General features: G+C 45.5%; 1 protein-coding gene and 1 long non-coding RNA gene across 9 annotated transcripts; one reads left to right on the top strand and one right to left on the bottom strand.

Moving 5' to 3' along the window:
• The first annotated feature begins 27,332 nt into the window (after nt 1–27,332).
• On the top strand, nt 27,333–123,099 carry LRRC3B (leucine rich repeat containing 3B). Of its 7 annotated transcripts, XM_024986318.2 has the most exons (3): nt 27,333–27,895; nt 89,962–90,095; nt 121,834–123,099. In XM_024986318.2, exon 3 carries the CDS (start codon nt 121,996–121,998, stop codon nt 122,773–122,775), a length of 780 nt encoding a protein of 259 aa, XP_024842086.1. In that variant the 5' UTR covers nt 27,333–27,895; nt 89,962–90,095; nt 121,834–121,995; the 3' UTR covers nt 122,776–123,099.
• On the bottom strand, nt 90,292–100,234 carry LOC132344073 (uncharacterized). Of its 2 annotated transcripts, none has more exons than XR_009493179.1 (3): nt 99,386–100,234; nt 96,342–96,523; nt 90,292–93,093 (listed from the first exon to the last, which is right to left on the bottom strand). It is a non-coding gene; the product is annotated as an uncharacterized lncRNA (long non-coding RNA). The 2 variants fall into 2 exon arrangements; XR_009493180.1 differs by lacking the exon at nt 90,292–93,093 and having other exon boundaries at nt 93,304–96,523; nt 99,386–99,569; nt 99,662–100,223.
• Nucleotides 123,100–141,957: the final 18,858 nt, after the last annotated feature.

Here is a 141,957-nt window from a genome sequence, read left to right as displayed (position 1 = left end):
GACAATACAGCGCAAACTTCTGTAAATCATTTCCTGCATGTGGCAAATTCAAGTTATTCTTTTTTGGAACTTCCTGGAATTTTTTTCTGAATGTTTTTGATGTGTGCTTGGTTGAATCCACGGATACAGAACTGGTGGATTTGAAGGGATGACTGTACTCTGCATGGGCGGTATCTTGGGCACCGCAGATACAACAGGCAACTGGATGGGGGGAGCTTGTGCCTGGACGGCATAGACGGTGATGGATCCGTGGACAGGTTAGCCAAGGTGACATTCGAGATTGTGGTTAGGGTGGTGTCTTTTGAATAGGTTTGTTGGGAAGAGTTTCTCTGAAAAAGAGTCATTGTGTTGAGTCTTTTTTATATATAATTTTATGTATGTCTTTATTGATTGGCATTCGGTTGTGCTGGGTTTTCCTTACTGTGTGGGCTTTTCTCTAGGTGCAGCGAGCTGGGGCTACTCTTTGCTGCCATGTGCGGGCTTCTCAGTGCGCTGGCTTCTCTTGTGTGGAGCACATGCTCGAGGCACTCAGACTTCAGAAGTTGGGGCTCCCAGGCCCTAGGGCACAGGCTCAGGAGTTGTGGCGCACGGGCTTCGTTGCCCCTCGGCATGTGGGACCTTCCTGAATCAGGAATCGAACTTGTGTCTACTGAACCGACAGGTGGATTCTTTACCACTGAGCTATCTAGGAAGCGCTGTGTTGAGTTTTGAATGATGAGGAGGTAACCATACAAAGAAAGAGGGAAGAACTTCGTTTGGCCAGAAGAAAAGCAAAGATAAAGCACAGAGGAAGTGACAACCTTCTCCTGTTCCAGGGACACGGTCATAGGGCCAGGACGGGAGGTGTGGTAAGGCAGGTGTGTTACAGTGAAGGCAAGATGGAGGGAAGTTGTGCAGGCCAGAGAAAAGGGTTTATTATAAGAGCAACGAGGGAGTCGATAGCACGATTTCTACTTTGACCAACACAGAAAAGCATGTGAGCTGGGCGCTAAGGGCAAAAGCAGAAGCAGGAAGGGTTCACAGGAAGCCTTTGCAGTGTTCCATGGGAGTGATGTGTCCTGGGCTGGATGGTGTACGTGGAGACAAATGAATGGATATGAACTTTCTTTTAAAGTAGAATGGATAGGACTCTAGACTGCTCACCCCTCACCAACCCATCAGTAACTCAGGTCTTACCCAACTCCTCACCCACCTACACATGTTTCACTGCAACAGACAGAGCTCTCTTCCTCCAGCCACATCCAACCCCCACATGGCTCTAAAATAGACCTTATTCATCATTACTGCCTCTCAAGGCATCTCCCATTCTTCAGGGGCCAGTCAAATCTGATCTTCTCTCCAAAGACCTCCCAAATCCTCTGTTAGAATTTTCCTTTTTAAATACTCCCTTTGCACTTTATTCATAGCCATCCTGACAATCACTTTAAAGTGGAGGTACTAATATGACATTTTGTTAGCCTTGGAGGTACTACTCAGGTTTCACTGAGATTTCCCTTGATACCGCTTTGGGTGCCGTCGGCCGTCAAAGAGTGTTACGTTGCATTGAATTAAAGTGAATGACATCAAGAGTCCAAGTGCAGTGTTTCAGGGTGGGGAAACTCCCTAGCAATGCCGGTGTCCCGATGAGGGCCATGATGATGATGATGATGATGCTACTGACAACTGTAATGATGACCTTGATCAGGACAACCATGCTCTGAGCACCTGCAATATGGACACTTTGCAAGGTGGACACTTGGCAAAGCACTTTAGACATTTCCTTCTCATCACAATCCTATGACACAAGATGTATTCTCATTCTCATTTTCTAGATGAGGAAGCTGAGGGCTAGACAGTTTAGGTAAATTACCCAAGTTCATACGCCTTCAATCTCAGAAATCCCTGCTCTAGGAAGATTGCTGTGACACAGAAGGTGAATTGTAGGGAGATGGGAACCGAGGCAGGAAAACCAGGTGGGAGACTCTAGTGAGAGTCCTGGCAAGAGGTGGTGGGCGTGCACGTGAGCTGTTCCCACAGTGAAGAGAGGGTGACTCCGAGGCCCAGTGCTGATGATTAATTCCATACAGCATGTGAGAGAGGAGTGGAGATCCTCTCAAGGCTTCTGTTGAGGCAGTTGAGTAGCTGTTGGTGGCAACAACAGACTCTATGGAGAAAGCAAGACTTTGCAAAGAAAAATAGTTGGACATTCTCTGGTGTGATGTGTTGACACTGTGACATCTGTGAGGCGTCAGTTCTGCTCTGACAGTTATTTTGAAACTTGAGTTGTTTCCAGTGCTATCAATACATTAAGAAACAGTTTGAGCATAGCAGGAATTTTGTGTCTGTGCACGTGTGATTTCATCCACAAGAAGTGTTAGGTGAATGCTGAAAACGGCGCCTGGCTGGACCAAGCCGTGCAGGAGTATCAGAACTCTCTTTCTCTCTCTCACACATGCGCACACACACGCTTCACACACGTAACAGCCGCCTCAGGTCACACGTGTTACGAGCCACCCCCATCACATCTAGTGCTGCACATTTCTTTCTTCTTTTTTTTCTGTTAAGCCTTTGACTATATGGAGGCTACTCTCCAACACTTTGAATTTTCACCAATGCAGTGATAATTATTATTAATAATCATACAATTTGGTGTAACTGCAAGTTCAGAAGTATTTCCCAAGTTATCAGTGACAAAATGATCTGATATTCATTAAAATTTCACTAGTAAATGTATTTGTTGGTTTTTAAATCTTTTGAAAATGGGTATATATGAAATTAATTAATTAATTAGAATATAATTAAATACAATAAACTCATTCAGGACATGATTTTATCCAACCATATTATACAGTAAAGTGTTTGATATAAATAGAAGAAAGTACCAGGACTAATGTTTTGTATCTACAATTTGTACCTAGTTAACTGGAAATTGCAACATAATACTGTTTCATGCCCTATTAATGCAATAAATATCTGACTGTGATAGAGTCAGTTTCTCTGAATGTTTACAGGAAAATTATATCCAGCAAGTCTATCGTTTATGTATGGGTGAAACCATGATGAGCGATAATGTTTTGCATGCTATGTTGGTCGCTCAGTCGTGCCCGACTCTTTACGACCCCATGGACGGTAGCCCCCAGGCTCCTCTGTCCGTGGGATTCTCCAGGCAGGATACTGGAGTGGGCAGCCATTCCCTTCTCCGGGGTTTGTGTTCTACACCTTTCTGAATGACCTCACAGAAACCCTCTTTCTACCACTTTACAATAACTCACAAAATATTATGATTCCAAAGCACATTTCTACAGGCAAACTTCAGGTTTTGTTCAAGGTAAAGTGCTATATTTATTGTAGTATTGTGAACTTCTTAACCTTTTAGAATGTGTAAATCACTTCCCCGGTGGCTCAGTGGTAAAGAATCTGCCTGCCAACACAACATGTGAGACATGGGTTTGATCCCTGGCTTGGGAAGATCCTCTGGAGAAGGAAATGGCACCCCACTCTAGTATTCTTGCCTGGGAAATCCCGTGGACAGAGGAGCCTGGTGGGCTATAGTCCATGGTCACAAAGAGATGCAACTGAGCGACTGAGCATGCATAAACTCTTAATTCAAGGAAGAATTGTGCCCTGAGGACTGGACTTTACAGGCAGGCCAACAAAAGGCTGTCAACTACTTGTGGCTGTTTCTCTTGGAGTATTTCTCTTCCCAAGCCACCAACTGTCTTTTCAGAAACTGACCTGACTCTCCTACTTTCCAATACCATAGACTACTTCAGTGAAAGTTCCAGCCCCATCATTTTCTGCTATTTGGGGGAAATTAGTTAACCACTCGCTGCTTCCGAATTGTCATCTATACATTGAGGATAGATGGTCAATAATCTGTATAAAGTTCTTAGAACAGTGTCTGCTGCATGTTTTAAGTGTTCAGAAACTGTTATTTTAAATGCCTATTTAACTTTCCAACATACTTTCCCCAGAGAATATTTAGTAAAAGCTGAAAGGGGAGAAGTAAGAGTGACATCTTTTCCAATTAGAAGCAACTAGTTTTTTTTCTATCTTTCTTAGATCTTTGAAGTTAAATTGTGCCTCCCGTCCTAATTGGCATTAAATGGCCCTTCAATCATTCCTTTACCCATAAGAATGCTTTCGGAAATACTTTAAAGAAAGACGAGAGTGGTGACCCATATGGATGGACGTGCCAGGTCAAGCCGCAGAGTTAGCCACTGGTCCTACCAGGACTCCAAAGCCCATCTGGGTTTCTTCAACCTTACTGACGGTTCTCATCCAGGAGCAATTTTGCCGTCTAGGTGACATTTGGCCACGTAAGGGGATGGTGGTGGGGCAGGGATGCCACTAACCTCTAGTAGGCAGAGGGAAGGGATGCTGGGAAACATCCTACAATGCCAAGAACATTATCTGTCCCTCCAGTTATCCGTCCTCCAGTTTTCCATCCCAAATGTAAATGGGGCTAAGGTTGAGAACCCTGGGCAAGATCGTGTTGCTTCAGAGATACTTTCATTTTGTTTAAAGAAAATAAGTGAAAAGAACATACATGCATGTGATGAGACAGACTCGGACCTGGGACCCTCTGCTTCAGTGCTAGTACCCTGGACAAACATCTCCTGGAGCAACAAAGTATTGATGCAAAGAAACTAGAAGGGATTAAAAATAACAGCATGCACGTGCAGCTGGGCTGAATTATGGACAAGAAGATACAAAAAGACTGAAGACCCAAATGCTGCTTGTCTAGAGCCGGGAGCAAAAGAAGGGGATGGGAGGCAAAAGTAGGATACTATCCATGTCCCCTGCACTCAACACCACCAAAGGGGTGAGCAGACCACCGAAGCCACCACTCCAGCCCAACCCCTGGACATACCCTTACCCTCCTGCCATGTGAGGAACCAGCTCCCCGCCTCAGGGGAGCAAGCAAGGAAACCTGTTCCTTGTTCTCAATCCTATGTGTGTAGCAGGGGCCCCAATAAAGCTTTGCCTGAATTTCTTGTCTGGCCTCTGATCAATTTCTAGTGATCGGGCAAGGCCAAGGGCCCTTGTTGGTAGCAATAATATTTCTAAAGAACTTGCTGAAATGGTTTCAATTGATTATTATTCAAAGCTGCTGATGAAATGGGACTCTTTTAAAAAAATCTTTAAGTTAGATGATTTAACATCTATTTTTATAACCTCTTCCACTGCTGTCTGAGACTTGTTAATATGGCTTTTCTGGAAGATGCGTGGAGCATTTCAAGGAGAGAAGGAGATGTTATTCAACATTGCAAATACCATGTGGACATTGCCCTACATCAGCAGAATACCCTGAGAAGAAACTCAAGGGACCTGGCATGATTCTTAGGGCACTGTGAATAATGCTGTGGCCAGCAGGGATGCTTAGAGGAAGGGCTCTGGGGAATTCTTTTAAAAGCTCTGATTCATGTCCCTCTGGGACTCAGGCAGACAAGAAGCAAATGCTGCTGGTGCCTCATCCTAGTCCCCTCACAGGACAGAACATCCAGCTTCTGTGATCAGTGACTACTGGGGTCACGGCTGACCCCATGGAGGTCATGTTCCATCCTGCTGAGCAGAGGCCCAAGACAGACTGTTTACCAACCAGGGTCCTTGGTCTTCCCCAATGACTAGAAACTGATCAGAGGCAAGGCAAGAAATGCAGACAAGGCTTTGCTGGGGTCTCTGCTGCAGCAGGAGAAAGGAGAACAAGTAACAGGGGCCCCTGCTCACTCCCTGAGAGGGAAGGTTTGGGAGGGTTCCTGTATGAGGCGTGGATAAGGGTGGGTGAGGGGTGGCTTAGGTGCCTGCCCACCCCTTTGATGTTATTGAGTACAGGGGGCGTGCCCAGTACTGTGCCTTCGCTCCTGGCTCTTCACAACTGACAGTTGTGGTTTTGTCTTTTGTATCTTATTTTTCATAATCTGGCCCAACTGCAGCACGCTGGCAGTTACTTTTAGTCCCTTAGGATTTCTTAGTATTTTGTTGCTGGAGGCGATGTCTGTCCAGTTGCAGGCTCTGCACCAACGGGTCACGGGTCCCAGGTCCCAGCCTGGCTCCGACTGACAGAGGGATGAGAGGATGGCACCCTTGCCTAAAGGAACACCACCCAGGGTACTCCAGAGATCTTCCCCTGAGATCTGCTGGAGGCCGGACTCCAGCTCCGATTCCTGCCCCGTCTCCTGAGAGCAGCCCCCAATACACCACGTTCCTAAAAGGACCCGCTGGGGCTCTGGGTCAATAGTACCTGGCCCCAAAACACGTGGGGTCAGCAAATCCAAGGGATGAGGGGTGCGCCAGGGCGTCCTTCTTCGCAATACACTCGCCTCCCTCCCTGAGGCTCCTCGGCCCTGGCCGGTAGTAGATGTGGAGGCCAGAAGTAGATGCGGGGGCCAGAAGTAGATGCGGGGCCGGAAGCAGGTGTGGGGGCCGGAAACTGGTGTAGGCAGCCATCTGTAGCTCAGGCAGGTGCGGCGGGAGAAGATGCCAGGCTCTACCTGGGCAAAGCCCTGTTGGAAGGCTGTCTCTCCAAGCTCTAACTTTTCCCTGAGAGAGCCGTTTGTCTCTTTGGCCTGAAACTAGGCCCAAGGCAATCGGAGCTTTGCCAGACACCCAGGTCCTATACAAGTTAATGGGGAGGAATTTTTCTTACTTTTCCTATTCAGTTTATTCATTTAGGATTATCCACACAAAATAGTCCATGAGACTGCATCCCTTAACAATACTAGTAGTCATATCTTACGTGAATAGATCTAACTGAATGTTACTCTTTTCTTCCATGATTTCTGAAGTTCTAGAGAAATAGGCTAGAGAAATTGAGAAACAGCTTTGACCTATTTATACTACTCTGTTCACAAAGACAGGTTATCGTCACCATACACAGCCATCAGGTCCAAAGGAAGTTTATGCTTTTTTTCCTCTTTATCCTTACCAACATCCTCTGGATCATTGAAAAAGTAAAATAGTTCCAGAAAAACATCTATTTCTGCTTTATTGACTATGCCAAAGCCTTTGACTGTGTGGATCACAATAAACTGTGGAAAATTCTGTAAGAGATGGGAATACCAGACCACCTGACCTGCCTCTTGAGAAACCTGTATGCAGATCAGGAAGCAACAGTTAGAACTGGACATGGAACAACAGACTGGTTCCAAATAGGAAAAGGAGTACATCAAGGCTGTATATTGTCACCCTGCTTATTTAACTTATATATAGAGTACATCATGAGAAACGCTGGGCTGGAAGAAGCACAAGCTGGAATCAAGACTGCTGGGAGAAATATCAATAACCTCAAATATGGAGATGACACCACCCTTACGGCAGAAAGTGAAGAAGAACTAAAGAGCCTCTTGATGAAAGTGAAAGAGGAGACTGAAAAAGTTGGCCTAAAGCTCAACATTCAGAAAACGAAGATCATGGCATCTGGTCCCATCACTTCATGGGAAATAAATGGGGAAACAGTGGAAACAGTGTCAGACTTTATTTTTTTGGGTTCCAAAATCACTGCAGATGGTGATTGCAGCCACAAAATTAAAAGACACTTACTCCTTGGCAGGAAAGTTATGACCAACCTAAATAGCATATTGAAAAGCAGAGACATTACTTTGTCAATAAAGATCCATCTAGTCAAGGCTATGGTTTTTCCAGTAGTCATGTATGGATGTGAGAGTTGGTCTGTTAAGAAAGCTGAGTGCCGAAGAATTGATGCTTTTGAACTGTGGTGTTGGAGAAGACTCTTGAGAGTCCCATGGACTGCAAGAGCATCCAACCAGTCCATCCTAAAAGAAGTCAGTCCTGGGTGTTCATTGGAAGGACTGATGTTGAAGCTGAAACTCCAATACTTTGGCCACCTGATGTGAAGAGCTGACTCATTGGAAAAGACCCTGATGCTGGAAAAGATTGAGGACAGGAGAAGGGGATGACAGAGGATGAGATTGTTGGATGGTGTCACGGACTCAATGGACATGAGTTTGGGTAAGCTCTGGGAGTTGGTGATGGACAAGGAGGCCTGGCGTGCTGCAGTTCATGGGGTTGCAAAAAGTTGGACACAACTGAGTGACTGGACTGAACTGATCCTTACCATACTCACATTTCTGGATGGATTTTTTTCTAAGTAAACACATGCCACACATGTATTTATCTATTTCTCACCAGTCAGTGGGCCAGGCACTGTTCTATGTACTGAAGATACAGAGATGAGTAAAACAGACAAAACCCTGCCCTCTTGGAGCCCAGTTTCTAGTGGGGAGACAGGAGCCACAGTGCACTGATAAATATATATTTTACTATGGTATAGATGTCGATAAAGGAAAAGGAGAAACATTTAGCAAAATAGCGTCTCACCTGAACAAAGGGGATGCTAATTTAGATAAGACTGTGACACTGTTTCTCATCAGACAACAAATTAGCTGAAACCTGGATGAAGTGAGAGAGGGAGGCTATGGGTTTTGGGGGAAGAGCCTTGAGGCCAGGAATGACTGGTGCCAAACCCTTGAGATGCCAATAAGATTGGCAGGTCTAAGGAGGATCAGTGGTGCTGACTGCAGCACAGACAGCCGGATGGAGAATGGGGTTGACAGGGAGGCCGCTGTGTTTTACCAGGGATGATAAAGAGTACGAGCAAGTCAGTTCTTTTTAAAACTTATTTCTGTTTTATTATTTTTATTGAAGTATAGTTGATTTACAATGTTGTCTTATTACTGTTGCACTGCAAAGTGATTCAGTTATACATACACATATATTCTTTTTTATATTCTTTTCCATTATAGTTTATCATAGGATATTGCACACAGTTCTCCATGTGGACCTTGTTTATCCATCCTATATCCATCCTTTATCTAACATCTGCTGACCCCAACCTCCCACTCCAATCAATTCTTCATAATCCCTTCTAGTAGAGAACATTTGGCTTCCTCTGTTCCCCTTACTAAAGGCTAGCAGTGCCTCACTTGTCATGACTATCAAAAACATGCCCACTCATTTCCAAAGGCACACTGGGATGTGGGATTAGCCCCAGTGGAGACTCAGCTTTCCAGCAAGGAAGTGACATGATCAGTTTCACACAATTAAGGTCACTGTGCATAGGACAGAGATTGAACTCCTGGAGAGTTGAAGAAGAGAAAACTTTGGGAGGTTATTGCAATGGTCCAGGTGGAAGACAGTGATGGCCAGGCTAGGAGGCGTCAGTGGAGCTGGTGAGAAGCAGCCTGTTTGGTAGCAGAAGGGGCAAGTGGAGCTAGGAGGATATGCTGATGTTGGGAGTGAAATGAGGGAGAGAGAAATGCCACGGAAAGCATCAGGGTGGGCTGTTGCTGTGACCATTCTTGTTTTGCTCATCATGTTAAAATTAATGCAGATGGCTATTTTATCCTCTTCTGAATGCTGTATGTGTGTGTCTGCAAGACTTTACACTTGAATGTCACTTCTATCCCTGGGTTCCTAACCTCAACCATACCAGGTTGGAGAGCTGTTCTGTGAACTGTAGGATGTTTGACAACATTCCCGGCCTTTACACACTAAATGCAAGAAGGCAGTATTGTGCATGGAGTACCTTCCTCCTAGCTTGACAACCAAAAATGTCTTCAGACACTGTGGAATTTTTCTTAGCAAAACGGCCACCAGTAGAGCATCACTGCTCTAAGCAAGAATCTCACTGAGGCTGTGACCTGGTTCTGCCTCTAATGGGGTGACTTTGGGCAAGTCACCCAACCTCTTAGGGCTCTGTGTGTTCATCATAAGTGTGAGTTAGATGCTAGCCCAGGTTGGAAACCATATACTTTGGTAAACCAACTCTGTCTTTCTGAAAAATTAACTTCCACTGAATTTCAGATGCACAGTGTCTCAAAAATATCTTAGTAAAAACATAACAGGTTTTCTTCTGGGAGTGAACAAAATGCCCCCACCAATTATAGCACTGATTTTCTCAATGTAGGCCAATATTTGAGCAGGCAAAATTTGCTAATAGACATTCCCAGCTTCTGAAAAATCATCTGCAATTTCCTTGTTTTGCAAAGGACAATTGAGGACTTGTAACCTCAGCTGTCCATATGTGGTTTCTTGTGATTCTTACTGGGTAATTTGGTCCAATGAAGTTTAGCTTTCAGCTGACAATATTGAATTATGGCAGGTGCTGTTGGGGGTTCTTTTGTTACATCACATCTATTTTTTTGCCCAATTAGAGCTCTAGGTAATAATTGTATATTTTCCCTTATCCACCCTGAAATTTGTGGCTGAGAGGTGTTCATCATCAAAAGGATGGTACTCTTTTGAGTAAATTGAGACTGAGATGGGCTTGTGTCTCCCTCTAAGCAGTAAGGAGTTGGAACCACAGACTGGATCTCTTCCTCCAAGGTCTGGGCCTTGCTCAGCACGGCCTGCTGAGCTCTGCTCTTTTGCCAAATGTTGAGGAAGCAGGTCAGCACACAGATTCACCGTGGGTTCTGAAGGTGTATTTGCAAAACTGTGGCTCCAACAGGAAGTCAAATCACATTATTATATATTTGTGTATGTGTTGTAAGATGGCTGAAGGCTAGTCTCGTGTGTGTGTTTGTGTGTGTGTGTGTGTGTGTGTTTGTGTGTGTGTATTCTCTATTTGGATGACCTATATGCAGGGTTTCTACTTTATGAAATCTATGGATGCTTTTTATTAAATGAAAAAGAGAAATCAATTTTCTATATTTAATCCCTGCATTTGAGCTTCTCCCAGCTTGGCCACTGCCAGAAACTTTTAAGGAAAGCAGCGTCAGCTGAATGTGTCTGCCCTTTTTGGCTTTTCCTGAATTCTAGATGGCCAGGGATTTCCTTCCTGGCTGTAGTCGGTGGTCAAGGCTTGATGCTAAATGGTGGATTGATTTTTGGCATTGATTACTTTTAATTAAGCAGCATATGTACAGAGTGGTCCCAAGAGGACTGAATCTGGTGACTTTGATGGGGGTAACCTTGAGATGACTTTCATTATTCCAACAACTAAGCTCTTCAGAGATGGCAGTGATGTGGTCCAACATGGTGAAGACCCAATATTATTTGAGCATCTGGAACCCTGAAGAGCTCTATCAATCAGAGTTCTACCTGGAAAAGTGGTCACATAAGAAAACAGAATACATTATAGCCCAAGGCAGCTCATCAGCATACCTGAGAAGCCACTAGGTCTGCTTGTTGGAAGTTCTAAAATTTTTGTTGGCTAGAGGAATTGCAAAGCAATGATTACTTCCTTTATTCTTTCATTCAGCAAACACTTGAACATTCAGGGAGCTTAATACTAGGCAAAGACAAAGGTCAGTAGGACACAGGGCCTTCTGTTAAGGAGTTTGTGAAGTTGTATGGATCAGACTGTCATGGATAGTTCTAAATGGATGACATACACGTGACAAAATAAAATGCACCCTGTGACAGTGGGAGAGCACATATGTAGAATAACAGAAAAAAAGTGCAATTGATTATGATTATGAAAGCTGTATTTAGTGTCTTAATTTAGATTCTTCAACCACGAGTAACAGAACACAGTTTGCAATTAAGAATGACTTATACTGGTGCTGGTCATCTTGTTAAGATGCAGATTCTGATTCAGCATTTCTGGGGTATTGCCCAAGATTCTGCTGTTTTAACACATTCTGGATTTTGTTGATATGGTTGGTCCACTTGCCACCCTTTGAGCTGAAAGAACTTTCAAAACAAGAGTTTCTATTATCTCATATAACAAAAGTTTAAAGGTAGTTAGGTGATGATAGGGCTGATTTAAAAGCTCAAACAACATCAGGATGGACCCAGGTGCTTTTCAACCTGTTCTCAGCCTTCTGGCTTTGTCCTCAGGCTTCTCCCTCAAGGTCTCAAAATGGCTGCTGGGATTCCAGGCATCACACACAGGCATGAAAAAGGGCATGAGAAGTAGAAGATAAATTTATTCCTCTTTTTATTCTTTTCATACAAAGAAAGGCTTTTACTAAAACAATTCTTGGCAACAAGCATCCACTTAGTTTCCATTGACTGAAATAATGTCTGATGTCATCCTTCACTGCAAAGCCTTCTGGGAAAGCAAGTATTCAGCCTCTGCAGTGAGATATAGGCTCTGTTAGAAGAATGGTGGGAAGGAGAATGATCATTTTGTTGGACAGCCAACCACATTAGTCAGAGGGGTTAGAGTTCTTTTGGCTAAGGAAGTCTTGCAGGGCTAGGAACACCCTGCTGAGTTGGCGCAGGGCAGGGAAATTGTTAAGTGTCACTTAGATGATGCCAGAGCCATCTTCCTCTCTAGGTGCACACCTCACTACCTTCCATTGTCTGGACTCAGAGCCCAAACGTTTCTCACCTAGAGGATTTAATAGGGTCTTAAATGATCTCACCACCCCATCCCTCCATTTACACCTCTCATCTGCTCTGCATAGAGAGTCAGAGACTTCTAGCATGCAAATGTGACTGTGATATACCTTGTTCAAAAAATTGTAAAGGTTCCTCATATCATTCATGATAGATATTAATATTAAAATGTTAACTCCATAGTATCGTACAGTCTTCAAATCTCATTATAATTTCCTCTCTACCACTTATCCTGTCTCCCCTCCCAACACTCCCCATTAAAAATCCATGTCTTCAGGGAGTTCCCTGGTGTCCTAATGGTTAGGATTCTGGGCTTTTACTGCCATGGCTCAGGCTCAATCTCTGGTCAGGGAACTGAGATCCCAGGGGACAGAGATCCCACAAGGCTGTACAGGGTGGCCAAAAAAAAAAAAAAAAGTCAACACCTTTGATGTTACAGAGAATACTAATTTTGCTAGAACCAACTCTGGGTATAAAATCATCTACTTAAGAATTTCTTTCAATATCTCTGCAGATCATGAAGAGTGATTACTGGGATTCCTCTGATTTGGAACATCGGCATTTTTCTGATCTACTTTGTATGCTAGATGCCTAATTATCAAGGTCATCTTCAAATATGCCAGGAGGCTTTAAGGTCAGGACTCCAGGGCCTTTTCAGTTCCTGAAGGAGTTGAAGTCATTTGGAGTGCATGGAGTATGCAAGTGTGCTCAGGTGTGCCTTTGGACTGTAGCCCTCCAGGCTCCTTTGACCATGGGATTCTCCAGGCAAGAATACTGGAGTGGGTTGCCATTTCCTCCTCCAAGGAGGATCTTTCTGACTCAGGGATGGAACCCACATCTCCTGCATTGCAGGCAGATTCTTTACCTGCTGAGCCATCCTAAAAGTCTTGGAGCCAACGTTCTTACTTCTTTAACACTCCCCTTAATATGGTCTCCATTTCATGAGTAAGTGCTGCCTAAGACTGGAGGACTTTCCCACTTACTGACTTCTCACTAGGCATGTTTTTTCATTATTGATGTCTCTGCCCATCCTCTGATCACTCTTTTATTCCATCAGGTGTGGGTCATAGACTGCTTCCTCCCCATCCTGTCCCTCAGTGTCCTCCCCACTGCACCAAACCCAGCACGGAGCTGGTCATGTCTTAGGTGCCTAGCAAACACCCTTTCCATTTTCTTTTTCTTTTTTTCCCAAGCTCAAAATTTAATTTAAAAACATACAATGGGAGTTTCTCTGTTTTCCTCTACATGTACATTTTACTGAATTTTGTGTGTGTGTGTTTGTGATTTCATACTGTTAAAATAAAAAACAAATACACACCATGGTCATACTTTATCAACAATGAAATAATGTACTTACTAGACAGAACAAGGGAGATCAGTCCTGAGTGTTCATTGGAAGGACTGATGTTGAATCTGAAACTCCAATATTTTGGCCACCTGATACAAAGAGCTGACTCATTTGAAAAGATCCTGATGCTGGGAAAGATTGAAGGTGGGAGGAGAAGGGGACTACAGAGGATGAGATGGTTGGATGGCATCACCAACACAATGGACATGAGTTTGGGTAAACTCTGGGAGTTGGTGATAGACCGGGAGGCCTGGCGTGCTGTAGTCCATGGGGTTGCAAAGAGTCAGACATGACTGAGGGACTGAACTGAACTGACTGAACTGAGACAGAACAAAGTTTACATAAAGAAAATAATACTGTAATTCAAGTCATAAAACTTTTGTTTAGTAAGCTAATTTCCTAATAAAAGAAGCAGAGAGCTTTTATTTACCTTTTTACTAATTCCTGCCTTGTTTGCATGGACACCTCTTATCTGTTTGATGCTAGGGACTTAAACATCTGACACATGGCTCCAGCCTTGAGATGATCACGTGTGTGCTCTCCATGACCATGCTAGTTTGTTGATCACCACCTTGAAAGAGTTTCCATGGAGCACTGACAATGGGGGAGCCAAAATAACCCTTAGGTCTTCCTGTGAGTTAGGAAAGACAATTTGGGGAGGGTGTTGGTGACAGAAACCTACAAGCAAGGAGACCCTGGCTACAGAGATGGAGATGCCCGGCAGGACCTCACTGAGGGCCACCAGTGGGTAAGGAATTTGACGGAACCCTGAGCAGCTAAGCATGACCGAACCAGAAGAAGGGGGTGTGGCAGAGGGCGAGACTAATGACACAGGCAGGAGAAATGATAATGAACTTGGAGGCTGTACAGGGAAGTCAAGATTTTTAATCCTGAACCACTGAAGAATTCTGAGCACGTATGTCTCACATTTGCAGGTTCTAGGGTCATTTCCAGCTGCTGTGCTGAGAAGAGAGGAATTAGAGAGTGAGCCTTTCAACAGAAGTCCAGGGTTCAGGTGAGAAATGACCGTGTTCCGAAATCAAGCCAGCAGTGGAGGGGGCCTGTTAGTGTGGTGGGGACTGTTAAGAGAGCCACAGGGAGGTACACTTGGTTCAATCAGGTGATTCACATGCAAGAGAAGAATATGCCTTTCAGGTTCTTTCATTTTGAAAAGATCTCCCTCGCTGGAATCGCTGCCCGGCTTCTCGTGTACAAAGGTGTGTGCCAGGCATACCCCGCAGCCCACAGCTTAACTCAGGCTTGATTGCTGGTCAAACTCCCTAGCAAATGCTTCTCCACGTTTGACTCTGAAGGAATTGAATACCATCGCTCACAGAAGCAGAACACTGGCCACGTGTGAATATTGCACTCTTCCTCCTGGGTACGATCTCTATTTTTATTGAACAACTGTCAGTAGACCATGCAGCATTGCCAACAACACGCTGAAAATAGAATGAAGGCAATTACCTCAGCAAAGATTAACGCAGAAAGTAAAATTGCACTTATGTAACGCTCATCTTCCAGGCACGGAGACCAGCCCGCCTCTGGTTTCTCCGTCTGTCTCCGCATGGGCATCGTAGTCCAACGGCACCACCCCGGACCACACCGGAAGAAACAACTGTCTCCGCCCTTCCCTCTTCCTGTGTTCGCTGAGCCTTTTCTCAGAGCGGCCCGCGGAACACGGTGGTGCTCTCGGGGATGGTCCCCTCAAGACGCCGCCAGCAGATGAGAGAGAATATTAGCCAAGAAGGCAATGGCACCCCACTCCAGTACTCTTGCCTGGAAAATCCCATGGATGGAGGAGCCTGGTAGGCTGCAGTCCATGGGGTCGCTAAGAGGCAGACACGACTGAGTGACTTCACTTTCAGCTTCTAACACCATTTCCGCACTCTTCTGCTGCTTGGCAATTACTCGTCAGTGAACTTCAGGAAAATACTTGTGTTTTGGAGAATGTCAGGTCTGAGAGGAACTTTGCGGATGACTTAAGCCAATCCTCTCAAGGTACAGAGGAAAACACTGAAGCCTGGGGGATTAAATGACTTGACTGTGACTTCCTTTGTGGCTTAAATTTAGAGAGGCCTGAAACCCGAGCTGCACTCCAACAAGGGCATTTCCCCTATGCCCTTGGCTTCTTGCAAAGAAACAGGGATGGTAGGAAAAGCCTCCTTGTCAAATCCCCAACACCCCCCAGTGGGTGGAGGAGACTGGAATACAAAAGAAGAAAATCAACCCCATAATTAGATACAGCACTGACTCCAGACCAACTAGCGGAAATATTGTGTTGGCTTCCATAAAAGCTACAGAAGGAAGAAAACAAAGCCTGCATCAGCAACTTGAGACCCAAGTGTAGGTCTGACAGAATACCATTTTCATAAAAGCCAAATATGACAAAAATAGCTTTTATGGGATGCAAGAGAAACAAGAACAACTAATTCCTAAGGATGGCTACTTGGGTATCAATTGTCAATGTCACCCTGCTTTTCCCCCCGAATCTCTGGCATTGCAAACTGAGCTGGCTCATTGCATCTATTGAACTGCAGTCATATTATAAAAATATTAACCTTGACTTCCCTGGTGGTCCAGCAGCTAAGACTCTGCGCTCTCAATGCAGGGGGCCTGGGTGTGATCTTGGGTTAGGGAACTAGATCTCACACGCTGCAACTAAAAATCCTACGCGCTGCAACTCAGACCTGGCACAGACAAATAAATAAATAAAATACTAAAGAAATATTAACCTCACAGTTGGAACTCTGACCACATCTTGTCAGGCCAACTCTTATATCAGAAAATTAGCAAGCGGACATGGAGGATAATGGAAATCTTGGGAAGAGATGGGGTACCTGAGACACAATGGTGATTCTGTCCTATGCACCCAGGTCTCTATTTAATTTTGCTCAGAGAGAGGCTGTTTGCAAATACATTGATGTCATATACTCTATCTCAATTAACTCCTACAGCCACCTGATGAGATGACCATTAGAATAGTGTTGCTTCTTATAAGTAGAAAAGGCTTCCCTTGTGGCTCAGCTGGTAAAGAGTCCGCCTGCAATGAGGGAGACCTGTGTTCAGTCTCTGGGTTGGGCAAGTCCCCTGGAGAAGGGAAAGGCTACCCACTCCAGTATTCTGGCCGTGGATTGGGTGGTCCAGAATTCCATGGACTGGGTAGTCCACGGGGTCACAAAGAGTTGGACACGAGTGAGCGACTTTCACTTCACTTAACTTCATAAGCAGAAAAACTGAGTCCGAAGGGTTTTGAACCTTCTCAGGTTTGCACCTTCTCAAGTTCGTGTGTATGCATGCTCAGTTGCTCAGTTGTGTCCAACTCTCTGTGGCCTGATGGGCTGTTGCCTGCCAGGCTCCTCTGTTCATGGGATTCTCTAGTTATGAATACTGGAATGGGTTGCCATTTCCTCCTCCACGGGATCTTCCCAATCCAGGGATCAAACCCACGTCTCCTGTGTCCCCTGTGTTGGCATGCAAATTTTTTACCACTGAGCCAACTGGGAAGCCCTCTTCTCAAATTTAGACCCACTTAAAAATTATTTTGCAATAGTTTCACCTTTATACAAGAGTTGCCAGTTTAGTACAGAGTATTCTCATAGACCTTTTACCAGCTTCCCCTAATTTTAGCATTTAGCATCACCAGGTAGTCCTAACTTTGACAGGTTTCTTGAGATGTGATTCATATACCATATAATTCACCTCTTTAAAGTGTACTTTCAATGGCATATTAGCACATATGGGCAACCAGGGCATCCCTGGTGGCTCAGACAGTAAAGAATCCACCTGCAATGCAGGAGACCTGGGTTCGATCACTGGGTTGGGAAGATCCCCTGAAGGAGGGCATGGCAACCCACTCCAGTATTCTTGCATGGAGAATCCCCATGGACAGAGGACACTAGTGGGCTATATAGTCCATGGGGTCACAAAGAGTAGGACGTGACTGAGCGACTAAGCACAGCATGAACATGTTCAACCAACACTCTAGTTAACTAGGACATTTTCAGGACCTCAAATAGAAACCTCATACTCTTTACCCATCACTTTCTCTTCCCTCCTCCATCCTAAAGAATCTGCCTGCAATTCAGGAGACCTGGGTTCAATCCCTGGGTTGGGAAGATCCCCTAGAGAAAGGAAAAGCTGCCCACTCCAGTATTCTGGCCTAGAGAATGCCATGGACCGTATAGTCCGTGGGGTCACAAAGAGTTGGACACAACTGAACGGCTTTCACTTTTCTCCATCCTAACCTTCACCTGACCTGCCTCTTGCGAAATTTGTATGCAGGTCAGGAAGCAACAGTTAGAACTGGACATAGAACAACAGACTGGTTCCATATAGGAAAAGGAGTACATCAAGGCTGTATATTGTCACCCTGCTTATTTAACTTATATGCAGAGTACATCATGAGAAACACTGGGCTGGAAAAAGCACAAGCTGGAATCAAGATTGCCGGCAGAAATATCAATAACCTCAGATATGCAGATGACACCACCCTTATGGCAGAAAGTGAAGAGGAACTAAAAAGCCTCTTGATGAAAGTGAAAGAGGAGAGTGAAAAAGTTGGCTTAAAGCTCAACATTCAGAAAACGAAGATCATGGCATCTGGTCCCATCACTTCATGGCAAATAGATGGGGGAACAGTGGAAACAGTGTCAGACTTTATTTTTTTGGGTTCCAAAATCACTGCAGATGGTGATTGCAGCCATGAAATTAAAAGACACTTACTCTTTGGAAGGAAAGTTATGACCAACCTAGATAGCATATTGAAAAGCAAAGACATTACTTTGCCAACAAAGGTCCGTCTAGTCAAGGCTATGGTTTTTCCAGTGGTCATGTATGGATGTGAGAGTTGGGACTGTGAAGAAAGCTGAGCGCGGAAGAATTGATGCTTTTGAACTGTGGTGTTGGAGAAGACTCTTGAGAGTCCCTTGGACTGCAAGCAGATCCAACCAGTCCATTCTGAAGGAGATCAGCCCTGGGATTTCTTTGGAAGGAATGATGCTAAAGCTGAAACTCCAGTACTTTGGCCATGTCATGTGAAGAGTTGACTCATTGGAAAAGACTCTGATGGCTGGGAGGGATTGGGGGCAGGAGGAAGAGGGGATGACAGAGGATGAGATGGCTGGATGGCATCACTGACTCAATGGACGTGAGTTTGAGTGAACTCCGGGAGTTGGTGATGGACAGAGAGGCCTGGCATGCTGCGATTCATGGGGTCACAAAGAGTCAGACACTACTGAGCGACTGAACTGTTCAGTTCTGTTCAGTTCACTTCAGTCGCTCAGTCGTGTCCGACTCTTTGTGACCCCATGAATCGCAGCACTCCAGGCCTCCCTGTCCATCACCATCTTCTAGAGTTCACTCAGACTCACATCCATCGAGCCAGTGATGTCATCCAGCCATCTCATCCTCTATTGTCCCCTCTTCCTCCTGCCCCCAATCCCTCCCAGCATCAGAGTCTTTTCCAATGAGTCAACTCTTTGCATGACATGGCCAAAGTACTGGAGTTTCAGCTTTAGCATCATTCCTTCCAAAGAACACCCAGGACTGATCTCCTTCAGAATGGACTGGTTGGATCTGCTTGCAGTCCAAGGGACTCTCAAGAGTCTTCTCCAACACCACAGTCCTAACCTTAAGAAACCACTAATCTATTTTATGTCTCCATAGCTCTCCTGGACATTGCATATGAATGTGATCATATAATATGCCTATCTTCTGCGACTGGATCCTTTCACTTACCATACGTTTTTCAAGGTCCATGCATGTTGTAGCATGTACCACTGCTTCATCTCTTTTAATGGCCAAACAATATTTCATTGCATGGATACAATATATTTGCTATATTTTTCACTTGATGTATATTTGGGTTGCTTCCACCTTTTGGCTTTTATGAATCATGTGGCCCTATTCTAGACAGAATCTAAATGTCCACTATGTTGCTAGCAAAGCTGATTGGAGCACGTGATTTTAGATCCGTAAGGACCTAGAGGGTATCCTCATACACCACTCTTGAATTAAACTGATTTATCCATCCAGTTGTTAGTTAAAGACCTTCCCTTGGGGGCAAGACCTCACACATGGCAGGAGGCAGGATAAATATGCATGGCCTGTGGACTTGCCGTCACCAAAAGAGGGGCGGTAAAGGGTAGTGCCCAGTTTCTCCTTTAAATTCATCAGTCAGGTAATCTGACCCTCTCCTTTAGGGACTTATTGTCCCAGAAGCAGTCTTGACATAGAGATGAGAGTTCAGTTTCTCTGGAAAGTTTTATTAGAGGTCTGGGAAAGTGAAACAAAGAAGCCAGTAAAAGCTTCCCTTTTGAGTGAGTTAGTGTTGTCGGTAATTGGGGCACAGTGATGCTGAGGGCCTCCGGGAGACAGTGTGGAACATGCCTTAGCGTCATATCAGCAGAGGAGTCATGTAGACTTTCTACCCATCACCCGGCATGAGTCACTGGGGGAGGGGCAGTTGGTCCCCAGCGCTCCCAGGCTGCTCCCCATGGACCAGGCACGGAGTAGCAGGTGCTTGCAGTTGGGAGATGTGGGGTTGAGGATGCGGATGCCACCGGAAGGTGGTGGAGGGCCAGCAGTGACCAGGGACTGAGAATCTTCTGACAGCCCCTCATGGAAAAGCAGGGGGAGGAGGAGGGCTTCCGTCCCGATGATGATATTTCCATGGAGATGCTGATTAATGCCTATGGGAGGCAGGATCGCAGACCTGCATTAACAGGTCTGTAGAATGAGGACTCATTCTGTGCTCACTACCCCCTTGATAATTAGGGCTGAAGTCATATATGAAGCAATACTTCAATCCAATATTCCTACCCTCTTTCAGTCTACTGCAGATGTTTCTGCCTATAGATAAATAGGTTGGTACATGATTGTGGGATGGTAAAGACAGCATACATTTCAGAGACTGATGCTCCTGGGTTCAGATCTTGACCCCAACACATATCATCTGTGTGTAAACTGAGGGAACAATTTAATCTCTGAGCAGGAAAGAAGTTGTGAAGTTGCCCCCCACCCCCATGCCAAAGCCGGGTAACAAATTACATCAGACATCTGATGATACTTAGCCCCATGGCTGGTTTATAAAGTAAGTTCAATACATGGTCATTTTTCTTATTTCTTCCTGGGAGCCAGGAAGAAATACAACAAAGAAATACATTGTCACTCAACAAATATTTATTAAACCCCTACGTATGTGCAGAATTCTATTTTCATCACTGCAGAAAATGGCAAAGAATCCAAACCTCTGCCCTCATGAAGCCACCATTCTAATAAATCACAGACATTCGGATCCCGTTTCTACATGTCAGGTCCTCTCTTTATTGCCTACAAAAATAGGGTTCAATTTACGTTACTCACTGGGCTTTTAACTTCTCACAACAGAAGCTTCATATCAAAGTATCCCCAACTGTTCTCTCTCCAACTTTAATCAAGTGTATTTTGGGAAGCATTTCTCAGATCTCTCTTTGATGCTGCATTGGTTGGAATCCTTTTTGGTCCCAAGTGACAGAAACCAAATTTGAGCTCGTTGAAGCCAAGAGGCACATTTACTGAAGAGAGGATGAACAAAAAGCTGTGGCTGGACCTCCAAACTGCTGGAACCAGGAACTCAATTGCTCTTCCTCTCAAATCTGTCCCTGGGGGGCAGCTTTATGTCGCGTGGAAGTGTGGCTTTCTCCACGTGGCAGACAGCATTCCCGCCCGTGGCTTCTATGATTCACTAACCCTCTCCTAGCAATTTTCCTGTCCAACATTCTGATAATTCCAGCTTGGAACAGGGGTTCCCTCCTGGGTCATTGAGCTTTGAAGTCACATGACATTTCCTATGGTAATTGCATGGCTGGGGGACTACAAGGGCATATCACTCACACGTGGAATCTCATTGTAAAGTGTGATACAAATGAACTGATTTACAAAACAGAAACAGATTTACAGATGTTGAAACGTATGGTTACCTAAGGGAAAAGGGGAAAGATGGGGGCGGGAGGGATAAATCAGGAGCTTGGGATAATCAAACACACACTACTATACATAAGACACTGAATGTATAAACAGTAAGGGCCTACTGTATAGCACAGTGAACTCTGCCCAACCTTCTGGGATAATACAGATATGAGAAAAGAATCTGAAGAATAGATACATGTATAACTGAATCACTTCCTTGCACACCTATACCCAACACTAGTTGGGTTTGTTGTAGTTGATCATAAACCACTAATTGTAGTTGATTGTAAATCAGCTACACTCCAAGACAACTTTTTTAAAAAGAGGGCACTCCTAGAACTCCATAGGTGCCCACACTACCTGTCAAGACATAGAATCCCCAGAAGGCTGGTTCTCACATCACAGTCACCTTCCTGGCAGGAAGTATGTATAAACAGCAACTCTGAAAGCTGGAGAAATGAACAAACAACAGAGCTAGAAGAAGCCACAACTTATTCAGTCCACACAAGATGTCCATCAATAGAAGTGAACCAACAATGCATTACCACCTGTACATTTATCTAGTATGTTCAAAACAAACACATTAAAAAGGGATTACTCACTATTTATGTGTCAGGGAAGTAGTAATAATGTCTTTATTGCACATATTCGTGTTCTTGAGTGCTTCCAAAGTGTTGTGGAACTTGAAAGCATTTTCCGGTTTCAGAGAATTAATTAGCTCCCCTGTGGAGCAACTCGTGAACAGTACTGCCACGCTGGAGATAGACTGATTGAGTCAGAAAGGGGAGCGATACTGGATTATTCATCTTTGCAATAAGTGTGCATCAAGCATCCACCCCATGTGTGGCTCTGGGCTGAGGGCTGTGAGCACATAAATGGATTGAAATAAAGTCCTTGCTCTCAAGGAGCTTGCAGCCCAGTTGGTGGGTGGGGCGAGTTGGGGGAGGGTAGTGAACTTGTCAACAGCTGGCTCTAATCAAAACAAACGGCCCAGGTAAGAAGGATAAACATTGAGACGCTGGAGGAGGCTATGAAATAGTGTGTAAGATAGGGCTGGGAAGAAAGTTAAAGCACAGAGGCTGATGAAAACCGTGATTAGGAATTTGGTCTTTTACTAAATGGAGCCATTATTAATGATTATGTATATATACTTACATATATATTTGTTGTTTTTCAGTCACCGAGTCATGTCTGACTCTTTGCAACCCCATGGACTGCAGCACGCCAGGCTTCCCTATCCTTCACTATCTCCCAGAGTTTGCTCAAACTCATGTCCATTGAGTTGATGATGCCATCCAAGCATCTCATCCTCTGTCATCCCCTTCTCCTCCTGCCTTCAATCTTTCCCAGCATCAGGGTCTTTTCCAGTGAGTCAGCTCTTTGCATCAGGTGGCCAAATTATCGGAGCTTTAGCTACAGTCTCATCCTTCCAATAAAAAGTCAGGATTGATTTCCTTTAGGATTGACTGGTTTGATCTCCTTGCTGTCTAAGCGACTCTCAAGAGAGTTTGTGTGTGTGTATATTTAATTACTTTGAATTCATTTAAATGGATAATCTTAAAATTATTGTTGTTTTTTTGGTGCTAAACAATAAACTCATTTTTCCCACCCATCAACCCCTTCCTTTGGCAACTACCAATCTCTTCTTTGTATCCATGAGTCTTGTTTGGTTTGGTGGATTCCACAAACATTGAGCTCATACAGTGTTTGTCTTTCTCTGACTTATTTCACTTAGCATAATACTCTCAAGATACTCCATGTGGTCACAAGTGGCAGGATTTTTCTTTTTCATGGCTGAGTACCATTCCATTACATGTATATACTCTACATTTACTTTATCCTTCTATCTGTTGATAAACACAGGTCGTTTCCTTATCTTGGCTACTGCAAATAATGTTGCAATGAACATGGGGGTATAAATATCTTTGCAAGACAATGACTTTTGTTTCCTTCAAATAAACACCCAGAAGTGGGACTTCTGGGCATATGGGAGTTCTCTTTTGAATTTTTTTGAGGAACCTCCATTCTGTTTTCCATAGTGGCTGCACCACTTTACATTCCTAGCTAGTTCTCCAATTCTTAATGAAAAATCTCCATACATGGAAGGAAAATCGATCCACCTGCCTAAATTATTCAAATGATTATCTTTTTAAATAGTTTGCCTGGTGAGTTTCAGATCAAAATGTATACTATTGTGTGAAGACTGGATTGTTTGTAGAATGGGCAATACTTAGTTTAGATTTTCCACATTCACAGAAGATCTGATTTCTGTTGACGTTCCTTTTTTTGTGAATCAGATTGCCATGAAATGAGGAAATCTGTGAGAAGCTGTGGAGAGAGACACATGGAGGGGTGAATGCGGAAGGACAGTGAGGACCCCACCCTCAGCTCCTGGTGACCCCTGAGAGCCTGTAGCCCGCCAGGCAGCGGGGTAAGCCATCTGGGAGGCAGAGAAGGTGTCCCTGAGTTCACACAGCACAGGCCAGAGCTCAGCCTTCCTCCCTGAGCCTCGTCCAGATTTCAGATTCAGCACAAGGAAGGATTGTTATTTTAAGCCAAGAAGTTCTAGGGTGGTTTGTTATCAAGAGCAGTTAACCGGCACACCTTCCACAAAGAATTCATGACAGTAACACCTTTTCGCCTTGATCCCATTCATTCCTTAGACGCCAGAGTTTTTGACACCCCAACTCTTCAGATTTCAGAAATTCAACTCAAGGGCTCAGAGAAATGCATTTCTCTTTCTGGTGAGAGTTTCAAAGGGAGACAATTCAAAGACTTTCCTTTACATGCAAAATTACTGGAATATATTCCTTTTAAAACAATTGACCCCTATTTTTTAAAAAAAGTTGCACTAAGGACACCAGTAAGTATTGTTGGCCTTTACATTTCTGTAACATTTGTAGTATGCTCAGACAAGTTTTACAAAAGCTTCACCTCCAACCACAGGGACTACCGCTGTACACGTGAAGGTCACAGACACTCATGGCCCTTCACTGCCGGGCTTTGTTTCCTAATTCACTAATCAAAAGTTACAAATATAACTTCTCTCTCCTCTTCTTTTATTTATGTGTTGGCTCTTAAGACAAGGCGGGAACAGCAACCAGTCAGCTCTTCATATTAAGCAGCATATTTTGCTGAGCTGGACTTGACTCCTGGTTGCTACAAAACAAATCCAAGTTTATATGGAAGGTGACAAACTCCATGCCCTGTCATTCATCCTTTTTATAGCCTGGGTGACACCAAGAGTCAGCAAGTCTTGTTGATTATGTGAATCGACTAGAGCACAAAGCGTCCTAGTCTAGAGATTTCCTGTGTCAATACTTAGAAATTGTTTGCTTTAATTAAGAGAAAACTAATTCCGCTGCTTTTGGTTACTACATAAATGTTTAAAAAGAAACCCATAATCCCAGTATTAAGAGGGATAAACAATGCTTATCGCTTCAGCTGCATATTTATTGTCTAGAGTGCATATTACTCTACACAGGAGTCTAAATGCATATATATGCAACAAAACATGTATTCAACTCATCTTTAACAGTTAATAATGGCCAAAAGGAAAACATATTGAGATTTTACTATGCCTTAGGCATTGCACTGTTTTTCATAAATACTATTTAATTTAAAGCACAAAAACACTACGAGGTAAATAACAATCCGATCATACAACCAAGGTGTTAGAGAGGAACAGCACAGCTGGCAAGTAAAAATGTCTGACTCCAAACCGATATCTGTCCGTTTCAGATTTTAATTTTCACTATTTTTTCATCTTCTGCATCTGATTTTTTCAACTAAAATTGTATTATAACCATCATTCCCGACCATATTCACCTATCCACTTATAACAACAGTTCAATGTCTGACTAATATTGAAATAGTTATTCAAACTATTTCACCATTTCTTTCTTGTGAGATATGAGTTTGGTTTTGATATTCTACTAGTAAAAGCAACACAGCAATAAACATCCTGGTAGATAAATCTTGTCGTACATCCTCAATTATTTACTGAGGATGAATTTCTAGAAATAGAGTCATGAGGACAATGACATGCGAATACTTTATGTTTTCAGTAGTAATGCCAAATTTCTCTTCAGAAAAAAACTATACCAAATTACATACCTGCCATCCATATTTACCTGTGACTTTATCTAAAAGACAAAACAAAATAAATAAAACTTCAAACTACAACCTTTCCAATCACATCTTAGAAAATATTTTAGGAGTCATTTTATTTTTTTCCCCTCAATTTCCTACACATTTATGGACCCTTTTCATAGTGCAGCCCTGATCTGGGGTATCTGTCCTATAGTTGATAGAAAGTGAGGGCAGAAAATAAAGGATTATTTAATATATCCCTAAGCCACAGAGCACAAACTCTCTCGGCGATGAAATACTGCTCAGTTTGAAGATGCATCCAGAATAAGAGAGCCACACTGGAAATGAGGAAATCTTGGCAGGCTTCCAACAGACTTGACACGGGTCATGAAATGATAAAAAATTGTCTGGTCCTTCTCACCTGGAATGGGTTTGCTCTAGGTGTTAGCGCTGGGAATGTACCTCTCACCCTATGCAGCTGTGCAACAGCTTGGTTTTCTTTGCCTTTGGAAATTCTGCAGACAGAGGTGGGGTGATCAGTGAGAGAAGATTATTTAGAAACAAGACTGAAGTACACAGTTGTACATTTCTAGCTCAGACAGGTGTGAGTTTAACTGTCTGTGTCTTCTGTCTCATCCAAACTCTTACAGATTTGATCACTGAGTCCTTGTGATTCTACAGACACTGAGATTTAGCTGCTTGAAGGAGAAATCGACCTTCCACTGGTTAAGCTTTCCTTGAGAACCCTACCGGTTAGATACAACACATTGCTGGATGTTGCAGTGGAGAAAGAAAAATTAACAATACTCACAGGTGAATGAAGCCATAGAAATCTATAAACAAATCTATAAATATGCAGATCCTGCAAGTGAGTGGCAAATGCAACGGTGACAGCAAAGAGAAGGGAAGATTAATTCTGCCTGGGGTGAGAGTGAGGATAGGCTATAAAAGAAGGTGCTGTCTGTAGACCCTGGGGAGGCCAGGTCCTCTGGCCCAATTTTTTATTTTTTCCTTTTGGTATAGACCTGATAAATAATTCACATCATGAAACAATACCGTTATGAAAATCAGTACGTAATTCGCTTTCATCTTACACACACTTTCTTAAGGGACTTACAGACTCCATTTCGGCTGCACATACATGCACAGTCCTCCCCGGGAGAGGAAGGAAAAATTAATTTTCTAACACCTTCTGCTTTGGGAAACTGATTGGAATGGCTGGGGGGAAGGGCTCTGAGCCCAAAACTTTGGGCTTCCGGAACTGCAGGGGGCCTTTCCAGGGTCTTATCTTGGAGTCTTGAGTTGGGGGCGGGGTGGTATCCACTTAATCACCCTCCGGCAAAATAGCCGAGCGCGATACTCTGCACCAGTGGACCATCATCTGTCGAAAGGATTTCAAGCATCCTCCTTTCTTCCCATTTAGAGGTTTATCCACCCATATCCCCACGTTGTGTTGCTCCGGCCAGCTAAATTCGGTTCTGATCTCGAGAGTTAGAAAAAACAGAGGAGAAAGGATTGGGCCGTAGCAAGCTGAGAGTGGAGCTATGCCAGGAGGTGTGAGAGAGGGGGGCGAGGGCGGCGCGCCGAGCGAGCGCTTGCGCCCCAGCTCCGCGGCTCCTGCGGCGATCGCTCAGCCCCCGCCCCCTCGCTCCCTCGCGGACCCCCGCCCGGGAGGCGGGAGGGCAGCGCCCGCGCCGCCGAGGCTGGGCTCGGGCTGTCGCGCTCGTCCCCTGCTGCTCTTGCCGTCCCCAGCCGCCGCCTCCTCCTCCTACTCCCTCCTCCCCGGCCCGGCTTTGGAGGCGATTCCCCTCTAGCGACCGAGCCGATCGCTTCTGGGCGGGCGGCGCTTTGTCTGCTCCCTCCAGCGAGGCTCCGGGCCCGGCGCCGGGTCTGCAGCGACCGCCGCTGCAGCCGGAGCCCGGCGGCGCCTTCTCGCGCCCCCGGGGGCCGCGCCCTCTCCCCGCCGAGGCGCCGGGGGACGGCGGCCCAGCCACTCACCGCCCGCGTCCCGCGCACCAACGCCGCCGCCGCCGCCGCCGCCGCGGGAGAACCGGCCCAGCCGGCCGGCCAGGTTCGAGGCAGGCAGCCCGGCGGGCAGTCGGGCGGGGACGGCGGCTGCTGCGGGTCTGGCAGCGCGCACGCCGCCCCGCAGACGCACCCAACGCCTCCGTGCGCTGAGAGGATGGAGCAGCCGCCCCGGCCGCGGACTGGCGCAAGGTAAGGTGCAGCCGCCTGTTGCTTTTCGCCCAGCGCCGCGTTGGCCCCTCTGCCCGGGTACCTAGGCCGTCCCTCCCCGGAACCCGTAGAGAAGAACCATCATCACCCCATTTCTGAGCCGTGTCCAACCCCCAGGCTCCCTGGCGCAGATCCTTGGAGAGACCCCCTTCCTGGCGAGTGGCGGGAGAGGTGGGGGCGGGGGCTGTCGACCCTCTTTGCTCGCGTGCCGCTGGCTGCAGTGCCACAGTCTGCAAACTTTTGTGCCCCCTCGCTGCGCGGCGCTCAGCCAGTGCGTGCAAGTTGCACATCTAGTTCTCGCTTGCGCCCTTCCCCCCATCCCCCCCCCCCGCCCCCCTCCCCGCCTCGCAGGAGGCATCTGTCTATTTCTCTGTGTGTTCTTGCCAGTTGACTTTTCGCTCCCTGCAGAGGGGCGAGGGTCTGGGACCCAGCGGTGCTCATCCTGCCTGTAGGGGTTGAGTAGGAGCCAAGAGGGTGAATAGAACTGGTGGGACGTGGCGGGGAGGCTGCCCCCTCCCCTCGCCCCGGGGCTCCGTCCGGCGCGGCGGGAGTCGGTCGGTTCTCCCGTGTGCCACCCCCAACTCGGTCATGAAACCCTCGGAGTGGTTTGCGGCTGTGCGCCGTGGGAAGGCAAGTGCAGATCCGGGTGGGTGAAGTAAGTGGTTTGGGGGGGCAAAGGTGGCCGGCGGGGTGTTGTGGGGGGCGGTGGGAGGAAGCTGAAGGTGGAGACGGATCGGGTTGAGGGGAGACCCAAAAGCTCCGCTCAAGTGGGCGAGGGGCCGGCTCCCCAGCCGTCTTCTGGGAATCTGAGTGTGGAGGGCACCGACTGGGTGTGTAAATACGGCTGGGGGAGGGGGCGGGTACCCGGGGAAGCGCCGGGGGGCCAACCCCAGCCGCCGAATGCTGGGCCCGGGGTGGGGGGCGTGGGAAGGCCGGCTTCTGGATGCCTGGACTGGGGCGATCTCCGTCTCCGGGTGGAACAGACCGTGTCCGTTGGCGTCTTGGGCGGTGACTGAGTGGTCGGGGGACGCTTTCCCAGCTCCAGGAGGACCCCGCGTCCCCTCTTCCCCAGCACCCGCGGCTGCACCTTTCCCCTTCCGCAGCCTGGCGGGCCGGCCCACGCCCACCCTCCAGCCCGGCGCCCGGGAGTTCGGGGTGTTTCCGCAGCCGCGGGGTGGGAAGGGGATTCCGGGACTCAGGGGGGAGGCTTGTGTGCTGCTTGGGGAGTGTCCCCGGAGCCTGGGCTTGGAGACCCGGATCCCAGGCTGTGGGAGGACGGCGCAGGGGCCGCAGCTGCAGCGCCAGCCCCCTCCCCCGCCTCCCGCACCACCCCCCTGGGCGGAGCGAGCGACCCGGGGAGCCCCGAGCCCCCCGGGCGGCTCCGGAGCGCTGCTCCCGGAGGGGATGCGGCGAAAGGCGGGGCGCGGGGCGAGGGGGTGCGGGCCTCAGGGGAGGGGAGGCCTGGCTCCCAGACCCGGGGCCCCGGGCAGAGGGAACTCGGTCCACCTCTCTGCCCCCAGGTAGACCCTCTGGGCTGTTTCAGACGTCTTGGCAGATGCGGGAAGGAGAGCCCCTCTCCTCCTTGGCACCCCAGCAGTCTGGTGGGGAAGGCCATTGGGAGGGGGGTCCCTAGAGTGCTGTGAAGAAGAAAGGGGAGCCCCCCTCACCCCGCGGCCCCGCGGAGGCCGGCGGGGAACTCGCTAGGCTGTCAAAGGCCTGGCAGCTCCTGGTTTAACCCTTCCTCTCTGAGGAGTGCACGCCCCTCTCAAAGTGGCGCCTTTGGCTGAGACTCCGGTCCGGGTCGCTTCCTCCCGGCTGCAGAGAAGAGGGGTTTGAACGTTGCCTGGATCTAGAGCGCCTGAAACCCTCGGGTCGTCCCTGCGCAGCTCTCCACGTGCAGGCTCGGAGGGGGACCCCTGTCTCGTCCCTGCGGTTCCCCTGCAGACATCTCTGGATCCGAGCTGGGAGAAAGCAGAGCTCCGCGCAGACCCCTCTTTTGGGCCCCAGGCTTTGCAGACCCTTCTGGAAGAGACATCGACTGGCCCGGACTCAGGGAGGAGTCCTGAGTTGGGTCATTCCCCTCCATCCAGATTCCCCTGCGGCCGCGCGCTCCCTGCCTCCCGAAGGCAAGCTCCAGAGCCCCAGGCAGCTGTCGTGGGGCGGCGAGGGGGTGCCCTGGGACGAGGCTGGGGTGCAGCTTCTGAGCGCCAAGGCCACACCCCACAGTCCCGCTTTGGTCTCTTCAGAATTCCCCGGCTCTCCAGGTAGGATCCTAGAATTAAGTCCCTCGCTCAAGCTCACCATTGAGCTTTTGACTCCCAGGGCCTGCTTCTCTCTGGATGCTTATGGCCTGGTTTGGGTTCTGCTCACTTGCTTTGCTTGTAGAAAGAGACTGAACGTGTCCTTGGGCAACTCTTTTGAAATGGTTCCTTTGGTTGCTGTGGGTCTTGTGGCGGGCAGGCTTTTTCTAGGTGCAGGAGAGTGGGGCTACCCTCCCTAGGTGCCGGGTCGGTGGAGCCCTCAGACTTCAGTAGTTGCGGCGCCGGGCGCAGTTGTTCCCTGGCGTGTGGAATCCTCCCGGACCAGGGAGAGGACCTGTGTCCCCCATGTTGGCAGCCAGATTCTCAACCCCTGGACCGCCAGGAAAGTCCCCTTGGCAACTGCTGACGGAGGACTTAAAATTCGCACCAAGGTGCTTATGCAGGTTGCTGGGGAGTTCTTCTGAGGGGCCAGGTAGCAGGGACGGTGGTTCACACTGGCCTTTACCCTGTGCCAGGCTCTGATGGTTTCCTGGGCACAACCCTGCTCACAACCCTGCAGGAGAGTTATTTTGAAAACTAAGTGGTGGAGAAAGTAATCGGTTTGCTCTTTGTCACCCAGCCAGTAAGTGGCCGGCGGGTTAGTCTTGGGTGGAGGACAGTTGGTGTGTCCCTGCTTTGAACCCCACTTGCCCCCAAAGACCCTTTGGCCACAGGACGTGGGTGAGGCCCTAGTTTTCTACTGCAACCCAGGGCTGTGTTGGCAGCTCCATGCTGGCCTGTGAGGCTCCTGGGGCTGTGACACTGATTGGTCCCTTGGGGCTCACCTCGGCAGGGTGGGATCCTGGCACTGGAAGCAGATTTAGGGAATTGGCCACCGGCACTGGACTTCTTTTCTGATTCTTTTGGAGAGTGTGCGTGGTAAGTCGCTCAGTCGTGTCTGCCTCTTCGCGACCCCATGGACTGTAGCCCACCCGGCTCCTCTGCCCATGGCATTCTCCAGGCAGGAATACTGGAGTGGGTGGCCATGCCCTCCTCCATGGATCTTCCAGACCCAGGGATCGAACCCATGTCTCTTATGTCTCCTGCATGGACAGGCAGGTTCTTTACCACTAGCGCCACCTGGGAAGCCCCTTTGTAAAAGTGAGGAGATATGGGAGCGGGGATATGAGTGTGAGCAGGGTCTGCTCTAGAGACAGAAATTGTAGGCACTGGATTCTGCAAGAGTCTATTTCTCATGACTGAATCAGAATATCAGAGCGAGGGCCTTCTCAGATCTGTCCCTCCCAGCCCAGAGGTGGAAGGATATTCCCTGATGAAGGTCATTTTTGTGTGTTTCTAGCACTGCTAGTACTAGAACCACTGTCTTCTGACCCTTGGTTGAAATAGCCCATGTTGATGCACGCATGCATTGGGTTCACTGCGGTTGTTTCTCAGCATCTTAAAATTAATCTGTGAAAAATTGATTAGGGAAAAACTTTATTAAAAAAGTAGAGCTCTTTGCTAATTTGGCATAAATGCCTCCATCTGCACAACCAGAAAAAAGCTGCTATTGTAGAGTGGTTAAACCACCACAAACGTATGTCTTTTGCCAAAAATTGCAGTAGACCGTTTATAAGTCTTCTGGTAAAAGACTAACTATGCAGCCTTTTCAATAATTCTAAAGAAAATTAAAGGCATTCTCAGCCATTTTAGCCAGGTCCTTCTGTCCAATGGAGTGGATCTGTCTTCCCCCACCCGCAGATATTCGTGAAAATAAGAGAAAATGTCGGACTTCAGAGGGAAAGATCCTTTTGCATTCTATGATGCGGTTTGGTATTATTTCTCCCGGATTTCTGATCATTGGTTTCTGATTTCTGATCCTAAACTTTAGGCTGCTGTCAACTTGAGGCAAAAACCACATCTTTCTGGCGGACATACTTGGGTCTCAGAAATAGACATACTTGGGGCTCAGAAAAGGGAAATTATTCTTTGCCACGTCTCACTCACTGAGCCCCTTTAACAAAGGGGACTTTCTCTAGCAGTTTGGGCATTCCTTATGCCCCTCAGTGTTCTTGTAGGACAGAATTCTGATTCCTAAGAACATCCCCTGTCTTCTCCCCTGCAGCTACAGTATCAAGATGCTCTTCCCCTGGAGCTGAATCAACAAAAAGTAAACAGAGAGGAAATTGGGAAAGCCTGTTTCTCAGACTCACACTGAGGCGGGGGAGGTAAGAGTTGCAGGCAGATGGTGGAGATTTGGTGCCTTTTATGTCCCCTAGAACAAGCTTTTCACCCCTGTTGCTGTGACAAGCCAGGATGGAGGCCCTTAGGCAGCAAGGACACCCACGTGGGGATGAGGCAGGGGTGGGGGAGGTGGAAAGAGGCTTGGGTGACAGAGGGCTTTGGTGGGCCCTGCCCGATGCTGTCCTTCCTGCCTCCCCTTCTGCCCACCTCCTCAGTCTGCCCTTACGGCAGGGCTGACTGATCTGAATCCCAGAGTCCGTGGTTATCTCAAGGGAAGCATTCACTTTCTAGAAAGTTCATTAGAAACGCATATTGTTTTTACTATAAGGAGGGAAAAGTGTGTCCTGATGCCCCAGTCCGCAGGGAGTGCCCTGAACCTCAAGTCATCCCAGAAGGGTGATCTTCTGAGGGAGGGGCCGCTGCTTTAGCTGGATTCCCGCAGCGTTGGAGCAGTGGCATTGAAATCAGGCGCGACAGCCTCCCAGAGAAGGGGTCTCTCTCAGGAACCACAGGAGGAAGACACCGCTCGCCCCTGGGCGGACATCCTGGTTTCCAGTTCCTAGCTTTTCAGGCGTGCCAGGGGAGTTCCTTGTCTCCTTGTCCCTCGTATGTGGTCCGTATCCCCTCTGCTGACTCACACACTCACTGCCCGAGGCCCACACAGCGCTTCTACGGGGACAATTCATTGGGGGTATATTTATCTTAAACCATATAAACACAAGTTTGTTGACAGAATAACTATTATTATTGAGCAACATGCTCTGGGAAGAGGTTATGAAACACATGAAACTTTTTTATTTGGAACACAATGAATAATATTGTTATACAATACATAGTAAGAATTAAAATTCTCAGTTTTGGTGAGATAGTTAAAAATAAGAGAACCAAGAACCACAGCATCTGAATTTGACCTGTTTTTATTAACAAGAGAATCCAAATAATAAGGATCTGTGGAATTTGAAGGTGATGACAGGGGGAAAATAAGGAAAAGAAAATATAGCCAAGTAGAACCTGAGAAGCTATTTCTTCATTGGCTTTATTTTAAATAAAAATATAATATCTTAATCTAGATTTAAATAATCCACAGGATTTATCTTCAGATTGTAGCTATGACGAGCTTTATTCCACAAGTGGTTGGGAACCATAATGACAGCTCTTAGATCTGACATACTGGTATATACCCATCTGTGCTTTGTAAAAACTTGGTGAATTAATGCATCACAGCATGACATATGAAATGGCCATTTGAGGTAAGAATGAAGTCTGCAACCTTCTCCAGACCTGACAAGTTTGGACCATATTTTCCCAAAGTGAGTAAGTTAAGGGTACGGACTGTATAATATTTAAAAAATTTTTTTAAATATGAATTAAGTATTGAAAAGGGCTTTCCAGGTGTTGCCAGTGGTAAAGAACCCACCTGCCAATGCAGGAGACTTAAGAGATGCAGGTTTGATCCCTGGGTTGGGAAGATCCCCTGGAGGAGGGCATGGCAACCCACTCAGTATTCTTGCTTGGAGACTCCCATGGACAGAAGAGCCTGGTGGGCTACAGTCCATAGGGTTGCACAGAGTTGGACATGACTGAAGTGACTTAGCATGCATGCATGCATGTACAGAAAAAGAACCACTCTGATAAAGACTTTTTTCTTTTGGAGGATAAATTAACAGCTGTTATAAAATTTATGGTTTCAATTTCTCCTAAACTCTCTGAGCTGCTTTTTATGTTAATACTTGTCCAGGGACAGGTTTTGAAAAAAGGATTTGAGACAGTGTTTGAAAAAGGATTTGTGCCTTTTAGTAGAAGTAAAATGGAGACAAATATAAAAAATAAAAATATATAATATTGTGAGTCACTCTTAAGCATGGAGTGACAAAATTTAGATTGATTCCTTCTTTCTTTCTTTTTTCCTGCCTTCTTTCCCTCTTCTTCTTTTCTTTAGATCATTGATAGACTTTTCAGTCTGCATATAAGTCAGTCCCTTGCTGGGGGAGATGGCTGTTTCAGGACACAAATTTCCCCTAGTGGGAGGAGGGAGAAGGCACAGGGCCCTTGTATATTTGTCCAGAGCTAAAGCACAAAGATCTTAAGTCACACTGACTTCTCGAGTCTGCCCTCCGTCCTGATCGAGAAAAGCAGTGCTTGTATAGGCCTGCATACAGAGGGCTCACCCGGGTAGCAGTGACTAAGCAGGATCCTTTCTGTGGCTACACTGGGAATTTATGCTCTGAGAGGAATCCCGGTCCCAGCTTGCTGACCTTCCCTAGACATCTGGTCATGAGGGATTATCAAGCAGGAATGCTTGCCATCCTTTCTACAGAGTACATTTAAGCTTGGATTGTCAGAGTAATAGCATCTCCTGCCGTGGACTGTTTCGGAGTCATTTATTTGGGTGGGCAGTCTGTTTTTTAGTTGCTTCTCAAAAGCACTTCCTATCAACAGAATGAATACCCCGCCCCAGTGAAAGATAGTATGAGACCCTTGGTGCACAAAGCACCTGCTACAAAACTTCTGGAAAAGGGAAGGCTGAGAGCCCGCCGGGTCAGGAGGCCCAGGAGACAGGTCCGGGAGAAGCAGTGGAGGTGGGGGTAGGGGAAAACGGGGGTGGGGGGGCAAGCGTCAGCGGAAATGGGCCACCCAAAGGAAGAGGGCCCAGCGATCAGCAGCGGAAGATGAACAGATACTTGGTTTAAGCCAAACCCAACAGATAAAGAAAGGCATAAAAATAAGAGGAGATGAAGAAAGCTGATGGGAATGCTCAAGGCCTGCAGGGGAGGTGTGCGAGCTGTCGGGTGCACCTGTGTAATTCCTCAAGGTCTGGATCAACTCAGTGGCAGGCTGAGACCTCACCTAGAGGGCAGGATTTCTTTCCCACGTCCTCTGTCCTTGGCGAAGGTGGCTTCTGCAACACCAGGCCAAAGCCTCTTAATCTTATCTATGCCATGGTGCCCTTTGGCGGTCTGACAAGTTTAGGGACCCTGGAACGATGCGTTTCAATGTACACATTGCAATGCGTAAGATTATAACACAAATCTTATTGAGGCCATTTTACATTCTACATAAACCACTGTGACCTACGAGCGTCAGTGTAACAAGATCGGACATAGACCGATAATTGGGTGAGCGTGATGCAGCCTTGGGTAACTGCAGGCCTGAACCACGATAGGAAAACATCCCATTTGTATGTTTGGGTGACAGCGTCGCTGGTACCCGTACTCCGTCTAAAGTTTGTGGCCTGCATTTATAATAGAATGAAATGCTATGTTGTAGCTTGTTGTTGGGAAGCACATTCATGACTGTTGTCATATTCAAGTTCATGGATTCTTGGAATTCTGTTGATAGACGCCTTGGAGAGGTCTGTGGCTAGAGTGACCACAGATGATCAGGTACTTTCAAGAATGAAAGGGAGCCTAGTTGTTGCTGTACAAAGTGGGTGTGAATTGGGATGGGCCTGGGCAAATGGTAACGGAAGGTCCCTCCTCTGCTATCCACCACTTCCCTGGTGGCTCAGATGGTAAAGCGTCTACCTGCAATGTGGGGAACCCGGGTTTGATCCCTGGGTCAGGAAGATCCCCTGGAGAAGGAAATGGCAACCTACTCCAGTATTCTTGCCTGGAAAATCACATGGACAGAGGAGCCTGGTGGGCTACAGTCCGTGGGGTCACGAAGAGTTGGACACGACTGAGCGGCTTCACTTTCTTTTCTTTCTTTCAGCTGCCATCACCTCCCCGAGGTCTCTCTCCCCAGATCAGTTTTCCCTTCTCTGGCCCAAGGGATTGTCATTATCTGCCCTATTCCCAGGGGTCATGGTGGTGGCTACTGATGGGCTTTGGGAAGTGGAGAACAACTCTAGCTGAAAGAAGCCATGAGGCAGGCCGCAGCCAGGCTGGAGGAAGCCTTTGTAAGGACTGGACAATGGGCTTCCTTGGAATAGCTGCAGCCTCTGGGTCCTGGCTGGGTGAACGCTGGCCTGCATTTCAGTTCCCGATTGCTGCCTTGGCCAGATGTCCTGAAGCCTTGGCCAATTTCACCTGAAGCGAGGCTGAATTATTAGACTACGGTGCAATTCAGCAGAAGGTTTCACCTTCTCCAACAATCTTTTTTTTTTTTTTTTCCCAAAGCAGAGCTGGCACAATGGCTTTGCAAGGTTCACTTCCTGTCCCTGCCCATCCTACTTACCAGGAAATGGCCTCAGTGCAGGCAGGTGGAGGGAGGCCCCGTGGGAAGAGCCCAGGACCTGGAGAGTCCTTAGACTGGATCATAAGACCTCGAGTGAGGGAGGTGGACCGAGGTCACAGCGTGTTCCCTGAGCAGATGGCTCGGGTTGTCCTGTGCTGGGGGAAGTGGCAGCAGGTCCCTGCTTCTGGAGATTGCCTTGTGTCTGTCTGTTCCAGCTGGTGAAGTGGAACCAGCTAGGTAGAAAAAAAAAGACTCTTCTAAGAAAGCCTTTGACTCTGTAGGGGGTACGCAGCATCTCAGAAACATCGTCTTTATGTGCACGTAGAGTATTCGACCGGGAGCCAGGCAGCTTGGTTCTAGGTCCAGCTCTGGACCTTACCAGCTCGGGGTCTTTGGGCTGGCTAAGACAATTGCCTTCTGCTCTCCTTCCTTGGTGAGAGGGTGTTTGGAAGCCAGCTGGTTTCTAAAGCCCCTTCCAGCACTGTGGTCTGCAGGGGCATTGTTTCGTTTATACTCTCCAGACCAGGCTCCCTCTGTAAGATGGTTCAGGCTCACTGCTTTGCGCTGCCTTCCTTAGATAGCACAGATTCAGCAGTGACAGCTGGAGACTCCCCACCACCCCGAGGGGCTGCGACTTGAGTGAGGGGATGGAGGAGAGGAAGCCGGCAGGCACAGGGATGGAGTCGGGAAGGAGCGGGATGGTTGATAGCTTTCCTAGCAAGAGTCATCGCTCAGGAGAGACAGAGGAGGAGCTCCTGAAGTGTGGACGGTGTGCTCATCTGCGTCTGACCCTCCATAACGGTGGAGTCATGTCCCTCCCCGCTGAAAACGATTCAGGCGCTCCTGGTTGCCTCTAGAAGAAGTGGGTCCTTATGATGCTTTAGTGGGTCCTTCCTCACCTGCCTGTGTCTTCAGCGGGCATTTTCCACTTCTGCACCCTGAGGCATTCAAGCTGGTGTGCTCGTACTATTTAGTACTAGCTAGTAAGTGTGTTAGGCTTCACACCTCTTCTCTCAAGCTCTGCACTGGGTGGGCTCATACGGCAGCTTGCCGTCAGCTGTGGTCAGCCGTCTACACCCCAGAAACTGACTGACGTTCTGAAGCAGGGCAGTCTGCCCAGAGAGTCTACTGTTAAAAATGACGCTCACACCACAGCCCCTGCCCCCACCCGAAGACTGCAGTTCCTGCCACGAAAACGCCTCCATCTGCTCTTACCAACTCCTGACAGCTCATCTGTCTTTCCTTCTCTCTTGCTTTCCCTTCTTCTTTCCCTCCCTTCCTCCTGCCTAAGGGTCCATTCAATCCACCTTCTCATCCAGACGTCGCCAGACTCCATTCTCTTGCCTCTTCTGCCACTTAGCGGTTGGGTCAGAGAATCTGGGAGGCTCTCCTAACTTTTAACACACCTCAGTTTTCTCTATATCAAATGGGTATAACTGGTTGTCGTGGGGCTAAAGTGAGTTAGTATGTATAAGGCACTTTGAATAGTCTGATGCATGGTAAGTCTTCCATTTTAGTATTGATCACCACATTGGGGATTGCTTACTCTGTACCCAGAACTGAATAGTGCATGTATGGTCCAGTAAAAAAGCACAAGAAAATGTCGAAGAGACTTAAACAAAGCCTGATTAGCTCTCCCAGGCATATCAGAATGGACTTTACGGAGCCAGGGGCATTTGCAGCGAATCCAAAAAAGACATGATAAAAGCCCGTGTAACTGGCAAGACAGCTGGTGGCCTCTCAGGAGAAGGAGGGTCCCATGACCAGAGGCGCAGAAGAGAAGAGCAGCACAGTGTGTGAGGCTTTGTGCGGCTGAGCGTGAGCCAGTGGGAGGAGTGGGGCTTTGGTCACACCTGGCTTATGGGCGGAGTGCCCCGCGGCCTCCTCTTAGCCCTGCCGTCCTCCTGCCCGCAGCAGCACAGGTCTAAGCTTTGGATTTCCCCCCAAAAGTCAGACATCTGGATTCACATGCAAAAGCTCCTGATGTTTAATGGTAGAACTAATTCAATTTAAAAAAATAAGCAAAATAAACAAAGCAAAGCATATCCAGAGGCTGTATCCAATCTCCTGTAAGAGACGGGGATCCCCAATCTGTGTCCCCATAAGGTTGCAGTCGAACACGGGACCCCATTTTGAATGTGGTTCTGACCGTCGCATCCCTGGTGGCTCAGCTGGTAAAGACTCTGCCATCAGTGCAGCTGGTAAAGTCTCTGCCATCAGTGCAGCTGGTAAAGACTCTGCCATCAGCGCAGGAGACCTAGGTGCAATTTCTGGGTCAGGAAGATCCCCTGGAAAGGGAATGGCAATTCACTCCAGTATTCATGCCTGGAAAGTTCCACGACAGAGGAGTCTGGGGGGCTCTAGTCCATGGGGTTGCAAGGAGTCCGACACGACTGAGGGGCTAACACTGACAGTCGCTATGAGGCCACAGGTGAGAGACCCTCAAGGTCTTGGAGCTCTGGTTTTCTGCCACGTGGCTCTGCTGTTTCTTGTCCTACCGGCCTTGGGGTGAGGAACCTTTTGGACTACGGAGATAAAAGCCCTTGCAAAGTGCCAGACATGGGTTAGAATTGGGCCTGGGGCCCTGTGTGCTGTGGGCAGAGCCCCGCCTTCAGTGCCCCCCAAGCCTGATCCCATCTCATTCATCCAGAGCTTCCTGGGTATCCTCACCTGCCTTTTTAATTTTAACGATCGATGGGGGAAGAGAAATGGAGGGGTGTTTTTTCTCCTTCATTCTGTTAAAAACTTCGCAAGGAGCTTGACATGCCATTTGGAAAGGCTGGATGTCACAGATCCAGCTGAGAGCTATTCATTGCTTCTGCTTGGATTCAGGATTGTGGGGAAGAGGGGGCACGCAGCCTCCACGCCGTGTGTGGTGCCTCTTCCTTCGAGGTGCAGTCAGCCCTGTGAGGTGTTAGTTGGGGTCATGTCAGGATCTGCACTTCCATTTGTGCAGTTTCCTCTCTTTGGAGTCCTTTCCATTCCAGGTTGGCTTTGACCACGCAGGCTTTTACAGAAATGATCATACCTTAAGAGGAGAGTAGAATTATTTCTAGCTGAGGGAGCTTGGTGGATGCTGGCTTCTGTACAGTAGAGGGGTGGACAGGCCCCCAGCCTACCTCATCAGGCCTGGTGAAAAGCATTCTGTCACTTCAGCTTTGTGAAAACTGGCTTTCCTGGTGGTCCCAGATGGTAAAGGGTCTGCCTGCAATGCAGAAGCCCCAGGTTCTATCCCTGGGTCAGGAAGATCGCCTGGAGGAGGGCACAGCAGCCCACTCCAGTATTCTTGCCTGGAGAATTCCATGGACAGAGGAACCTGGTGGGCTACACTCCATGGAGTCACAAAGAGTCAGATATGACTGAGCAACTAACACTTTCTTTTCAGGCTGATTACAATGCCTTGAATCCTGTTGTTACTCTGATTTTGTGTTATCTATATTCATTTCGTGGCATTTCCTAATTGAACTTGATCAGGAGACACTTCAGAGTTACAGGCGGGCCTTGAAGTCGGGACAGCTGTCTCTGAAAATTGCATCAGAGCTAGATTCTGGCCCCACTGCAGAACACTGCCACCTCCGCTCCAGGATCTGACCTGAGCCTTGGTTTGCCTCAGTCTCCTCCAAGCGCTGAGCCACCTGGGCCCTCAGGACTGAGGTGTCTGATGTTACTGTGGCCCCCGCCCCCTATCGGTGCTTCTTCCTCACCAACCTCTGCAGGAGCCAAACTGCAGAGAAGCCAAGGGCTTACTCTTCTGAGGTGGATACGAAACACTTGCATGTGTGCGTGCATGCTAAGTTGCTTCAGTGTGTCTGACTCTTTGTGACCCCATGGACTGCAACCTGCCAGGCTCCTCTGTCCATGGGATTTTCCAGGTAGGAATATTGGAGTGGGTTGCCATTTCTTCCTCCAGGGGATCTTCCCCACCCAGGGGTTGAACCCGCATCTCTTACATCTCCTGCGTTGGCAAGCAGGTTCTTTACCACTAGCGCCACCTGGGAAGCCCTATGAAACACTTCAGTTCAGTTCAGTCGCTTAGTCGTGTCCGACCCCATGAATCGCAGCACACCAGGCCTCCCTGTCCATCACCAACTCCCGGAGTTCACTCAGACTCACGTCCATCGAGTCGGTGATGCCATCCAGCCATCTCATCCTCTGTTGTCCCCTTCTCCACCCGCCCCCAATCCCTCCCAGCATCAGAGTCTTTTCCAACGAGTCAACTCTTTGCATGAGGTGGCCAAAGTACTGGAGTTTCAGCTTTAGCATCATTCCTTCCAAAGAAATCCCAGGGCTGATCTCCTTCAGAATGGACTGGTTGGATCTCCTTGCAGTCCAAGGGACTCTCAAGAGTCTTCTCCAACACCACAGTTCAAAAGCATCAATTCTTCAGTGCTCAGCCTTATTCACAGTCCAACTCCCACATCCATACATGACCACAGGAAAAACCATAGCCTTGACTAGACGGACCTGTGTTGGCAATGAAACACTTAGGTCTATAGAAATTAACATTATGGGTCAAATAGCATATTTACTGTGAAGGAGGTGTTGGAGCCGCAACCTCTAATGTGATGTTGTTTGGAGATGGGACCTCTGGGCAGTGATTAGGGTTGCAAGAGGTCAGGATGATGGGGCCAGACAGTGAGAGTTCCCTTCCTCTCTTTCCACGGACATACACCCAGGAAGGGCCACGCGAGCATACAGGAAGAACAGGGTCTTCTGTGACCCAAGGAGAGGGCCCTCACCAGACACTGCCCATGCTGGCACCTGATCTTGGACTTCCAGTCGCTAAAACTGAGAGAAACAAAATTCCCGTTGCACCTAGTCTATGGTATTCTGTTATGGCAGCCTGAGATGACTAATACAGGAGGTTGCTATAGATTAGCCTGGTACCTAGCCACCTTGTGAAACATCTCTGGGAAAAGATGTGCCTTTTTTATGGCATGATATCTCATGCTCACTGCCAGCTTGGCACTTAGTAGGCACTCAGTAACTTCTTGTCAAATGAAAGAATGAATGAACACTAATGAACGGAGTGGGAAACGTTCAGTTGATAAACGAACATTTGGAAAACAGTTCATTTGAGTGTTGGAAATTTCCTGCAGTCGTGGTTTTGGAGATGAAGGAAAAATAATTCTTGTAGAGAAGAAGCTGTGAGTAGTCTGAGTTTTTCCTCGTTCACCCCACATAAGGTCTCCTGGACCGATTCTCCATAAGAAAATGCTGAGTTAAGCTGCTGACCTAGAGTACATCATGAGAAACGCTGGACTGGAAGAAACACAAGCTGGAATCAAGATTGCTGGGAGAAATATCACTAACCTCAGATATGCAGATGACACCACCCTTATGGCAGAAAGTGAAGAGGAACTCAAAAGCCTCTTGATGAAAGTGAAAGTAGAGAGTGAAAAAGTTGGCTCAACATTCAGAAAATGAAGATCATGGCATCTGGTCCCACCACTTCATGGGAAATAGATGGGGAAACAGTGTCAGACTTTATTTTTCTGGGCTCCAAACTCACTACAGATGGTGACTGCAGCCATGAAATTAAAAGACGCTTACTCCTTGGAAGGAAAGTTATAACCAACCTAGATAGCATATTCAAAAGCTGAGACATTACTTTGCCAACAAAGGTTCGTCTAGTCAAGGCTATGGTTTTTCCTGTGGTCATGTATGGATGTGAGAGTTGGACTGTGAAGAAGGCTGAGCGCTGAAGAATTGATGCTTTTGAACTGTGGTGTTGGAGAAGACTCTTGAGAGTCCCTTGGGCTGCAAGGAGATCCAACCAGTCCATTCTGAAGGAGATCAGCCCTGGGATTTCTTTGGAAGGAATGATGCTGAAGCTGAAACTCCAGCTGAAGCTGAAACTCCAGTACTTTGGCCACCTCACTCGAAGAGTTGACTCGTTGGAAAAGACTCTGATGCTGGGAGGGACTGGGGGCAGGAGGAGAAGGGGACGACAGAGGATGAGATGGCTGGATGGCATCACTGACTCGATGGACGTGAGTCTGAGTGAACTCTGGGAGTTGGTGATGGACAGGGAGGCCTGGCGTGCTGCAATTCATGGGGTACGAAGAGTCGGACACGACTGAGCGACTGATCTGATCTGATCTGATCTGAAGCTGCTGACCTACCAACACATTATTACCTTTAGTTTAGTCAAGTAACAAAGAAAAATCATTTCTTTATAAGAGAATCTTAGGACCTCAAAATTGGAAAGGACTTCCAAGGTCCTTTTTTACTTTAAATGCCCAGTGGGCAGGTTGTCATAGAAGGATGTGATTTTTTTCTGAGAACACGGTGGCTCTTGGGGTCTTTCTTGTTCCTCCGAGAGATTCCCTCAGACGCTAGGAGGACTTTGCTCCACGGCTTTTGCCATTTGAGCATGGAGATGCTATTTCCTCAAGATGCTCTTCATCTTTATTCATATCTGGGTGCAGATGAGTTCACGATGTGTGGGTGTGGGATTTGAAGAGTCTGACGTGCTTAGGTAACAGTTGGCGTGTCATTGTGTAATGAAGAGTATGTATTGACAATGTTAAATTGTGGGCTGAATCTTGTTTTTGGTGCTTAAAAAAAAAATGAAGAATAAAATTTCTAAAAGCAACAATGTTGTTTTTAAGCCAGGGGTGTTTCTGAATGTTGGGACAACAGCGCTGAGAAATGTGGGCTTCCAGCAGGCATCACTTTCTTCTGCCCAGCCCGGTTTTACTGTGGAAGCCTCACTCCAGTTTCTTTTTAATTGGAAGGTGCTGTACTGCTTCTAAATATACATTCATGTTGTACTCAACCCATGAAGGGAAGTAGCTTCAGAAATAACAGGTAAAATTTTAATGTGCTTTTCATATTGAGGGTGGAAGAGCCAGCTGGTTTCTAAGAACAATTAATGGCGTTTTACTGAATTACTAGGAGGTTACTGTTTGCTCCACAGGCTCCAAAATCTCTCAGTCATCGTCAGCTTCCAGGGCTTTCTCAGGTGAAGCTGTGCACCATGGCTTCTGTAAACAGCCACGTGCCTTTCTCTACCTTTGCTGTGTGCTGGCAAGAATAGAGACTGAAACACAGAGAGACTTTCTGCTACTCAATTGTGGGCTGAGAAGGCAGTGTGAGGGTGATCCTGATGGGCGCTGGGTAACCCTGTGGATTCTACCAGATGCAGGTGCCCTGAGTTAAAAACACGTGGGTATTTGGAGTCCTGTACGGCTTGGGTGAATTCTGGGAGATGGTGATGGACAGGGAGGCCTGGCGTGCTGCGATTCATGGGGTCGCAAAGAGTCGGACACGACTGAGAGACTGAACTGAACTGAAGGCTTGGGTAAGGGGGTTTTAACTTTTTTTCCTGCTATGTATTCTTTTGGCAGTCTAGTGAAATCTATGTACACTTACTATTTTTTTTTTACATTTTATTTTGTTTAAATAAAATTTAAAATATTAATGTTAAAATTAATACTTTTATTTGTTTAAATAAAATACAAAAAAAGTCAAAACATAAAAGGTATGTAGAATTACTAAGAACAAAAAAAATACAGAAACACACTGATTTTCACAGAACTTACAACCTTATGCATGGTGCCCAATCTGTCACCGTATTTTAAAAATGACTTTAAATAACACACTTTAGTTAGCTTAACCATCAGATGTGTTTGAATGTGCCTGGTAAAGACTTGTAGCTGACTCACCCATCATATTTCAAAAAACAATGCTAACTTACAAAGAGTTACAAATTCTCATTTTTGCAAAACTCTAACAAATAATTTAAATAGCTGATTTCTTCCCATGTGTCCATGAAGGACAAGCAAGTGTAGACAGGTAAGACCATAAAGCATGTTCCGTGTCTGGATCGCCAGGTGGAGAAAGCACCTCATCCCAATGACCAGATTAGAGATTGACCAGGAGTTGCCTCTGTGTTATGAGGTGCTGCTGTGCATGTGTGCGTGCTGAGTTGCTTCAGTCGTGTCCGACTCTTTGTAGCCCTGTGGAGTGTTGCCTGCTAGGCTCCTCTGTCCATGGCATTCTCCAGGCGAGAAAACTGGAATGTGTCTGGGGATTGGGGGCCCGGGGCGGTCCAGGAGGCGGGTGATGCATGGCCTGGCCCAGCAAAAAACAAAAAAAAAAACTGGAATGTGTCATCATGCTCTTCTCCAGGGGATCTTTCCGACCCAGGGATCTAACCCGCATCTCGTAAGTCTCCTGCACTGGCAGGAGGGTTCTTTACCACTAGCGCCACCCGGGAAGCCCATGAGGTGCTATAGTCAGGAAGAATTAACTACCATAAAGTTATGACGTGCATAAATCATATTTCAGGATTTCTGAAATAATTGTGTTGTTATGAGAAAGAAAAAAGCTGTGATTTTTATTGCTGATATCATAGGTCCTGATAATAGTAATATAGTTTGTTGCTTGCCTTGAAATTTGAAGTGAGGTGATGTGAAAGTCACTCAGTCGTGTCCGACTTTTTATGACCCATGGACTGTACACTCTATGGAATTCTCCAGGCCAGAATACTGGAGTGGGTAGCTGTTCCCTTCTCCAGGGGATCTTCCCAACCTAGGGATCGAACCCAGGTCTCCCACACTGCAGGCAGATTCTTTACCAGGTGAGCTATTAGGGAAGCCCTGAGATTTGAAGGACATGCTAAATTTCAGCTGCTAATCAGTGGAGGAAAAAAAAAATCAGAAAAGACCTTCCACCATTGTGGATCCCTTTTATTCTAGCCACGGCTGTAATGTTGAGGAGTGGTGGATGGACCCTGAGTGAGAACCCTCTGCTCAAGGTGTGAGTAAGCACCTGGTAACAAACAAAGCAGTTTTCGGGGGGATGAGACCTGTTAGAAGGAATTTTTAAAAGAATGTCATTTTCTGTTGGTAGTTTATTTAGCAAACACGCCAGGATTTAACCTAAGGAGCGGTTGGTTTTGTACCTGGCCCCTTTGGAGAGAGACGCCATTGATTTTATTTAAAATACTGTTGGGTCTTCTTTGACAGCTAGCAGTATAATATTTGGAAAATTCTTATCAATGCTAGTTCTTGAACTATTTGGGCTGGTTTGAAATAAGCCAAAGTCGCTTGAAAGGAATGCTGCTGGAGGCAGAGGGTGCTCGCGGTGTGTGGACTCCAGACTGGGGGTTGAAAATCCCAAGGCTTCTTTTCAGAAGGGACTTGTCAGCTACCCTGGAGGCTGCTCCGTCATGGGTGGAGGTGGGGTAGAGGCGAGATCCAGAAAAGACTGAGTTTCCAAAATGGTAGCATCTTTGGATTCAGTCTGTGGTCCTCTGGAATGACAACTTTATACACGCATTTCTGTCTATAGAGTAACGTTCCAAGATGGTTTAAAAATATTCAGTGACAACATTCGGGGTCAAGGTTTACATAATCTTGACTGCACTGAACTGTCCAATATGAACATAATGCTAGCTACTTACTTAATTTCAGCTTCCCAGTAGCTACACTCCACATCTAAAAAGAAAACGGTGAAATTAATTGTAATAACTTATTTTACTTAAACCCAATATCTCCAAAATTATCATTTAAACATAAAACCAAATTAAAACGTATTAAATATTTTTCACACCGAGTGTTTGAAATTTCATGTGTATTTTATACCCCGCAGCCCATTGCATTTTGGACACTGAATTTTCATCAGACTTATTTGACCTACATTTACATTTCATAAAATGTACTGTTGAAAATCGGATTTGCGTATCCAAGTTGTTTCAAATATACCTAAACATCTTCCAATAACTGAATGAGTGTTAGTTTTTGCATTTTGAATAAATCACAATTAAAATTCAGCCTTCGGCTTCTTGGTCTTGCCATTTTGAGCGCTGGAAGCTGGTTACCATATTAAATGGTGCAGGTCCAGATTATACGGAGCGCCGTTGGAGAGGGGTCCCTAGACACAGAGCCCACAGGGAAAACTCGGTGGGAAAATTACAGAGAGAGCTTTGTCCTTCCGATTCTTTGTTCTTTCTGTGAATCCGTTCTATTTGTCTTTTTCTTAATCCAGTATTTTTCCAAAAGCTCATGATCGTTTTTCTAGGACCTCTCTTGTAACCAAAAGAGACTACTGGTCACCTACATCTGGGGACAACCCGCACCTGTACCCTCGGCTTCCTAGGAGGAATGTTCGGGGTGGGGCAGGTGCCAGGAAGCTCACACCTCTGCCTCAGGGTCTCAAGACTGAGAGTCTAGTTCCTGACTCTCCACCCCGATGCCTATGTCTGTCAAGGTACCTCTGATTCTGATTCTGAGAAATTGGGCAGAGCCCAGGAAACTGCATTTTTATCAAGTCTTCCTCGCTCTCCCTACCTTCGCCCACCAAGTGATTCAGAACAGCTTTGTCTGAGAACTGCTGACCTTAGCATCCTTCCCACCACTGTGTTCTTTTTGCTGGTGGTTTGGAGCTGTGCTCTGAGGACCCTCTTCCTCAGGAGCCCTTGTGTCTCCTTAAACTGGAGAGTTGTAGGCCCTGCTCCAAACCAGCTAAATCAGAATATTTGAAAGTGTGGCACTAGGAGTCTGCATTCTGAACAAGCTCCCCAAGTCATCCTTATGCCTACAAAAGCTTGTACAGACCCTCCTGCCTAGAAATATGGAATTCTTCAATTCCAGCTCTTCTCACTCAGCCTTTCCCCTCATGTCTGACCTTTAGAAACACATATCCCATTTTTATTCCACCTCCCCTGTCTTAGGGTTATTTCACAAATATGCGTTTGTTCCAGGCACTGAGGAAAGAAAAATACAAACCATGAGATCCTGTCTTTGACAGTAGAGAGCCTGCAGAACATGGAGGGGAGAGACAGATCTGTGGAAAACTGAGGTCACAGAGGAAGGCAGGTGGAATGCTGTATAAATGTGCTGGACTCCAGGGAGAAGAGTCATGCGTGTGCACCTGGGCTTTGAGTTGATGAGGATGGCTTCAAAAGGGCTTCAGGACCTGTTACCAACCAGGGTTCTTGGCCTCCTTGATCAATAAAAATTGATCAGAAGCCAGACAAGAAAATCAGGCAAGGCTTTATGGGGATCCCCGCTGCATAGAGGGGATGAAAACAAGTAACAGGATTCGTTTGCTCACTCCCTGACGAGGATGTGCAGTTCCTTCTACAGGGTGAGAGCAGGGGTGGATCCAAGGATCGGGCTGGAGGGGTGACTTAGGTGGTTTGACCATCCTTGGGTGGTATTGAGTACAGGGGGCAATATGCAGCACCCTGCTTTCGTTCCTGTCCCCAGCTCTTCACAAGTGGCACTTGGGTTCTTGGTCTCTGTGTATCTTGTTGTCCATAATTTGCCCCAACTGCATGCAAGCAATTGTTTTTAATCCCTGATAGTTCCTTTGTATTTTGTTGCTGGAGGAGACGTTTGTCCAGGTGCGAGCACTGCAGCAAAGGGTCCCAGGTCCCGGGTCCCAGCCTGGCTCAGACTCAGAGTTAATTGAGGAAAGCTACCATTAGGGGGTTTTCCATCCGATGGAGGAGGGGGGCACCCTGATGACTTAGTATGAATTAGAAAGTGGGAAGGGGAGCTGGGCCATCGCAAATGACACAGCCTAATGCATTCATCTCAGAAATCAGGCCTCATGGAGTCCTGGGAGAAGCTCAGCATGCAGATGTCCACAAGGGCACAGGAGAGAGCAGAGGAAAGCCACTGCACAGGGCCCAGGGAGGGAGCCAGTGAGACCTCCAGAAAGCACAGCGTCTCCTGGTGATGGGCCGGAAGTTGCTCTAGGTCAGCAGGGCTCGGAGGGGGAATTGGGAGGTGAGGGAAGCAAGGGCCATCGGAGCCTGGGAGGATGAACTGGAGCCCCTGCCCATGCGAGAAGCTGGAGGAGCTGAACACGCACACTCAGAACCATGGGCCACCTCCACGCTCAGCACTGGGGGAGCCACTGCCTGGGAGCGGCCATGGGGCCATCCAGTCTGATGCCATGGCTTCACTTCTGCTGCCAGGGTTCACATGGATTTCTGCCAAGGCCAGTCTTCACTTGCACCCCCAGGCTAGAGAACTCCGGAGAACACGGGCAAACGAAGCAAAGTCAACACAACACAAAACCAGTGCAGCTGGCTTAGGACACCTGTGTGGGGCGGCTCCATGGAGGAAGGGGGTGGGAGTGGGTGGGATGTCCAGCCTCAGTCAGTCAGTTCAGTTGCTCAGTCGTGTCTGACTCTTTGTGACCCCATGGACTGCAGCACGCCAGGCCTCCCTGTCCATCACCAACTCCCGGAGCTTACTCAAACTCATGTCCATTGAGTCGGTGATGCCATCCAACCATCACACCCTCTGTCGTCCCCTTCTCCTCCTGCCTTCAATCTTTCCCAGCATCAGAGTCTTTTCAAATGAGTCAGTTCTTTGTATCAGGTGGCCAAAGTATTGGAGTTTCAGCTTCAGCATCAGTCCTTCCAATGAATATTCAGGACTGATTTCATTTAGGATGGACTGGCTGGATCTCCTTGCAGTCCAAGGGACTCTCAAGAGTCTTCTCCAAACCACAGTTCAAAAGCACCAGCTTTGTTTATAGTCCAGCTCTCACATCCATACATGACTGCTGGAAAAACCATAGCTTTGACTAGATGGACCTTTGTTGGCAAAGTAATGTCTCTGCTTTTTAATATACTGTTAAGGTTGGTCATAACTTTTCTTCCAAGAAGCAAATGTCTTTTCATGGCTGCAGTCATCATCTGCAGTGATTTTGGAGCCCCCCAAAAATAAAGTCTCTCACTGTTTCCATTGTTTCCCCATCTATTTGCCATGAAGCAATGGGACTGGATACCATGATCTTAGTTTTCAAGGCCCTGCTAAATTCATGAGGACTTTACCTCTGGGTAGCAACAGCTCATACATTGCAGGAGTAGCATGATAAATGAATGTTCTTTAAGAAAATAACTCAGGCAGTGGTTCTCAAACTTTCTGGCATCAGAAACCTTTTGGACTCTCAACTCTGATGGAGGATGTCAAAGAAGTTTTGTTTACATGGATTATGTTGCCCATATTTACTGAATACTGTAAATTAGAAATTAAAACCAAGAAATTTTAGAAATGGTTACTAATGCATTAAAACTAACAACAAAAAGCACATTATATATTAGCGTAAAAACAATTTTTTATGAAAAAGAATTTATTTTCCAAAACAAAAATTCAGCGAGGAGAGTGGTTTCATTTTAGGTTTCTGCACACCATGTGAATATCTGCTTCCTCCACTTGCTCCGGGTTCACTGCTGTGAGAGCCCATGGCAGAGAGCCTTGGGAAAACCCCACAATCCACTTGTGACAGATGAAGAGCAGAAAAGGTGGATCATGTCTATAGTGTCCTGTCTATAGTATTATGGAAACAGTCTCCATCATATCTACAAGTCAGGTCATGTCTGCAGTAGTATGGAGAGTCTCAGCCCCCTTCATCCCTGGGAAGGGTCCTGGGGGGCCCATGGACCACACACCCACTGGTGAGCAGGCAGTGTGACCAGGATACTCCGAAGGAGACCTTGTCACAGTGTGTAGGGAGGTGAGGGCCTGCCTCAAGGGGTATCAGTGGGGATGAGAAGCGGGGTATTGGGCAGAGAGGCTAAGGAGACAGATGCCACAGAATGAACCAGCTGATGTGGGGATGAAGGAGGGGAGAGGCCCCTGGATCCAGACACCTTGAGGGTGTCCTGGATCAGTGGAGATCCACTAGCCGCTGGTACCCAGCCCTGAGCCAGCCAGGCCTCTAGTTCACAGGGTCATAGAAGACAGGAGAAAGGAAGTGGCCGACCCAGCCCTGTTGTCTGCAGGTCTAAAGCTGCCTTCTGTAGTCTGGTTGAGACTTCCCTGGGGCTCAGTGGTAAAGAATCCACCTACCTATGAGGAGATGTGGTTTCAACCCCTGGGGCAGGAAGATCCCCTGGAGAAGGGAATGGCAACCCACTCCAGTATTCTTCCCTGGAAAATCCCATGGACAGAGGAGCCTGGCGGACTACGGTCCACGGGGTCACAAGAGTCGGACATGACTTAATGAGTAAACAGCAACAAATATTAATGGTATAATTATATACTAAGGGGAACTCCCCAGGTCTGTAGGTGCCTAAGAGGAACTAAAAAGCCTCTTGATGAAAGTGAAAGAGGAGAGTGAAAAAGTTGGCTTAAAGCTCAACATTCAGAAAACTAAGATCATGGCATCTAGTCCCATCACTTCATGGTAAATAGATGGGGAAAGAGTGGAAACAGTGTCAGACTTTATTTTTTTGGGCTCCAAAATCACTACCAACAAAGGTTCATCTAGTCAAGGCTATGGTTTTTCCAGTGGTCATGTATGGATGTGAGAGTTGGACTGTGAAGAAAGCTGAGTGCTGAAGAATTGATGCTTTTGAACTGTGGTGTTGGAGAAGACTCTTGAGAGTCCCTTGGACTGCATGGAGATCCAACCAGTCCATCCTAAAGGAGATCAGTCCTGGGTGTTCATTGGAAGGACTGATGTTGAAGCTGAAACTCCAGTACTTTGGCCACCTCATGTGAAGAGTTGACTCATTGGAAAAGACTCTGATGCTGGGAGGGATTGGGGGCAGGAGGAGAAGGGGACGACAGAGGATGAGATGGCTGGATGGCATGACCGACTCGATGGACATGAGTTTGAGTGAACTCCAGGAGTTGGGGATGGACAGGGAGGCCTGGCATGCTGCGATTCATGGGGTCGCAGAGTCGGACACGACTGAGCGACTGAACTGAACTGAACTGAACTGAATTATACACTGGCAGGGATATTAGATGGGCAGAGATCCTGAAAGTGTTCCAGGTTGGTTGTGTGGTTCATGGAAACAGGGTTACAGGGAGAGATGGTTGTTTGGTGAATAACAAACACACTGGGGAGGAGGGGAGTTTTGGCGAATGCCCTTCTCTCTGGGGCACGGTGGTGGTGAAAGGTGTTCAGGAGGCATGCAGGAAGCAGGGACATGATTTTACATAACATAAGTATGCATGTGTATACGTGTGTTGTATACATATATATAAATATGGTTTTATGTGTGTATATGGTGTGTGTGTAGGTGGTTTTACATATAAATAGCTATGTAGGCTTGGCACGGGGATTTCCAGAAGGGTAGAATGAACTGACCTGGGCATCTGAATTTGTGGATGAAGGTCCTGATTCACCAGCAACCCCCAGTGTGGTGCTGGACAGCCCACAAGCATGTGTGGATCTCAGTCTCCTTGTCTGGGAAAAGCAGAGAGTGAAACAGCGGAAGTCGTGTGATCCAGTCCACTATTTTACACAGAAGAGTCATCTTCCGGAGGACACAGCGGTTCTGTCGGTGCCAGCGTTTGTGCGAGCAGCATTGTCCCAGCCCCGGTTTCAGCCTTTCCTGCTGAGGGGTTGGGAAATGAATGGAGAGGCCATCCATCCGGTATCGAGGGACAGCAGCTGTCTCTCAGGAGCGGCAGGTCTTGTCGTGTTTGAATGTGGCCCCCGGCTTGGCCTGGCAACCTTGGCATCTTCTTATTTCCTTGGTACTTGAAAGAGCTTTTTGTGCTGTGTCCACACCTGCCCACGAGTGCTCACACATGCCCACGAGTGCACACAGAGCTTTTGACCCCACTCTGGTCAGTATTTCCCCAGTGTACAATGGAAGTTGTAGATGTGCTTTAGATGTGCACAATTGTGGTTTTTTTTTTTTTTTGTATTTATGTATACTTCGATAGTATAGAAAAATACAGCAAAATGGCAAAACTATTTATATTGGCATCATTTCTTAGGATAAGAAAGAGTTTAAATAAACTGAATTTTTAAAAAGATAGCATAAATGCTAGTGCAGGTAAAACTGGATGTGTTAGTTGCAAAACTCTTGATGGTACAATGTGAGTGACTGGTGTGTGGGGAACACTAAATTGCCTTAATGAGCCTTTTAACAAACTCAGACAAGGACACAGTCTTATCAGGGGATCCTTGACTCTGATACTTAAGTTGGAAGTGTTATTCATCACAGGTTTGGTATTTCAGCCTAAAAATTCCTTTTGGGGAACCTTTTTTTTTTTTGGCCATCCTACGAATCTTGTGGGATCTTAGCTTCCTGACTGGGGGTTGAACCCAGGCACTCGGTAGTAAAAGCATGGCATCCTAACTACTGAACAGCCAGGGAATTCCTCTGGGGACCTGAGTTTTTATATCTACTTTATACTGGTCATGTTAGGTACTTAAAACATTAGACTTTAACCTGGATTTAACTAGAGGAGAAAAATCAAGCAACTTAAAATGAAGGGAAACTTTATAAAACAACTGGCCCTGTAGTATACAAAAATGTCTTGTCATAAAACACCAGCACCCCCCGCCCTCCCAAAAAACACACACACCCCCAAAAAAGCATAGCTGGTAGCCATTCTAGAGTAAGGAGACTAGAGAGGAATGACAACTAAACACAACGTGTGATTCTTGGTTGGACCCTGAATCAGAAATGAGACGTTATAAAGAACATTAGGACACTTGGGGAAATTTGGAAACCAGTTGCTTATTAAGATGAGAATAGAGTTATCAATTTTAAATTTCCTGAGTGTGATGATCATCATATGGGGACTATGCTTGGTTTTAGGAGATTCACGCTAAAGTATTGAGGGATGAAGCCCATTAATAATTAACTCCCAAATAGCTCAAGCCAAAATATATGTACATTCACATATACTCATTTGTGTGTGTAATGCCCACACACACACACACACACATGCACAGATACATACACACACAAAACACACAGGGGCACACGTAGATATAGACACACACACACACATGCCCATATATACACACAGATGCAGAAACACAAAAACACACATGCACATAGACATGTACACATGCATGCCCAGATGCACACAGATACACATGCATATAGACACTGACATGTACACATGCTTGCCCATACGTAAGCACACATGTATACCTTCATACATACACACTCACATACAAGGAGAGGGAAAGCGAACGTGACAGAAAATTGCCAGTTCATCCAGAAGGCCCAGGGTAGCAATTCTTGTACTCTTTGGTAGATTTAGACTTAAATATTTTTCGAAATACAAAGTTGGAGAAAATATTAGACTTTGTGAAGTAGGGAAATCTCAGTGATAAGCTCAGTCTTTCACGAAGCAGATCAAACAGTAAGTGTTGAGAATTTGGATAACATTTTCCCAGTCTTATTAATGTTACCAAACCAGACTTGCATGCACTCCCCACACAGTAAAGCTGGTCCACTGACACTGGGTTGTGGGGAAGAAAAGTGCAGCCTTTATTGCAGGGTACTCGCAAGGAGAATGGGCAGCTCACACTCAGAAGCCCTGAACTCCCTGATGACTTTCAGGGAAGGGGTTTTAAAGGCAGCGTGGGAGAGGGTCTGCAGGGTGGGCCGTCAGCTCAAGCATGGTTCTCAGACTAGTTGGCTTTAAGGTGAAGTTTCAAGCATCATCAACCTTCTGGTTTCAACTGAGTCTAGGGTGTATGTTCTTGTGGTCAGCAGTTTTCGTCTGGAGGGAGTCTGCTTCCTGTAAAAATAACTTAGGGACCTGTGTCAGACTTTTTTCTGTATCTTTCAGGGAACTGGGAGTGGTGAATCCCCCATCTGCCGTGTGGCAGATTTATAGTCCAAATTGTAGCCAGTTCCCTAGCCCAACTGGTATTCTTGGTTTCTACCTATTTGCATTTCCCAATCATTAACTCTTGAGTCAGCTTTTTACTTGAAAAGACAGGGACACAGTGGCTTATACACAGTTTCAGTAAGGAGTAGTCTTACATTGTGCAGAAATTTTTTGCAGCTGCTCCCCAGCTAAGATTCCTTCCTCCAAGTAATGTTGGTCATAGTCCGTCTCTGGTCAGCAGAGCCAAGGATGGTTCATGGGGACAGCCTAGGTTCTTGTTTGCACAGGCTTTGCTACGACAGCTGATCAAACAACAGTGTTAATACAGAATAGCCTCTGGTATAATAAGAATTTTGTGGATTCAAAAGTCCTTCAGTAAACATTCATCGAGGGCCTACAGGCTCTGGGCATCATTCCTAGGGGCTCATGGAAGACTGTGGAATCCTCTTCCTCGTGGAGATTGTGCTTCTTGGTGGGGAAACAGAAGTATCTAGGTAAGGAATGAGATGAACTGAGTAATTTTAAAAAATCACTAAGTCTTAGGAGGAAAAAGAAAATCACGAGGGAACATGACAGAGAGAGATAAGGCACGTGAGAGGATGGTGGTGACCTGAAGGCTTCTCTGAGGAGGTGACCCACTGTGAAGATCACTGGGAAGAATATTCCATTTTACACGTCTCCGTGATGGATTCCTCGATTCCTCATTCTCCCAGCCTTCAAGTCTGCCCCTGATGTCAAGGTCAAGGATCTTCTGAAACCTGCGTGTCTGCTGGGCTGCGTGGGGTCTGTCCCCCGGTTCATCCACACCCAGTGACTGCAGGGTGGGGCCGACCCTGGGTGTGCCCGTGTCCTCATTCTTGGGTGGATGAAGGCAGATGTTCTCTGTGCACTTTTCATCTTTATGACGGACTTTTAAGAAAGTTAGATCTAAAAACCACAGAAAGCCCATCATTTGCTCACCCTGACACTCGGTGATCAAAGTGAGTTATTGTCCCCGAATAACGCTGCAGGAAGCCTTCCAACCAGCAATGCTCAGTAACGCCACACTGGCACCCCTCTGAATTACTATCTCCTTTTGCTAATTCACTGTGACAGGTTTCTAAAGCAATTTGAGTTCATGTAAAAGCGGTGACAGGGAGATTATTCAAACTTGCGTAAAGGAGGGTGGGGGACAGAATTGATATCATCTTCCTTGTAGCACCGAGCAGGATCCATTCGGTTTCATTTCCTGGAGGCATTAAATCTGTTTTCTTTATTTTTTTCTTTTTCAGTCATCTTTTCAGTTTCATCTGATAATTATATTCTATCTGCAGTGCTTGAATTTATCCCAGAGCATAGAACCAGTCAGCTGATTCTCCAGCCCAGAGGCCGCCAAAGACAGGAAGTGAAGACGATATTCCTTAGCATTAAAGAAATTCCGATGTTTAAAATCCAGGCCCAAATGATGTCCTTCATGTGAAATCACTCCGGGGATAGGTCGGCAGGTAGAAGGGATTCAAAATGTCCATGTTCCTTAATGTGCCCTGTTTCCACCTGGGTGAACTGAATGGTGCCCCAGATGGCAGAGTGTGGGCTGGGCAGGATGGCATGGTCTGGAGCCCTGGGCCGAGGCACAGCCTCCCTACTCACAACCCTGAACTTGGCTCAAGGCCTGGCTCAGAGTGAACACCCAGCAGACACGAGCCGGTCTCACCCTGTCTCGCTTCCTTAAGCCTGGCAGCTCACACTCCAGCCCACCTCTCACCATCCTCTTGCTCAGCCCCGCCAGTCTGCTGGCTTTCGTTCTGTTTGCAGAAGATGCCGCCCGGCTTGTTCCTGCTTGGAAGCCGCCGAGCCTGCACTTGCTGCGGCCCCATGTCCCTCCCTCGGGTCCCCAGTGGCTCCTCCTCACGCTCAGTTCTGAGCTCAAGCATCACCACTCAGAGTAGCTCCCATCCTTGGTCGCTGCAACATGGTACCCTGATGGGTTTTCTTCACATCTTCTCTCCCTCTCCTAAGTCACCTTGATGCTTTCTTTGCTGGTTTTGATGCTCTGTCCTGTGCACCCTTGAACTTGGTGGGAACAGCGGCCTTGACTACCTTGATTGCCCAGTGCATGGTTATGTACAGTTCAGTTCAGTTGCTCAGTCCTGTCCAACTCTTTGTGACCCCATGGACTGCAGCACACCAGGCTTCCCTGTCCCTCACCAATTCCTGGAGTTTACTCAAACTCATGTCCATTGAGTCGGTCATGCCATCCAACCATCTCATCCTCTGTCATCCCCTTCTCCTCCCGCCTTCAATCTCAACAAGTGGCTCGCTAAATATTAATTGCACAGGAGTTACGGGGGACTCCGCTAGAGATGGAAGAGCCTTGCGGAGCTGGTCTGCAGGTCAGATGGTATGAGGTTTCCTTTTTTGACATTTTTATTTATTGATTCATTTTTGGCTGTACTGTGTCTGATTTTCTGCGGGTTTTTCCCTAGTTGCAGCAAATGGGGGCTACTCTCTAGTTGTGGTACTCAGGCTTCTCCACGCTGTGGCTTCTCTTGTTGCAGAGAATGGGCTCCAGAGCACGGGCTTCAGTAGTTGGGGTTCCCGGGCTCTAGAGCGCAACCTCAGTGGTTGTGACTCACATTGGCTTAGTTGCTCTGTGGCACATGGGATCTTCCCGGACCAGGGATCAAACCTGTGTCTCCTGCATTGGCAGGCAGATTCTTAACCACTGAGCCACTTGGGAAGCCTGGGTGAAAGATTTCTGAGAAGACTTTAGAAGTTGTAAAACTCCATGCAACTAACGCGTCGGTCAGTCTCCCCTCCCGTGGGAGCACCCCTTCCCCGGTGGGGAGCACCCAGACCCAGGCACCGTCTTCGCATTCTTGCAGAACTTTCTGTAAAGATCCCGGCAGTTCTGACATCAGCCTTAACCCCTGATACATTTCATTAGCACCAGTTTCCAATGAAACTCGGAAGAATTTGAAGCAAGAGGAAAAAAATCCTCCGGCTTGGAAATTGGTCGTCAGCAGGCCAGCAGGTGTAGCCGGAGTGCAGAGGACCACGCAGAGCCTGCGCCGTTTCGATTGTGGCCGGCACAGCTTCCTGTGCCACGGTTCGCTTCAAAAACCGTCCTGTCCCTGGTCTGGGACGTGGAGACAAACACAGAGGGGTCAGCTCCGAGGCGAGCGCAGCCCTCGTTCCCTGCATTTCTTCAGGACGGCAGTGCGGTGGTCCTCAAGGGCAGTGCTGATCAGGAACCTCTGAGTACCTCCCCCTGGGTTCAGTGTAAACATTTTTTCTTTTTTTCCCCCATCTACCTACCACTGTGGAAAACTTTCAGCCTTTACTATTGATAACCTTTTCAGGCTTCCATTAAGATGTAGTATGCTGACTTTGAAAGAGCTTGGTTTAAATTGCAGAGGGAGAAGAGGGGCTTTCAGGAATCTCAATCCATGATTCCTGGCTAGAAAGATGTGTTTTTTATTTTTGGAAGTGTGGCGATCATCCCCAGAGAGGCTGATTGGCCAGATTTCAGACGGCCAGAGCCCCGCGTGGCGGCCCCCTGGCTGTAGACACAGCATGTAGACACAGGAAAGGGTCCTGTGCCCTTTCCCCTCCCCAGGCTCAGTTTTCGCAGGAAATGAACAAGGGCTCAGGTTTCCGAGGAAATTGAAATATCCAGTTTAGGAAAATGAAAACAAATCTTGAATTTGGGGGAAAAAAATTACTTTATCTGTGGCTCTCAAAATGGATGGTTTCCCTCTGTATTGAAATGTGATTTTGGTAAACTGAGTCAGAAAAGGAAATTGCACATTGCATCTGTTTCTCTCCCCTCTCCAGAAAACTGGGTCCTGCCCTCTTCCTGGAATGTACGGTTTCTTTGTCAAACTCGAAAGAGAAACCCTTATATAAAGGCACCTGCCTACCAATAAAAGAAGTATATAGCACAAGGATTTTGAAGCTTGATGCAAAACTATTATCATTATATTCTTTTTAATTTTTAATTTGAATGACTTGAAGAATGAACAGTTGCAACACCCAGGTTTTTTTAAGCAAAAATTTCCCCAGCTTTTTTTAGAGATATAAAGCTGTATCTGACATATCACACTGTGTAAGTTTAAGGTATACAATGTAATGATTCAGTATATGTACATATTGTGAAATGATTATCTCAGTAAGATTAGTTAACCCATTTACACACACTTAAAAAATTTTTTTGAGAACTTTTAAGACCTGCTCTCTTAATGACTTTTAAATAGACAATACAGTATTAACCATCATCACCAGCTGTACATTGCCTCCCCAAAATATTTTCCTCTTACAACTGGACGTGTGTACCCTTTGAATACATTCACTGATTCCCCATACAATGAGTAGACTTGAAGAACTCACCGTATCTGTTCTTATAAAGTTCTTATGATTGAACTTTGCTTCAGCTACAGCATCCTGATTCTAAGCTATCCTACTAAATAACTGAGCACAGGAGAAGTGATTACATTTATTATCAGTATCCTACTAGGTGGAGACTTAGATATTACAGCTTACAGATTTTCTGTTATGAACATTATACCATTAGACTGTTGGTGTTCATAAGAAGCCAAGAGAATCCAGGGGTATTGCAGGTCATGCCAGTGGAAACACCAAATTTCTAACATGGACTCTGACTTAAATCAGCAAACTATCCATAACAAATATATTGACTCTACAGACTCTTAAGGGCTTTGCTGGTGGCTCAGTGGTAAAGAATCTGCCGCAATGGAGGAGACCAGGGTTCGATCCTTGGATCAGGAAGATTCCCTGGAGAAGGGATAGGCTACCCACTCCAGTATTCTTGCCTGGGAAGTCCTCTTGGGCTATAGTCCGTGGAGTCACAAAAGAGTCAGACACGACTTAGCTATTAAACAACAACAAAATTCTCTTAAACTTTCATTCCTCCCTTAAGCCAACTCATAAAGAAGAACAGGGCACTTTCCTCTTCTGGAGAGTTTTAAGGGTTCCTGAAGGGAGCTTTAAAGAGGAGAGGTGATTCATTCCCCATTATTTCCACCAAAAGAAAAGAAAAGAAAGAGGAGAGGTGAATTAATTAGCATGGGAGAAATCACAAATTAATCACAGCTCTGAAATACCACTCATTCAGACCAAGGATTAAAGCATACCTCTTTTTTCGATTGAAGTTACTTATGTTTTCAGGGAAGCTTCCCAGGAGGTGCAGTGGTAAAGAATCTGCCTGCCAGAGCAGGAGATGCAAGAGACGAGACTTCGATCCCTGGGTGGGGAAGATCCCCTGAAGGAGGAAATGGCCACCGGCTCCAGTATTCCTGCCTGGAAAATTCCATGGAGAGAGGAGCCTGGCAGACTACAGTCCATGGGGTCCCAAAGAGTTGGACAGGACCGAGGGACTGAGCACACACACATTTTTCAAGGAAAAAAATAGAAATAGAAGGTAGATGCTAAACTCCTAAGGGGCCCAGCATTTCCTATGACATCATCTGAGCCAAGGAGGGTTGTCTCAGGTGGGGCCAACCACCAGACAAAATATTCTTGAACACCATGCAAGTGATTCTTCTGGGGGTTTTCTTCTTTTGGAGGATGGAAAGCTTTTAGTGGCTTTTGTGGAAAAACTGAACATTTGAGCTGTAACTTTCAAAGGGAATCCTTTGTTCCTCTGGCCTGTCTGGGCTGCTTCTTTAGGAACATTCATGTCAGAAACATTTCATCTTCAGTTCAGAATCCAACATCCATGAACTGAAGAGAAATTTCCTAGATGACGCTTGCGAGACTGTTTTCCCCACACCCTTGTCTTCATATTCTCCAAATTAAAAATAAATGCAAACCCTCTGAGTTTTAATTTTGTGGTGTTTGATCTCTGCTCTAATATCACATGTGTGTGCATGTGTGTGAGTCACTACAGTTGTGTCCGACTCTTTGTGACCCAATGGACCAAAACCCACTAGGCTCCTCTGTCCATGGGATTCTCCAGGCAAGACTACTGGAGTGGGTAGCCATGTCCCACTCCAGGGAATCTTCTGGATCCAGGATGGAACCCTTGTCTCAAGCATCTCCTGCACTGGCAGGTTCCTCCACCACTAAAGCCCCTAAAGTCATACATTTCCATTCACTTTGGAGGAGACTCACCTCACTTCAGGCCTTGATCGCTTTTCACCTTAGGCATCCAAATTTGCACCTACTTCAGCCTCTTCCTCCAGCTCAATTCTTACTTTATAATTCCACCAGATTCATGTCTCAAAAACAAGACTTTGAGTTGGACTGATTTGCTTAAAACAGTTGACGACCCTTGGTTGTCTAACTCAGGGATCAGGGAGATCCCCCGGAGGAGGGCATGGCAACCCACTCCAGTATTCTTGGGCTTCCCTGGTGGCTCAGCTGGTAAAGAATCCACCTGCAATGTGGGAGACCTGGGTTTGATCCCTAGATTGGGAAGATCCCCTGGAGAAGGGAATGGCAACCCACTGCAATACTCTCGCCACGGGGTTGCAGAGAGTCAGACACGACTGAGCGACTAAGCACAGCACAGCACAGTTGTCTATAAAGTCAGATTCCTGAACCTGGTGTGCGAGGCCCCCCACGGCCCCACCTGCTACCCCGGATGTATTTCGGGGTGCATCTCAGCGTTCATGCTGGACCATTATCCACACTGCTTGACTCTGACCCGCTCTGCATTTTCTGTCTCCTCTTCCTCTTTTCTTACGCCCATCAGTGCCGTGTCTGCAGGGTGGGGGGTGCAGGCAGTGGGAGTAGCAGGCAGGGAGAGTTTAAAACTGTTGTGAATGGGCTTAGAGTGGTTCTATTTCTCATCATGACCAACACTAGCATTTCTAAATAATGTCAGTGATAAAATACTTTTTCCTCCCCAAAATACGCGTTGCTGTGGCTACCGTTCAACTTTAATAATACATGTGAGCTCCAGATTAGCAGACTCTTTTTTTAAAAAAAATTATTTATTTTGGGCTGTGCTGGGTCTTCGTTGTTACCTGCGGGCCACTCTCTAGTTGCGGTGTGTGGGCTTCTCGTGGTGGTGGCTTCTCTCATTGTGGAGCACGGGCTCGGGAGCACATGGGCTTCAGTAATTGTAGCTCCTGGGCGCTAAGGTACAGGCTCTGTGGTTGTACAGGCTTAGGTGCTCCCCTGAATGTGAAATCTTCCCAGGGTTGGGATCAAGTGTCCCTGTGTCCCCTGCATTGGCAGGCAGATTCTTTACCACTGGATCGCCAGGGAAGTCTCAGCACATTCTTCTTATTATGTAATAAAGGCTGTATTCTACATGAAAGTTGATTCCAAGGGAGAAGTCCCAGTTATGCAGACTGCTCACATGATTTCAGCCATCCAGTCAACAAGGGCACAGTTGTTCTGGGATCCTTCTCCTGCTTCACACACAGCTTGGGTCTCCAGCACCTCTGATATTCTTGCATTTATTTATTAAATTTTTTGGCCACTTCACGGCATGCAGGGATCTGAGTTCTCTGACCAGGGACTGAGCCCACGCCCCCTGCAGTGGGAGCATGGAGTCAATCACCGGACCACCAGGGAAGTCCCTGTTCTCGCACTGAAGCTGTAGCTTTGGAATAAACCACAACAACACAGCAATTGTAAGAAGGAATAGACTTCGAGTTGCTTGAATTCTGTCATTCCCTGAGACCACTTGTGGCTTTTATTTGTGTTTAACATTTGGCTCCTTCAAGTGCATGATTTCATCTGGTGAGGGCACATTTCATGATTATCACTGAAAATCACTTTTTCAGATAGAGGAGGGGTATGTTGAAAATGAATTACTCTGCGAGTCATGTAGACTAAGAATTTCTGTGCATCAGTTGGGTCCATCTTACTGAAGAATGGTTTCCAAGGAGGTGTCCAGAGAAGACTCCACACAGATGTCAGAGGGTCTTGTTCTGTCCATCCCCTGTGAGACGTGATCACTCCGTACCCTCTCACACTCCGCTCTAGCATCCTTACCCCGTGAGTTTTCTCCATACACTCATCACCTGCTGATACATCATACGTGAGCATGTGTGTGTGTTGCCTTACTAGTCAGTATTTGTCATTTTTTCTAGTCTTGAGTTCCATGGGGTCTATAAATATGTTTTATCAAACTGTATCCCAGGCACCTATCAGATAGTCCAGCCTATGGTTGGACTCAGCAAGTATTTGCTGAGTGAATGAATAAATGAATGAATGGGAGAATTGTCAGAACAAATCCCACACAGACCTTTTGTTCATTTTCTTCTCTCTGGAGCCCCTCTGAAGTGGGGAGAATGAACAGGCCTTCAAATGAGTTACAAAAGTACCTTTTGCCCATCTTAAAGAATATAGTTTGTTTGTTTGTTTTCTATAAGTGAAAATGAAAGTTTCTCAGTTCTGTCAGACTCTCTATGACTATACAGTCCATGGAATTCTCCAGGCCACAATACTGGAGTGGGTAGCCTTTCCCTTCTCCAGGGGATCTTCCCGACCCAGGGGTCAAACCCAGGTCTCCCACATTGCAGGAAGATCCTTTACCAGATGAAACACCAGGGAAGCCCAAGAATACTGGAGTGGGTAGCCTATCCCTTCTCCAATGGATCTTCCTGACCCAGGAATCCAACTGGGATCTCCTGTGTTGCAGGCGGATTCTTTACCAACTGAGCTATCAGGGAAGCCCTTTCTATAAATACTTCAAACAAACTTTTAAATTAATTTTTATAGTTTCTTTACAATGTTAAGAACGTGGTTGTCCCGAGGTAGATGGAAAATTACTCCAGCTTGCCCTCCTCATCCATGGAGCCTGTGCATCTAACTCAGAAGGTGCTGGTGTAACAAAAATGACCACATACTGAGAATTTACTCTAGGTAGGCCCTTGACTTTGTCTCCTGTCCTCAATGGGTTCTCAGAAAGCCGTCGTATAGATGAGAACAGGACACCACCCTTGTGATCCCCTGGACTGGCTGGGTCCCTGGGCCCGGGCGGGAAGAACGGCCAGCCTGCAGGGCGGAGCCGACCCTTGGTGGCCCCAGCGTCCCTCTCGGTCTCGTCTGCTCACCCAGCATTGTCGCCACCACATGTTAGGTGTCACCGCACAGCTGGCCGGTGGGGCCAAAGAGGGAACCTAAGGGAAGAGCATGGTGGAGCCCAGGAGACTAACACAAGGCTGCAGAGAAGCTGAGCCGGGTCAGCTCCAGGTCCGCAAGAAAATGAGCACCGCCTCGGGGAAGGATGCACGGGAAGCCTTCAGTCCAGAGAGTGTGCTGTGCTCCGGGAGGACCAGCCGTTTCAAACACCCACGCACTAAGCCCTCCTCTGCCAAGGCGCTCATTACTGTCTGCCTCACTCTTTGAATTACTCACTCTATGAGCCCACTTTTTAAAAGGCAATCCACAGGTATTTTAGAGATAAGTCACTTTTTTCATGGGCTCCAAAATCAATGCAGAAGGTGAAATGAAAAGATCCTCTCCTTGGACGGAAAGCTACGACAAACCTAGACAGCATATTAAAAGCAGAGACATCACTTTGCCAACAAAGGGCCATCCATATAGTCAAAGCTATGGTTTTTTCCAGTAGTCTTGTACTGATGTGAGAGTTGGACCATACAGAAGGCTGAGTGCCAAAGAACTGACGCTTTTGAATTGTGTTGGAGAAGACTCTTGAGAGTCCCTTGGACTGCAAGGAGGTCCAACCAGTCCACCCTAAAGGAAATCAGTTCTGAATAGTCATTGGAAGGACAGTTGCTGAAGCTGAAGCTCCAATACTTTGGCTACCTGATGCAAGAAGCCAACTTATTGGAAAAGCCCCTGATGCCGGGAAAGATTGAAGGTAAGAGGAGAAGGAGACGAGATGGTTAGATAGCATCACTGACTCAATGGACATGAATCTGAGCAAACTCCGGGAGATAGTGGAGGACAGAGGAGCCGGGCGTGCTGCAGTCCATGGGGTCACAAAGAGTCAGACATGAGTTAGTGACTAAACAACAACACTTTTTAAAAAATCATGCTTTTTTATTCAAAAGTTTAAAATTCGATTAACAAAGGAATAACAACACTAGCGAAAGTAAAACAAAGCATCTCCCTAAATTTCATGACCCTACAAAATATTTTCAATTTTTTCTGCGTTCTCCCCTTTTCAGTCCTGGTCCTTATGCCTGCCCATTTTTATTACGGTGTACACCTGTATCTTTAATGTGCTTCCAGATGGAGTTGTTTCCACTACCACCAGTGTGGGCAGGGCACTGCCAGGGCCAGGAGGAGGTGAGGGGGTGACTGCATCCCCAGTAGGCTCACATTTAGGGAGGAGTCACCCCAAAACCAAAGGCTGAGCTTGTGAGATAAGAGAATGGAGGAGATAGCAGAGAAAATCCCGAGAAAGAGAGAACAAAAAGTGCCTAAAACACTAGATAAAAAGCATAGACCATAGTGAGGGGCAGAGAATAATGAGGGGAAGAGAAAACATTAGTGGGGCTTAATGAAAGGAAAATGAGGTGCATCTCCCTGACATGTAGCTCAGCTGCCAGCCCCTGTCTGGACAGCTTCTCCAGGAAATCTGGAATGCCTGTCATTTTTCTACAGGCAGACTAACAAGATGGCAAAAGGACTGATGGAAAATATCCTCTGAGATGGGCTTGGATACACATGTGGGTTCAGATGTGGCGGACACTGCTCTGCCATTAATCATGTTTTAGGAGAAGCTGACATGTCATTTCTCACTGATTTCAGAGCCTGGGGGGCTGAGAGGGATGGTGAGTAACACAAAACATGTCAGAAAAACTCAGAGAGTAGAAAGCTCACAGTGTCTTTTAAACAACGGTAAGATAACCTGGAGATAGACAGAGGAGCCTGGTGGGCTACAGTCCAAGGGGTCGAAAAGAGTCAGACACGACTTAGTGACCGAACAGCAAGATACCCTAAAACCTAGCAGGGATTCTGAGAGCTCTTGTTTGTGGTGAGTGTTCTCGGCTCTTGAATCATACCTCCAATTACAGCTCATGGCCAAGTGTTAAATTTTGCTTTCTGCCTGCAATGTGGGAGACCTGGATTCGATCCCTGAGTCAGAAAGATCCTCTGGAGAAGGGAATGGCAACCCACTCCAGTATTCCTGCCTGGAGAATTCCATGAACACAGGAGCCTGGAGGGCTGCAGTCCATGGGGTTGCAGGGACTCGGCCGTGAGTAAGCGACTAACGCTTTCACTTTTTTCTTTCATAATGATAACATGCATGCTCAGTTGCTTAGTTGTGTTTGCGACCCCATGGACTGTAGCCGGCCAGGCTCCTCTGTCCATGGGGTTCTCCAGCAAGAATACTGGAGTAGGTTGCCATTTCCTTCTCTAGGGGATCTTCCTGACTCGGATCGAACCCATGTCTCCTGCATTGCAGGTGGATCTTTATACTTGAGCCACCCGGGAAGTAATGGCAGGCGTTTAAACTCACTCGGAACTGTGTCTTCTGGAGCACAGCCTCTCCCACGTGTGTGCCATAGTGTCTCCAGGCACAGCCATGCTGAAAGACACCAGATTGAAAACAACGGCTCCTCTAATCGATAGGATTTAGTTTACAGAGTTGAATTATATCACGTGGATATTGGAGGAAAAGTTTTTCGTGTCCTTACTCAGTGGCACCAGATAGATATTTCTTTCCAAGTTTAGTTAGCATCCTAAAGTGGCCTGCATGATACTTTTCCTAGATGTGGAAGCAGTCCAGTGCCTGGCTGAATCGTTATCATGCCTTCCTGTTCCTGGTGGTCTATTTCTAATAACCTGTGCAATTATGTAATAGAGTCATGACTGAAAAGCCATCAGAGATTTGGGTGTCTTAGCCAGCCTAGGCCTAGATGGATTCAGACACTGAAATGGATGCTTGAGGCTTTCTAGACCATTCCATCTATGCCAAGATGAGCAGACGTAGAGACTGATCTTTCAGTAGCAGGGGCCTGGAGGAGATCCCAAGGCTCTACAGCAGTGGTTCTCAGACTTTGCTGCAGACTGGAGTCTGTTGCACAGCTTCAATGATTCTCTGAGACCTGGGTTGTCTCCTGCGCACAGCAAACCAGGATTTCTAAGGCTGGGGCTAAGGCATTGGTCTTCCCAGGTGGCGGAGTGGTAAAGAATCTGTGCCAATGCAGAAGACTCAAGAGACACGAGTTCGAACCCTGGGTCTGGAATATCCTCTGGGGTAGGATATGCAACCCACTCCAGTGTTCTTGCCTGGAAAATCCCATGGACAAAGGAGCCTAGCAGGCTGTAGTCCATCGGGTCACAAAATGAGCTGGACACAACTGAGCATGCCCGCACGTATGCAAGGCGTCAGTAATTTGAAAAATCTCTCAGGTGGCTCTGATACATGGCTGTAACATAAGGTAAGGTAGAATCATGCTCATGAAATGTGCAGATTGCTCTCAGAGCCCTTCACAGAAAAGAGAAATAGCAAAGACTTCTTTGGCAGGGAGTATGGAGAGTGCTAGGCGGACGGAACTACTTAGACAAAAAAGCAGAAATAAGAAAGCGGGTAGTGGCCCAGTGTGGAGTTCTTTTTGGCTAGAATGAATGTGGCAGCATAAAGGAAAAGCAGAAGAGAAAGACAGGGAGTGTTAGAATGTGCTAGAAAGAAGGGGCTCAGTTGCCAGGCTTAGTGGAAAACTGGTATCAATTTTCATAAATAGAAGTTTAACCTTAGGAACTAGTGCCATAAAAATAACACAGAGTGTTTCCTGTTAGATGCCCTCCCCTGCCGGTGATTTTTCTTTAACACCTTTAACTCTTTGCACAAACGAAGATTTGCAAGGGGTGTTACAGACAGAGTAGCCCTGAGCGCCGAGTGGAGGGGAGTGGCAAAGACGGAGGGGAGGGATGGGGTGAGGCAGCTCGGGGACAGACACACGCAGCCTGGCCAGTGGCCCTTGTGGCCTCTGCATAGGATGAAGGGGATTTTGTCAGCGGCGTCCCAGAGGATGCGGTCAGAGTCTGCCATGTGTCAGCTTGGATGCTACAATACCTGCACGGGGTTGGCTGAGAAACACAGTTCAGATCATGCCAGCAAATCTCTGAAAGCGCTTCTAGATCTGATCCTCCCTCATATTCTGCCTACAGAAAAGGCAGCTCCTGGTGGTTTGATAATCCTAGGAAGAATCTGTTTGTTCTCACTGTCAATGAACTGAACTGGTAACATATAATTTCACTAAACATACCTGGATTTGGAGAATGTCATTTTTAAAATGAAATACTGAATAACAGGAGAATTTGAAATGTCATGGAATTTGAAAATAATGTACCGCATGGCTAGAGTTTATAGGGTGCCTTTTATGTTGGTGATCATTGAATGAGGTTTGAAGCAATGCAAAAACTGTGCTGTCCCTGTGTGTGTGAGTTTCCCTTGTAGCTCAGTTGGTTAAGAATCTGCCTGCAATACAGGAGACCCCAGTTCGATTCCTGGATTGGGAAGATCCGCTTGAGAAGGGAAAGGCTACCCACCCCAGTGTTCTTGGACTTCCCTTGTGGCTCAGTTCGTAAAGAATCCGCCTGCAATGTGGGAGACCTGGGTTCAATCCCTGGATTGGGAAGATCCCCTGGAGAAGGGAAAGGCTACCCACTCCAGTATTCTGGCCTATAGAATTCCATGGACTATATAGTCCATGGGGTCACAAAGAGTCGGACACAACTGAGTGACTTTCACTTCATGTGTGTGTGTGTGTGATGTTCACGAAGCACTAGGGTAAATGGGAACTTTCCAAAGTAAAGTTCTGAAATTACTAGGCAAGGAAAGCAATGAAAGAAGTAAGCCCGAAGTTATAGAACAAATATTATGACCCTATCTTTAAAGTCTGTGGCCAACGGATAAAGAAATGTAATTTTCTCTAACACTCTGATGTTCTCTTAAGGACTATGAGAGGCGTAATAATGTCTGTATTTGGGTTACATGCTGCTTTGATTATGTAGCCTATTAGTGAAATCCAATCCACAGCCTCCTACGAGATCGAGTGACTAAGGCATTTTGCTGATGAGTAGATCTTACTTGACAGGTTGACCTAGGATTATTAGTGAAGCCAGAAGTACTGCAGAGAAATACACTTCTGCTCTAGTCACTGACTCATCAGCCCATAAACAGCGCTTAAACCTTTATCTTTTCAATTGTCTTAACTGCCTTTCCCAGCAGCGTCCGCTTTCGAATAACAGATGGAGAGCTGCAGTCGCTGCTTCTCCATTACTAAGCACCCATATCGCCCTCAACTACAACAGAGTTCGTTGTGGTGACAAAGCTCAGCAGTGCATCACCTGAAGATGGAATATGCCTGCTGGAGACCAAATATCCTTCACCCCCTGGTCTGTGCCAAGCATGTCACCTAAGTGGTGATATAGCTTAAAATTGACCGTAACATTATTGCTGTTTATTATCACCATGATCATGCATGTATTATGCAGAGTACATCATGAGAAATGCACAAGCTGGAATCAAGATTGCCGGGAGAAATATCAATAACCTCATATATGCAGATGACACCACCCTTATGGCAGAAAGCAAAGAAGAACTAAAGAGCCTCTTGATGAAAGTGAAAGAGGAGAGTGAAAAAGTTGGCTTAAAGCTCAACATTCAGAAAACTAACAACATGGCATCTGATCCCATCACTTCATCACAAATAGATGGGGAAACAGTGTCAGACTTTATTTTTTGGGCTCCAAAATCACTGCAGATGGTGATTGCAGCCATGAAATTAAAAGACACTTGCTCCTTGGAAGGAAAGTTATGACCAACCTAGAGAGAATATTAAAAAGCAGAGACATTACTTTGCCAACAAAGATCCGTCTAGTTAAGGCTATGGTTTTTCCAGTAGTCATGTATGGATGTGACAGTTGGACTCTAAAGAAAGCTGAGCGCCGAAGAATTGATGCTTTTGAACTGTGGTGTTGGAAAAGACTCTTGAGAGTCCTTTGGACTGTAAGGAGATCCAACCAGTCCATCCTAAAGGAAATCAGCCCTGAATATTCATTGGAGGGACTGATCCTGAAGCTGAAGCTCCAATACTTTGGCCACCTGATGCGAAGAGCTGACTCATTGGAAAAGACCCTGATGTTGGGAGGGACTGGGGGCAGGAGGAGAAGGGGATGACAGAGGATGAGATGGTTGGATGGCATCACAGACTCAATGGACATGAGTTTGAGTGAACTCCGGGAGTTGGTGATGGACAGGGAGGCCTGGTGTGCTGCAGTCCATGGGGTTGCAAAGAGTCAGACACGACTGAGGGACTGAGCTGAACTGATCACCATTTTACACATGGGGAAACCAAGACTCAGAGATGCTCAGCGACCAGCCAGAGTTTGCATAGCTCATAAATGATAGAGCGGGATTTCAGACTGAGGCGTGTTCACACAGCCTGGTCACATCTGCCTCTCTGCCCTGCCTCCAATGGCTCCGTCTGCAGGCCTGGCTCCCCTAGTGCCCTGGGAACCACTGCAGAGATGGATTTGATAGTCTGTATGAAGTAGAGCCAGAGACAGGGTGCTGCCCCAGACAAGCTGGCCTGCAGGACAGCTTGTTTATCACAGCCAAGAAAAATCCACCAACTGACCCACCCAAATGTGACATGACTCAGTATAACAAAAGTTTACTTCTTAAGCACGTGATTGTCCAGTCTGAGGGCGGTTGAGGTCAGTGGTGGTGAGGTGGGAAGCAGACTTTGCTCCACACAGTCATTCAGGGACCCAGGCTCACTGTGGCTCTGTTATCATCAATACGTAGTTTCCAAGTTTGTCACTGTCATCTCCACTGCAGCCCAGCCAGGAGCAGAGCAGGCTTAGAGGTGTGTGCCTGGGAGACTTTGTGGTCCAAGTCTTAGAAGAGGCACGCACGTCTTGCATTCCCGTTTCATTGGCTAGAATTCATAGTGTGACTATGGCTAATTGCAAGGAACGCTGTGGAAGGTAGTCAAGCTGGGTGTCCAAGAAGAAGAGGGGATAGATGTTAGAGAGTATTCATACAGGAAAACAGGGGAAAGGTCCCTAGGCTTAAAATCCAAAGACTGAGGTTTTGGTCTGATGACCCATTGTAGGGCCACTTGACAAGTTTTTTGTTTGAAAATCAGAATCACCACCACCTGCTGATTTCTGCTCTGTGTGTGCGTGCGTGTACACTCAGTCGTGTCCAGCTTTTTGTGACCCCATGGACTGTAGCCCACCAGCATCCTCTGCCCGTGGAATTTTCCAGGCAAGAATACTGGAATGAGCTGCAATTTCCTACTCCAGGGAATCTTCCCAACCCAGGGATTGAACCGTGTCTCTTATGGTTCCTGCACTGACAGGTGGGTTCTTTACCGCTGTGGCATCTGGGAAGCCCTTTCTACTCCATAGGATAATTGAAGATCAAAATTAGGATTAAATAAGATATCTGGGCATGCAATTTAGGACTAGCATGGGAGAGTAGGAAAAGCTCTATATTAAGACATGGAGTTCAAATTCTTTTCTCTAGTTCTTTGTGGCTGTGCAAACATGTCTCCCTCATGCTTTCTGAGCTGGGAAGCTTTTCTGTTAATTTAGGAGGAAAAGCACTTGCCTTGTCTTCTTTATAGGGATCCAGAGCGTGTACAAATCAGTAACCTAAGTGAAAGTATCTGAAAGCCATGAATGTCAAATTTCTGTTTTGGGTATCACTGGGAACTATTTTACCCGGAGACTTCTTTCTTTTAAACAATTAATTAATTAATTGCTATGTATTGTTATTATCATTTGGCCCTGCCAGGTCTTTGTTGCTGTGAGGGATTTTCTCTAGCTGTGGCTCCCAGGCTCCAGAGCTTGGGCTCAATGGTTGTGGTGCATAGGCTTAGCTGCTCCCTGGCATGTGGGATTTTCCAGGACCGGAGATCAAACCTGTGTCGCCTGCATTGAAAGGCAGGTTCTTTACCACTGAGCCACCAGGGAAGTTTTAGAGATTCCTTTCTGAGCCCAAACTCCCTGCTTTGTCCTTTCATCCTGGCTAAATGAAGTAGAGTATTTATGTACAAAATAATATTTTTTTCAAAAAATTGAGATAGATGTCTCAGCACACATCATGAGTGACTATAAACTCCTGAGGGAACAGCCTGAATCATCTCCACGTTTGAAATTCATACTCACTGAATTACGTTCAAGTTTCTTTCTGTTTTCTTTTTTTTTTTTTAATGTAAACAAATCAAATGGAAATAGTGGGTTTTTTTTTTGGAATATAGTTGATTTGTAATGTTGTGTAAGTTTCAGATGTACGGCAAAATGATTCCTTTATATATACATGCATATCTGTTCTCTTTCAAATTCTTTTCCCATTTAGGTTACTACAGAATATTGAGTAGAATTCCCTGTGCTATACAGTAGCTCCTTATTGGTTGTCCATTTTATACATAGCAGTGAGAATATAAATAACAAAATACTGAGTTGGCCAAAAAGGTTCACTTGGGTTTTTTCCATCTTATGGGATATGAATGAATTTTTTGGCTAGCCCAATCTTAAAAATGATACAAATGAACTTATTTACAAAACAGACCCACAGACTTAGAAAACAAACTTATGCTTACCAAAGGGGAGAGTTGGGGGGGGGAGAGTGGATAGACAGGGAGTTATCAATTTATCGATTGATTTATTTATCAATTGATTTATTTATCAGTTTATCAATTTGGGATTGATAAATTGAGGTTTCAAAGAGACTGTCTGGCTAAAGACAAGGGAACCATGTGGCTGGCACAGCAGTGGTTAGTGGCTCCAGCCCACAGCGTGGAGCTCTCCTCACTATTTGTTCTGTCTTTGAACCAAGGGTTTATCCTAACTGATCACATTCCCACTTTCTGATTTGCAAAGTCACTTCTCTGAATTGTTGGTGTTAGTCACTCAAGCAGACTCACCGTTTCTTTCTTCATTCAGTTCCACAATTAGAGTGATTCATTAGGCTGTCTTCCTTTCTCTCCTATTTTTCCTGTTGTCTCCCGAAACTTCTTAATTCCGGCCAAGACGCTGATTACCTTCCAGGTTGCCTTTGGAGCCGAGTTGTGCAGAAGGGGATCGTCTGTCTGACCTGGCTCTTCATTCGTTTCTGGGCTCAGTCAGCTATGAAGTGCCGGGCTTGCTCTGCTAATCGCGGTGTGCGATGAGTCACTCTTCCGTTTTTCTGGCTCGTTGCAGGTGAGGTTGCATCTGCTTTTTCAAACTTTAATAAGTAACAAGAGACAGTAGAGAAAATCCGGGAGGGGCTGGCTTGCTTTTCCTTCTAGAATGGTTGCCAGAGTGTAGCACCAGCTATCCAATTTAGGCTAATCTCCACTTTATCCACCCACTCAACAGCTAGCAGCATGTCCTTCTTTAAACGGCCCCTCCAGGAAAAGAGACACTGTAAGTGACGCCCTTGCAGAGCGGCCCCTCTGCTTCTCAAACCTTCACCTGCCCAGGGACCACCCGGGATCTTCTTGCCACAAAGATTCTGACACATTCGATCGGAAGTGAGACCCAGGATTTGGCATTTCAAAGAAGTTCCCCAGGGACGCTACTGATCCAGCAACCAAACTTGAGGAGGTGGAGTTGTTGAGGTGGGCCCGTTCTTACTGAGGTCTCATTCTTCACATACATTTTCAGATGATGGGCTTTCTGGAATAAGGAGAAATAGCTGGGATGCACTTGTCAAAATAGATAAGAAATTGTAACCAGGAGGAAAGTGGGATCCCTGATGTCTTTTCAGTTGTGAATTTCCATAAGTTGAACAGCTCCAATTCTATTTGCATTTACATTGACAATAAGCAGGAGGGTGGCAGATCCCATTCCATTTGAGGGATGGCATGGGTGTCACTACCACCAATTAATTACCCTTGCTCTATTAATTAAGAGCAAGGGTGTATCAGGGTCACGGAAACTGAGGATCTGGGCTGTAATCAGAGGCTAACTTGCTAATGATTTTGTACAGAACATTGGGAATTTGGGGATATCCAAATATAAATATTGGGAACATGACTTGACAAATATATTTGTATGTTTTAAAGGGGAGGTAGAATCAGCTAGCTGTACTTATGTTAATAACAGACACATGTATGGTGCCTACTGGGTGCTGAGCACTTTACAAATATCAACTCATTTTATCCTGACAGCAACCTTAGGAAGTGGGTATTATTATTGTCTCTACTTTTATAGATTAATTGAGTTACAGAAAGGTGACGTTCTCCAAAGCAGCAGTGTTCAGGTTTTGAATCTGGGTAGGCTGGCCATTGGGCTTCTCTGGTGGCTTAGCTGTAAAGAATTCATCTGCCAACTCAGAAGACCCAGGGTTTGATCCCTGGGTTGGGAAACTCCCCTGGAGGAGGGCAACCCACTCCAGTATTCTTGCCTGGAGAATCCCCATGGACAGAGGGGCTTGGTGGGCTCCAGTCCATGGGGTCACAAAAGATTCAGACATGACTTAGTGATTGAGCACATGCATGAGGCTGGCTATTACTGGGGCTTTCCTGGACTCGTGTATAGCAAGAACATACTAGTTCAAGGTCAGATTCTGCCATTTGCACTTGCCCTTGATTAAATCTTCTGGTCTCTGTCCTCATGATGCCCTGGGAACCTCTCAAAATTGTTGGGAAACTGAAATAAGATAATGCACATGAAACTTAATAAATTATATGCCACTGTACAGACAGATTCAAAGATTAGATGGATACATTTGATTGCTATTGTTGTATTTTGAATAGTACTGTGTGAATAGCCAAATTCTGTTTCTTTCGTGTCTATGTTTATATTTCTGCTGCTTCCTCAGGAAGAACTCGTTTTGCCCGAAATCCTGAAATAAAAAACAAGAACATCTTTTTGGATTTGTTTTCTTAGGTTTTCTGAAAATAGGATATTTTGTAGAGGCTAAACACCAGTAGATGGCCAATCTGCTGATTTCATCCGTTCTTATTTTGTGATATCGTGCCCTGGAGGTTCTTCTCAGCAGTGTTACCCCATCTGAATTGAAATGATTTTCCAATGCCTCTTGCATTTTGCTATTCATTTGGTAAAGTGTCTTATGATGAAATCAATTTTGTCTTAGAACTTTGTGCTCGGATGTAAACCATGATTTTTCTTGTTACCTTGCCTCATCGTGGCATAGTTATCTTTCTTTAAAAGCCCTCACTTTTCTTAGAGTTTTAATATTGCAGCTGCATACATTTTCCCTCCTCTGAATTTTAGCAGGAGTTAATGTAAGATTCCCCCACCCCCATCATTACATTACTACATTCTTCCTCAGGGGACTCGAGATTATGGAATTATGATAAAGGAGGATTATAGGGGTTCAGCTTGTGTTGCTGGGGCCAGGACATCTATGTCTCTGGTTCCTGGATGCAGGTGATGAAAGTGCCTCCTAATTATTTAATTATGAAAATTATGATTAGAGATTAATTTCCTTTTCTTTTTGTCAGAAATCCATGGAAGTAAAGCAAGGAAACTTTATTTATTTAAAATTTTCATTTTATGCTGGAGTAGAGTTGATTTCCAGCGTTGTGTTGGTTTCGGGTATACAGCAAAGTGATTCAGTTGTACATATACATCAGTCATTCATCTTCAAATTCTTTTCCCATGTAGTTTATTACAGAATACCGAGCAGAGTTCCCTGTGCCATATAGTACATCCTCGTTGGTTATCTATCTTATATATAGTAGCATGTGTATGTCAGTCCCAAACTCCCAGTTAATCCCTCCTCTGGAAAGCAAGTCAGTTTTAAACCAGAACTTAATTCTTTTTCATTTAATTTAGCCAGATCAGAATCTGTTTCCTTTTCAGCAATAGAGCATGGTAAGTCTTTCAGAGTAAATGTTAGAGCTGGATACAGTTATTAGCTCTCTCCTAAGTCAAGTAGCAAACTCAAACCAGACCAAAGATGCAGTGAACTTTATGTTTGTAAACAGGTGACATTTTTAAGCTGATTTAATCAAAGGCAAACCACAGATAATGGCATCACCATTTTCTTTTAACTGGCTTCTAAGACAGGGTTCATTTAGGTTTCTGGAGTGGCGGGTATAAGCAACTTTATAGTTGCTACGTGTGTATCTTCCAGAACATTGCTTGCCTTCTCTAGTATTGTTCTAGAGCAAATGTGGATAAGAGAAGGATGGTCAGTGAGGACCAATTAATTCCAAGATATCTGGGTGTGTATTTCTGGTGTCAAAATAGGCAGATAATACAGAGTAGCAGTCTCAGAGGCAGACCTGAGGTCAGAGAATCTACAGCTCCATGTCTTAGCTGTGTGACCCGGAGTGAGTCACTGTCTTGCCTAAGCACTTCTTTCTTCATCTGTACAACTGGAATGGTACTAGTGCTGACCTTAGGCCTTTGTGCTGTGTGGCATATCACACACAGGCGTCTCTTGAAAGTACATATAATTCTTAAGAAGAGTTAATCTTGGAAAAAATCTAAATAAGAATGAGTGATATATGAATACGTATAACTGTGTTTGAGCAAACTCCGGGAGATGGTGAAGGACAGGGAAGCCTGGCGTGCTGCAGTTCATGGGATTGCAAAGAGTCCGACACGACTAAGTGACTTAGCAACAAATATATATCTGAACCACTGTGCTGTACACCTGAAAGCAATGCAACGTTGTAAATCAACTAAAATCAAATTTTAAGAAATGCTTCCTACCCCAGGGAGCCTGTTCTCCCACACAAAAAAGTTAATTTTGATATAATTTTATCCTTGACCTACTATTAATCCAAGTGAAATCCTAACAGCTCCAATAAATCTTTGTAGACCTTTGAACAATTTCAAAAGCACCCTGAAAGGATGATTGAGTATCTTATGGTGGTGGTGGTGGTGGTCATTTATTTGCCAAGTCATGTCCAACTCTTGTGACCCCATAGACTGTAGCCCACCAGGCTCCTCTGTCCATAGGATTTTCCAGGCAAGAATATGGAGTGGGTTGCCATTTTCTCCTCCAGAGGATCTTCCTGACCCAGCGATTGAACCTGCAGGCAGGTTCTTTACCGACTGAGCTACCAGGGAAGCCCAAGTGTCTTATGAGTGTCTTTCAGATTATCCCATAGAAATGCTGACCCCAGAGCTTCGTGCATCTTTTAACTGAAATCCCCTGACTACTACAACACACACACACAGAGAGACAGACACACACACACACACACACAGACACACACATACACATGCGTTCATTGGCCTTTGCTTGTGGGAATGTCTTGTGCAAAGAACATGGAAAGATGTAAAGTGTCATAGCTTTGAATGTGGAGCCAAAAGGGTAATTCCTCTCTGAAGACCACACTTACTAACCACAGAACAAGTGGAAGTGCCTACACTTCATCCAAAGCAGACTCCTGCTTTCAATTCGTTATTGCATGGTTATTTAAAGTAAACTGAGAAAATACTAACAGATAAAAGGAGGAAGAAATGACCCTCAAAATCCCAATCCTCACCCCTAAATGCTGTTGTTATAACATTTTGGTGATTTTTGTGACTTCAGGTGGTTTTTGTTGTTAGTTGTGATCATACTATACCAGCAATTTTATCTCCTGCCTTTGACATATATACATATGTATATATGTTTTTATGGCTATGTGATATCACACCAAAAGGATGTATTGTTGACTATCTGCTCACATTTGTAGAGTAAACATTGATGCTTTCCTTATTCCTGGCTGTCACACACACTGCAGCCTTGAACCTCTGCTCGTACGATGCTGATGCTGCAGCATTTACGGCAGCGACCTGCCCCTGCCCCGGAGCCCTGCATGTGCCAGACCTGTGAAAGTCAGTAGAGTTGGAACTCATGAAGCCGAACCCAGTTCAGTTCAGTTCAGTTGCTCAGTCGTGTCCGACTCTTTGCGACCCCATGGACTGCAGCACACCAGGCTTCCCTGTCCATCACCAACTCCTGGAGCTTACTCAAACTCATGTCCATTGAGTCTGTGATGCCATCCAACCATCTCATCCTCTGTCGTCCCCTTCTCCCACCCTCAATCTTTCCCAGCATCAGGGTCTTTTCTAATGAGTCAGTTCTTCGAATCAGGTGGCCAAAGTATTGGAGCTTCAGCTCCAGCATCAGTCCTTCCAATGAGTATTCAGGACTGATTTCCTTTAGGATGGACTGGTTGGATCTCCTTGCAGTCCAAGGGACTCTCAAGAGTCTTCTCCAACACTACAGTTCAAAAGCATCAATTCTTCGGTGCTCAGCTTTCTTTATAGTCCAACTCTCACATCCATGCATGACTACTGGAAAAACCATAGCCTTGACTAGATGGAGCTTTGTCGGCAAAGTAATGTCTCTGCACCCCAACACTGAATTAAATCTGAGACAGAGTTTTGGATGGAGAATTGGTTTACCAGGCAAAGAAGGCCACACCAGATTCATGCCCTCAAACCTGTGTCCCCAGGATGGGAGGATTTGATGAGATGTTTTATAGTAATGGTTCAAAGAGGGTGTGATAAGCTCATGGACATTCTTCTGATTGGTTGATGGTGCTTTATTCGGGAGTCAGCATCATCAACCTTCTTGTTCCAACTAGTTTAGAGTCTACATGCTTGTGGGCAGCAAACAGTTAACTTCTCATACCTAGTAGAGATTTCAGTTTGTGCAAAACAGCTCAAAGATGTAGCTGTGTGTATCCTTGATGGGGAGGCAGGATCCTGCCCCAGGGCTGCACTATTGCTTCTTGCTGTGCTCATTTGCTCAGTCGTGTCCGACTCTTTGCTACACTACCTACTGTAACCCGCCAGGCTCCTCTGTCCATGGGATTCTGGAGTGGGTTGCCATTTCTTCCTGACCCAGGGATTGAATCCGTGTCTCTTGTGTCTCCTGCATTGGTAGACAGATTCTTTACCACTGTGTCATCTTGGAAGACTGCTTATCTCTCTATGCACTCCCTTTCTCGAGCAGGAACTGTGTGAACCTGCCCTTTGGAGCTCAGGGAGGGTTGTGGAGGCTGAATGAAGCCCGTTTCCCATAAGCGAGACATGGAAGGCTCAGAGAGGCTTTTGTGCCCCGGAGCCCACGGGTCCTGCTCCACATCCCTTGGTTGATGAGCCGCCATCGGGCTCACAGTCACACTGCGTTTCCTGAGGTTCTTAGATTCCTCAGGCTTAAGATCAAAGTCCAGAGTTGCTCTCTGACATTTTGCTGGTTCTGAAAGGCTGGAAGGCCAGGAAAGTGCAGAAAGGTTGAGAATGGAGAGGGGATCCCCATCCTGCTGATCACTGTGATCCTGGATGGGGTTACACGTTGCATCTCTGGGACCCCACAGGAACTTCTAGTAATTATCCGAGGATCTGGAGTCTCCTTTGAGAAATGCTATTGTCCTTAACGTATCTCCTGAGAATCCTTATCTGTCCCAGAAAACCAGTCACATTCACCTCGCCGTGAAAGAAAGAAACATCTCAGGATTTTGTGAAATCCTTCCTTTATCCATCTCTTGAGTTAGATAATTAAGTCCTTTCTTCTAGTTATTAAAGCTAGCCTGTTCTAACTTTTTGGAAACATCATTATTGTCAGTTTAATTCATTACTCTTAGACTCTCTACCATGCCCTACTCATGCTTGATATTCTGTGATTTGTGGAGTGTAACACGAGAAAAATATTCTTGTTTTCTAGGACTGATAGCCGTCTGATAGGTGTGGCACCAGCTATATCAAATATGGAACTCCATTAGTACTTATTAATAGTTTCTGCCCCTGAGTCCCTTTGAAGGGCCCGCATTGACCCTTTAACTTCTCCCTGGTAGTCCAGCCTGTGCTCTGAAGTTTTCTACCGTCCAGTTCTTCAACTCTGTGGTCGCTATGGCATTGTCAGGCTGATTGGCTTCTGTTTGTGTCTAAAGATAAGCAGGCGTGTGTGTGTTTGTTAACACCACACTTTGCTTTATTCTAATTGTAGTTAGAGTCTATAACTGCAAAGTTATTGGAGAGAATGTACCTACTTTGGTGGTAGTGTCATCGCTTGATTCCTACCACTGCCCGATGCTCTTAATGGATCTGTTAGTGGAAGCCTTAGGTTGATGATAGGATAATGAAGCCAGTTGGCATCTCCATTACTTTTAGGAAAGCCTGAAACTGGTCGTTTCTGTTGCCATTTCCTTCATTTTGGATCCTAAGTAGTTGAAGTCAGATAAAGCAGAAAGGAGGAAAGGTGTGCATCCTCGTTACTCAATGAGTCTTTCTAAGAATAGAGAGATGGAACCCTTGGGCAGAGGGGAACTGAGTTCTCATGCTGAGTCTGCCCGTCTGTCCCCTTTGTGCCCAGTACATGAGGTACAAGAGGAGGGGGCTGGATTGGATTGGACCGTAGGCCCCCCAGACACAGCGACACCAGTGAACGACCTCTTCCAAGCCATTTCCCCAAGCTTCTCCCTTTTGGCAGGGAGCTTCTGGCTTGATCAGGTTCTGTCTTTGGCAAAGGGGCATGTTTAATGGTTAGTCTTTATGAACTACAGGTTGGCTTAGGGTTGGGACTGTGCTTTGCTTCTGTCCAAATAGTAATCTATGGGTCTCATTTTGCAGTTTGCCTGTTGACAGATTATACTGATTATGTTTTTGCTCCCTGAACACCACTGTTCATTTTACCATTTCTTCTCCTAGTAAACGTCTGCATGTCTCTCCGTCTACTTTTATCAAAACTTTGAATTTTATTAATTACTTAAATACTGGAGCCTTTCACAAACTTCCCATTTAAAGTAATCATGCCTAAATTGTGTTGAATGAAAGGACTTGCATATTAATTGTGCCTGGTGTTTCTGTTGATTAGGCAATTCTGTACCAGCGCCAATCAGAGCTGCCTGTGTCTTTCAGCACTGATGAAGTTTTAAATTGACTGCGTTAATTTAAAATGTTAGTCATATTTAACTTTCCCAAGGTTGGGAGCAGGCTTCCCTGGTGGCTCAGATGGTAAAGAATGTGCCTGCAATACAGAAGACCCAGGGTCAGTCATTGGGTCAGGAAGATGCCCTGGAGAAGGGAAGGGCAACCCACTCCAGTATTCTTGCCTGGAGAATCCCATGGACAGAGGCGCCTGGGGGACTACAGTCCCTGGGGTCACAAAGAGTTGGACACGACTACGTGAGTAACACACACACACACAAGGTTAGGTGCAGCTCTCAGCATGATTCTTTTCATCCTGACTCTGGAGTGGCAAGATGGAAATGACTATGGCTCTATGGCTTTGTCCTCATCACACCCTCCCTCCCACTCACAACTGCATCTGTTCAGTGGAAGTCTTACCAATTTCACCTGCTAAATCCTTCCTGGGTTCCACATTATCCTCAAGTTCAGGCCTTTATTATATCTTGCCCAGACTGTCACTGTAGTCATTGACTCGGTCCCCTTGCTGATAGAATTGCCTACGTAATTCAGCCAGGAGAATCCTCATGCTGAAAATCCATCATCCCACACCCATCACCCACAGAATGAAGGCCACACTACTTAGCGGGACCGAGAAGTGTTTCTGTGCTTTAGAACGTCTCCATTTTTTCAACTTCATCACTTACCCCTCTTCAGTCTGAATTTAATGCCGGAGAGATGCCAAGTGATGCAGCATTTTCTGTGTTCCTCACCTCCATGTTTTGGTCCATGACTTTGGCTGGAATATTTTGTTTGCTTTCCATATCCTGGCACACCAAACCCCAACCACACTTCAGCAGTTAGCTTGGCCAATTGCCTCATATGTGAATTTTAGGGGAAATGTTTTCCCAGCACTGTTGAGAATTTCAGCTTTGTTATATCGTCGAGATCCATTCACAGGTCTGCTCCCCATCACGACTCCACTAGCCCCCAGTACCCGAGGTCACAGGGAGTCCTGACCTTGTTATCCTCAGACTCTAGTTAGTACCTGTTTCTAGAATTAGACTCTAGAAACAATTGACAATGTGACGCCAGGCTGCCGGCCTATCACCAGTGAAGCTGAAGTTTTCACAGAAGGAGATAGTTTGGGTTTGGTTCTCTAGGAGCAGACTGTGAGCAGAGGATTCGGTGAGACTGATTAATTAGGAAGTGGTCCTAGGAAAAACTGGAGGGGAGGGTGGGAAGGTGAGACAGGGAGGTGAAAGGAACGAGGCTGAGTTAGGCTGTGTTTTCAGGAGAGTCCCACAGAGGGCAAGTGTGGCTGAATTCTATAGGGGGTTCTGAAAACAGTGAGGGTCCCACCTGCAGTGAGGCAGGGGGTGTTGAAACACCCACTGCATCAGTGTTGGCTCAGGGTTGCCTCTTCCCAAAATACAAACTCCAAGTCATTCAACTGTCTACATGGAGAGGTGAGTGGGTCAGCATTGAGCGTGTGTCAGAACAGCCTAAGGGGCCTATTAAAATATGGATGGCAGAACCCTGCTCCTAGAGTTTCTGATTCAGCAGGTCAGGGTGGGACCCAAGTTTGCATTTCTAACAAGTTCCCATGAGATGTTGCTGCCACTGTCTTAACCCTAACTGTCTGTGGCTACTGGTCTGTGGCTCACACCTTGAGGAGCACTGATTTAAGCAAAAGCATTTACAGCAGCCCAGGGGTCATCCTACGATAAAGGCACGGCCCTGACTAGTGTCCAAGAAGACTGGAGCCCCACTGCCGGCCCCATTTCTAATCCAAGGCAGGTTGCAGTTTGCAGGACTGACTCAGCTGAGTATCCAACTTCAAACCAAGCTTCACTTTGCTGTGATTGAAAACCATACTAAACTATTTCCTCTTTTTTTTTTCTTTTTATATAAATTTATTTATTTTAATTGCAGGTTAATTACTTTACAATTTTGTATTGGTTTTGCCATACATCAACATGAACCCACCATAGGCATACACATGTTCCCCATCCTGAACCCCCCCTTCCACCTCCCTCCCCATACCATCCCTCTGCGTCGTCCCAGTGCACCAGCCCCAAGCATCCTGTATCCTGCATCGAAGCTGGACTGGTGATTCATTTCATATATGATATTATACAAACTATTTCCTCTTAACATCTTTGGCTGTCTTCTGCTCTTCCTCATTCAGTTAGGCTCAAAGTATTTCCTGGAAGCACCACTGCTTTGTCTTGTTGGCATGTTTCTCTTCCCAGCTGATCCTTTGTGAATTCTGTTATTAGAATCGACCAAAATTTCAAGAAGTTGTTATTAGTCAAGGGTAGAAGTCAGTCCCAATAGTTTAGAAAAGAGAGCTGAGGCAGTAAATCATACAAGTATGTACAGTGAAAGAGATAAATAACCAGATACCAAAATGGCTAGATGAGCAAGAAAGAACCTAGAGGGGGGAAAAAATGTTGATTTGCCAGACATTCTTTGGAAATAGGGAGAATTTTTTGGCAGCTGTGGGACTTATAGTCAAACCTTAAGGTATGTTTTTATTTTACTAAGACTTTCCTTCCTTGGTTGATTGAAGGAGTTCACACAACTCCCAGAAGCACGTAATGTTCACAAGAGGAACTTGTGTACTGGAAAGCCTGTCTAACCGGGTGCTTTGAAATACATATGAAAGAGCTAAAAGCTTAGTGTCATAATGAAACCTGGCATCAGGCTGGAAGGCTTGCGAAGTTAATAAATCATTCAGAAATCAGAAACGGGCCTTTCACTGTACATGGTGTCCGGTAATTTACATCATGCTCACAGACAACTGCTGAGAAGCCCCTCTGTGTGAAAACGATTCTGTCATTCCTGGAATGCGGCCACAACCTCACGGTCCAGAAGGAGGGAGACCTGAGACGAGTGGGACGGAGCCCCGTGGAGAAAAGGGGCGCTGTGTCCCGAGGGTTCCTGTGGGATGCACCTCTTATGACATGGCTCCTAAATCAGGTCGTAGCTGTGGATGTTTGAAAGTCTACAGAGAGAAGCCTTCAAGAAAGTGTGTGAGGAAAAGCTGACGACACATACCTTAGTCACGGTGGAGAAGGAAAGGGCAGGAAAACATACAGCCATCTTCATTCATGAAAGTTTATGACAAGAGGGTAAGTTACTCAGCCAAGACAGAAGTGCGTGTCAAAGAATACCTTTTGATTCCACCTATAGGAGGTAACGTGGAGAAGAAAATGGCAACCCACTCCAGTATGCTTGCCTGGAGAATCCCATGGACAGAGGAGCCTGGCGGGCCACAGTCCACAGGGTCGAAAAATGTCAGGCATGACTGAAGCGAGTTAGCACACAGCATGCATACAAGATACCTGTAATAGTCAAATTCATCAGGTCAGAAAGTACATTGGTAGATGCTGGGGCCAAGCATCAGGGGGTGGGGAATGGAGTGGGGAGTTAGTATTTAATAGGGACAGAGTTTCCATTGAGGAAGATGAAAAATTTAGGAGATAGATGATAGAGATATGCAACCATGTGAGTGTCCTTAGCGCCCCTGAACTGTAGAGCTCAGTGTGATGAAAATAGTATGTTTTATATTATATGACTTTTACCACAATAAAAAACATTAAAAAAATTTTTTAAAACAAGTACAAGTGAAAGAACCTGTCTGATCAGTTCAGCTCAGTAATGAAATAAATTGTTCATCTTGCATCATTTAGATTCACTTACTTTACAACTGACCCAATATTCTCCCCCTGAGGGAAGCAAATGAAGTTCCCTCTGTGGGATCGGAGGGCAGGGGCTGTGAGGACCGACTGGCTTTGTCTCAGGGAGGTTGTTGGGTGATTGTCCCTGGGCTGGGAGGAAGTTAGCCAGTTCTGAGTCTTACCACGAGCCAGGAGTGGAGCTAAGAAAAATGTTCAAGTAGGTATGCATGTATGCATAATGTCATGTACTGCTGGACAGATAATGGACTATTAATCCCATTTAGTCACTCGTGTGTGTGTGTGTGTGTGTGTGTATGTAGGCTCAGTTGTGTCTGACTTTTTTCGACCCCGTAGACTATAGCCCCCCAGGCTCCTCTGTCCATGCAATTTCCCGGGCAAGACTACTGGAGTGGGTTGCCGTTTCCTCCTCCAGGGGATCTTCCCGACCCAGGGATTAAACCCTTGTCTCCTGCACCGGTAGGTGGATTCTTTACCACTGAGCCTCCTGGGAATCCTCATTTCATCATAGTAAACCGTATTCTTGAATGGCACATGAGGAAGATAACTACTTCCTTTTTGGAAATAACATCTCAAACTAACTTATTGTAACACAAAAAGTTTGGTTTGAGGGAGCACAAATCTATCTTGGGAGCATATGCTCTTTTACTAAAACATACCCAGTTTAAAAAAAAAAATACCTGAAAAGGACTTATAACAAAAGCAATGGTGGGATTTTAAGGGTTTACTTGAGAAGAAGCACATGAGCACTTACGGGACTCCTTCTGCAAGCTTTTACACCAATTATCTCAACCGACCCTTCTGACTCCTTAGCAATACATAATGACATTTTTTAATCACACAAAGTTGTAAAGGCAGAACGCAGAGTTTCTGCGTAGCATCGCCCAGCTTCCCCGCTTGCTCACATCTGACGTCACTTTCTTTGTCGCAGTTACAACTACAGGTGCGTTGCTGTCACCATATTCCAGACTTTATCTGGGTGCTGCCTGGTTCCCACTCCCGTGCTTTTCTTTTTCAGAGTCCAGTCCGGGATCCAGCTTACCTTTCGCCATCCTGCCTTCTCTTCTCCGACCTGGGGCAATATCTCAGCCCTTCCTTGCTTTTCATGACCTTGACAGTTTTGAGGATTACAATGAGCTATATCATCGGGTGAAAATTATACAGAGTGAAGTAAGTCAGAGAGAGAAAAGTATCATATATTAGTGCGTATATGTGGAATCTAGAAAAATAATACAGATGAACCTATTTGCAGGGCAGGAATAAAGACACAGACATAGAGAACTGACTTGTGGGCACGTGGGGGCAACTGGAAGGGAGACGAATTGAGAGAGTAGCACTGATATATATACACTGCCGTGTGTGGGACAGCTAGTGGGCACGTGCTCCGTGATGGCCTAGAGGGGTGGGATGGGCCGTGGGAGGCTCTAGAGACGGGGGATATATGTACGTTCATGGCTGATTCACCTTGTTGTACAGCAGAAGCCAACACAACATTGTAAAGCAATTACCGCCAATTAAAAAAAAATTTTAAATACAAGTACTGTAACATTTTCATCAAAGATAGGAATTTCAGCTGAAAAGAGGCATCATTATGGTGGAGAGGAAATGACAAGGTAGTTGTTCCTGCCTGAAACTGTTTTTGTGGAATATGTTGTCATGGGAGAATGAATGTTTAGTTTTCCGTAATTTCCTATGACACTTTGCGGGAATGGGTCCCCAGGACAGACTGGGAGCGGATATTAGGGACATTTTCCAAAAATCTGAGGTTGTTTTTCTTTTAATTGGAGTACAGTTGACTTACAATGTTGTGTTAGTTTCAGGTGTGCAGCAGAGTGAATCAGTTATACATGACGTGAAAGTTGCCCAGTCATGTCTGACTCTTTGCAACCCCATGGACTGTAGCCCGGCAGGCTCCTCTGTCCATGGAATTCTCCAGGCCAGAATACTGGAGTGGGTAGCCTTTCCCTTCTCCAGGGGATCTTCCCAACCCAGGCATCGAACCCAGGTCTCCCGCATTGCGGGTGGATTCTTTCCCGTCTGAGCCACCAGTTATACATATTCATGCATTAGTATCTATTCTTTTTTACAGCCTTTCCCTTGCACATCATTGCAGAGCACTCGCTGGAGTTCCCTGTGCTGCGCAGTAGGTCCTTACTGTTATCTGCTTTGCGCACAGCAGTGTGTGCCTCTCAATCCCAGTCTCCCAGTTGTCCTCTCCCCACTTTCCCCTTGGTTAACCATAACTTTGTTTTCTGCATCTGTGTCTCTATCTCTGTTTTAAGTTTGCAGACAAATGCTGGGGCCTTCCTGATGAAGTGGCATGGAGACCTTTTGTTAGGTTTTTTTTGTTAGTTTGTTTTTACTACAACAGGGATGAATAATTTTTGCTGAGAATTTGAAAAATACAGAAAAGCAAACAAACCTCCCCAAGCTCTTCTAGTCGGCAGTGAATACTGTTCATTTCAGTGTGTGATACGCTGCTTCTTTATCAATGCATATAGGCTGCAAACTTTTGCAGGATAACATGCTGAAATGCCTTCCAAAGTCTATTTTTAGACCATGGAGTCTTTAGCAGAAGAGAAAGGGTTCAGTAGTTCCCATCTGGCAGCTGAAGAATCCCAGGGAGCCACGGATTACTTATAAGGGTCTTCAAATCCACATGTTTATCAAACGTTGTCTGTAGACGGAACAACTTGCTATGTCACACACACACACATTCAACCTTTGGGTAAACATACAAGTATGCTCTTCATTGAGATTAATACATGCAAATGCATTCAAAAGCCCTACCGAATTTAGAGGAGCTTGCTGCCATTAGTTACTTTTTTCAGTCAATGAATATTAAATAAGTTCAGCTCTTTAGTGGAAGGTCCACAGATGTGCTGATATTCCAGAGGGCTCTCGTGCTTGTAAAGGTGAAAACAAAAATGTGATGAGGAGATGAGTGACTGGCAGAATGTTTGCTGTTTCTACCACATCACGATTCAGCCCACGTCGGTCACACGTGTACAGATCACCTCTTTTGCTTTTGGTTTTACAGTTTAGCTCCTTTCAGAAAAAGTGAGCAGATCACATTGTTGGGTGGTCCTTCTTCCAACTCTGGATTAACAACCTTCAACTGGTGTAGCTAAATCCAGAAAATGAAAGACTTGATTATCAAAGCAAAAATATTACATCAATATGCTAGTATTTGTGGAGTATGGAGAAGGTGAATTTTACCTTTTTACCGCATGGTGACCCCAAGAGTCCTATTGCTGAACCCCAACCTTTTCTACTTGCTTGAAACTTTTTCTTTAAAATTTAGTCTTTTAGTAAAATCTGTCCTATTGGAAGAGAACAAACCAGTAACTTGGAAAATATTTTTAAAAGGTTTCTTATTTGCCATTCTAAAGAAAAAAACTATTTCACACTTTATTACTTTTCTTGCCCCAAAGTTGAATCTTACTTAAAGTCATATGGTTGCTGATGAAAGATGATTTCTTGGCTTTTCCATAAGCAGGATGTGTTCAAAGATACCCCTTTCCAGCCAGTTATTTTAGCTTGTTTTAGTTTGCTTTGGTTCAGTCTGTTACTTTGGGGTGGAAACTGGCTCCCAAGTGAAAGATCAAACCCTTCTCTTCCATGCCAGGAAATTCCAATTTAAAGCCCATTTTTTGAGCTTGGTAAAATTCTTCTCTTTCCCTCCTACACACCCTGATTAGCTTTCTCTTTGTAAGTGATTTGACTTACTATTCCCATCCCTCCCTGTGCCTGATGGAGCTTGCTGAGAGTTTAGTACCTCATTCTGATCATTTCTCTCCATCCCATCTACTTTTATCTGTGTGCTGTTCACTATTTTCATCACAGGAGCAGTGAGGCTGGTTTAGGGAAGGATGGACGTTTCCTATTAGGATGCCCAACTCTGAGGAGAAGACATTCCATCACTTGCCCTTTCAGTGATGAGACCCAGGGAGGCAGTCTCCCAGAATGTGGAGAAACAGGAGTGTTTCCCAAAATAACTAACAAGACTTAGTTTTGATGTCCATCCCCTCCTTCCTGTTTGCTAGAAGCACATGGTGGGCCATAGAAGGCAATGTTCTTTGAGTGATGATTCTGAAGGTGTGAGTTCTTGTTCACTCTGCCGCTAGATCCTTGGGCCAATTGTTTTTAGTTTCTCAACTTCTTAACCTATAAGATGGAGCTGAGGCTATTCCTAGGTTGTTAGGGTCATGGAGCATCACATATGCTATGAAAATATCAGGAATTATTACTGCATCAAAGACTTTATGAACAAGCTGAAGGCAAAAGCCATTTATTTCTTTTATTTTTGGAGTGGTTTTTGAATTTTTTATTTTACATTGGACTATAGTTGATTAACAATGCTGTGCTAGTTTCAGGCATGCCACAGAATGGTTCAGTTATACACAAACATGTATAACTGAATTTTCAAATTCTTTTGAAAATTCTAATTTTCAAGTTCTTTTGAAAATTCTAATTTTCAAGTTCTTTTCCCACTTAGGAAAAGAGTTTGAACAGAGTTCTGTGTGTTATACAGTAGGTCCTGGTGGTTTTCTACAGTACTGTGTATATGTCAATCCCAACCTTCCGATTTATTCCTCCCCTCCATGTTTCCCCTTTGGTAACCATAAGACTGCTTTCTAAAGCTGTGAGTCTGTTTCTGTTTGGTAAATAAGGTCATTCATATTTTTTTTTAGATTCACATATAAGCGTATCATATGCTTATCATGTGGTGTAAGCGTCATATCACATGATATTGTCTTTCTCTGCCCACTTAGCGTGATCATCTCCAGGTCCATCCATGTGCTGCACATGGTATTATCTCATCCCTTTTATGGGTGAGTAACACTCCAGTGTTCTTGCCTGGAGAATCCCAGGGTCAGGGGAGCCTGGTGGGCTGCCGTCTATGAGGTCGCACAAAGTGGGACACTGAAGCGACTTACAACAGTACTCCATTGTGTACGTGAACCACATCTTCTTTACCCAGTTCATCATGGACATTTAGGTTGCTGCCATGTCTTGGCTATTGTAAAGAGTGCTGCAGTGAACACTGAGGTGCGTGTAGCCTTTCGCACTGTAGTTTTCTCTGGATATACCCCTAGGAATGGGATTGATGAATCGTTTGGTAGCCCTGTTTTTAGTTTTTTATTTGCTTCTTTATTGTAGAAGGAGATCATGAGTCCAGGTATGGATTCCCAGTCCTGCTGGCTAACTCTGCTACCTCGGTCAAGTTACGTCTTTGCATCTCAGTTTCTCCAAGCATAAAACAGAGATTATCCTAGTAACTGTTTCATTAGGGAAGTGGAGAGCAACAGTCTTCATAAAGAGTTCAGTGTGGTGTTGGGAGAGCAGCGAGCTGCCCATGAGGTGAAGTGAGGTGAGGGTGCTGAGTGGGAGGTGGGCTGGCATCACTCGCTGCTCAGAAGTTCTGCTCGCCCCGGGTCACAGCACTTGGGAGCCCACTTCTAGCCTCAGCATCTGTCAATGTTTCCATGTGAAATAAACTTTAGCGACCACTCCTGAATGGTCCAGACAAAGGTCTGTTGTAGTGCTGAGCCATCTTTTTGTACAAATGTCATGTCAAAAAAAAAATCAGTGTTCGTAGGTTGCCTTCATTTCTTCCTAGAAATCATAACTTAAAAAAAAAAAAAAAACCAGAACACGAAGTGTCTAAAGCCGAGCCTATCCCTTCTTTCGTTTCTCGTAGGCTGAGGGTTTCATTTCAAGCAGTGCGTGCAGCGCTGTGTCTTTAGATGTGCCCTGTGTGAGACGAAAGACCACCTACGTGGAAGCGGGTATTGGTGGAATTTGTAGGTGGGGAGAGAAACTTGGCCCTGGAGTTGAGCCACAAGGCAATGAAAATGCCCTTCTGTTAAGGTTTGCTCAGCTTCCAGGGGTGGTTTTGAGGGGCAGGCTTAGGAAACAGGGCGACCCCATGAGGTGGGGTGGATGCCCAGACCTACTTGTGAGTGTGTGCCTGTTTTGTACCCACTGCCGGGCTGGATGTAACTCAGCAGAGAAGAACTCAGGGGTCCCAGCGCCCTGGTGATGGGGGAGATGCCGGAAGCAGTGCCCTCTCTCTCCTTCCTGGCTTGCGTCGCTCTGGCTGCTTTCCCTTCTGTGGGGTCGCAGGCCCTGTGAGGTCCCGATCGCCGTCTCCCTAAGAAGGTCCCCGTCCCTGCTTCAGTCCTGGGACAACGTCCTTCTCAACCTTCCCAGTGAAGAGTCACCCGCCTGATCCTACCCATGGTCCCTCCTAACTATTTGTTAGAGAGGATACACGCCAGTACAATCCAAGATGGGTTCAGAGTAGTTCATATTGGCTCCAGTGTTGATGTCCCATGACCTGCCTTGAGATCCTTGGAAACACCCTGGGATTTCCCAGCGGAAAGAACAAGAATCCTCCTCTCATCATTCTCTAGATTGGGTGTGTGTTTTCTGTGTCCTGCGTGGGATGCCTTCCTTACGGACTGCTTACCCACCTGATTTCAGACGTGGAGTCCGGATGAGATCTGCTAGCTCTAAGTGCGTTTTCTAAATGCAGCCGCTTGACTTGGTGAGTGACACTTACCCCTCTCCACTTTGCTGTTTTGAATTCCTTGTTTGTGGGTGGTACACTGCATTAGAAAGCTAGACAGGCTGCAGGAGACACCGTCTCATCTCCTGGCCTAGTGTAGATGGGGTGTGTGTGTGTGTGTGTGTGTGTGTGCGTGCACGCTCAGTCACTTCAGTCGTACCCAACTCTTTGTGACCCTATGGACGTAGCCCGCTTAGGCTCCTCTGTCCATAACAAGTAATAATAAATAACAAACCAAAAGATCTGCTGATGAGAAGGTTTTGAACTAAGTTTATTTACTCCGTGATTTGAGAGAGAGTCATTTAATCCACTTGAATTTTTTAGAGCAAGCATACTCTGCATTTTACAGGAGAAGCTATGTTGAGTTAGACTTTGGATTAATGGTGCAACATCATCAGAAATGTGGCTGCGAGGCTTACCATCTCCCAAGGTTAATAGGGATTTCTCTGAGCCTGTGGGAAAACTATCTCCAATTCAGCAGGTTAATTACTCACATTTGGTCAATATATTTTGTCATGCTGTCATAGGACAAGCGCAAACAAACCAACAGATGAATGAAAACTATTAAGATGAAATTAAATGGACTAAAATAAAATGTAAGCTCTTGACTAATGTAGCCAGATGAACAGAAGAAAAGTAAAATATGGGATTATGCAAATCCCAGCACTTGGCTTCTATTTCTGTTTTCTCATAAGAAAGAATGAAGGATGCTCTTTAAAATTTCCAAATGAATCATATATTTTAAAACAAGCTTTCTCAGAGAATAAAAGCACTCTATCAGTTACCTCAGAAATTATTGCTGTGAAAGTCCAGGTTCACTGTGGAAGCAATGCCATTTTCTTTCTTACCCATAACACCTCCCACAGAGTTTGACATTCAGATGATGTATGTAAATAAATATTTTTAGATAAGTAAGTGGATTTATAAATTCATACCAGACCTCACAACCTGCAAGTCCCACGAGTACTTCAAACTGAGCATTTATAAAAATGAGCTCAAATCTGCCCCTTTCTTATCTGCTCCTTGCATATTTTCTTTCTCACCGAAGAGTCATCAGGTTTGACCTGAGTGTCAGCATGGACAAAGGCCTCTTCATTGGCCCTCCTGCCTGTTTCTCCAATCAGATCAGATCAGATCAGTCGCTCAGTTGTGTCTGACTCTTTGCGACCCCATGAATCGCAGCACGCCAGGCCTCCCTGTCCATCACCAACTCCCGGAGTTCACTCAGACTCACGTCCATCGAGTTAGTGATGCCATCCAGCCACCTCATCCTCTGTCGTCCCCTTCTCCTCCTGCCCCCAATCCCTCCCAGCATCAGGGTCTTTTCCAATGAATCAACTCTTCGCATGAGGTGGCCAAAGTATTGGAGTTTCAGCTTTCGCATCATTCCTTCCAAAGAAATCCCAGGGCTGATCTCCTTCAGAATGGACTGGTTGGATCTCCTTGCAGTCCAAGGGACTCTCAAGAGCCTTCTCCAACACCACAGTTCAAAAGCATCAATTCTTCGGCGCTCAGCCTTCTTCACAGTCCAACTCTCACACCCATACATGACCACAGGAAAAACCATAGCCTTAACTAGACAGACCTTTGTTGGCAAAGTAATGTCTCTGCTTTTGAATATGCTATCTAGGTTGGTCATAACTTTCCTCCCAAGAAGTAAGCATCTTTTAATTTCATGGCTGCAGTCACCTCTAGCATGTGCTTAAATATAATATTGAATGTATTCAAAGTAGTTTATATCAACTGTTTTGTTGATGTTCCATGACTTGACTAGAAATAGCTGGAAATACCCTCAGGTACCTACCATAAGCAGAAAGGACAGGAATTGTTCTCTTTACTGGCGTTTCATGGGTATTTTCCAGGCACTGTAGGAGAATGTCTTCTCTCCAGGGCTCTTCTCTGACTTTTATTGCAGATAAGTAGATGTCTGTATATGTTGGTAGTTACTGTTTGGGTGATTTTTTTTTAATAAATGAAGACTTGCAGATATAGTGTGGGGACAAAGCCAACGATGCTCACTGTCAGGTCTGCAGTGAGATGCTGTGCTCCAGAACTTGCAGCTGAACTACCCACCACCTCCCCAGCACTCCCGAGAGAGACGGCTAGGGGCATGGAAGCAATTAATCCTCCACTTTTTTGCTTGCCCAGAATACTCCAAGCCAGGTGAAGAAGTGAGTGTTGCTTCCATATTTGCCAAGCAGAAATAAAACTGGAGGTTTTATTATTTATTATTATTATTATTATTTATTAACAATGTGGATAAAAGTGAGGTTAATTGGAATGACTGTGTTTTTCTTACATTGTTGAATAAATATGTATATGTGTTTGTGTGTATATATATATATATTTGTACACAAACACGTGTACCAGGATTGACAAACTTGTGTCAATGAATAAAAATGTACAAAGCATGCAGAAAAGTTATTTTCATTTTTCTGCATGTAAATTCAAAATATAATTTAAAAGAGTGATGTAAAATGCTTTCACGGTTGTTTCCTAGAGAAGACTTAACTCTTAATCACAGATGTTTCCCACCCTATTTGTATGGTGAACATGTCACTTCTGTTACAATACAGCAGTGGTGGCTCGCGGAAGCAGACGTGACAACCCTGTGTCAGTTCTCCATCTGTTTCATTTTGAAATTGTGCACGGCCGTGAACATGGGGCTGGCAGCCCAGTTTTGGAGGGTGGGGTTCTAGACTTCATGGCAGGCACTGCCCTCGATAGACATGGTTGCTGTTCAGAATCACAGAATAAAGTCAGAGCCCTGTGAGGTGTTAGAGCTAGACTAGGAACGCCACCGGTTTGGGAGTCAGAGAACAGGGCTGCTCACCTCATTCCGTCACTGATTAGTCATAGAGCTGAGTCGTCAGTCTCCCCGCCTGCAACATGGAGACACGGACCACGTCCCCTTTACTCACAGGGAGGTTGAACAATCCAAGTAACGTGCGGGAAGCACTTTGAAAGCCGCATGGAGCTGTACAAAAATAAAGCATTAATCATACAAGGAGGCCATGTTTTCCTCCAGGGAAGTGGGAACGTGTGTGGTTGTTACGGAAAATATTTACCCACCCGGGCCATGTGCTGCAGAGACTGCGTTCCCTTGTCATCCACGTGGGGGTGAAGCTGAGGGAGGCCCTGCCAGGCCAGGGGGCACCTGGCTGTCTTGGAGATCGCCCTGCCCGGGGCAAGTTCCTCCACCTCCTCTGGAGGGACTGGTAGTCTTGTGTGTGCAGACGGGTAGCTTGTGTGAGTCAAAGTAGATTGGCCAGTTGGTTGAGGGGCCCTGGGAGAACGCTTGGGCCAATGCCATGGATCTTTGATGGCTATTCAGGGTGCTATCAAGACCATAATTCTATAACTTCAAAGAAACGCACTGTACACATGAAATACATTCTCGTTGTTAGCCAACACTGAGCTGCCAATTAGCGTTTTAAAATTGGTTTAGGTATATATGAAAGCTCCAGAGAGGCCTTCCTGATGAAACTCAGACCATCCGGAGAAGCAGAGGGGTTGCTGGCTGGTGCTGGCAGCTGAGGAATCAGACTTTGCCCCTGGGATCCTGGGGACCCTCGTGCTAATGACAAGCGTGACGACACTGGTTCCTGACTCTTCCTTTGGAAGAAGGGCTGGGAAAGCACCACAGTTGGAGGACATAAAATTATGGATTCCTAAAACCAAAGATCAAAGTGACTAGGAGGTCATCTCATACCCAGATTACGTTCTGCTGAAGCTCGGCATGAAAGCCTCTGAGAGTTAAGAGGAAAGAAGAACTTTCTGGGAGGAAGGATATTTAATTTCTTAAATTCTAACTATGAGAAGAAAAAATGTATATTTTTCTGATGTCCCATTAGAAACTAAGTAAAAACTAGAATTCCTCTTCCATAAATATTTGGGTGGACTTTCTGTTGACAACATGCCTGCTGGCTTATAACAAGTCCAGGTGGATTCGATGAGAAAGGACTGTAGCGAGTATGGAATAGCATAGGATTCTTTGCCTTGGGCAGCCAGAGCACGGACAACCAGAACCTTTCACTGACATATTCATTCAGTTATTCGTTCAGGCGTCAAAGATTTGAACACGAAGCCACAAAGCCCTCAAGGGTGGACATTCTGTGATATTGTAGGTGTTTGTAGGAGAGCGGACAGCAGGTGATGGCCTTCTTGCAATCACAACAGCCAGAGTGATTTTTCTAATGTATAAACCAGATCATCTCGCTTCTCTGCTTACAATCCTCCAGTGGCTTACATGCTTAAATAAACTCCAGCCCCCACCGTGTTCTTTGAGGACCTCCCTAAACATTTCTCCACCATTCCGCCCTGCCCATGTGTCTTCAGCCACACTGGGCTTCTCACTGTTCCTCAAAGAAGCTGAGAGTGTCTCAGGGTTTTGGCACATGCTGTTCCTTGTGCCTGGAACACTGTTCCCCCCACTAGCTTTATAAATCATTTCTCTGCTCAAAAGATGCCTCCTTGGGTAGGCTTCTGCCAACTAAGCACCATCACACCCCAGGACACTTCTTTTATTCTGCTTTATCATATTATGGAAGAAAGGTCAAATATGCTTAAATAGCCCATTTTTTTTTTCATGGAAAGGGATTTTATTTCAAATATAGCAATGTGTATATGTCAGTTGCAAACTCTTAATCCCTCCTTTTCCACACTCTTCACCCCTGGTAACCATGACTTTGTTCTCCAAGTCTGTGCGTCTGTTTCTGTTTTGTAAGCAAGTTCATTTGTATCATTTTAAAAGATTCTTCCTGTAAGTGATATCGTATGATGTTTATTTTTCTCTGTCTGACTAAGAGACAGAGGTGCTTATTCACTTAGAATAAGCATCATCTCCAGGCCCATCCTTGTTGCTGTAAATGGCAGTATCTCATTCTTTTTAATGACTGAATCGTATTCCGCCGTATGCGTGTCCCACATCTCCCGTACCCACTCCTCTGTCAATGAGCGCTTATGTTTCTTCCTTGTCTTGGCTATTGTAAACAGTGCTGCAGTGAGCACTGGGGTCCATGTATTCTTTCAGACCATGTTTTTCTCTGAATTTACACCCAGGAGTGGGATTGCTGGATCATATGGTAGTTCTGTTTTTAGCTTTTCATGAAACCTCCGTACTGTCCCCCATAGTGGCTGCAGCAATTTAGATTCCCACCAAGAGTGGAGGAGGGTTCCCTTTTCTCCACACCCTCCACAGCATTTACTGTTTGTAGATTTTTTTATGATAGCCATTCTGACTGATGTAAAGTGATAACTCATTGTAGTTTTTATTTTAAATGCTCCATTTCTTTTTAATTAAGAAAGGAATGCACAGAGCTTTAGTGTTAACTGAAATTTGTGGGAGAATTTCAGGACATTTCCATAAGAATGTGAATCTCCTGGTTCTTGCCATGTCAAGTTTTTTTCTTCTTATACATATCCAAAGGTATCAATAAATTGTGATTATTGTCCCAGAGTTTCAAGAGTGTTCTCAGTAAAGATATTCAAAGAGGGAGAAAAAAATGGCATGCACACACGCTCTTTTTATTAAAGTTTCTGTCTTTAGGAGTCCTACTGAATTGCGTTTTGACATATGCGTCTCCTTAATCTATTTAGGGATTGACTATTTATTTATTTTACAAATGAAGTTCTGATGGTATTTCTTCTGGACGATGTCTAATGCCAGTGGCAGAGACTGTAAATTTCCCAATGAGCTTGAGAACTAGGACTCTACATTTTATCCATTTGCTGGAAGGTTATCCCAGAAATGTCACACATAGGGTACTTCTGTAGTTTCCCAAAGCTTCTCTGTCACCCCAACTCACAAACGTGCAGTTTCTACTCTGCAAGCCGGAGTTGTTGAAGCAATTGAAGTTTTACACCTTCAAAAAGAATCCCACCGAAAGCCCGTGGGCAATATGCAAACATTGTTTGGACTCTGCATCTGGCAGAGGAAACAACAGCCGGCTTCTCCCTCTTGGTCTCGAAGACTTTTCATTTCGTTGTGATCAAAAGAATCAAACGATCCTCCAGCCCACAGAGAGAACCTGTTTTGGCATCTCTTAAAACACAGATTTCCAAATATTTCAGACAGTATCCTAATCCAGAAAGAGGACTTTATCTTTCCTATTTCATTATTAATCATAGAGTTTTCTTTTGGAAACTAAAACCCAAAGGTAACGTTAGACAGAGAAGAAAGAGCCTGTTGTTTTGTTCTCTCCAAAATGTGTTTTTGTGACTTACATGATACACCAGATAATTTAAATACTGTGGTCTGGATCAGTCGTGTCTGACTCTGCGACCCCATGGACAGCAGCATGCCACGCCTCCCTGCCCATCACCATCTCCCGGAGCTTGCTCAAACTCATGTCCATCGAGTCAGTGATGCCATCCAACCATCTTATCCTCTGTTGTCCCTTCCCTTCCTGCTTAAAAAAAACATAGCTTTTAAGGGAGTGAGCAAGAAGTAGGCAACGATTGGAGAGTGAGATATTATTATAAAGTTTCTGTTCTCATTGGCATTTACTTGTTCTTTTGTGTTTATGGAAGTTCTTTTTCACAGGTAACCTGAGATGACAGCAAATTGTGTAAATGAACATAATTATAGGTGTTGATTTTATGATTAAAAAAAGTAATATTAAATATGTAGTTGTAACAGGGAAAGCGTTTTGAAAACAAAGGCTGAATTAAACATATTTACGGGAACACACAGAGCTTCCCAGGTGGGCTAGTGGTAAAGAATCCACCTGCCAATGTGGGAGATGCAAGAGACTCTGGTTTGATCCCTGCGTTGGGAAGATACCCTGGAGGAGGGCATGGCAGCCCACTCCAGTATCCTTGCCTGGAGAATCCCATGGACAGAGGAGCCTGGTGGGCTACAGTCCATGGGGTTGCAAAGAGTCTGACATGACTGAAGTGACTCAGCATGCACTCACACACGATAGGAGCATCGGGGTAGCACATGAAACCTCCCTTCCTCACCGTCTAATAGGCGAGAATAAAGCTAAGCCCCATTAGTTCTACCCAGCAAGAGATGGTATTCCGTAATGTTGATGGACCCAAGACTGTGAATTGGCAGACTCAGGTCAGTCTGTGGCACGGACTGAAGTGAGCTTTTCTGAGCGCTCGGACTTTCATCTGTGAAAGGGAAGACCGTGGTTCACACCTCTCTGGGTAGCTCTGAGGGTGGGATAGGATGATGCGATGTGTACAGAGCATCTGGTCCAAAGGAAGGGCCGTATAGCTCTCAGCCACCACAATTACAGTCATCCTTCTCATCGCCTGACTATCATGAATGTCAATCACTGCCTGGTGCGAGAGTAACAACCAGATGGCTGATGAACCTGCTATAAGCAAAAGCATTTCTGAAGTGGCCGAGGCTCTTGAATTGAAAATGTAAACAAAATGATTCATTTAATAACCCGGCCGATGCAAGGTGCTTACCAGACTGAGCAGGGTTTAACCAGACCCACTTCACGCCATGGCCAAGTTACACCATTAACCTGCGGTGACCCTGCAGTGACCAAGTCTCACTCGGGACTTGGCAAGAGCTGGGTTTTGTTTTTTGTTATTTTGCCCTGCTGGGTCTTCACTGCTGCGCATGTGCTTTTTCCGTCGTTGCAGACAGCGGGAGCTACGCCTTGTTGCATTGCCCAGGCTTCCCATTGCGGTGGCTCCTCTGTGGAGCACCAGCTCAGGGCAGAGGCTTCAGTGGTTGCAACACACAGGCTCCCACGCGGGATCTTAGTTCTCCGACCGGGGACTGAACCCGAGTCCCCTGCACTGGCAGGCAGATTCCCAGCCCCTGGACTACCAGGGAAGCCCATTGGCAAGAGTTTTGTAGTCATTCCTCCTCCTTTATCCAACACATATATCTCATGCTCCTTTTGTTTCTCACGTGCTGCCAGAATTCAGACCCCTCTGGACACTCACTGTGTCTGGTCATCGCCCCCTTTCCCTCGCAGACTTTCCTTCTCCTTCGCTTTCCCCTCCCCAGGTACACGCGTGTCACCTGCAGGAGAGGACGTCTTTGGTTGCTGTCTCAAAACCCGGTTTACTGCGTGACTACATTGCGTTTTGCTTCTGTTCCTGGTGGAAAGAGCTATTTACTTTCCCCCAGGAAGTCCTGTCGTTGAAATGGGAAAATACGCTGCTTGGCCGAGTGCTTCCAGAAAGACCGTCCCCAGCCTGGAGAAAAGCCAGACGCTGCTTTGGTGGGGCGTTGTCTGCTCCCTGGGCCCCTGCCACACCCCCGCTCAGGGTGCTCATCCAGGAGCCTCACTGTCCCCCTTGGGCAGGTCCATTCCTTTCCGTTGCAGTTGCACGTGGCGTCTACCCACAAACATCAGCGTCAAAAGATTACTATTTTTCCTCCTTCTATATCAGTTATTTCCTGTTTCCTCTTCCTTTGTGTTTATCCCAAACGATGCAAGATCTCAGGTTACCTAATTGGTACTCTGTGTTTCCCTACACGAGCATTCTGCCGCATGCATTAAAAATGGCAGACCAAAACAATTCCGGCCATATATATTTATATATATCAGGTAAGCCTGGGCAGGCAATTCTGAGATCTTTTATATTCTAGTCGTGCTGAGTTCCAAGGCGTGCTGAGGAGTCAGCTGCCCCTTTGGAGAATAGGAGGAGGTTCAGAAAGGTCAAGATCTGGGAGAGGGAAATTCATGAGGTTATGAGGCTTCCCTTGACCCATCCACGAAAGGGACAGCAGGTCAGGTCACACCTATAACAGAGGCGTGGCAAACACTGGCTTTTCACATCAGGTGGCCAAAGTTTTGGAGCTTCAGCATCAGGCCCTCCAATGAATATTCAGGATTGATTTCCTTTAGAATTGACTGGTTAGATCTCCTCTCAGTCCAAGGGACTCATTGGAAAGATTCCTGGTCGCTTTACCACCCTGTCCAGCCCAGTGCCCATCAGTTCTTCTGGGCCAAGAGAGGAATCACTCAGGATTCCTTTGGTGCTTCTGCTGCTGTTTAGCCACTAAGTTGTGTCCGACTCTTCTGCGACCCCATGGACTGTAGCCCAGACTACAGTCTGTCCATGGGACAGATCAGGCTCCTCTGTCCATGGGATTTCCCAGGCAAGAATACTGGAGTGGGTTGCCATTTCCTTCTCCAGGGGATCTTCCCGACCCAGGGATGGAACCCACATCTCCTGTTTGGCAGGCAGTTTCTTTTCTACTTTTTTTGCTTATTTTACAGAGCTGGGATGCTCACTTTTCCTGAAATACATGCCAACAGAATTCCTGAGGAATAAACCTCTGTTCTTACCTTCAGGACAGCTTGCCAGACGTGTCTCGGCACTGGCTCTTTGGGCTCTCAGTCATGGTGAAGTCTGACGGAGCCTGACCCTCCGGCTACACGGCTTCCACCTCTCACCGTTTTCTCAGGCTCCTTCTAGCTGGAGCATCTCATCCCATTTCTGCTGGTGAATCAGCCAGTGTAGACAGTTTGCCTAAGTTATTCAGTAGAATCATGGATGAACAATTCCTTTGGAAGCCTCCCTCTTCCCACCCTTTAAAAAATAAAGTTTTGATACATGTATACCTATGGCTGATTCATGAGGTTTAACAGAAAACAGCAAATTTCTGTAAAGCAATTATCCTTCAGTTAAAAAATAAAAAATAAAGTTCCAGCCCTCTCTGTGAAGCTTTCCATTTTGTGATAGTGGCCAAGGAGCCAAAGGTGAAAGCAGATTGCGTGGAACTGGTCAGTAGAGCTGGTTGCCATGGCATCAAGTCAGAGAGTCAATCTACACGGCATTTAAAGGACCAGCCAAGGTCAGAAATTGGGCCTTGGTGGTGGAAAATCTTGCTGCTGCCTTGGCCTTGAGCATGACATGAGCTGTGTCTCTGTTTACACTTCTGTGTCTCTTTTCTGACAATTTCCAGTCCTTTGCTCCAGCTTTCTTACTGACCTTCTGTAAACATATTTAATAGTTCAGAGTGAACTTGATATTCCTGTGGAATTCAGAACCCAGATTTTGCCCTGTCGGCATCAATCCATTCCCCGCCCCCCCACACTGGAATATTTGCAGTGGCTCCAATGTTCTCTCCGGCCTTCTTGACTTTGCTGGGGTTCGTGTGTGTGTGTGTGTGTGTGTGTGCGCGCGCGCACGTGTGTGTGTGCCTCCTAAAACGATCTCTCTCCTCAATCTCTGCTTGTCAAAGGGTTTCCCATCTTACTACTGTGTGTCCATGGACAAATGGTTAAACCTGTCTGAACCTTACTTTCTTTATCTGTAGAAGGAGGATAAGCACTTCAGAATGGTGAAGATGGGCTTGGTAATGCCACAGTAATACATGATCCCCAGATCTCAGTGGCTTCAAAGTACAAATGTTGGGGAGCTGCCTAACAGTCCAGTTAGTTAGGACTCCAAACTTGCACTGCCGAGAGTGTGGGTTCAACCCCTGGTTAATTCTTATTCCTGCTGTGTGTCCAGTGTGTTAGTGACGGGATCTGCCTTTTATGAGTTACTTACAGACTCAGGAAGACAGAGGAGGAGATTCAAAGGGTCCTTAAAACTCACCTAAGTTCTGCTGAGAATGCATCAGCCAAAGTGATCACACAGAGACAGCTAACTTCAAAGGGGGTGGGGAAGTACAGCCCTCCACCTCCACCAAGGAGCCCTGAAGATGTTCTGAAGCACCGTAGTGACAACCACACCTCCGTCAAGGCACCTGGTAATCCAAGGGTCTCATACAGACGTAGGTGCTGTCACTATACTTCCTCTTTGCAGGGCCAGCTGCAGTGTGGTGGTGAGGGAGACAGAGCACACGCACACACGCATGCACACACACCCACATATTAAGAGAGAGGGAAGGAGGGAGAGAAAGAAGTGACCTGCAGGGATTCTACACAAGTTCAAATCCTGCCTTAGCTAGTTACTAACTCTGTGACCTTGGGCAAATTATTTAACATCTCTGGGTCTTAATTTCTTCACCTGGAAAATGGGGGTACAATTGGCAACTGTAAATTCCTCCAGAGGTGTTTATGCATTTTAAACATGAGTGATTATAAGATTATCAGATGTAGTAAATGATGCCACAGATGTATGTGCTTATTGCATGAATTAGACAACTGCCTTTTTTCTTCTAATATTAAGATGTGGTAGACATTATATATCTGTGTGTGTGTATGTGTGTGTGTGTGTATTGTTTGTTTGTTTGTGAAAGTCACTCAGTCGTGTCGACTCTTTGTGACCCCATGGACTATATAGTCCATGGAATTCTCCAGGCCAGAATACTGGAATGGGTAGCATTTCCCTTCTCCAGGGGATCTTCCCAACCCAGGGATCTAACCCAAGTCTCCTGCATTGCAGGTGGATTCTTTACCAGCTGAGTCACAAGGGAAGCCCATGTGTATATATATATATTTCTGTGTGTATATTGGTGCTTTTTTGTGTGTATATTCTTCTTGTTTTTTAAAACAGCTACATACTATCCTATTTTTTGCCATATCTTAATTGAAGTTCAATTGTTATAGTAGAATTCAAGGAGACCTTGGTTTCATGAATCCCCATTCACTGAGCTGTTTCCTGCTTTATTCCCCTCAAACATAGGGTCTAAAGGCTGTGTCTGGTGCCATTCAGTGGCAATGATAATTTAGTCCAGTCTCTATGTTAGGACACCTTTTTCTGGTGGCAAACATTCTCTTCAGATTGTATTGCCAAAAGTTCCCCCAAGTAGAAAGCATCCTGCTCTTAGATTTAGCCCCAGTGGTCACTTGCCCACTAGTGGACTCAGCTGTGGTGTAGGAGTCATCCGAGCTCCACCCCTTATCTCACCAGCTGAGCACCACTCTGGACCCCTTCGCTGCCCTCCTCCCATAAGCTTGGACCTGATCTGGGTGCCGTAATGTTTGCTGAGTGATGGACCTGATCTGGGTGCTGTAACATTTGCTGAGTGATGTGCCTGTGACTTCTTGGTGTTCCCTATTCCTTAGGGTCCCTTCCACTGGTTTTTTTAAAGTTCAATTTGAAGCCCAGTCTGGTTATCCTAGTCCCACTCGGCTCACGCACAGCCTTTCTGTCTCTTGCATCTCCCACGTCCTCAGCTTACATGTCTTCTTGGGTGTGTTCCATAGCTTCTCTCGTACATACCAATATCATAACCAAGAGTGAATCTTTAGCTCAGAAAAAAAAAAAAATGATCAACTGTACATGCCAGGCAGGATGATCACTTGTCAAGCTTTCAGGGGAGAAGACTGGGAATGGGACTCTGCAAACAAGAAGTTTATTAAGAAGTAGTGCACTTGGGATCAGCATTTGTGGATGGGATGGGATGGACTGGCGAGAGGAAGAAGTTACCCTGTGATGCAGAGCCTTGAGATGACCTCAGCCCACCCCGAAGCAGCTCAGAGCTGTCCCAGAATGGTCCAGTGTGGCCAGGACTTTCTCCCTTTCCCTGGTCAGTCATTGCGTGTGGGTTCTTCCTGGGAGGCAAAGTGATTCTGCTTTGGAGACGGTCCCTGAAAAAGGTTTTCCCCGTCAGCTTCCCAGTATCTGGAACAAGCCCTTCCTATTACATAAGCTCTTCCTTGCAGGGCCATGTGGGTGGCACTTTGCAGGGTCGGCTCCAGAGCAGGACAGGACACTGGGAACCAGGGTCCAGTCCCTTCCCATCACATGAGCTCAGAGTGAAGAGGACACGCCCGGCCATTCCAGCTTCCTTCCCTCTCCTGCAGCCTACCTGTGTGAATGACGGTGGGTTAAAGATACTCCTGTGTTTTGTTTTCCTTTCATTCTTCTTTCGGGTTTTCATACAGTTCTTCCTTGCGTCTGTTGTTGCTGTCCTCAGCATACTCTTTGCAGAATACTTTCTTTTTGTTGCTATGAAAGTCGGTGCATCTTCTGCATTATAACTGCTCTCAGTGTGGTCTTCGCATCCCTTTCCCTCTACTTCTAAGGGAATAAGATGAGTCCAAACGTAACCTTGTTTTATAAAACTTGGGCTACTCTGTGTGACATCCTTTCCCTTTCCTTTGAAGAAGTTGCTGCCGGAGTGAGCTTCCCCACCGCCTCTCTGCTTCTATCCCAACAGCTCATTTGCATCCAGCCCCCTCAATATTGCCTGGCAGCAAGGGGCACAGGAATAGCTCAGAGACTCGGAACCCACAGAAGAGCAGCCGCCGCCTCGCCCCTGTACGCTCGCAAGCTGAGCTGCAAACAAGTGGCAGGATTGATTCATTTGAATTTCATCTCCCTTCATTTCCTCCACTTTCCTTCTGGTGCTGGCGATAATGAGTGGTGAAAATGACCCAGGACCCAGGAGGTGGATGAAAGAGAGAGAGAGAGAGCCCCAGGGGTTGGAAGAATCCAGAGTCTGACTCATCAGACATTAGCCCGAGGCTTCTCCACCTCCTGCAGCAGCAGCAGCAGCAGCAGCAGCAGCGTTGCCTGTGGCCATGGGGCAGAGCCTCCAAACAAGGAGATGTCCCCACGGTGGCCTCTGGGAACACTGTCTGCGAGCGCTTCCTTTGTTGACATTATAAACACGCCTCTCTGAAGCTTCCACCTTGGTCATCTCAGAAAAAGGCTCAGGAACCTCACATGTATCTGGGAAGACTTACATGGAAGTTTTATGATAAATTAAGAGAAAAGAGACCTTTATAAATATGTCCACAGCCAGACACCCAGGCAACTACCCTTCTCAGGTCAGCAGATAACAGATGTGCTGCCCTGTGGAGGATAACAGACATACATTTAATGTATTTTTTTGAAGCATAGTAGATTTACAATGTGTTAACTTCTGCCGTACAACAAAGTGATTCAGTCATTCTTTTCCATTATGGTTTATCGTAAGGTATTGCACATAGTTCTCTGTGCTCTATGGTAGGACCGTGTTGTTTATCCATTCTTTACATATAACAGCTAACATGTGCTAACCCCAACCTCCCACACCATGCCTCCTCCAGCTCCCTTCCCCCTTGGCAACCACCAGTCTGTTCTGTGTCCATAATTCTGTTTCTGGGCCACAGATAGGTTCCTTTGTGTCCTATTTTAGAGTCTACCTGTAAGTGATATGATATGATATTGTCTTTCTCTGACTTATTTCACTTAATGTGATCATCTCTAGGTTCGTCCATGCTGCTACAAATGGCATTCTTTCATTCTTTTCTTTTTATTTTGTTCTTTTTGATGGCTGATTAGTATTCCACTGTGTACACACCACATACCCTATATCCGTTCTTCTGCCGATGGACATTTAGGTCATTTCCACAGACATATCTTGCAAAGAAAGGGCCACAGAGGTAAGAGAGCTTGCTGTTTCTTTGTTGAAATGGAAAGTCCAGCCTCATCAGGGCATATTTGCCTGTACCAAAAGACAATAATGACCTTTTCCAAACCACCCCCATCATCCCTGCTTAGAGCAGACTTTCAACCACTCTGTCCTAGTTCTGCCTACAGAAAGGCAAGCACGGTCCCAATCTTAGATAGTTGTTAATCAATTGGAACAGACCTCCCTGGATGCCCAAAGAGATAAGAGTCTACTACCTGGATAATAGAAGAGTCAGCTCTTCATGTGGTCAAGGCCTCGGCTTCCCCATCATGAGATGAGTGCCATCTGTTTCCTCCACTGAAGAGAACTCGGTGTTGGAGTCCTTCCAGGACAGCCTCACCTCCGGAGAGCTCCCTGCAGCTAAGCACCAGGAGGCCTTATAGACTCATAGACGCTCCCTCTCCCTAAGGGTCGATGGTGAGCTGAGACAGAGGACAGGCAAAGAGAGAAATGCTGCACAACTAAAGTGAAAAGTCCACTTGGTACAGATTCAGTCTGTCTCTGCCACTTATAGCGTTGTTTAGTCCCTAAGTCGTGTCTGACTCTTCTGGGACCTCTTGGACTGTAGCCTGCCAGGCTCCTCTGCCTGTGGGATTTTTGAGGCAAGAATATACTGGAGTGGGTTGCGCTTTCCTTCTCCAAGGGATCTGCCTGACCCAGGGGTCAAACCCAAATCTCCTGCATTGGCAGATGGATTCTTTACCACCAAGCCACCAGAGAGGCCCCCTCTGCCTCTAAAAGTGAAGTGAAGTTTCTCAGTCATGTCCGACTCTTTTCAACCTCATGGACTGTAGCCTGCCAGGCTCCATCCATGGAATTTTCCAGGCAAGGATACTGGAGTGGGTTCCCCATAAATATTTTACCTTCATGTTTTGACTATGTGTTTCTGAAACTCACAGTCCAGGCCAATGTCACTGGCTTGATGAGACAGCATCTGAGAGGCCGAGACCCATCTCGGCATGTTAAACACGGTGAGCCCACCTGGCATGCTGGGGCATCAGCCTACTGATTCTGCTGGATGCTGGTGTTCTTGAGCGGGACGCTGCCTTCTTCACTTTCTCAATGTGGAAGGCTACCCGCGTCGATTTGGGTCCTGACTGCGTGAGAAGCAGGTCGCCATTAGTGGTGCTCTCTCTTCCTTGGTTTCTCGGCTACCATCTAGATGAAAGACAGGGGGCACGTCTGCACCCTGTCAGGCTCTTTGGTTCTTGAGAAACGTCTGCTTTGTTTTCAGCCATTCAGCCCTTCATTGAGCAAGCAGGTCCTGAGCACCTCCTGGGTCCCTGACCCTGAGTCAGCCCTGAGGCTGCTCACGACCACCCTGTCCACCCTGCCTACCTGTCACTTTAGGAACTGCTGAGGTGCAAAGAAGTGTGTGGGATGCAGGGTCCTGGGGTAGGGGCAGTGGGGAGAATGATGTCCTCATGCTTAAGTTCAGTGTCACTACGTCAGGGAGTCGGGAGGCCAGCCCAGACCCAACATTTCCCCCGTTCTCACATCCTGAGACAAAGCAAAATGCCAAGGTGGCGTAAAAACCACCCACCTTCTCCTGACCAGTCGTTACTGGAGCTGACTGTGTGCGGACTTGCTTTAATACATAGGCAACTTGGTCACAGGTGCAAGGGTCAGCAGAGGATGAGATGGTTAGATAGCGTCATCGACTCAACAGACATGAGTTTGAGCAAACTCTGGGAGATGGTGAAGGACAGAGGGGTCTGGTGTGCTACAGTCCATGGAGTCACAAAGAGTAGCACACGACTGAGTGACTGAACAAGAACAATTTGGTCACAGCTTCTGAAACTGTCCAATGGGCAATCAAGCTGGTGACTGCTTCTTAATATTCTGATGATTTACATTTTAAAAACTGTGCAAGCCTTCAGAGGAAACAGAAATGGGAATTTGTTATCTTTTTCTGGGAGTGGCTCTCTCCTCTGCCTGACTTTCTTATCTTCACCTGGACCGATTCTTACCTTTCTTACTTATCTTACCTGGCTGGTTTCTTCCCCAAGATAGAGTACATGCTGGGATGGAGAACACACATTCGGTTTTATTTCAATTGGCATTTTACCTCTGAGTGAGGTGTTGAGGAAGTCTTACTGCATCCTGCAGACAATTAAGTGAGTTTGGAAAGTTTTATTTGGTTGGTTGTTGACAAAAGCTAAGTCCCTGGATAGCTGTTAATTTTTCCGGGTGATTCCCAGAGGCAAGTCAAACCAACACAGGGCCCCACAGTTCCCCATGGACGTGCCATGAACTACGTAGTATGGAAACTCAGTTCTGGTTTCCTTTTTTTGTTTTGTTGAGTTTCCTTACGTAAAAGGAAGTTTGGGGGGAAGAAGCCTATGTTTCACTAAGAAGATAAAGGACTCGGGTGGAGAACAGGAAGAGGTGAGAACAGCTCTAGGCTAGACCCAAGCCATTAATCTGAAAGCACAGCCTCGTTCACCCAAGGGCATAATTTCATGAACAGGAGACTGCCTGTCTGAGGATCCTTTGGCTTGAATTAAATTGTCATCAGTAGTATCCAAGCAAGCCTTCTGTGTGACTCTATAATTCTGCAGATACTGTTTTTCCACCTTATCTTCTTCTCTAAGGAAGACTTAAGTCTGTTTTTTTTTTTTAATGTATATTAACATATTTGTTTATTAGCATACTTAATTAGTGCATATTAGCAGGCTAGCATATTTATTTATTTTTTTTAAAAATGGGAGTGTAGTGTCACTTACAATGCTGTGTCAGTTTCCGATGCACAGCAAAGTGATTCAGCTATTCATACACATGTATTCATTCTTTTTCAGGTACCTTTCCCATATAGGTTATTACAGAGTATTGAGCAGTGTTCCCTGTGCTATACAGTAGAGGACATAGCTTTTTGAAAAGCATGTATCACAGGATAAAATCAGTGAGGAAAAGTTTGATCTTACCTGATCCCCCATGAGGTCACCAAGAAGATGGAATTTGACAGTGTACCTTAGGATCCTTAGTGGAATGAAGACTCAGCCTGAAATTGAAGGCAAATCACATGAGGGTTCAGGATAATTTATCCACTGCTTGTTTTCTCCTAGCATGTTGGAGGGGTGGCAGTTCTACTTGGTTTTTCACACAGGCATTCTGGAAAGGAAAAATTGTCAGGTTCTAGAAGGAAGGATAATTTGAATGCAAGGGAAATCAGGGTCCAGATGTCAGCCTCAGGTTATCAGCCTGGATTACTCGGTGACACTTTCTGTGAAGTCACAGGTCTGGGCAGGCGTGCTGGTGGGTGAGTGGCCAAAATGAAATTGGAGAAAGCCTTCCCTGGGGGGTCTACCTTTAGGTGTCTGCAATGGAGAGCAGGTTTCATTTGATGGACACCTTTTGCAGACAAAACAACAGGTGAGCACCTCAGAGTAACTGCATGCTGGCCATAGCGCCTGAATTAACAAAATATTGTTTATTTCCGTTCTGTTTCATCACAGTTGCTAAGGCATGACCTTGAAATTCTTCATGGAGATTGGGATTGACATATATACACTCCTGTGTATAAAATAGATAACCAATGAGAACCTGCTGCATGGCACTGGAGGAAAAAAGAAGGCACAGTCTGTTTGCAGGACGTAGATTACGTTAACTTAGAAATGCATTCCAGTGTACATTAGATGCAGACAAATACTGTGTGATTCCACTTATACGAGGTGACTAGAACAACCACATTCAGAATCAGAAAGTACGTTGGTCGATTCCAGGGACTGGGTGGGGCGCTGCTGTTTAATGAGGACAGTTTCAGTTTAGGAAGGTGAGAAATTCAGGAGACGGATAATGATGAGAATTGCAATGTGAACGTACCTACTGCCACTGAACGGTACGGTTAAATACAGTTAAATTAGTATGTTTTATATTGTGTGACTTTTACCACAATAAAAATATTTTAAAAAATAAACATGATAGATTAAAAGATTATGTGATAACATGGGAAACTATTGATAAAGTGAAAAATTCAGCCAATGGTATGCATACAGTATGAGTTTCATATCAGTATGTGACACTCTTTATATATATTTTTTAAGTTTTTCAAAACTTATTTGGAAATAATTTCAAATTTTTAAAAAGTTACAAAAATAAAAGTAGTACAAGGAAGACTCAAAAAAACATTCTCCACTGAATCTCTAGAAACTTGGTTTTCCCTGTAGTTGTCCCTCTGATATTTGTCTCTGTTTGCATGATGGCTTCTGAAGCCCTGTCTCCAAGAGTATGTGTCAAGCAGAAATCGCTCAACAAATAGGAATAACTAACATTTACTGACTTAGTGCCACATCTTGTTTCAAGTGCACCTAAATGATCTCCTTTAATCCTCACTACAAATAGAAGAGGGTTTCCCAGGTGGCCTGGTCGTAAAAAAAAAAAAAAAAAAAAATCTGCCTGCCAACGCAGGACACCCAGGTTTGACCCCTGGATTGGGAAGATCCCCTGGAGAAGGGCCTGATAACCCACTCCAGTATTCTTGCCTGAAGAATCCTATGGACAGAGGATCCTGGTGGACTACAGTCCTTGGGGTCATAAAGAGTCAGATATGACGGAAGTGACTTAGCACACACCCACAAATAGAAGAAGTATAGCTACTGCTGTGATCGTTGTTTATACAGGAGGAGACTGAGGCAAGGCAAGGTCATGGATGGAGCTGGGACTCAGTGTCAGATACAGTCTGACCCCCGAGGCCCTGGTCCTAGCTACACAGATGGAGCTCTGACCCCACTCTGGGCGCTGAGCCATAGGCACCAGGGGTATGGGAGCAACCAGTATTTAAAACGTATTATCCAGATTTGATCTTGGTCTTGAATGAATGTCTTTCATCTATGTATTGGCTTTCCTGAGCTGCTTGGGGGATGCCGTAGCAGTTTGGAACATTATTGACGCTCATGGTCAGTAGACAGAGTTCTACTGATAATGTAACTGCTAATGCCCTTCAGCATTGAGCCACTACAGCCTTCTTGAATGAGTTTTCTATTAAACTTTAAGAAGCATTTTTTTCTAATAGCTGTTGGTATGAATCTGTTAAATGTCAATCGGGCCTTGTGATAATTAACATAAATATGTTAACTTTTTAAACCGTTAAATGTCCATGTGTATCAGCTAGCTTTTTTGAGATAATAGTGTGCCCAAACCTGGTGGCATTTGCGTACAAGTTCATGAGTACCTGAATGGTCCTCTGGTCTAAGGTGGGCTCACTCATGAGTCCATGAGTCCAAAACCCGCAGATCCGATAGTTGACTCTGATGCTCTGGTTTGGGTTTCCCACATGTCAGTGTGTGGCTGGGTCTAGGCTGGGACAGTGGTGAGATTCATGGGATCACTCACTGCCCAGTGTGCTGGCCGTGATGGCTGGGCAGATGCCAAGAGCAAAGCAGGGGCACGTGCTCTTGAAAAGGCCGAGGCTCAGAACAGGCAAAATACAACTTCTGCTCCATCTGCGATCAAAGCAAATCCTAAGGCCACTTCTTTTTTTTTCTAGGAGTTCAGATTTATTCATTTTAAATAATAAAAATACAACTTTCCAAGAATTTGATGCAATTATAAGAAATTACTCTGAAAATTCAGTTTCCCTAATTTAAAAAGTTCCAATTTAATTACAGCTTACAGTGGAAATATGCATAAAGTTGTCAGTTTGTGTCAGTAAGTTGCATGAGAAAGAGGATATAATTTTGAGAAGGCAAATATAATGTACCATTTATAACAACTTTTCTTAAAACCATAGTCTAAATATTCTATTTCTCATATTCACATTTCTTAAAATCTAATCCTGTTGAGATATGAGTTAATAAGAGTTGTAACTGTATATGTTTAATAACTATTTGCCACTCCAGTATCCTTACCTGGAGAATCCCATGGACAGAGGAGCCTGGCAGGCTACAGCCAATAGGGTCACACAGAGTCAGACACGACTAAAGTGACTTACCACACACACAAGTGATTGAATGTCAAAGTTAGAGGCTTCAGTTCAGTTCAGTCGCTCAGTCATGTCCGACTCTTTGCGACCCCATGAATCACAGCACGCCAGGCCTCCCTGTCCATCACCAACTCCCAGAGTTCACTCAGACTCACATCCATCGAGTCAGTGATGCCATCCAGCCATCTCATCCTCTGTCGTCCCCTTCTCCTCCTGCCCCCAATCCCTCCCAGCATCAGAGTCTTTTCCAATGAGTCAACTCTTCACATGAGGTGGCCAAAGTACTGGAGTTTCAGCTTTAGCATCATTCCTTCCAAAGAAATCCCAGGGCTGATCTCCTTCAGAATGGACTGGTTGGATCTCCTTGCAGTCCAAGGGACTCTCAAGCGTCTTCTCCAACACCACAGTTCAAAAGCATCAGTTCTTTGGCGCTCAGCTTTCTTCACAGTCCAACTCTCACATCCATACATGACCACAGGAAAAACTATAGCCTTGACTAGACAGACCTTTGTTGTTAGAGGCTTAGATATGGCTAACTCCAAAGCCTTCTCTTTGAGTTACCACTCTCTAAGGTTTTCAGGGGGCTTCCCGGCTGACAGTAGTGGTAAATAACCTGCTTGCTGACGCAGGAGATGCAGGTTCCATCCTTGTGTTGGGAAGCTCTCCTGGAGAAGGAAATGTCAACCCACTCCAGTATTCTTACCTCTTAAATCTCATGGACAGAGGAGCCGGACAGGCTATGGTCCATGAGGTCACAGAGTCGGACACAGCTGAGCACACATGTGCAAGGTTTCAAAGCCCTTAAGGATCATGTTATTAATGATTTTCCAAAAATAAAAGTGGTGCCTGAGGCAGGATGAGGAAATCGGAGAGCCTGAAATTGAAACACAGTAATATCCCATTTGTTGCAATTTATTTATGGACATGTAAGTTTTAATCGAGATATTTCTTTCATTAAACAAAATGATCCTTTGTGCTAGCTATAGATTAGTCATTTTTTCATCTCTGCCTGCAATGAATCTTATTAATAGTTGGTGGTGATTATTTCTGTATGGTAATATTATTTGGCCTGAGAAGGATCAAGTGGCAAATTGAATTCTCATTTGCAAAACATGTCACCTCGTATTCCTTCAGAATATTTGGATGAAGTAAGAGGAGAAATAGTAGAGATAATATTAAATGTTCTTTAGTTAGATCTGAATTTACCAGTTATCATATTCTGTGGATGGTTATGCTATAAAAATTACAGGACACCAGAGGCCTTTGGCAGGGGGACCAAGTATGTTTGGATAATTCTGAGTTAATAGGTTCCTTTGCTGTAACTTCTCAGAACCTTAAATAGGCTGATGACCATTGTAACTCTCAAAAAGTGTGTTTCTCAGACTTACGAGACTGCAACTCACAGATGGTATTCCACAGAACCCTTGGGAAATCTGAACTTGACTGTGATGCCTTTGAAAGCGTGTTCAGAGTCTGTAATATTTTGTCAGGCATCTGCTATGAGAGTGGCACAGTTACAACCATACATGAAACCTGTGAAATGAGTGTTATTCTTATTTATAGCTGAGAAACCTTGGACTCCAAACAGTCGCTTTGTTTTCCCAAGCTCCCCCAGCTGGTACCCAAACTGAGGGTTGACCCTGGTTTTATCTAACCTCAGGCTTATGGTGTGCTGTACTCTTATCTAAGACTCAGACAGTTTAAACGACTTTTTAGGGTGACTCAGCTGGTCAGAAGAGACATTATGTCTTGCCTACTTTTGTACTTTCTGTAACTCCTAACAGAAAATAGCTTATCAGTCAGTAGCTTCAGACCAACCCCTTTTTTCCTTACCTAGTTAATACTATGACTGTGCTCATGGCAAAGATTGAAATAGTAGAGAAGATTATAAGATAAAAAGTCAAAATTCTCTACACCATCTGCTCTAGAACCATACTCTGAATATAAGACTATTATCTATTTTTTATATAAGGTTTTTATATAGGCATTTTATATAAACATTCTTCCATAATGTTTTAATTATACGTGTGTGTGTGTGTGTGTGTGTGTGTGTGTGTAGATTGATCTCTTTTGTTTTACATCAGTTCAGTTCAGTCGCTCAGTCGTGTCTGACTCTTTGCAGCCCCATGAACCGCAGCACGCCAGGCCTCCCTGTCCATCACCAACTCCCAGAGTTCACCCAAACCCATGTCCATTGTGTCAGTGACGCCACCCACCCATCTCATCCGCTGTCATCCCCTTCTCCTCCTGCCCCAATCCCTCCCAGCATCAGGGTCTTTTCAAATGAGTCAGCTCTCTGCATCAGGTGGCCAAAGTATTGGAGTCTCAGCCTCAACATCAGTCCCTTCAATGAATACCCAGGATGGACTGGTTGGATCTCCTTGCAGTCCAAGGGACTCTCAAGAGTCTTCTCCAACACCACAGTTCAAAAGCATCAATTCTTCTGTGCTCAGTTTTCTTCACAGTCCAACTCTCACATCCATACATGACTACTGGAAAAACCATAGCCTTGACCAGACGGACCTTTGTTGGCAAAGTAATGTCTCTGCTTTTTAATATGCTATCTAGGTTGGCCATAACTTTCCTTCCAAGGAGCAAGTGTCTTTTAATTTAATTGCTGCAATCACCATCTGCAGTGATTTTGGAGCCCAGAAAAATAAAGACAGCCCCTGTTTCCCCATCTACTTGCCATGAAGTGATGGGACCGGATGCCATGATCTTAGTTTTCTGAATGTTGAGCTTTAAGTCAATTTTTTCACTCTCCTCTTTCACTTTCATCAAGAGGCTCTTTAGTTCTTCTTCACTTTGTGCCATAAAGGTGGTGTTATCTGCATATCTGAGGTTATTGATATTTCTCCCGGCAATCTTGATTCCAGCTTGTGCTTCTTCCAGCCCAGCGTTTCTCATGATGTACTCTGCATAGAAGTTAAATAAGCAGGGTGACAATATACAGCCTTGACGTCCTCCTTTTCCTATTTGGAACCAGTCTGTTCGTCCATGTCCAGTTCTAACTGTTGCTTCCTGACCTGCATATAGGTTTCTCAAGAGGCAGGTCAGGTGGACTGGTATTCCCATCTCTTTCAGAATTTTCCACAGTTTATTGTGATCCACACAGTCAAAGGCTTTGGCATAGTCAGTAAAGCAGAAATAGATGTTTTTCTGGAACTCTCTTGCTTTTTCCACGAGCCAGCAGATGTTGGCAATTTGATCTCTGATTCCTCTGCCTTTTCTAAAACCAGCTTGAACATCTGAAAGTTCATGGTTCACGTACTGCTGAAGCCTGGCTTGGAGAATTTTGAGCATTACTTTACTAGAGTGTGAGATGAGTGCAATTGTGTCGTAGCTTGAGCATTCTTTGGCATTTCTTTGAGATTGGACTGAAAACTGGCCTTTTCCAGTCCTGTGGCCACTGCTGAGTTTCCCAAATTTGCTGGCATATTTAATGCAGCACTTTCATAGCATCATCTTTCAGGATTTGAAATAGCTCAACTGGAATTCCGTCACCTCCACTAGCTTTGTTCATAGTCATGCTTCCTAAGGCCCACCTCACTTCACATTCCAGGATGTCTGGCTCTAGTTGAGTGTGAGTGATCACACCCTCATGATTATCCGCATTGTGAAGATCTTTTTTGTACAATTCTTCTGTGTATTCTTGCCACCCCTTCTTAATATATTCTGCTTCTGTTAGATCCATACCATTTCTGTCCTTTATTGAGCCAATCTTTGCATGAAATGTTCCCTGGGTATCTCTAATTTTCTTGAAGAGATCTCTAGTCTTTCACATTCTATTGTTTTCCTCTATTTCTTTGCATTGATCCCTGGGGGGATCATATATGTACATCTTCACTTAATATTTACTTGACATCTCTTATTAAAAGTAATTATATATAATGGTATATTAGTTTCAAGTATACAACATTGATTCAGTATTTGTATATATTGCAAAAAATTTTACTACAATAAGTCTAGTTAACTTCCATCATCACTCATAGTTACATTTAGTTGATTTGCAGTATTATGTTAGTTTCAGGTATACATTATAATACTGCTATACTTTTATAGATTATATTCCATTTAAAGTTATAAAACGTTGGCTGTATTCCTTGTGCTGAACATCTCATCCTTGTATCTTGTTTTTTAATACTTAGTCGTTTGTTACCTCTTAATCCTCTTTCCCTATTTTCCTCTTTTCCCGCCCCTCTCCTCACTGTTAACCAGCAGTTGGTCTTCTGTATCTTGACACTGTTTCTGTTTTATTTGCTTGTTTCTACATATTTTGAATTCCACATATAGTGAAAATATACAGTATTTGTCTTTCTCTGACTTACTTCACTAAGGATAATATCTTCCAGGTCCATCTGTGTTGTTGGAAAAGGCAAGATTTCATTTTTTTTTAATGGCCGATAGTATTTCATTGTCTATGCACATGCCACATTTTCTTTATCCATTCTTTATCCAAGTGTTAATGGACGTTTAGGCTGTTTCCATATCTTGGCTATTGTGAATAACGTGGCTGTGAACATTGAGGTACGTGTGTCTATTTAAATTAGTGTTTTCATTTCCTTGATTTTAGATCTGAATCCTGTACTTTCCCCACCAAGTCATTGATTATGATAAGTTGGTTTTTTGTGGGTTTTGTGTGTGTGTGTGTGGTAAGAGTCATCCATCCCAGTCAGAAATGCAGCTGAATTCAGCAAGGATAATGCTTTCTAAAAGCAGTGTTCAAGTTGCCTCTGCACCTTGGAGCATCTTTGGGAGCCTACACTTAAACGTAGATTGTGTGTTAAGAGTTTGCAAAGCTCTCACTCTTGCGAATACCTTAGGCACTTGGTGGGAAGTAATAATAACAGAGAAGCTGAAAGAAACTGAGACAGATGGGTTCCCACTCGGCCTTCCTATAACCTTGCAGCATGATGAATAATAAATACAGATGTCAGGGAAGACATAATCTTATCTTTATTCTTTATTTAGTACCCAGTGAGAGAGAGATAGAGAGTTCAAAAAAAAAAAAAAAAAGTGTTGTTTATTTGTTAGTGCTGACTCAAAAAAAAAAAAAAATCTGAAAGTTTCCCGATAAGTTTTGTTCTAGGACCGTAGTGACGACTATAGCCTGAGAGAGACAGCCTCTTCTTAGCTCCAAGGAAGTACTCTGGAGAGGGAACGGCGCGGCCAGGATATACAGTAAGGCCCTTGCAAATGAACGAGTTCCTTTCCGAGAGTGTGTTCATAAGTCCATCAAAGTTAGCCTAGATACCCAGCTAACGCAATCAACTGTATAGTACTATTCTGTAATGGTCTTATAATCCTTTTTGCACAAATAATACACTAAAAAATACAAAAAAATAAAGAAACATTTCCAATCTTACAGGACAGGACCTTGTAAAGTGCACAAGTACCAGCTGCATCAGCCTGCTTTTTCACTTGCTTCCTCACATTATAGGCTTGAAATAAAAATACTACACTAATGTACTCTATTCAGTAAAGTACACAAAAGCCCAACCACTTACAGAGGATCCACATATATAATAACGTACACCAGACTTGTGATTGGACGTTAGACTGAGCAACAACTTAGTTGACAGAAAACTTGAGCAAATAAAGAAATCAGTATGTAATTTCCTAACCACTGGCCCACCAGAGAATTCCCCTATTATGCCAGCTTTTTAGACAAAGAATTTAAATGCACAGAAAGGTTTGACCAAGGTCACAAATAAGTGACAGCCTGTATTTAAACTTAGATAATTAAGTTACACCAAAGCAGAGCTATATATTTGTCTAAGTTGGGGCGCTTCAGAGAGTTAAAAGCAAAAGTAAACTGGTAATGTCTAGGTTATACAGTCCCCTGGGTTTTTTTTTAGATTTTTATTTTATATTGGGGTTTAGCCGATTAACAATATTGTGGTGGCTCCAGATGAACAGTGAAGGGACTCAGCCATACATATCCATGTATCCATTCTCCCCCAAACTCCCCTGGCATCCAGGCTGCCACATGACATTGAGCAGAGTTCCCTGTGCTATACAGTAGGTCCTTGTTGGTTATCCATCTTAAACACACCAGTGTGTATTTTCCATCCCAAATTCCGTAATTATCCCTTTTCCCAGGAACCGTTTGTTCTCTGTGAGTCTGTTTCTGTTTGGTAAATAAGTTCATTTGTATCATTTCTTTTCAGATTCCACACATAAGGGATGTCTCCTTCTCTGCCTGACTTAACTTCACTCAGTATGTCAATCTTTAAGTCCATCATATGCTGCAAGAGGCCGTATTTCATTCTTTTCAATGGCTGGGTAATATTCCATTATAGGGGCTTCCCTGGTAGCTCAGTCAGTGAAGAATCCACCTGCAATGCAGAAGCCCCAGGTTCAATCCCTGGGTCGGGAAGATCCCCTGGAGAAGGAAATGGTAAACCACTCCAGTATCCTTGCCTGGAAAATCCCATGGACAGAGGAGCCTGGTGGGCTGCAGTCCACGGGTTCAAAGAGCTGGACATGACTGAGCAGCTAACATTCCATTTTATGTATGTACCACATCTTTATCTATTCCTCTGTCGATGGACATTTAGGTTGCTTCCATGCAAGAGAGAGTTTAATGAGCCATGGAAAGAACTGCCTTCTCACTTAGTAGGCTGCTAAGTACATTTTTTTTTTCTTTCTGGAAACAGTATTTGAGGATTGCCACCCGATCCCAGCATTAATTACTGAAGCTCAGAAACTTGTGTGACAGGGGACCTCCCTGACTGTCCAGTGGTTCAGGCTGCACTTCCACTGCGGGGGGCACAAGTTCGATCCCTGGTCAGGGGAGTTCTGCATGCCGAGGAGTGCAACCAAAGGGGAAAAAAGGAAACTTGTGTGACAGGGACACGGGAGCAAGGCTGGGGTCTGGGGGTCAAACCGTCCTCTGTGGGGGCGCAGCTCAGCCCTGACAGCACAGCCAGAAACCCTGCAGCTTCCTCGTGGCCCCGGACTTATTGGAAGGGAATGAGGGCATGAGGATGGGGCAGAAGTAATGAGTTGAGGGATGCGAAGGGGAATTTAGGAGGCAGAAGAGGTGCTGTTTCATTTGGGCTGTCCCCTTGCTGGGTTGTCTTCCTCCTCAAGAGGGCAGGCGGAGAGCTGCTGTGCCTGTCACCTCACCAAGGTGACCCCAGGGCTCCTTTATGTCCCACTCACTCATTCTGAAGTTAGCAAGGAGGCTTCCCCACACCCCAGCCCCTCGCCCCGCAGAAGGATGGCTTGTTTGTTACTCTGGGTTTGTGGTTAGACCTGACAGGGTCAGAACAAGAGGGCATTTAGGCGCCTCCTTAGCTCTGCCCTCTGCTGGAGAAGCACTGGTGTCTGCAGAATGCCTGGTTTTCACTCTGAGAGTCACATCTCCCCACAGCTTCCCTTCCTGGGAATAGCTGTTCATCTAACCAGTACTTGCAGGCAATGCCAAGCTGATAATCCCTTTGGAAAACAGTCAGTCAGCGCGACAGAGCAGAGAGACAGTTCTTCTGTCCTCCCTGCTGGAGGTAACCTTGATGCGATGTCTTTGGACGTCTCTACATGCTGCGTCTTTCTGTCACTTCAAAGTCCTGGGTGAGAGTGAAGGCTCTGGAGGCTGTTGCAGCAATAGCGATGTAGCCAACCCCAGAAGATTCCATTCCCTTTTTGTGAATCACAGAGAGAAAATGAAATAGTTTTGAGTCCAGCCTCTTTGAGTGCAAGGAATATGCAGGATTTATACTCCCAACAGGCATTTCATCCTGTGTATGGGTGGACCATATAGGGCATGAAGGATTTCATCTCGAGACAGATTGCACTCTGATGTTGAGAAGATACGTTCTAACCATCTCTTGTCTGTGACCATGAGCATTGGACTGACCATTCTGGAGAAACAAAGCCTAGAGATGTGTGCTGAGAAAAAGTTCTATTCTTCAAGTGGGAATCTACACTTGTGATTTTGCCGGAGGCTACTACTGTTTTGACATGTAAAACCAACAGATGTTTGATGAGCCGACGTTTATGTGCCAAAATAATGAAAATAATTACCGTAGGGAAGAAAAAGCACAGCTAGATTGCTGAATATTTCATTGATTCATTCATACGATGATAGATATTTATGTAGCACTACGCTACAAGTTGGAAATGGTTCTGGAATAATAATAATAACTATAGCTAGCAAGTGTTGACCACTTGGTACCTACTATGCATTGTACTAAATGCTTGGCATGGATTATCTGATACAATTTTCATGTCAACATTGTCATCAGATGCTTTTATAATCTCTATATGAGGAGGAGCAGAGTGAGGTAGAGAGGTTAATAACTTGCCCACGGGCACAATGATCATAAGGATGAAAGCTGAAAAACAAACTCAGTGCACTGTTTACCTTGTAATTATTTGCTATTATTTCTACACGAGGCAGAAACCAGTCCCTGCCCTCACAGGGCTTAGAGTCGAAACTGTTGTTGTTATTTAGTCACCAAAGTCGTGTCTGACTCTTTTGCAGCCACATGGACTGTAGCCCAGGCAAGAATATTGGAGCAGGTTGCGTTTCCTTCTCCAGGAGATCTTCCCAACCTGGAGATCAAACCTGAGTCTCCTGCCTTGATGGGTGGGTTCTTTACCACTGAGCCACCTGGGAAGCTCATAGTCTAAATTAGAGGATACTTTTCTCCAGATGGATTCGGTCTCTGGAGAGATGTGAGTGTGCTCCAGAGGAAGGTTTGCACCGATTCACAGGATTTAGGAGGGTGGAGGTGGCACATACTCAATTGGTGGAAGTTGCTTGATGACAGGAAACTCTAGTTTCTCTATTCACATTCATTTGTCCATCTCCTGTCCTCCACCCAGGAACCTGTGCCTGTCCTCTGCCACCCTCCTTCTTCTCTGAAGTAGCCTCCAGTACCTTCCTTTTATGTCTTTTCTCCCCCATCTAGGCAATGACTACAGTCCCCAAATGCCCCGCAATGAAGGTTTGCAGGAGGGAAAACACGGGAGGGAGGTGAGCCTACACTGCAGATGAAACGAGCTGTTGACGGATGGCTTAGTCAGCCTCGGGGTTCAGCTGCAGCCTCTCTGGCATTTGAGGGACTCGAGATTCCAAAAGCACGTTCGTTTCATTCTGCTGTTGCTAATCTGATTTTTTTCCGTGATGAACAACCCAGTTCGTTATGTTTTCAGCTCACATTAATCTTCTTTTCTGTGAGTTTGGTAACATTTGGAGTCATTTCCCTCTCTATTTATCCATCTGGGATCTTTAGAAAAGACAAGTTTGCAAAGTCTTCTGTTGCTCACGGCTGTAAGAGGGATGAACCTTTTCCTAGTTCCTTAGATCCTGAGAGAGAATCCTCTGAAGTCAGGCACAGGTTCCCAGGGCAGGGAGCCCCCTCCCTGGGGCTCATGGGATCCTCCGTGTGGCACTGAGTCGCAGCATAACAGCATCGGAAGCCGCAGCAGTCCCTGGACTTTGTTTGTCCCCATGGAGCAAATGGAATCGAGAAAGAGCTGTAGGGGTAGCGAGAAGAATTGAGATTCACCAGTCAGAACAAAGGCTTTGGCTTGATTGCCATCTGTACCACTTATGAGCTCTGTGATTGTGGACAAGGCCCAGAGTCTGTCTGAGAGCCACTTCCCCAGTCTGCAAGAATGCCTGTCCTCTTTACACAAGCGAGCGGTTTCAAGTGTAAACTTATATTCACATCTCTATTTTGGGGCAAGTTCATAATCTTGCTCATATCACTAAAGCTTTGCAATTTCTTAGGCCTTTTCCCAACAACAGCTCAACAGGAAATATATATATAGAGATGGATATATGTAAAAGATATATGTATATATATATAAAGATATATACATATATTTTATATAAGTATATATAAAAGATATATATATATATGTGTGTGAAAGGTGAAAGGCACTCAGTCGTGTCTGACTCTTTGCAACCCCATTATTCCCTAGGCCAGAATTCTGGAGTGAGTAGCCTTTCCCTTCTCCAGGGGATATGTACATATATTATGTACATAATATATATTATATATATAATGCTTCCCCGGTAGCTCAGCAGTGAAGAATCTGTCTGCTAGTGCAGGAGACACAGGAGACATGGGTTCAATCCCTGGGTCAGGAAGATCCCCTGGAGAAGGAAATGGCAACCCATTTCAGTATTCTTGCCGGAAAAATCCCACAGACAGAGCAGCCTGGTTGGCTATATAGTCCATAGGGTCGCAAAGAGTCGGACATGACTGAGGGACAAAGCAAATAAATATGATTTTATATATATAAATGATTTATATATATACACACACACACACACACACACACACACATAATGGAAAGAAAAGAATAGGGTATTGAGGAAGACTTAGAGGCTAGTATTTCCTTTTTGGGGGAATGTTACATTTTTATTTTAGAACATTTCCCTAGAATAGATTACTTGAAAGAAAATTACAATGTCAAAAGATATATGTATATATATACACACATATATATATATGTAAAATTTAATGTTCTCAATAGATATTGCCAAATTTCTTTCCAAAACATATTCTCAAAATATGTGTTTATGAGGATGCCATATTATTCTGTTCTTATAAGCATACAGATGGTATTTTTAAAAATTATATTGATAGAAGAAAAACATTCATAGCTCATTTTACAGTTGCATTTCTTTGGCTGCTAATTATGTCATTCCCCACCCCCCACCCCCAGCTTCACTGACATAACTTCATACAGCACTCTATAAGCTTAATGATTTGGCTTACATATAAGAGGCTAGTATTTCTTAAAACTCTTTTTATACTAAAAAAAAAAAAAAGAGCTGTGTGTCATATTCGAAGATCTATTGGAGAGGGACTACACTGTTTAGCAAACAAAGAGAATCCTTTGGAAATTCAGGTAAGGACATCCTTCTGGGTGTGGTGTAGTCCCCAGAGGCCCCAAGGGAGGCAGCTCCTTTGGAGAATCCAGGCTGGAGGCCCCTGGAAACACTGTGCTGGGAAGGTTGGGATGTACCCATTCGTCTCATTCATAATTCAAGTAAGGGGTTTCTTTAGGGAAAATACTCCAAATTGGACAGCCGTTCAAAAGCCATGAAAGTCGTTGTTATCTGCGGTCATCAACTGTAAAATATCAGGGCGATTTCTCGTTGCGGCTCATGTGAAAGGCTCATTCGCATTGATGCCTCTTGCAAGAGGAGGGAGAGGGGTGACTCCGTCTGGTTGCCGTCAACTTTAGGAAGGGCACAGGATGTGGCGCAGGCCAGTGGAGAGGAGAGGAATCTGGACTGTTTGCTCAGATTCCGCACCAGGAACAACAAGGCGACGTCACTTGGAAATGTCGTCGTTTGTTGACCTTCCGCTCCCCCAGCACCTGGGATTTGAGCAGAGACGCCATTACACAGATAACGCCCAATGGTGCTGATGGAAATTACCTGCATAAACAGCTCGCCTGCCTGCATAAAATGCCAGATGCCTGTTTCGTTGCGATGCACCCCCACTCCCCGTTTGCAAAAGAGCTCATTACGTCTGCTTTCTTCCCTTTAGGTGCCCACGCAAGGACCAGCACGATGAAGAGATGCGTGTGTGAGTAGCAGCCCTTTGGACCACGCCGGAAGGAGACCAACCGTGTGGACAGGCTGGACCGTGAGCACACGTGCTTGCCGGAGTAGATGAGGCTTGGGCCTGTGATTATGCTGACATTCCAGCATGAATCTGGTGGACCTGTGGCTAACTCGCTCCCTCTCCATGTGTCTCCTCCTCCAAAGTTTCGTTCTCATGATACTGTGCTTTCATTCCGCCAGTATGTGTCCCAAGGGCTGTCTCTGTTCTTCCTCTGGGGGTTTAAATGTCACCTGTAGCAATGCGAATCTCAAGGAAATACCTAGAGATCTTCCACCTGAAACGGTCCTCTTGTACCTGGACTCCAATCAGATCACATCCATCCCCAATGAGATTTTTAAGGACCTCCATCAACTAAGAGTTCTCAACCTGTCCAAAAACGGCATTGAGTTTATCGATGAGCACGCCTTCAAGGGAGTCGCCGAGACTCTGCAGACTCTGGACTTGTCTGACAACCGGATTCAGAGCGTGCACAAAAACGCCTTCAATAACCTGAAGGCCAGAGCCAGAATTGCCAACAACCCCTGGCACTGTGACTGTACGCTCCAGCAAGTCCTGCGGAGCATGGTGTCCAATCACGAGACAGCCCACAATGTGATCTGCAAGACCTCCGTGCTGGATGAACATGCTGGGAGGCCGTTCCTCAACGCTGCCAATGACGCCGACCTTTGTAACCTCCCTAAAAAAACGACTGACTACGCCATGCTGGTCACCATGTTTGGCTGGTTCACCATGGTGATCTCTTACGTGGTGTACTACGTGAGGCAGAATCAGGAGGACGCGCGGAGACACCTTGAATACTTGAAGTCCCTGCCGAGCAGGCAAAAGAAAGCTGACGAGCCCGACGACATTAGCACCGTGGTGTAGCGTCCGAGCTGTCTGGTGTCGAAAAAGAAATCCGTTTGGGATTGCGGTAGAATAAGCTGGTTTACTTCTCTCATCCATTGTAAACATTTGAAACTTTGTATCGCAGTTTCCTTTGAATTATGCCACTGTCGAACTTTGAACAAACGTGACAACCTAACAACTCATTTTCGTTTAGGCAATCCACCCCTGAATTGTACCCCTGGCGGTATATTCCCGAGTCGGCTACTTCTCTGAACCTCAGTTAGATCCATCTCACTATTTAATAATGAAATTTATTTTTTTAATTTGAAACCAAATAAAAGCCTAACTTTGAATCATGAAAAACAGAGTGACTTATTGGTCCAGAAAACTCTACAGTCATTCCATTGCTTTAGAGAGAAAAACAGACAACCCATGTGAACCCAAAGAGCGATCCCAATGAGAGATGTGTTATTAAGTTCTCCTGTACACTGGGGAGCCATAGCTGAGTTTTCAGCCAAGTAAAGTGTCTGTCAGACTTCAAAAGAGTAAGGCTTAGCAAACCCGGGTGATAAGATGTTGCGTGACATCCTGCAGAGCCTTAAGTTCTGTTGCTTCTAAATGTTTGGTACCTAAAAGTCAGTGTGTTTAGCTAAACACACCATGTCTACTCTCTGCTAGACACATGGGAAAGAAAAAGACCACACACATTTTGTCCTCAAGATTACCTTGCGGTGAACAGAGGCCTCTGACCAACACAGAAATGCCTATGCCAAAAACGAAGGTCCTGGTAATCATGCAAACATCAGCTTGCGAGCCCGGTACAAGGCCTTTGCCTACTATTACTATGGCTCTAGGGCTTCCCTGGTGGCTTAGTGGTAAAGAATCTGCCTGTAATATAAGAGATGCGGGATCCATCCCTGGGTGGAGAAGATCCCCTGGAGGAGGGCATGGCGACCCACTCCAGTACGCTTGCCTGGAGAATCCCATGGACAGAGGAGCCTGGCGGGCTACAGTCCATGGGGTTGCAAAGAGTTGGACACGACTGAAGCAGATGAGCAGGTATGAACACTCTACCTCTAAACCCTCACTCCTAGAGGAGAAAGTGACAGCCACCCCATCTACAGAGGAGGAAGCTGAGTGTGAAAGAGGCCCAGTGTCCTGCCAAGGAGAAAGTTTCAGAACTTGAACCAAGTCTCCCTGTCCCCAGAGACTGAGGTCTTCTCATCAGGTTCTGACTGGGTTGGTTGATAGAGGTACAACTTAACGTGGTAAAAAAAAAAAAATGCACCCATGTTAAGCGTCCAGTTCCATACATTTGACAGACACATACACCTCTGCATCAAGACACTGTGTCCCTGATACTGTTCAGAGGTAGGAGAAACCTCGTCTGGTTCTTGGAGGAGGAAATTGTGTCTCTTCGGTTTCAACTGTAGTTAAACATCAGAGACCTGGGTGAGACCTCATCAGATGGTGAGGCTGCTGAGGAAGCAGAGGGAACATGGGGATAAGCGTGTAGGGGGGGTGGGTGGGATGAAGGGGTCTTCGTAGCTGGAGGAGAAAGACCGGCTGAGGCCACATCATGAGGACTGGACCCAGACTCTGGAATAAAAGCAACTAATTGTGTTTATGGGACACTTCCTGCACACCAGACACTTCCTCTGGGTTGTCTTGGTTAATCCTCCCATAGTCCTATGATGTAGTCTCTTGTGAATGAGGAATCAGAGATGTCGGAGCTTCAGTAATTAGTTCAGGATCCTAGAGCTTCTCAGTATTGCAGATGTTGACACCTGGTCACCTGTGGACCTCACAGCCGTCCTGCTGTATGCTTCGCAGTCATGGACTTGACTACTTCAAGTTGCTGGCTCCTGAGGCCTAGAGGTTTGCAGACTCCCAGGTGATGGTTTAATTAAGAAAGAACAGCAAAAATAGCCCTTTGCAGGTTTAATTAGGAAGGAGGGATCCTTTGCCGTTTTGACTTACATGGCCTCTTCCAACTCATATGAGAGTATTTGGGGGCCTTCAAGACTCACATCTTTGCCCATGGAAAGCCCTATGGGGCCTGTCCTGTCCATACAGTTCCTGAGATGTGAAATTCAGGGTATGGGCCCTAGAATGCCTGCATCCCAGAGAGAAGGAAGCCTGATTGTCTGCCTGTCTGTGCTAACTGGCTTCAAATGCCTTTCAGCAACACTGTAGCATTGCTGAAGACTTAACACCCCCTGGAGGACAACCTTATAATATATCTGTAAGTATTACCATAGAAAGATGCCTAACTGGATACACTTTCTTCCCCTGAAGAATAAGACCATTGCTAAGGTCACCTTTTAAAATATTCAATTAATTCGTTGTATTTATTTGTGTGTGTGAGTTACATTCGTTTTAGAGAAGCTTTCACAAGTCATGTAATCCATTTCAGGTTGCTCCAGATAATATTTTGTTCCTGTTGATGATGTTCAGTCGCTAAGCTGTGTCCGACTCTTTGCAACCCCACAGAATGCAGCATGCCAGGCTCCTCTGTCCTCTATTGTCCCTCATGGTTTACTCAAATTCATGCCTATTGAGTTAGTGATGCTATCTAACAATCTCATCTTCTGTCACCCCCTTCTCCTTTTGCCTTCAATCTTTCCAGCACCAGGGTCTTTTCCAATGAGTTGGCTCTGTGCCTCAAGTAGCCAAAGTATTGGAGCTTCAGCATCAGTTCTTCCAATGAATATTCAAGGTTGATTTCCTTTAGGATGGACTGGTTTGATCTCCTTGAAGTCCAAGGGACTCTCAAGAGTCTCCTCCAGCACCACAGTTTGAAAGCATCAATTATAAAAGAATATAAAGAACTAACATAAGTGGTGTAAAGAATTTATATAATTTAATCATTAGGTTCTTACAAATAGGAGCCTGTTTTCCTTCTGATCAATTACATTAGTCTAGTAAAAGCACCTGTCCAGACAAAATGTCTTCAGATTCTTGACGTGTAGTCCTTGTCTCGTCCAGATGTGGCCAAGTTTGATCCCCACATTTTAGTGTGTAATTCTCCACGTACATGCAATTAAGAGAGCATCCTAGGTTAATCCTGTTCATTTCCAGTGAACATTGTAAGTGCAAGTCCTTAAAAAAAAAAAAAAAGTCACCTTTTAAAATTGTCATGGATTGGAGAATATAAGCCATTGGAGGAGAAAATTAATTCTCTTTTTTCAAATAATAACAGGCTACTGGGCTCCTCTGGGGCCAGAATGGAAAAGAAATTATAGGGATGTTTGACCCACCAGCCCGACAGGGCTTGATGCCAGGGAGTGGAAAGCGCTGCCCGAAGCTCACAGCTGGCTCCTCAGGGTTGAGCCCAGCAAGCTCCGTACTTTCTGAACCCTCACACACATTTACATGTATGGAGAGCAACCTATTTTAGGGCTGTACGGTTTGGGAAATGAACTGTTATCTGAGGCACATACCACCTTCCCTTCTGAATGTTCTACCTAAACAGCTTCTTTGCTCAGCATCACTCTTCTAACCTCCACGTTTATTTATTTAATTTTTAAATTCTTATTTCATACTGGAGTACAGCTGATTGACTGTGCTGTGTTAGTTTCAGGTGTACAGCAGAGTGACGCAGTTATACATATATAAGCATCCATTATGTTTCAAATTCTGTACCCATGTGGGTCATTCAAGAATACTGAGTAGAGTTCCCTACACAGTAGGTTCTCGTTAGTTATCTGTTTTATACCTAGTAGTGTTATATAGGTCAACCCCAGTCTCCTAATTTACCCCTTCCTAACCACAACCTTTTCAATGAGAAAAACACCTGAGAACTTTCATTGTTTGCAAAGTGCTTATCTCTGAAGCAAGGCAAATCATAAAACATGCCAATGCGACTGGAGCATTTTCAAGAAAGGGATAGAAAGTTATGTAATGGGAGATTTAACTTCCGGGCACACGTCGGCAAATTGTAAGGCTCTGATACTGATATACACAGTGTGCTATGCACACTTTGTTCCTTTTTATGTCCTTCTCTGATTGCCCACAGTAATTCTTGCTCTGACATCCTCTAGCGGAAGGCAGTCTGGGGTAGATTTTCTTATTGACTCACACAGTGAGTCCTCTCATTTGTCTGGCACAGCTGGCAAGTGGAAAATTCTGCTTAATTAAATGTTCGGGTTACTAGAGATACATGAACTCATAGAATGGCAGAAATGAAAATGTCCCAGAGCTGAGCTCACCCATTGATTCTCAGGTGTTGAAATCTTTGCAGGCTTGGGGACTCACACTCGCCCTTCCTCATAACCATCTGTGTCCCTAATAGAACACCAATGAACTGTCCTCATAAACTGGCCCCCGTTTTCAAAGAAACAGAGCAACATAAACATTACCCGCTGTGAGAGCATCCATGGCTCTCGGTAAGTTTATCTCGGGATTCAGAAGGCGCTTTCCTGCATTGCCACAGAGTTGTCATCAAGAATACCTATGGTTCAAAAAAGCTTCTTGTCCGCTCAACTTGTGACAGGGGGGCTCATTTCCCTTTCACGAATGGGCTCTGTGCCGCGTGTGATCTGGCTTCCCGGTGGAGAGATGGAGACACTGATGTCAATGCACCTTCCTGGGTCGGGAGAGGTGATCGGTGCTTGTTCCTTTGAGGGGCAGCATAAAAACAGCGTGCTCAAGGACCACCCTGTAGGCAAGAGGTGGGTGAGCACCTTTAGAGGATCTTCTGCTCTGGGAACCCACTTCAGTGTTCTTGCCTGCAGAGTTCCATGGACAGAGGAGACTGGCCGGCTCTAGTCCACAGGGTTGCAAAGAGTTGGACACGACTAAGCAGCTAACACACAGCCACAAGAGCTCTGTTTTCAGAGTTCTTGTCAGCCTGGCATCCCAAAGTGGCACCACTGATGGATCAAGCTGGCTGGGCCAGACCCAAAGTAACCTAGAGGCAAACTCATTTACTGCACGTTTGCAAAGGCCTTCCCCGACCCTTTGCTGAATTCAAGCAAATGAATCAGAGTTTAGGGAAAAGGGAGACTTGAGTTCTATATCTCACATTGGCCCAAATTCATTATATAGATGGTCCCAAATGCACCAAATGAATTATGGGTCACAGAGGCCCAGAAGGGGGCACTCCTCAAGGTCCAAGACCTTCTCCTTGCAACCCAGGGCAGTTATGGTCTTGAGGACAGTAGACCTCACAGGGTCCTCATGAAGCCACATAGAGCCCTGTGTTTCATAGGTTTCATGGGTGAGTGACAGTAAACGAAAGTCTATCTTCACGACTCTAACTTCTCCAGCTTGAGAAGGACCAGAAGCTAGTGTGAATCACTTAAGAAGTGTGTGTGTGTCTACACGCACACTGGGGTAACGTGGGGACCAGGGTCCCAAAAGCACCAGGAGACAAGATCACGGGAATAATGAAAACAAAACCTGTCAGTCATCTGGTCTAGAGAGAGCGCAGCTTTGGGTTTTCCAGGGAAATGATTAGACGTATTTTCAAGGCTGTCCCCAAGTTCACTGAAAAACATTTACACTTGTCACCAATGGCAACTGAGTCCATCAAGTTTGTGAACTGTGCTCTTTCTTTGGCTGACAGATCTGCACTTTGCTCACTATTTTCAAAAAAGAATCGGCTCGTTTGCTTTATTTGCCTATGGCCATATGAGCTTTCAACTGATGAGAAGTTTCCAGATATAACCTTGAAAACTAAGCCTGAAATGAATACATCGTGGGTTTCTCTGGGGTTGAGACCAAAAATCTATTTCTTTTTACATTTCATTTATTGTTTTTCTCTCAGAGGAGTGTTTGCAAAATGAAAAGCAATCTAAAGTCTGGTTGTTGGTCTAAAGAAGAACAAGCCAGTTATTGAGCTAATGACAGCCTGTTGAATAGATGTTAAAATAAAGTGGCTCATGCTTCGTCGCTCAGTCATGTCCAACTCTTTTCAGCCCTATGGACTGTAACCTGCCAGGCTCCTCTGTCCATGGGATTTTTTTCAGGCAAGAATACTGGAGTGGGTTGCCATTTCCTCCTCCGTGGAAAATGGCTCATAGATAACCAACAAGGACTTACTGCATAGCACAGGGAACTCTACTCAGAGGTCTGTGATACCCATGTGGGAAGGAATCTGAAAATTAATGGTGGATGCGTACGTGTAACAGATCCACTTTGCTGCACCTGAAACTAACACAACAATGTAAACCAGCCATGGTGCTGCTTAGTCCCTAAGTCGTGCCTGACCCTTATGTGACCCCATGGACTGTGGCCCACCAGACTCCTCTGTCCATGGGATCTCCCAGGCAAGAATACTGGAATGGGTTGGCATTTCCTTCTCCAGGGGATCTGCCCAACCCAGGAATCAAATCTTCATGTCCTGCAAGTCTCCAGCATTGCAAGTGGATCCTTTAACACTGAGCCACCAGGGAAGCCCAACTATACTAGACCAACTATAACCAAGTATCAGATCAGATCAGTCGCTCAGTCATGTCCAACTCTTTGTGACCCCATGAATCTCAGTACGCCAGGCCTCCCTGTCCATCACCAACTCCCGGAGTTCACTCAGACTCACGTCCATCGAGTCAGTGATGTCATCCAGCCATCTCATCCTCTGTCATCCCCTTCTCCTCCTGCCCCCAATCGCTCCCAGCATCAGAGTCTTTTCCAATGAGTCAACTCTTTGCATGAGGTGGCCCAAGTACTGGAGTTTCAGCTTTAGCATCATTCCTTCCAAAGAAATCCCAGGGCTGATCTCCTTCAGAATGGACTGGTTGGATCTCCTTACAGTCCAAGGGACTCTCAAGAGTCTTCTCCAACACCACAGTTCAAAAGCATCAATTCTTCGGCACTCAGCCTTCTTCACAGTCCAACTCTCACATCCATACATGACCACAGGAAAAACCATAGCCTTGACTAGATGGACCTTTGTTGGCAAAGTAATGTCTCAGCTTTTGAATATGCTATCTAGGTTGGTCATAACTTTCCTTCAAAGGAGTAAGTGTCTTTTAATTTCATGGCTGCAGTCACCATCTGCAGTGATTTTGGAGCCCAGAAAAATAAAGTCTGACACTGTTTCCACTGTTTCCCCATCTATTTCCCATGAAGTGGTGGGACCGGATGCCATGATCTTCGTTTTCTGAATGTTGAGCTTTAAGCCAACTTTTTCACTCTCCACCTTCACCTTCATCAAGAGGCTTTTGAGTTCCTCTTCACTTTCTGCCATAAGGGTGGTGTCATCTACATATCTGAGGTTATTGGTATTTCTCCCTGCAATCTTGATTCCAGTTTGTGTTTCTTCCAGTCCAGCGTTTCTCATAATGTACTCTGCATATAAGTTAGGGACAACCGTAAGGAAGCTGGATTTGTATAAATTAGCGCCATTCTCCTCCCTATGAGCTACTTTATTTTTTTTTATTTTACATGAGCATAGTTGATTTATAGTATAGATATGTAAAATAAAAAAAATAAAGTAGCTCATAGGGAGGAGAATGGCGCTAATTTATGCAAATCCAGTTTCCTTAGGGTTCTCCCCATTTCTTTTGGAGGAAAGATACAGGAAAGACGTTAGTCTGCTTTCAGAGTCTTTCGTCCTCACTGACAGTCGTCCTGATTCTCTGACTCTCTGGGGAGCAAGCTGCAGTGACAAGAAGAGAATGACACACGAAGAAAATCTCGGGAAAGTGCTGCCTGGAAGTGAAGCTTTGGGGGGACAAACAGGACTGACTGAAACAGACATTGACAAGGACTTTCATCTTCATGTTAAAACATGGGCCGAGGAATCCCTGTGCACAAGTCACAGATAAAAAAACACGTAAAATAGAAGACCCTTCCATCAATTAATTTCACCTTTCCCTCACTACAGTTATCACGTACTTGGCATAGGAAGCGGTTCTGTTTACACGTTTCTTCTCACGACAGCCCTGCCGAGAAGATATCATCATTGTTCCTCTGATACCGACGAGGAGACTGAGGTTCAGCGTGACCCAGGCTCACTCAGCTGATGTACCACAGCAGAGCCCAGGTCTAACCACTTGCAAAGCCACATGCTTATTTATCCTGTACACTTTCATTCTGTGAAGCTGCACCTTAAGGTTCATGAGAATAAACGGAGTAGAATAGGGCAAGATATTTTTTCTTAGGTGCAAGGGAGAAATGAAGTTCAAAAGGAAAGAAGAAAGTTTTTTCATTCAGCCAGTTAGCGGAGCCTGTGCTTGGGCACTGCATCAGGTCAACCCCTTTGCACACCCATCTCTCTGTGCCCAGCCCTGACATCCCGTGGACACAGAAAGTAAACCCTGCTCCTGGCAGGACAGATGTGTGTGTAGCTCTCAGTCCTGGGAATGATGACAACGCTTGGTTCCCCAGTTCCTGCTGGGGTGATGCTGAGGGTGGGGCTCAAGACGCTGCATTGTGGAGTCATGTCCCCATGAGTCCGGCCAGCGCCATCCACACCAGGCGGATTCCCCTGGAAGCTCCTACAGACGTTCACCAGTGGGTTTTCTCTGGCTTCCGCAGCACACTTGGCAATTACACAGAAGGTTGGGGGTGCCAGGGAGATGCCACCTGTGAGTCACCTGTAAGCAAGGACTCCTGGGAACTTGGTGGGGACACACGAGACCCCTCACTCACTGGCAAGGGGGACCCACCCTGGGTCCTCAGAGTTTGTGCTTAGCAAGACTTTGCTGCCACAAAGAGGGAACCGCTCTCCCCTCCTGCAGAGTGAGTGTCAGATCAGCCTAAAATAAAGTTCTTTGGCCTCCTATGCCAGGAAATTAGGAGAAAAATATCCCTGCTTCTAGTTTAGTGACTATATACGATCTTATAATCTGTCTAGCTGCAGTTTAATTTACTTTACTTTTGACCTGCTGTTACATGTAGGTTGTCGGTTATTCTGACTGGTTTCATTTACTATTTGCACATTTTTATTTTAAGAATCTCCTTAAGACCCCTCCAACCCTCGATGTAAGTAAACAGGGAAGTCATTTATGTTTATGTGCTACCTGTCACATTCCCTTAGATGAAGTGTATAGATTGTTGTAGACTCATTCCTTTTTTAAAAATTGAAGTGCAGTCGATTTATAATGTTGTGTCAGTCACTGCTGTACTGCAAAAGGATTCAGAGATACACACACACACACACACATTCTTTTTTAAAATTTTCTTTTCCGTTATGGCTTATCATGGGATATTGAGTATAGTTCTCTGTGCTCCATAGTGTTGTTTAGCCATTCTCTATATAATAGCTTGCATCCACCAACCCCAAATTCCCATTCCATCCATCCCCCACCTTTGCAAGAAGAACAATGATCTGTTTCAAGAGAACACTTGGCTTTTGGGAGTTTTTGAAAAGAAGTCCATGTTCACTTCTGCTCAAAGTTGACGGATCATATTTTAGGACAAGTAATATTTTAGTACTTTACTGCTTTTTCCCTCTGCTCTTTCCAGCTGATACCATGTGTTATCAGCTGAGTGGTATCCCCTTCTAACGTTATATGTTTAAGTCCTAACCGCCAGTATGGTGACTGTGGTTTCTCAGATAAAGCTACGTTTTGGGGGTTTTTTTTGTTTGTTTTTTGGTTCTTTTGTCTGTGCTCCTTGGCCTGCAGGATCTTAGTTCTCTGCTCAGGGATTGAACTGGGGCCCTGGCAAAGAGAGCAGTGGAGTCCTAACCACTGGACTGCCAGGAGATCCCCTGAATGCAACTGCATTTGGAGATAAACCTTTAAAGAGATAATTAAGTTGAAGCGAGGTCTTTATGATGGGCCCTCATCCAGTCTGAGGGTTGTCCTTATAAGAAGAGATCAGGACACACAGAAAGCCAGGACACTCGTGCAGAGAGAAAGAGAAAGACCAGTGAAGGTGCAGAGAGAAGGCGCCGTCTGCAGCCAAACCTCAGGAGAAGCCGATCCGCCGACACCTTCATCTTGGACATGCAGAACTGTGAGAAAACACGTTTCGGTTAAGTCATCCAGTCTGTGGTATGTTGTTATGGCAGCCCTAACAAACTGATACATCACATTAACCCTTACTTTCCAGGGCTGACAATTTTGGAAGATTTTCTAGAGAATCAGTTATGAGAAATTTCAGGAAATGCAATCAATCACTGAATGCCATTGCATATCTGGATCTTCCTGTTTTGCTCCTAGTTTGCAGGGAGAATTTTGTTTGTGAAATAAATCTATTTCTGTCCTCTTGAAATGCCTCAGGGCTGGAAAGTAAGTATAATAGCTCTAAGAAATGAGGACTTCCCTCTAAAATTACAAGAGCAAGAGACAGAGTGACTATGTGATCAGCTTGTGCTGGCTTCCTTTCCAGAAAGCAAAGACAATTTTTAGAGAAAATGGCCATAGGTAATAAAATAGTTTAATTGGAAAAATTATACAATGATCTGTGTGCCCCATATCTAATCACATCTGAATTCCTACTACACCTCCTGTCTCAGCTTCAGTTTCCCCAGAGCTAAAAATCCCAACTATTAAAATATTTGTCCTTAAGAGCAGTGGTTCAAAAGTGGGAAGTTCTTTGGATAAACAACAAGATCCTACTATATACATAGCACAGGGAACTATATTCAATATCCTATGATAAACCATAATGAAAAGAACAATAAAAAGAGTGTACATGCATGCATCATTTTGCCTTTTTATACTAAGTTTATGGGGTTCTCATGGTAAGTATACTGGAGTGGTTTGCCATTCGCTCCTCCAGTGGATCATGTCTGGTCAAAACTCTCCACCATGACCCGTCGGTCTTGGGTGGCTCTGCAGAGCATGGCTCACGGCTTCATTGAGTTACTCAAGCCACTTCACCACGGCAAGGCAGCGATCATGAAGGGGTAGCCTGGCGTGCTGCAGTCCACGGGGTTGCAAAGAGTCGGACATGATGTGGTGACTGAACAACAACAAATATACACGTATAACTGAATCGCTTTCCCATCCAGCAGTAATTAACACAACATTGTAAGTCAGCTGTAAGTCACATTCAATTTTTAAAATTTATTAACATTTTAAAAAATCATGAAAAATTTAAAGTTTTTTATCAATTCCTTTACAGCAATTTTCACACAGTTCCCAACAATTGGCTTCAGTGATCACTTCGTCCAGCAGTTTACACAACGCCCCCCGCCTCTCACAGAGCAACACAGACATTGTCACCCCAATTGACTTACGTTTGGTTGATGGCGCACACAGCTGGCTCCAGTTACCTCAAAGACTTTTCTACGGGCAAGACACTCAAAAGCCAGAGACGGCGGGAAGCCCATTAGAAAACAGTTAATTGTGCTGCAAATGCAGGTACTATGGAGGCATCAAGTGCAGAGAGGCCCAATTAACCACGTGTTTTAATTTGCCTTGTGGTGTGGCAAAAAGAGCACAGGATTTATTTTGCTTACAAAGTAAAAATAACTTGTGTTTAAACATCTGAGAAGACGGAATCATGCAGAAAATGAGAGTATATAAGGAACATGAAGAAAAAAGTATAAAGTAGTCCAAGTCCCACCACTCAGAACTACGGTTGATATTTTCATCTCTCTTCTGGACTTTTGGTCTCTCTTTTCCCCTCAACAATGCCAAGATGCTGACATGGCTCTCTTCCCCACCCCCACCCCCAATAATGCCAAGACGGTGACACGGCCCTTCCTGACCAACTCTGTCCAGATTTCCAGAACGATCTCTTGCTTCTATCCCCCAAACCCAGTAGGCTTCTGCTTCTCTCATTCTGAAGTGCCTGGAAACTCCTGCTGCCTCTCACGGGATCTTTAGAGAGACCCAAGCCCAGATGAGTATGTGATCAGCTTTGCGTTTCTGAAGGATAACTGGCAGAAGCAGTCAGGAGTGGGGAATGATTGGGGATGTGGAACTCGGGTGTTTATTGCACTAAAGTCAGGTAGAAAAGGCTGGGCAGAGATGTGGCCGTGGAGATGGAGCTTCAGTGACTTGCAGAGATTTTCGGGAGATGCGATCAGATACGCGGTCTGTGCTCCTATCACATCCTTGCCACCATCGTCGTGGTCGCCACTGTCATCATAGCTGTTGCTGCTGTGACTGTGCTCCAAGATAAGTCAAATAGGAGATTATACACAAAATCAAAGCAAAATTTGATTATACATGAAAAGAATGGAATCGATGAAGAGGCTCCATAAAACCAGCCTAATTATTCTAGCCAGGCTACATGATTTCACTGTCAAGTTCAACCTGATGTAGCCAAAAATAGGTTTGATTTCAACCGCATCACCGATTACATGGTCTTACATTTTCCCTTCTGGTTGTCATAAAAGGATGAAGTTCATTTCATCTGAAGACCTCTTTTAATGAAGGTTTTAAATCAAAAGCTGCAACTGCTTCTCACTGTGCAGGCTGGTGCCATTTATTAAATTCCTTGTGTGACACTTGACCTGAGAGCTGAAATCAGCTGGAATCTGTCTTTATAGCTCCTCCCACATCTCCACACACGTGGGGATCTGCTTCTTGGGAGACCTGGGCAACCTCTGTATTTTCATTCAGGAGATTAGGGTGTGAGATTCCTAGGCCTTGAGCTCACAAAAGGAGGTGTTCCCTTGCCCCTCGAATGCCATCTCATGGGGTCTAAAAGCCCAATCCAAAATACTCTATTATAAAAGTAATAATAGTTGCCAAAAATTAGGTGCAATGTTTTTAAGGTTCAATATAATAAAATGCCCTCTGGGGCCCTTTTGTGTTGCAGAAATTTAGCATCTACCATAAAATGATGAAGATAATCACTGTCAGCTGATAACATTTATTAAGCAGTGACTATGTGCTAGGTCGGAGAAGGCAATGGCAACCCACTCCAGTGTTCTTGCCTGGAGAATCCCAGGGATGGGGGAGCCTGGTGGGCTGCCGTCTGTGGGGTCGCACAGAGTCGGACACGACTGAAGCGACTTAGCAGCATGTGCTAGGTATCATGCTGTGTACTTTCTGGCCCTCCTCGGTTACTCTTCAGGACAACCATCAGAAGGAGATCCTATTACAGTTCACATTTCCAGATGCGGGAACTGCAGCTTGAAGAGGTCACACCTTCTCCAAGTACAGCAGGGGCTTCAGTTCCCTGAGCTGACTCCAGCAGCAGCCTAAGGATGCTGCTCCGTGTCAGGAGAACACATGTCCCCACATTTGTCATCATCATACTAACACTTTGGTTAATTCATTTACACTTGAGAACCTTGTGTGTCCTTATTATCCTCCTTCTCTACCTAAGGGTCTATACCCCCAAACCTCTAGTGGCTTACCAGGTCTCCCAAGTTAGGTAGGAAAAATGGGGGCCTCAGCCTCAGTCTTCTGATACATGGAGGGAGGTGCCTATGTTGGCTCCTCTTGTGTTAATCTATGTCATTCCAAGCCAACCTGTCAAGGGGATGCCTAACTGGACATTTTGTGAATTCAGGGACATTGGATTTTGTCCAGGTTAACAATTTGCATGTCTTAACTGAGCTGCTATGATTTAATAACTCTTGCTCATCATAAGGAATGGACCATACAATTTAATAACTTCAGGAATATTTGATTTTCACCATGTTACACTATGGGTTCCCCAGTGGCTCAAACAGTAAAGAATCTGTCTGTGATGCAGGAGACCCACGTTCGATCCCTGGGTTGGGAAGATCCCCTGGAGAAGGGAATGGCAACCCACTCCAGTATTCTTGCCTGGAGAATTCCATGGACAGAGGGGCCTGGTGAGCTACACTCTATGGGGTTGCAAGAGTCGGACACGACTGAGTGACTAACACTCACTCACATGTTACAGTATATTGCCGTTACTGAGAAAGTACCAACCATTTTGAGTTGACAGCTATAGTTAAGGTAAGAGGTCTTAAGACAATAAATTAATAATGTAATACATGTAGTACATTATAAGTGCATGCTGAATCCCAATTTATTAATGTTCCCATTGCTCTTCTCCATGACAAGTTGGGTGCTATTAGCCATAACACACACTCTTTTCTTAGGGAATGTATGCAGCAAACTCCGTTTCTGATTTTTTGTGAACAAGAGAGAGATCATCAAAACATAACTTTGTGATTCATGTAGACAAAAATCAAAAGTAAGAAAAATAAGCAGTTTGGGAGATGAAGTACTCCTTGTGTGATTTCAGTCTTCCTTTTTCTAGAGTTTTATTCTTTTTAAAAAAATTTTATTGGAGTATAGTTGATTTACAATGTCTTGTTAGTATCAGGTGTACAGCAAGTGAATCAGTTACACGTATACATCGATCCACTCTTTTGTTCTTTAAATCCTTTTCCCATATAGGCCACTACAGAGTACTGAGTAGTATTCCTTGTGCTGTACAGCACGTTCTTAGTAGTTATCCATTTTGTCTATCAGTTCAGTTCAGTCGCTCAGTCGGAGCAGACTCTTTGCGACCCCATGGACTGCAGCACACCAGGCTTCCCTGTCTATCACCAACTCCCAGAGCTTGCCCATACTCATGTGCATTGAGTCAGTGATGCCATCCAACTGTTTCATCCTCTGTCGCCCCCTTCTCCTCCTGCCTTCAATCTTTCCCAGCATCAGGGTCTTTTCCAATGAGTCAGTTCTTAGCATCAGGTGGACAAAATATTGGAGCTTCAGCTTCAGCATCAGTCCTTCCAATGAATATTCAGGACTGATTTCCTTCAGGATTGACTGGTTGGATCTCCTTGCAGTCCAAGGGACTCTCAAGAGTCTTCTCCAACACCACAGTTCAAAAGCATCAGTTCTTCAGCACTCAGCTTTCTTTATGGTCCAACTCTCACATCTGTACATGACTACTGGAAAGACCATAGCTTTAACTATATGGACTTTTGTCAGTAAAGTAATGTCTCTGCTTTTTAATATGCTGTCTAGGTTGGTCATAGCTTTTCTTCCAAGGAGCAAGCATCTTTTAATTTCATGGCTGCAGTCACCATCTGTGGTGACTGTAGCAGCAGCGGCAGCATATGTCCATCCTAATCTCCCAATTTATCCCTCTCCCCACCTTATCCCCTAGTAATCATAAGTTTGCTTTCTACATTCATGAGTCTACTTCTGTTTTGTAAATAAGTACATCTGTATCATGTTTTAGATTCCACATGGAAGTGATACCATTTGGTGTTTGTGTTTCTGTCTGACCTCACTCAGTATGACTATCCCTAGGTCTATCCATGTTCCTGCAAACACAGTTATTTTGTTCTTTTTTTTTTATGGCTGAGTGACATTCCATTGTATATATGAACCACATCTACAGTTTTAGCCTTGCCTAAACCAAATGCCATTTTGAAATGGTCTTTCATATATATATTACTGGATGCTAAGTTGCTTCAGTCACGTCCGACTCTTTGTGATCCTACGCACTGCAGCCCTCCAGGCTCCTCTGTCCGTGGGGATTCTCCAGGCAGGAATACTGGAGTGGGTTGTCAAGCCCTCCTCCAGGGGATCTTCCCAACCCAGGGATCAAACCTGTGTCTCTTATGTCTCCTGCACTGGCAGGCGGGTACTTTACCAATAGCGCCACCTGGGAAGTCCCATGAAGGCAGAATTTTAAAAAGTCAATCAGGAGAAAATAAATACTCCTGTGGTACATCAGACCATGTCTTACCCAGGGCCATGTGACCAGCACTGCCTCTTTCTGGAAAGAAGGCACAACACGCCGATTTAGGGTCTAGGCCTGAAAAGGCATCAGGTGTTTGCACTCACGCTGCTGTGCTCCTGCTACTCATCATGAGAACACAGACCTCAGGTAGCCACTGGTCCGAGGAAGATGAGAGACCATGAAGCGGACATCCTCAACTCCCTGAAACAGATCAGCCGCTAGCTGGAGGCAGAGTCTGCTGACTGTCGGAACTGGGAGCAAGAGAAATAAATGTTCCCTCCTTGTCTGACTCGGTCCAGGCTCCTATAACTGAGCGCCATGCATAGGTTGCATGAAACAACAAACAGAGTTTGTTGTTTCTACTGTTCTGGAGTCTGGGAAGTCCAAGATCAAGGTGCTGGCGGAGTCAGTGTTTGGCGGGAGCCCATGTCTTGGTCCGTAGACGAGCATCCTCTCGTGGTCAGAGAGCAGAGGGCAGCAGAGTCTTTCGGGATTCTCACAACAGTGCTGTGCTGGTTCATAGGGCTGGGCCCTGGTGACCTCATCTGATCTTAATTATGTCCCCAAACCCTTCCTCCTAATGCCATCACACTGGGGGTTAGGGTTTCTACATATGGATTTTAAGGGTACACAGTTCAGTCCCTAACACTCCTCTATGGCACTCAGATTGTCAGGTTGTCTGTTATGTGGTATTATGGCTCAACAGCTGACTACTACAATCCCTAAGAACTGGATCATTGAATCCATAATACTAAAAGTGTACCAGTGGGGATGAGCAAAGAGGCACCCTCAAGGACTCTGCCTATTGCCATTAGTGAGTGGTTCCCCAAGATTAATGGGGAGAACTAGATCATTGCTGCTGCATTCCCAGCCTGAAGGGCACACTTCATTTCAAGGGGAAATAATGTATGTGTGTGTTGTGCGTAGAGACAAGTCACACCTCTACTTGGTAAAATTCTGTGAGCAAACCTTTCATCAATACCAAAATGCCACTCCGCTGTCTTCAACCTGATTCTCACAGAAAGGTGAATAACTATAGGTGCAGATAAGATGGCAGTAAATGTTTAGCTCGTTTCCAAAACTGTCCATAGATGAGGTTGATCAGAACCCTGCCAAGCCATGTGTTTGCATTTTAATCTGAAGCATCTTCCTAAGATTGGCCTGAAAACTTCTTAAAACTCAAAGGACACAGAACCCAGGGGAATGGAAGGAAGGTTTATCCAAGATAGTTAGCACCTTGTACCGTGACTGTTTTGCACTGAACTTTGCATATCTCTGGGAAGAGATGAATTTGTCAGAGGAAAAAATATTCCATAGTCCACAGGAAAAGTAGTTGTCTGTGGTATCGATTAGTGTCACTTTAGCATGTGATCATGGCTAAAGGGTTATCTTGGTTAAATATACAGTGGTTAGACATGTAAGTGCATTAGCACGCATTAAATGACTTTATGCATAGTTTCCAGGGGTGGGTTAAGAGTGGCTTGTGAAGCAACTGGAAGCAAATGGTGGCCCAGAGCCTCTCCAGGGAAGACTTGGTGTAAGGGTCTCTCATAAAGAGTGAGGGAGAGAGACTGTGTAACAGTTATTGTTACAGATTCACTGCATGGAAAAATATTTTCCAGAATTATGAATTAATCAACAGCCTAGAATTCTATTTTTCATGATAATGAACTATATAATGAAGGACTACAATGCATTTTGCATAGCTTTCATTTCTTTAAAATTGCTACTTTCTAAAATTCTCTTGGTCTCACATTTTGTTGGGGAACCCAACTTACTGATCAGTAGAGTTTCACCCAAGAAATAGCAATAGTTGGACATTTCTGAATTTTTCCATATTGCTTTTTTCTTGTTATATTTATGCTTGATTTTGAAGGATTGCTTATGTTTGTGTCACTGCAAGCAATCAGTCCCCAGTCATTGTGTAATACCTAATGATACTCATTATACATCAAAGCCTGAGTTTTTACCAACTGGAAACCCCTAGAGTTAAGTGTCTCTCTCCTAATCCATCCATCTGTACCATGGCCTTTTCTCTTCGTACTCAGCAGATTCATAAGGTTATTTGCCTTTAGTGATTTCACTTTCTTACAGTATGAAATGATGAAGGCTGATGAAAGGAGAGATTACATTGTTTAAAAAAAAATAAAGAACCGGAAAGCAAAGCTAAAAGAAACAGCAGCTCTGATTTATTTCTCTGTGAGAGTCTCAGGGCTCCTTAAGTGTTTTCCTGTTTCGGCTCTTCAAATCCAGCCTAAGCTAAAATGAAGAGGTATGGTAGATGCCGTTACACACAAGCACAGATCCCAAAGACCCCAGTAGGGTAAAGACCAAAAGGAAGCAAAATTAAAAGAAGATAAAACAGGAGAGCTGGGTTCCATCCCTGGTTTAGGAAGATCCCCTGGAGAAGGGAAGGACAACCCACTCCAGTATTCTTGCCTGGAGAGTCCCAGGGACAGAGGAGCCTAGTGGGGTGCAGTCCATGGGGTTGCAAAGAGTCAGACACAAAGAGTGAAAGTGAGCAGCTTTCACTCACTCACACTCTCTTCGGGACCAAGGTATGCACTGTACCCAAGGCTTCCCATCACCGGGGCCACAGTTCCCACTGTAGGTGGCAGAAGTGTCAGGCATCTCCCTTTCACCGTCTCATTCACATCGTGATGTCAAAGTGCATTGTTTGTTAGTTGGAGACATGGCCTGGAATTATTTGCAGAGAATCTCTCAAAGCTGTGTCACTGCATAGATCACAGCTATGGTATGATATCCAGCTTTGAATCTTGGATTTTTCCATTTTTCCTAAGAAGTGACTTGAGATGACTGTGAACTTCATTTCTTTACTGTGAATTAACAAATAATGACTGCATGGGCTATTATGAATGTTAAATAAGACACTGTGTGTCAAGTACATGCTATAATGCTTAGATATAAGACCTAAGTGCAAGTCAGGCTCAATGCTATGTTGCCACTTCGACGGCTCATGAAATTGGGAAGGGCATGAGTGGCTTACCTACTTTTCCCCTCTCTACCCCTCTGCTCCCAAGGACAAGTTCCCTGGACCAAACAACCCTCCTTATCACGGGAGCCAGTCACAGCCCTTGCTTACCCCCAGATAGCAGGCTTCAGTTTCCTGCCAGTCCACAGAATTACTCTAATAAGCCCATCATTTTCTCCCGTGGGAAGTGGGGGTACCACACCTTCTTGGTGTTCCCAACCAGGATATTTGGCCTTCCCCAATCAATAGAAATTGATCAGAGGCCAGACGAGAGATTCAGTCAAGGCTTTATTGGGGCTTCTACTGCCACAGAGGGGAGCAAGAACAAGGAGCAGTTTCCCTGGCTCATCTGCTCCCCAGGGTGGGGGCGAGCTGGTTCCTTACAGAAAGTGAGGGTCTGGGCAGGTCCAGGGGCTGGGCTGGAGGGGTGCCCACCCCTTTGGTGGTGGTGAGCGCCAGGGGCATGCACAGCGCCCTGCTATTGCTCCTGACTGCCTAGTCTCGCTCCTGGCTCTTCAGAAGTGGCGGCTGGGTTTTCGGTCTCTGTGTATCTTATTGTCCAGAATTTGCCCCAACTGCACATTCACACAGTTATTTTTAGTCCCTTATAGATTCTTTGTATTTTGTTGCTGGAGGAGACATTTGTCCAGGTGCAAGCCCTGCAGCAGAGGGTCCCAGGTCCCAGCCTGTCTCACTGG

Source organism: Bos taurus, chromosome 27 (assembly GCF_002263795.3).
Source record: "Bos taurus isolate L1 Dominette 01449 registration number 42190680 breed Hereford chromosome 27, ARS-UCD2.0, whole genome shotgun sequence".
NCBI classification, from domain to species: domain Eukaryota; kingdom Metazoa; phylum Chordata; class Mammalia; order Artiodactyla; family Bovidae; genus Bos; species Bos taurus.
This window is presented reverse-complemented; position numbering and strand designations above follow the sequence as displayed.

What these genes read in the sequence shown, in the direction of transcription:
- LRRC3B (XM_024986318.2), top strand. Translation starts at nt 121,996, where the DNA reads ATGAATCTGGTGGACCTGTGGCTAACTCGCTCCCTCTCCATGTGTCTC.